Genomic DNA, 142,857 nt, shown 5'->3' with positions numbered 1-142,857 from the left:
CACCAGGAGGTGTACCATGTGGGAGTTAACTGCTTATCATGGAATTTCCTTTTATTGAATTTCTTGATGCTGGATTACTTCGTATTTATTGCACACTAAAGGATGTGTACTTCGACACATATATGTAGCACTTGGGCAACAAACATTCAGTTACATATGAATAAACTGCTACAGCGAAACAAAAGTAAATGCTAGCAAATAAAATCATTTCTAGGCAATAGAAACCTGCCTGTTACCAAAATACGTGTAACCGCTGGAAACAGAAAGTTCAAGTTCTTTTCGAAATAACACTGATTTTTGTAACAGAAATAAAGGGGACATGGCAGCATTCATGACCATAACTTTAAATTTTGGTATATATAGGTCACTTTTCATTTGAAACACTATAATGCGAATAGAAATGTAATCAGGAAAGACTATATAATTTAATAAACTCATAAAAATTTCGATTTTTCCACCATTTATGAATACCCTGTATCCTTAACCGTTCTTCAACAGATACAGATACGTGAGTGACTTCCCAAACGCGTTAGATAATTATAAATTTAGTTTATTTCGGCGTAGAGCCATGTTCTTATGCACAGTTGTCCATAGTGTCCCTAAGAAAAATAAATTCCAGTTTGAAGTTAAGAAGAATCAGTTATATGTCATCATGCAAGCAACTCGCCCCCAGTGGAGAAAATGATCACTACAATTAGCGTTTATGTTTTCAAATTAGTACTAGGATTATTGGTGGCTAGGTCAGTGAACTACCCTGATGAAAAAGTGTGGCTCTACAGCCATTGGTGCACGATATTGTACTTCTGGCTTAATGAAAGCCGCATGTCGCTACCAAAGAGTTTGCCAGGCAAACACTGATTAAACAGATGAACATATCTTGCAGTAATAAATAAACAATAAAACAAGTTCAACAATATGAGCAAATGAGAGCACCCAAGAAGCTAATTAATGAGGTCAACAAAGTTAGCTGAAAATTAAATCTTGTATTTTCAACAGTAACACAAAGAAAGATGAGGGTCTCACATAAAATTATTAAGTCTGCATCAGTTGCCACCTTAACTTGAAGAATTAAAATACTGCCTTAGTGCAGTTAAGTTTGCGTGAATAGTGTATAACACTTGGCAGATTCCCCAGTTAAGTCAGGTAACTCGATACCTACAGCAGACTCCAACTGCCAACAATGTGTTATAGTAAAAGTTTGTCAGTGATGCTTCTTCACTGTCAGTGAAAGTTCATAATGAAATAAACTGACACTGACTGTTGCATTTCTCCAACTGCGAAGGTATTCATCGCTTGAAAGTTGCATGGAATTGTCTAAGTTGTCACGTGCTGCTCAGGCTCTGTCACCTGTAAAAACTGAAAGTTTTGAAGCGGTGCGACTGTGCTGCTGCCCAGATAAACGAAGTTCGATTCTCGTCCGAACACTACCCAGACTCATCAATACTGTTTACGTGAACAGACTGACTGCCTCCCAACCGATTAGCCAAAATAACCAGGAGGCATAGCAGTGCCATCTATTTAACGTCCCAAAAACCAGACCATGTCAGTCATATTCATGATCTCTTACAAAAATGTCGTTAAAATGACCTTCTTTCAATACACAATGATGTTTGTACTACAAAACATACTGAAAATAGCATCGCTGCATGCTGGTCACTTTCTGACCCTACAACATATTCTAGTATAGATATTGTAGTGAGTATCAATGGAAACGAAACATTTGTTTATATATGTACATGTGTGTCACATCAAAACAAATCGCTGATTCATGGTCTTATAAGTGATGCCCTTGGTTTTTGTGTGACATGTAACAAATTAATATATCACACTATGTCAGAGATCGAATCGTAATCTATATTGCTGCAAATGGTTTAGTCTGTACTGTTGTGTTTCACGTTTTTCAAAATAACTGAGCCACTTAATGTTTCCTTCTTATTGACTTTTGTCTCACAATTGTCTTCATGAAAGTATGCATTTCCCTATTCTCTGTAATTTGGTTATAATAACAATGTTATCAGAGTTCATTAATGTTTTATTCAGAAGCAATTGGTCCGTGTTCCTTTACTAATGATGATACAGCATCTGTTTGTCTTTCAGTTATTTCATTATGTTGGTAATCGATTAGTTTGATGGTGTGTAATCTAAATTTCTTATTACAAAGTCTGGTTGCTCTTTCTATCTACTTCAAATCATTAGTTACATAATACTTAACATTTCATAGCCCACCATCACCAAGCTTTTCTGCTCGCCAGTGACGACTGTAGTGGGATAATGAGAGCACTGCCCCACTCTGTTTTGTTGTCAAATTTATTCCAGATGGAATGGCGGCACCACCCACTCTGAATTAATGCCAAATTTATGCAAGATGGAGTTGCTGCACCACCCCACTCTGCATTTATAGAATCGGGGCATCACTCACTCTGCATGGTTGCCAAATTTTAATCCTCCCTTAACTCAATGTTCTGTTCCATGTCACACCCTCCCCTTAACCTATTGTTCAGGTCTCACCCCACTAGGCTTGGTTATCAAATTTGTAATCCTCCATAATCTATCGTTATGTTAAGTGGTTTTTCATGTTATTCCCTCCACCTATGGAAAATCCCAGTCTTCCTAACTCCCAGAAATCCCACACCACTTTTGATATCAAATTAATTGACTAATTAATGAAATTATCATAAATTGGTGGGAAATACCTCATCTGCTTATATGATTTCATGGGTTTTCCTTACACAGTTTGGTCAGAATCCTTACTGCCTCCACTGGTATTCGATCCCAGAGCCCTTCAGTTCCTCACCCTTCTGGAAATATTGACACACATTTTGATTGTTAGAAATGTCTCATGAAAGTAATTGCAGTGTGTGGAATTTCGTTTATTTAAATAATTTGTGTGATACAAGGCAGTGGGTGTAATGTTTGAAGAATTTGCGTTCTTGTTTCCAAACGCACAAGGAATACCATCAACATAAAATACTGACTACACATAATTACACTGTTACAGATAAAACTAAACATATCTGCTGAAAAAATAACTTTCTGACTGCCCACACTTGTTTCTTTGTGTACGCTGTCCACAGACTAACAGGCAATGATGAGGTCGTGACAGCATGTGCACTGAGCAGTGGGCAGTAATTTCAGGAGTGCTGTTGCTTAATCCCAGAACAAAGTGTCAGGTGCTGATGTCCCTTTGTTATCAGAAACACGGCTTCCATACCAGGTCAGTGGAAGCAGCTCCACTCTGAAGTCGCCATGCTGTGCAGATACTGACTGAATAACTTCAGAATACCACCAGCAGAAGACACTGGCAGAAGCAACCTCCCTACCTCTCCTCCCTCCACACCCTCATCCCTTCCTCCTCCCCCCTCCTGTTACTTCCTGTCGGACAAATTATCAGTTGATGTCAACTCTTTGCTATTGACACCTGAGAAATTCCTGTCATAACAGACGCTCTCCCTCTCTACCTTGCTCTCTCTTTCTCAACTGGCTACTTCCTGTCCAGCGATAATCTGTTGCATGGTACTGGAAACCACACTAACCCCTCATTTGTCCTGAACAAAGTAGTGGATGCTCAGTAAATCCCAGCCCTCCCCATTATGCTGGGCTGTGGACACCTTGGAAATAGTCTGTTTCTGCTACCCTCATTCAATCAAATTGATTGACTAATTAATTAAATCAATAGCCTCTGGGTGTGATAGTTTTCTCTTGCTTCCTGTTGTTGGATACTAGGGCTGGAATATTTGACAGGAAACTATGGGATCTGATCTCACATCTGCCCTGTTTCCAAACCGTACTGTTGCCTCTTCTGGATGTTTCCTTGTGTCCTGTTGGTGGATACTGCTACAGGTAGATCGTTTGGTGGGAAATCAGTTGTACTGGAGGTAGCTGAACTGGTAGTGATGTTAACTTACTTCTGCTACATTTAGAGCATTCATCACACCAAATTAAAATTCTGTCAGAGTTCTCGTCTATATTCCTATTGTAACTTAGCGATGTTACTTTCCCCCATACAACAGTTGCATATTGTTCATAGTTGCAGATTGTTTACCCCCTTCAGTACCTCAAAGTGATCACTCAACATCTGACACTGTTATATCCACTTATGAACCTTATTTGGCCTAGTAACAACATTAAATGTGAATAATACTAATGCACTCTGGTGGCTGTTCTTTCTGTCACAGAGAATTGCAAGGTTTAGATACCTGCAGACGACGTGTACATGTACAAAGTTACGTTGATGTCCGACCATGAGTAGTCTATTTATGCCAATTCTGGCTCAAAAAGCATTTCAATTAAAAATTCCAGGATGCAAACCGGGGTTCTAATTTCACAGTATCTACCCACCGAAGATTTATCAATGCCCACAAATCGAAATTTCAGGTTACCCTCCATTCAGAGGCTGTTGCACGCAGCAACCATTATTTTGATTTGTAAATAATTGATTTCACCTATCTGTCATCCTTTGGAATTTTTATTGGCAGATGTAGATTTCAGCTAGAAACTAGGCATTCTCAATGCACTATCATTTTTGATCAATTCATGTAATGCCTGTTGGTCAGGCTTTGTCCACAGTTCATTGAATACTCAATGGTCAATGAACTGTGGACAAAGCCTCACCAACAGGCATCACATGCCTTGAGAATTGCTAGTTTCTAGCTGAAATCTAGATCTATCAATAAAAATCCCAAAGGATGACTGCTAGCTGAAATCTATTATTAAAAAATCGAAATTTTCGTTTAATTATAAAATAAAGAAATACAAAAAATATAAAATTTATTCTAATTCAATAACTGAATGGGATGATCTTCATTTGCTTTTCCCTAAATTAATAAAATGTAATGCTACAATTTTATCTAATTTATCATCATCATTTGTAAAGATTTAAGTACAACACTCTCGAAGAGTAATTTTATACTTATCGTCTAAAAGTAATAAAGCCCCATCACAAAAGTTAGTTGGCAAAATTTCAGCTTTTGAAATGGTGTAATATTTATGTTTTTTAAGCTCTGATAATTTAATGAATACTTTTGTATAAGCATTAGTATAATTGTTAAAATCAGTTAATTGATTTTCGACAGCAACATACACATTTACTTTTATTTGTATTTAAAGTTTTAAGTTTATATCTTCTCTAGTTTTCTAGAAATATTTGAAAGAGACATACGATGATAATTTTTATTTGTTTTTTTAATAAATAATTTTCAGTAAGCATTCTATGTTACAAAACATAAGTTAAATTCTTTTGACTGTATATAATAACGAATGAAATTATACACTATGTACATTATCATTAAAAATGTATATAATTGCATTGTTGTTTTTTGAGTAGTTACAACATTCATTCTTGTATACATATTTATGTGATGGATAAAATAATTTTGAACTAAACTGAATGGACTTATAATTAAATGAGTAATTCTTTTAAAATCACTGAAAAATTTTGAGCTCTTAAGAAGTTATTTTGAAAATCAAGTTTAAATAAGTCTTGAGGAAAAACTTCGTTTCTTCCATTTTTAACACACATATTTTGTAGCTGAATATGATCGAATAAAGAAAGTACTTCGATTAGTTTGGGAAACAATGAAAATCAACTAAAGCATATAAAATTTTGTAGAATTATAATAATTAGTAGTACCTACTTCAACATTTATTCTTCCTTGTAATACAACAAATTCAGTTGTTTGTAATTCATAGAAAGCAAATTGAATTCTTGGGTTTTAAGTCTTTCTTATTCCAGCTCCAGTGAATATTCAGGATCATGTTCAACAAAAGGAACTCGAATTGCCATACTTTTTAAAACAAATTTGCCTTTTCTGGAAGTGTCCCATTATTATTATCAGTAGGCAAACGAAGAATATAAACTTCTTGATCTTTTCCTGAACACCAAGTAAAAGTTAGAGTTAAATCACCTTCCCACATAATTTCCGTATAATCTTCAATAATCCGCTGGATAATTCTAATGGACAAAGTACTTCATTTTATTTGGTTTTAACTTTTCCATTGTTTAGTATATGTCCTTCCATATTTAATTGTTGAAGAATTCTTGAGAAAGAAGTAAATGGAAGTTCTATGCTAGATAAAATATTGTTTCCCCTCTTGATGGGAATAATATCAAACAACTTTAAAACAGAATTACCAGTCAGTTTAATATTAGATTTACAATCATATGCAGACACATCTGTTCCATCTGTGTGAAAAACATTAAAGGTCATGTAAAGATGCAAGCAATTAGGATGAATCCAGCCATTAAGAATATTAATATTAATTTCAGTTTCTTTGTTTGGAAGATTTAAATTATATTTTTATTTTCTCATTAATAGGAATGGAGAAAGCTGATAACTCTCCATTTGGTTCATGATTTATGAAGGGAAGAATTTGTTAATTAATTTCAAAATTACTGTTAGATAAGCAACATTGACGTCATCAGTTATTGTTAAGGTTATGGTTATTTCTAAATTCTGAATTGTACCAAAAATTGGAGTATTTGTAGGATGATTTGGTTAATAAATTATTGGACCACCAAATTCAACATTACGTTTAAATGAGGCAATAATATTCGTTTTTATGAAAATCATGGTTATCTTGAATGAACATTCCATAATAAAAATAAACATTTACATTCATTAATTCAAGTGGAATGATTTTAGCAAAATCTGTCTTAACATTAGCTTCAATAATTTTATTATTGAATCCTAAATCATGACCAACACAATTTTCTTTTTCTATTATTAATTTGACAGCGCTTTCAATAATAACGCTGTTTAAAATTTTATCTTCTTTAATGTGAATATAAGGGTTTTTTCAATTGAACAATTTTTTCTAAATATTTCGGACTATATTGACCAACAGGAATTTCTAGTATTTCTACACACTATTTACTTTATTTTTTGATGATATTTCTGCATCAAAGTAAAGTGCACTATTTTTTTATGTTATAGTTGGTTTAAAAAATGAATAAAAACCAAGTAGTGAAGCACCTTTATAAGTATCTCTTATTCAAACAGTAAGTCTCTTTTTCAGAACACATGAATTTTCACTCATTGAATTAATCAACTCATTCATATTACTGAAAGTTAAGTAAAGAAATGACAGATAGTGAACCAAAAATAAGAATCCCAGAAAAGAAACTAAAATTTAAACATTGTAAATTTTTTCCAAATTCTATTTCATGTGCAATAATAAGATCAAGTGCTTGTGGAAATATAATATTAATGATTGATAATTATATTCTAACGCCAGGATGGTTCAACAGGAAGAAAATTAAACATTTGTATGTTTATATAAAAAGTTTAGATCTTTGAAAATATCAAGAATTTATAAAAAGATATGCAGAAATTGAAGGTGTAATTAATGAAAAAATGTTAGTTTTATTGAAAATAGTATTGATTTATTCTGGTAGACAAATGTGAAGACCATTCTGTTGTCAGTTTTTGTGACTTAAAAATCAAGATATAGTTAGAGACTATTTTACTAGATGAAGACATAAAGGAATCGATTCTCTTCATTTACATCAAAGACATTCAAATACCCAAAACAAGTAGTTAGAGATAATTTAATATTTTAAATATTTTTAGACAAGATGATACAAATTTTTAATAACTTTTGTCATGGATTTGTTGGTGGAGATTTTAAGTTTGATGACTTTAAACAAATATGTAGTAAATGTGGGAATAAAGATAAATTTGTTTTTTATGATACATGTGCCAAGAAATATTAATGAAGACAGACATAGAGAAAGGATTAAGAATTTTTTAAGCATTGAACATGAATATGGAACATTAATGTAGAACATAAATATGTGTTAAACATAAAATTTAAAGATAAAATTAAAAAAAATTTTTTATTCATAAGAAATGTTTGCAAATGGTGATCCAGAAGTTATTAAAAAATCCAGACAATATGGAACAGTAAAGGAACAAATAAAAGAAGAGTGTAAGAAATGTAATAAGTAGAACAGAATATAAAAACATTTTAAAAAATCAACATCGATACAACTGAAATAGTTAACCAAGGAATTGAGGGATCAGGATAAAAAATTTTAAAGCAGTTGAAGAAAATAGATAAAATGAAAAATATTTCGTTCCTTATAATCGACATTATAGGTAGAATTTTACAATATACCAACAATTCCATAATACAAATGGGTTGATACTACTGCAAAGTATGACTTCACATTAAGTGAACCAGAAATAAATTATTTGCTACAGAATTATGAAAAAGAAAAAAAATATAATAGTGAGATAATGTTAGAACTTATCAATCATAGTGAAGATAGTGCTTTTTGATTATGACCTGTTGGTACTTTTATATTAATTGGTAAATTATCAGTAGAATTTAACTGTAAAAAATTAAAAACTTGGTGAAAAAATATGAAGAAACATATGGACTAATGAATGTTTTAACTAAAAAATAACGAAAGTAATTGAAATAAAATAAATTTAAGTAAAGGAAATAAATACAATAGTATGATTAAAACATTGTTGAAGAGTATTTTCTTAGAGTTTCAGAAAGAAATGTTGGTAACTCAAATGTTAACTAATAAATCTAGTGATTTTATTATAAATTACCCATAAGGAATTTCTTCTTTAACGAGTTTTTTGAATAATTTAGCAGACACGTTTTGGAAAAGTTAAAAATATAGAGAACCAGATTAGAAGGAAGATTAACTAGAGGTAATTAAGGAATTAATTCATTAGATGAAGCATGTAAAGAACATGATATTTCTTATAGACAAAATGAAGATTATGAAAAGACTTGAAGCTGATAAAAGTCTTGAATTATGTGCAATAACAAAACACAGGATCTAAACTCTTTTGTCAACATATTATGTTCACAGAAAAGTGGAGTAACAAGAGCACAAATAAATAAGTTCACTGAAGCAGAAGAGAAGTTTTTTTGGAGCATGCCAACGTTTCTAACGAATGAGAGTTTTTATGTAAGAATAAATAGTAACAAGGAGTATTTGAGCCAAGATTTGAATGTCTCCAGGCATTACCATGCCTTTAAGGATACATATTCAGCCTCCAAAATTATGGATAAATTTTATTATAAAACACTTAATACTCTTTCCCTGCAAGTTTAATTCCTTTGACCATGCACTGATACTTGCTCTAAATGCGACTTTCTATCACTAGAGCTCTTAGCAAAAGCTGGCAACAGAAAAGAAAAAGCAGCTCTATAAATACAGCACAAAAAAGCTGAGAAAGCAAGAGAAGCAATGGCAAAAGATACTTTATCTTCTCAGCTACCTAATAGAGACCTGACCATGTGTTCGATACATCTTGAACATTGTTATCTTTTTCTTGTCTAATCCACAGTGAGATGTCTAATTCGTGTCATGTTTATGCTCTCGGGAACAATAAGGGCCTACTGTTTTTGTGCCCTGAGGGTATAGGTGGCTGAGGTGGCAATGGAATTGCTTCCTGCCTCCTTAAAGCAATGAGTAAACCTTAGCATTCTTGGAAATGGAAGCTAAACTATCATCTGATCTGATAACCACATTGGCTACAATAAGAATAAAATGATGCTTTTTCTTTGGATTTAACTTATAGTTTTAGGGAAGTATGATGAGATAAATCATAAGCCACCAGGTTGGCTGAGAGCGCTAATGCGTTGAATTCTGGAGTGGGTTGGCGTGGTGGCCCCGGATCGAATCCGCGACTCGGATTAACAACGAGGGCCAGTGTGCTGGACAGCCTAGATGTGGTTTTCCACATCCCTCTAGGTGAATACTGTGCTGGTGCCCACATGCCAACTCAGTTACACGACTCACAGACATTTGAAACACATCCGCGCTTTTCCATGATTTACACTAGACACAGACAGGAGGGGTACTCTGTTTCCATCCCGGTGGGTATGGGGCGGCGGCAAGAAGGGCATCGGGCCACCTCTTCACTGTAACTGTGCCAACCCCACGCACAATGCGGGACAAAGGCGCAAGCGATAGATAGATGGATGAGATAAATCATAAATTTTTACTTTCTGGCCATTCATTTATGTTGTGTGACAGAGATTTTTCCCACATTGAAAAACGTAAGCAACTGGAAGGATGTCAAGTACCTAAGTAGCTTGTAAAATGAAGGGAGAATGCTAAACTTAACAATCCATTTCTGGTTACTATGCTCCTGCCTGAGGAGTTTTTTATTTTTTAAAGCAGCCAGTACACATATTAACACAACTAAAATAAATATCTCCAAATGTACTTGGATTCAAGTGAAAAAAGTGCTCCTGGCATCATAAAGACGAGACTAATATTCAACGAACTTGAAGCATGGAACACATAATATATTTTCTAGAAAGAGGTTACCGCTGATATATTAAATAATTTTATTTTACCATCACCACAATGTAGTAACAAACTGTCAGCTGAAAAGAAAAAAGGATGTGCAACAGATGTTACCATACCTGAATGTAGGTAATAGAACATTTCTTGAAGAGGTGATCAATAAAAATTGCTTTTGTACTCTGTAAAATTAGATATATTATTGAAAAGAGTTTAATCTTGATAGTGCACCTGTAAAATTATTATTATTATTAAAAAACTGATTAATGCTTGAGATTTCTTTCATTGGCAAGTACGTCGTTTTTGCTGGCATTTACCACATTCTGAATTCTTTATAATAATATATTTGTTTCACTGATGAAATGAAGGAGACATAAAACATTTTTAACAATAATTGTATCACTCTTAGCCAGCCATGGTGGTCTCGCGGTTCTAGGCGCTCAGTCCAGAACCGTGCGACTGCTACGGTCGCAAGTTCGAATCCTGCCTCTGGCATGGATATGTGTGATATTCTTTGATTAGTTAGGTTTAAGTAGTTCTAAGTTCTAGGGGGATGATGACCTAAGCAGTTGAGTCCCATAGTGCTCAGAGCCATTTGAACCATTTTTTTGTATCACTCTTACTGTATCCAACAGGTAAAAATTTTTGTTCAGATATTTTCGTTAAAACATTTTTGTCATAACATAAAAAAATTAAATAACTGAATAAATTAAATAACTGAACCCATTATTGATTTCCACTCTGCAAGTATTTGATAAACACATTTTTGAATTTATTTTTGTGACTGTAGGTGTACATAAAGTGCATGATTTAAATGAATATGACTTTATTCTTTAAAAAGCTGATGTTAGTGAAAAAAGGAGAAATTTAACATATGATTTTGATATTTGAATGATGGTTGTTGACAAAATTAACAAAATAACTCCTGGCAACTATAGCATCAAAATCGTTTTCTAATTAAATTTTCTAACTTTAATTGTACAAGACTGTGTTATAATTGTTCCAGTTCATTTAAGTATAATTGTATTTGGTGAAATAATTTAATGATTGCTTATTCTGTATAAATGAAGACTGATAATTGAATTTACTTCCTGAAGTGCAAAAAGGTTACTGACTCACATAAACCTCAGAGATTAACAACTAAAAAGGGAAAACAAGGAATCGAATTCTTTGTGCAGTATGTTAAAGTAAATGAGTAAATTTGCTAAAAAATCTGTAGGTGAAGGTCTAAATATATGTGAACATATTATGAATGAATTACGTAAACCAAATAGAAAAGAAAAAAGTAATTTCTTTTGGAATCAATGATCTATTGGATGCTGATTTAGTCAAAATGGACAGTGAAAATTAAAAGGAATTTCAAGAATAAATAAACGATATAAATATATGTTTTTTCAAGATTTGCTTTGGCTGTCCCTGTTCAAGATAAAACAGGTAAAAATACAGTTGATTCATCCCAAAAAAATATTCAAAACATTTCGCCCAAACCTTTGCAATCAGATAATGGTAACCAATTTTACAATAAAGAATTTTAAGATATAATGAACAAATTTAACATTCATAGTCATTCGGCTTTTAGTGAAATAAAAGTATGAGTTGTTGAACAATTTAATAGAACACTGAAAGAAAAGATGTGGAAGAAATTTTTTCTTCTAGTCAATTATAAATTGGTTGATTAGTTCCTTAATTAACTGAAGAATAAAATGACATAAAACATTCAATGATAGAAATGACACCAAAAGCGTAAATATAGAAACTGAAAAAATCTTACTGAAAACAGTTTACATAACAAACGCCTTATATAGGGAACCTAAATATAAAATTGGTGATAAAGTAAGAGTAAATAAACTTAAGGAATTTTTGAAAAAGGATACAGTGCCAACTAGTCAACAGAAATTGAAGATGTTATTCATTTTAACCTAATCACATATAAATTGTAAGATAACAAACAATTAAAAAGAAATGTTTATGAGGATGAACTACTTAAATCTATTTTCTCAGATGTTTGACTTGTTGAAAAACTTTTAAATAAGAAAGCAAAAAAAGTATATTTGATAATTTTCTCATTAGTGCCATAAATAAAAGTAACGTTATTTTATAAAAGTTAGACCAATTTTTGTCTATAGGTATGTGTAACTGATAGTTACACTTCAGTTCTATATAATTTTAATAAAAATTATTGTATGTAAATGGATAGTGTTACTGATGATTTAAACATGTTTGACATTGAATATAATGTTCATTACGCTTATAGTTTTATTAAAGAAGATAGAGTTTATTTTTCTTTTGAAGTAAGGGTTAATAAGAACGATTTAATTTAAAATCATTTGCAGATTTTAAATTTGGGTTAATGAATGTGATGGTTTTAATGAACTTTGCTTATCACATTTACATGAAAATTTGTATGAATGTTACTTTAAATTTAATTATGAAGAAAGTATATGGTAATCTAGTTTTATACTTCAAGACATCATTGCTGGATTAGGTATATCATCATACAATTTTTCTTGTGAATAATTAGTATCGAAACAATTTAGATGACAATTCATGAAGTTTCTTTCATTTGGTGATATAAATTTTCCGTTTTTGGTACATAATTAATTCACAAACATTGTACACACTTTAGCTTTCGATATCCGATAATATGTATTTGATTTAGCATATTATTAAACTGGGCTCAAATTACATTATATTCACAATTAAAATCATGTAATCTTAAAATAACAAAGTAGGTCTTAAATTTAGTTGACTTAATTAAGGAGCATTATGTGGCAATAAAGTATTTATTCGTTCATGCCTTTTGATTATACTTCCAAGTGCATCGTGACTTACTTCTTTGAAATCTTATATACTTTTGTCTTTGATTTTATTTCAGTTTTCTCTTTCATTATATATTCAACATGTTTTCGAATAAATGTAAAACTTCTTCATGAACCGAATCTTGAAAATAACCTACAACTGGCATTTTTGATTTCATTCCTAAACAGTATAGACTTTGTTCATTGAAAATTTTTTTATGATGTTGAATATTTTTAAGTAGTATGATTTCAATTCTATTGAAATTTTAATGTGATTTACAGTATTTTGCTTTAATATGGCGTTTAATGACATTTCTAGGACGTTTATATCCTGAGGTATCAGCAACTTGATTCCAAAAATCAAAAATTGTATTGTCATCAATAAGTATTAAAACTAGTTTGTTGTTATATATACATTTGCTATTCTTTAGATCTACAAGTGACTTCATTTAGATATATTAAAATTTAATATATTTTTTATTTCTTAATTTCAATAATTTTTTTGCCTTGTAAATGGAAAGCGATAATAAAATGATTTCTCCACTGTATGATCAAGAAAAAGAAATTCATAAAGAAATAAGAATTACAAGAGAGAATATGCCTTCAAAATCGATTTGGAATGATAGTAGAAAAAGAAAGAAAAAGAACTTCTTCATATCAGACATAATAAAACATTTATTTGTGAAAAATGTTGAAAGGACATTGAAATTCTTTTAAATATATTCATAACTGTGATCAATCAAATGATTATAAAATAGCTTTCATTTATGGAAAAATAAATTGGATCTGTTATTATTTTAATATTTGGTTTATTTCTAACATTTTCCACTGTTTTTCCAAATACTGATTTATTACCAGAAGAAATCTTTTTCAAAATTGTTCACATACTTTTTTCTCCTTTTCTTATTAAAATCAATGTATTTCTTCAACCTATCTGATTGTCCAAATGAAAAGATTCTATGAATTTTCTTCAATTTAACTAAGATTAAAACATTGATTAAGATTTCTATAATATAAAAATATTTTTATTATTTAAAGTTGTTAATAACTATTTACTCCTTCTGGTACTAATTGTGAATCTTTACTTTAACTGTGTAATTCTCTTGGATACTCTAAATTAACACTAAAAATATCACCACATTTGTTATCATCTAATATTTCGAAAATTTTTCAGCTTTAAAATTATTGTTTTTAATCAACTGAAATCTTTAAAGGATGAAAGCTGATATATTTTGTATGTCAGTTATATGATTAACACATATTTTAATACTTCGAGAAATTCAACTACGATTTTCTTTCTCAAGAAATAAACTATCATCACAATCGTTTAGTCAAACTAATACAATTTATATAATTTATAACATTTACTCCCATGATAATCCTGGACTGCAAAATACCAAGATGGATCGAGTTTATAATAATTTTTGAAAATAATTGGTGAAATTAAAATGTTAGATTTATTATGTAGTCTTACGTATTCAGCTAAATTTTTAATATCGCATTTTCTCCAAACTGTTTTTTCTGAATAATAATCTTGATCAGAAATATTGTCTTTATTAAGTCTCGAATAAAATCCTTTTAGGTAATTACGTTTTTTGTAACTTTTCTGCATAATCCATATATTTGTAAGGATAAACTAAATTTTTAATTATTAAATCCAATTGTTCACTTTCAAAATATATTGCTGTTTCTATGTATTGTTCTTTTGTAAGACTAGAAGATAATTTATCAATACTTGAGGCCATTAATGTAACTGTAAATGTAAATCTCAATGTTCATCAACCTTCAATGTATTTATTGAAAGAAATATATATTTGCTCTTTACTTGGAATAGCATCAATATCTTTAATGTCTACCGTTAATTCCTTAACAAACAAATGTATATTGTAGTCTGTTAAATGATGAATATATAGTAGAATAAATTTAGGATTTTTGTCATTTAGATTATAATCTTCATTTGCAGCTCCTCAATAATAACCTGTAAAATGGCAATGACCTCTGATTTTTTCTCCTTTGGTAAATTTCTTTCAAAAATAAAACACAGTTTTCAATTTATACAATTGTTTTTATTTTCATTTGTCATTAGCATTGGAATATTTCTTCCATATATTTTAGCAATTTCTGTAGAGTCTTCTTTTAATGTTTCAACAAATATTTTGCTGCATCTTTGCCAGTATATGTAACAGGATTTTATAATCCCCATTAGATTATTTAACATAATAACTGAATCAAATCAGCAAATTGACACGTTTCCTAGCCTTAAAGGGGAATCAAAAATGTAAATTAGCATTCCAAATTAATAAAGAAGGAGGAAAGTATTGTCACCCGCAATGCGAATGGCGCAGCGCAACGATCCATGCCGAGTTCGACTGAAGTGGCTAGTATAAACAAAAAAATAAAATGTGGACCACCATCAATTATTTGAACGAAGCAGGGCCTGTAACTGACTGGTGTTGGTCGCACAAAAACGTCACTGTTAGTGGACGGCAGGACGAATAATTCATTGTGTCACTCACATGAAAACAGCTGCAAGATGCAAATGAAATGATCGGCGCACCGATCTCAAGGATGTGGAGCGATATAAACGGTTTGAAATTAATGACTGAACACGAGAAATGTTTGGGGATATACGTCCAATAACACTGGGTCGTTGGCGCCTCTTTTACATCCATGGTCGTCTGAAAAACATAAATCACAAAATATTAATAACAAAGTGACATGGAGGGTTGAAATTTAGAAATGAAAATCATAGTAAAGTTAACTTCGACTATATTATAAGCACTTAAGGTACATTTTAACACAGATTCATACAGAGAGTCATGACATTGCGTCTGTTCCTAATCAGAGAGGGAACAGAACAGAACAAAAACCAGCAGACTCTAGAAAAAAAGAATTAGATATAAAAATGACTAACGAAATTAAACAGAGGTTGTACATCAGCAGATACATCGATAAGTACACACAGATGCAACTATAAGACAGGTTGGAATATGTAATCTCTGACTCCATAAATGTCGGAAATAATTTTAAAAGCATAATAAATACTACTAATTAAAAAGTAATACTACAAAATGTTTTTGGTATTTGCAAGAAGGGGGCACGCCTTTCCTCCTACACACTGACATATTAGAACAATACAATTACCAACAAATATTAAAATGTAATAAACCCAGTATTGGCCCTGTACCATTTTCATTGCGTATTTGAGGTAGTGACACTCACAAAACCATTATACACTCTAAAGTCAGCTGATGTAGACATGGTAGGTGGAGTTGGAATTGTTATTCTTGACAAAAAATTATACTTTCCGTTGCTGAAATATTCAATTGTGTTTCAGTTACTGAGATGAATCATGGTAACGACTGCATCAATACATGTAATAAAAAGTGTGTCAGGATGGTTACATGTGTACAGGTCCTTGTGAATCGGCCCATAAATATCGCATATTTGATGTCAACTCTGTGTCTTACAAGTTGTGAGAAAGTGATAAAAGATGTTAGAACATGTGAAGAAAGTGGTATCACTGAAGTTGTTTTTCATAAAGGACAACTGATTGAAATCCCTATGACTGGGAAGTTTTGTGCTACAGGCGTGAATTATTTGTGGAAATACTTAATGCAGGGCTTGAACTAAACGTTTTCAACGAATTGTATAAATACTCAAATGTTACTGACAGTGACAAAATGTTGGAGAACATGACACAATGCTTGAATGATCCAGTAAATTGCGAAAGATAATCTTCAGAGTATCTGAGTAAACAGGGCTTGAGATCTGATTTCTATGAACTTAAATATAATGTATCATTACAAAGTTCTGTCCAAAGATGACGAAAACTGTGAAAAGGACTCCACTGTCGTAAAAGACTGCTTAATTGATCGAAATAATCATAGGAAAATCACATATATATGGTTCAATCTAGGCCTGAGATTAACGAATCCACAAACTATGCGGAGGAAAGGCAATTAGAAACTGTACAAGACATATTAGGACATGTCAGAAGAGAGATAAGACTGTGATACTGATATTATCTGCAACTCATGTGAATGGGTTTCACACGATTGTGGCAGAAATGCAGATGCAGTACCCAGTGACAGAAAAACTCTCATGTCAATAAGAAATATTGGCAACAACATCATGTCCAAGATCTGTAGGAGATACCAGCAAGCTTAGCTGAAGAAACAAGAGATGTGATGCAACATTTTAGCTAGCATGCTCTACATACAAATTGTAGAGGGTGGATCATGTTGTACAGACAGTTCTTGAAGTGTGAAAGTAGAATATGTGATTTTAATGTCAGTGCCCGTAGGCTCTATAGCTGAAGCAGCGGAGTAATTACCTTCATTAGCCACAGGCTCAACAAAATTAACTGAGAGACAAAATTTCTAGCAGCTATGCTTCTGTCAGCAGCAGAGCCTTCACCATCACAAGCAGCAGTGTTGTCGCTACCAGCAGATGAATCATCACTGGAAACAACAACTGCAGCCACTGAATCTGCACTACCTGCACCATAGTCAACAGCACCAGAGCTATCATCATCACTGGCAGGAGCATCATCAACGGCGGCAGCAGCAACAGCACAGCTTCCAGATGGATCCAGAAGAAATGGAAGAAGTTGCAGGACCCCACACAACAGAAACCAGGATTTTGTCCTCCCAAATACAGAAATAAATTAAACGATTTTATTGGCGATGGAGACAACACAAATTTTTATTATGTCATAGCATGACTATAGAGTATAAGTTTTATGTTTGTGAGCACTATAAAAACTGATACATTTCTGTAGGGTTAGACATAAGGGAGGGAGAAACACAATGTATGCAAATAGTGAGATGAACTACTCCATGACCAGTCATAAGTAGTTCAGAAATATTGCTCAAAGCAGCAACTATGCAAATAAAGCTGTGATGAGCAAAGTGTTTTATAGTAGGTCTGTACCAGGCACACAGCTAGCAACTTGACAGTTTGTAAAATAACTAGATCTGATCAATGTCTTCAGTCTCATGATAAGTGTACATAGCCCAACAATATGTTGTCAGGGAGGGCAAACTGTAAAGTAATAAATCTCAAATCATTGTGGATAATAATTTGAAATATAAGGAAACAATATTTGCTGTGAAAAATGCTATCAGAATTTAGTTGGCTGATTCCAAAAAATTTTGATAGACCACAGACATTATTAAAAGGAAAAGGCTGAAGGAAAATACACTCATTAAATAACATAAAGGAAAGTGAGGAGTACTTTGGATCAGTGTTGGGCTACTACATAAATATTTTCTGCCCTATTGTACCTACAAATGTAAATATGAGAAATACTAAGGGATGGAACAAATTGGACATTATTACACAACGAATGATCTAAAATGGAATAGGAAAATTACCTGATAAATAAAACTATGGCCAACACTGAGACTTATGAGAACATGAAGAAACTATACAAAAGAATAATAAAAAAACTAAATCCAATTTTTACCAAAATGAAATTTTAACTCCCAAAAACATTTCTGAAACTATTTCATACTATGTAATGGGTATGACAAAGTTTCTGATAGGAAAGATAGCTGTAATATAATTTTAGAGAAAGACAAGAAGGAATGCAGAGATCTAAACTATGCAACTATGTATTTTTCTGCTGCTAGATAATAAATAAAAGAATGAGAAGTAGCCAGAATAATACATAGTCTAAAGCACAAAAAACAGAAGGTATTACTTGAGTACATTGGTTAGTGGCTTCTGTCTGATTTGATAAACTCAAATAAATAGGATATTTTCCAAATGCCTAAATCAGAGTTCAGTTAAGCATATTTATAAGGACAGTTTTAAGAAAAAGCCTTGCAGAATAGTGGCCAATTACTATTGCAACTGTCTAAAATAAAATAGTCGAATCTATCTTGATTATCTTGAACATCACAGCTTACATTAATGTTAATGATTAATGAAAACCACCTCAGCTGTTTTATTACACATTGTGTTGCAATCAGTTTTATTCACAGAGCATCTGCAGGTTGCAAAGTCATGGCACAAATGGTATTGTTATTGTAAGTAATGTTAAAGGCCAAATCGAATAATAACGATCATAAACATCATGCTGACCGTCCCTCAGAAATATGGTGAGTAGGTATGGCTTGTTGTGCACAGTAAACTGTTCAGACAGCAATATCTTGAAACATACAATATATTATTTTGTAGAGAAGAATAACACATTCAATGATGCACAGCATCATGTTAGACGAGGACTAAAAAGTCTACAGAGTTTTCCTCGAACTATTAAAGCCATTTGACTGTGTGTATCACAACAGACCGATACACAAACTAAGCTTTTATTGTATCAGCAGCAAGGCAGTTGACAACATAAAATCATTTGTGGAAAACAGAGAGCAGTATGTCGAAGTAATGTTGCAGTGACTGCACACTGTAATTTTTAGATAGTAAACTTTGGTGTATGATGGGGATGAGTTCTGGGATTCTATCTTTTAATTTTATTCGTGATAGGTAATGGCATTAGCAGTAGGTGGACATGTAGTAATGTTTGTAGATGAAACTTGATTGATAGTAAAATGTGACTATGTAGAAGAACAGGAATCAAATACCTCTGCAAATTTGTGGGAAAACAGCTTATTTGTAAATGGTATATAAAACATCATAAAACTGTGGGCAAATAAAACTACAAAGGCTAATAATATCAGCTTGAACTAGGTAATTCAGTTCTCAAAGAAGTAAAGAGTCACAAATTATTGGCTATCATTGTTGATGAACAGTCAATGTGGGAGGACCATATCAGTTCTAGGACTCCTATCTTCTCATTCGGTAAATAGTGCTCAAAGTGAGCACTACCATATTCTGAATGAGAAAGATGTCTAGGACAGTAGACACAAACATGCTGTGTTGTGTAAATGGAAAGAGGTACACAGCAATACCATGACAGGCCGCCAGCACACAGGCACAACCACTAATCCTGGCACCTCCCCTGTTCCTAGTAACCACCTCTATAACGAGTTCGCTAATAGGAATTACCTTCTGCTTTCATCCCACGTCCATCGGCACATCATATGCAGTCACTGAGAGTGTTTCCAGTCGCCAGAGAGAGTGCTGTCAACAACTGAATGCTTCGCTTCCGCCGAGTAGTGGCACACAGGGAGATCCTTTCGCCAACAGACACAAAAGACGATATTTCGAGGGTTCTCTCTCACTTCAAGCATCAGCAGCACTTCCTACAAATCACGCAGTATGCACAGTTCCTACGCTGCACCAGTTCCAGCAATTATGCTATGGAATAGAGTCCTATGAGTACCATTAAAAAAAAACTACCTAGCTGAAGAGTAATGAGAGCAGGAACTATGAGTGTTTGAATAGCACTTTAGTCTCAGAGACAATGACCTTAGACTGCCAAGAGACAGTAAAATAACTTAGACTTCATTATAGGGAATCAAGTGTCATGCACCATAATGCTACCAAAGTTAAGTGCAAGTTTGTAGCCTGACTATTAATAACTATTATTGTTTATTTCTTATTATGTTGCCATGTTTCATTTCTAGTGCTGCCCTGTCATGCAACAGTTAAGTACATTTTAAGTATCATACATATTGTAACCTTTTTAGTGAATTATAGACGTTTCCTGCGACTGTGAATACTTGAGATGAATTAATAGAATCATTCTGTTATGACATCCAAACATGCCGTTAACAATATACAGCGTCATTCTAAATGATGGACCCACTTTCAAAAATTCACATGTATTCAAGTACAAATCGAAATGAACAAGCTTACACCAATGAAAAGACTAAGGTTCAAAGTTTTAGAAAATTGTTAAGGCTTTCTTAGCCACTTGTTGACAAACTGCCTATCGACTTCTGTCTCTGGTTCTTCGGCCGACATTCGTCTGATAATTTTACTGACGTTTCGCCAGCACAAGTGGCTGGCATTGTCAGAGCTTCACTCTCCATTGCTGGTGGTGAACTGGAGCTGAGCTCGCGGCCACAGACTATACGTACCTGGCGCGTCAACATCCGAAGGCTTCTCTCCGGTCATTTCCGGTGCGGTTCTCCTCTTGCTACCTGCGACGGTCCTTCGCTGCAGCACAGGAAGCCAGGATCCGTTTACCTGAAGGCTTTCCTCTTTCCTGTTGAAGCTATAGGCGTATTTTTGTATTTCTACATCTTCTCTGAACGAGCAGGTGTGATAGTGTTTCTCTACAGGCAGAATTCCTGTCGTCGAATTTTATTATGTGGTCGGTCTCAGTGCATGCTCTGCCATCGACGATTTCTCCACCTGCCCTAATCTGCAATGTTGCATATGCTCTTTGATTCTGGTGTTGATTGGATGGAATGACTGAACGATCTGCAGAACGAAAACTGCTGCCATGCATTCAATAACAGCAGATATGCTTGCGCATGTATGGGACAAGTTTGACTACTGCATTGATGTCTGCCATGCAGACAACAGTGGCCACATTAAACATTTATCACGTTTCTAATTATTAAATAATTCTTAAAAACCAATTAATTACAAATTATTAAATTTATGAAATTGATATCAAACATTATGAAAAAATCTTTGAAACTTCCTATTTTCATTGGTAGCTTGTTCATTTTGGATTTGCATTTGAATAAATACGAAGTTTTGAAAATGGGTCCATCATTTAGAATAATCTGTACTATAACATAGTATTCTTCCCCTTACCACGTTGCATTGTAGTCTGGGGAAGTGCAGCAAATATGTGATGTGTCAACACAGCATAGAATTCAACTTTTACACAATGACACAAGCTCAGCACAAAAGGCTGTGGGGTGGTAGGATGTGACTAAGTGACACATCAGGCAATCACCATCGACAGTTGCACTGAACATTTATTTGGCACATTTAAAGAATACAAATAAAAAATAAAACCAGCAACACATTTCTAAAATTACCATTTAGGTGAGAGCAAGTTACTTCAAAATTTAAACATTAAACATTTGTAGTATCGTTCCCAGAAACGATCACAGTCCTCTGGTTTGGAGCTGAGTAGAAGGCTTAAACCAGAGGCTCAGACAATTCTGCGGAGATCTGGGGTGCAAATTTCTCGAGCTCCACTATCGGGTGAAAAAATGTAGGGTCCCCCTGAATAGTTCAGGCGTGCACTACACGCCGAAGCGGCTACAAGGGTAGTGGAGTATGTGTGGGGTGCACATGCGGGTTTTTTAGGTTAGAGAATTCCCTCCCTAGGCCCGACAAGACGCCTCCTGAGATGTGGCAAGATAGGAGTAGGCAAAATGCAACAGGGGATAACAATGTTAATGCGCTAATAGTAAACTGAGGAGCATCTATAGGAAGGTCCCAGAACTGCTCTCATTAATAAGCAATCATAATGCCCATATAGTACTAGTGACAGAAAGTTGGCTGAAACCAGACGTAAACAGTAGTGAAATCCTAAACTCAGAGTGGAATGTATACCGCAGAGACAGGCTGGACAGTGAAAGGGGAGGCGTGTTTATAGTGATAAGAAGTGCAATAGTATCGAAGGAAATTGACGGAGACCCGAAATGTGAAATAATTTGGGTGAAGGTCACGGTTAATACAGGCTCAGACATGGTAATTGAATGTCTCTATAAGCCCCCTGGCTCAGCAGCTGTTGTGGCTGAGCACCTGAAGAATAATTTGGAAAATATTTTGAGTAGATTTCCACACCAAGTTATAGTTCTGGGTGGTGATTTTAATTTGCCGGATATAGACTGGGAGACTCAAACGTTCATAATGGGTGGCAGGGACAAAGAATCTAGTGAAATTTTTTTAAGTGCTTTATCTGAAAACTACCTTGAGCAGTTAAACAGAGAACCGACTCGTGGCGATAACGTATTAGACCTTCTGGTGACAAACAGACCCGAACTATTTGAAACAGTTAACGCAGAACAGGGAATCAGCGATCATAAAGCTGTTACTGCATCGATGAATTCAGCCATAAATATAAATATTAAGGAAGGTAGGAAGATTTTTCTGTTAAGCAAAAGTGACAAAAAAGCAGATTACACAGTACCTGATGGCTCAACACAAAAGTTTTGTCTCAAATACAGATAGTGTTGAGCATCAGTGGACAAAGTTCAAAACCATCGTACAATATGTGTTAGATGAGTATTTGCCAAGCAAGATCGTAAGAGATGGAAAAGAGCCACCGTGGTACAACAACCAGTTAGAAAACTGCTGCGGAAGCAAAGGGAACTTCACAGCAAACATAAACATAGCCAAAGCCTTGCAGACAAACAAGAATTATGCAAAGCGAAATTTAGTGTGAGGAGGGCTATGCGACAGGCGTTCAATGAATTCTAAAGCAAAGTTCTATGTACTGACTTGGCAGAAAATCCTAAGAAATTTTGGTCTTATGTCAAAGCGGTAGGTGGATCAAAACAAAACGTGCAGACACTCTGTGACCAAAATGGTACTGAAACAGAAGATGACAGACTTAAGGCCGAAATACTAAATGTCTTTTTCCAAAGCTGTTTCACAGAGGAAGACTGCACTGGAGTTCCTTCTCTAGATTGTCGCACAGATGACAAAATGGTAGATATCTAAATAGATGACAGAGGGACAGAGAAACAATTAAAATCGCTCAAAACAGGAAAGGCCACTGGACCTGATGGGATACCAGTTCGATTTTAGACAGAGGACGTGAATGAACTTTCCCCCCTTCTTGCAGCGGTGTACTGTAGGTCTCTAGAAGAGCGTAGCCTTCCAAAGGATTGGAAAAGGGCACAGGTCATCTCCGTTTTCAAGAAGGGACGTCGAGCAGATGTGCAGAACTATAGACCTATATCTCTAAAGTCGATCAGCTGTAGATTTTTGGAACACGTATTATGTTCGAGTATAATGACTTTTCTGGAGACTATAAATTGTAGAAATCAGCATGGGTTTCGAAAAAGACGGTCGTGTGAAACCCAGCACGCGCTATTCGTCCACGAAACTCAGAGGGCCATAGACACGGGTTCACAGGTAGATGCCCTGTTTCTTGACTTCCGAAAGGCTCTCAATACCGTTCCCCACAGTCGTTTAACGAACAAAGTAAGAGCATATGGACTATCAGACCAATTGTGTGATTGGATTGATGAGTTCCTAGATAACAGAACGCAGCATGTCATTCTCAATGGAGAGAAGTCTTCCAAAGTAAGAGTGATTTCAGGTGTGCCGCAGGGGAGTGTCATAGGACCGTTGCTATTCACAATATACATAAATGACCTTGTGGATGACATTGGAAGTTCACTGAGGCTTTTTGCAGATGATGCTGCGGTGTATAAAGCGGTTGTAACAATGGATAATTGTACTGAAATGCAGGAGGATCTGCAGTGAATTGACACATGGTGCAGGGAATGGCAATTGAATCTCAATGTAGACAAGTGTAATGTGCTGCGAATACATAGAAAGATAGATCCCTTATCATTTAGCTACAAAATAGCAGGTCAGCAACTGGAAGCAGTTAATTCCATAAATTATCTGGGAGTACGCATTAGGAGTGATTTAAAATGGAATGATCATATAAAGATGATCGTCGGTAAAGCAGATACCAGACTGAGATTTATTGGAAGAGTCCTAAGGAAATGCAATCCGAAAACAAAGGAAGTAGGTTACAGTAAGCTTGTTCGCCCACTGCTCGAATAATGGTCAGCAGTGTGGGATCCGTACCAGATAGGGTTGATAGAAGAGATAGGGAAGATCCAACAGAGAGCAGAGCGCTTCATTATAGGGTCATTTAGTAATCGCAAAAACGTTACGGAGATGATAGATAAGCTCCAGTGGAAGACTCTGCAGAAGAGACACTCAGTAGCTCGGTACGGGCTTTTGTTAAAGTTGCGAGAACATACCTTCACCGAAGAGTCAAGCAGTATATTGCTCCCTCCTACATATATCTCGCGAAGAGACCATGAGGATAAAATCAGAGAGATTAGAGCCCACACAGAAGCATACCGACAATCCTTCTTTCCACGAACAATACGATACTGGAATAGAAGGGAGAAACGAAAGAGGTACTCAAGGTACCTTCCGCCACACACCGTCAGGTGGCTTGCGGAGTATGGATGTAGATGTAGATGTAGAACCACGGCACTTATGGCATATTACACATTTAGTAAAATGAGTTAAAAATTATTTACTCAAAAACTATGATCAACCCAAAGAACAATTTACTAAAATTTAATGAGGAAATGTAATCTTTTGTTACTGCAGTGATTTATACTACCAAAATAATTCAGAGTACAGGCAACAACAAATCAGCTACCATGGCACACAACCACGTTACTTAAGTGATAGACACCCTACAATGTGGAATATAAAGTATGAATTTTCATATGACCAAGCAACCTCATGGGATTCTACAAACTACACCCAGAAGCGGACTTATGTCCAGTCAGGTTTTTTCAATACCGGCTCGGCATGGACCCACAAACTAGAGCAGCAACAGTCACGAATAGGCACGAAAAATCCCAGAACTAGTGGGTATCTACAACAGACTGACATCTGCCTTAAGTAACTAGAAACACAATAATTCATTACAGCACATCACCTGTAGAATTAATCAACCTATTTATCAACAAATCCACATACTGTCATTGAATTCTTGTACTTTCATTAATAGAACCAGTTTCAAACTATTTAAACACACAATAACAATTGGCCTATCAGTAACTTGTAAGAATTTATGAAACTACTCATTTAGAATTAGACATGTGTCTCTTAGACACACTATCACTTCAGATAGAAACGTAACTGTAATGTTATTGGAATTCTCAGCAAAATATGGCTAGGGAAAATTTTATCGATGTATATCTATAGAAATTGGCCAGCTCAACTCCGTCATGTGATATAAATGCAATAACCAGGAGGCACATCGACATGGACCAGCCAAACTATTTTCAATGGCGGTTAACACTGAAAGTAGCTATCTACAAACAGATTGTATCAGCACTCCAGGCCCTAGTAAATATTAATCATCACATTGCATACAGCTCTCAATAGAACCTTGTGTACTAAGCAAGTTGAAATTAGTGCATTCGAGGACTGGCTCAGTAGGAGTAGCAACAGCTGGCCAAGAAAATGAATTTAAAAGCACTAAACCCAGTAGTTGTTTCCGGCCACAATTTACATCACAAGCAAGGCCCTTACCCTCTTGCTTGTTTGGCAAAGCCAGCTGCCACAGATACCAGTGCCAGGAGACATGGAGAAAACGAAATACACCAAGGGCTTGCCTGTAATGTGACTGCCTCCACGCCAGAATATTTACTATGGCACCATCACCTGGGTAAACAGCCCCTTTCAGACGTGCTCTTCCCACTGACTTGCACAGCTCCTGTACTGTCCGCCAAACTCCCCAAACGACATTTCTCCTAGGCGTCCCTAAGCAAAATCCTCATTACTTGCTAGAGCTTACCCCTCGCTCCCCGATCGGCCTGGTAGGTGGCGCCACCGTGCGCTCTGTGCACACCACTGGAAAGATGACCCATACTGCCGGCGGATATATTGCTGATCGAGCCACACTGCTCAATATGCACATACATAGGTTAGTGAAACTTGAGAAGAAGCACTGCAAATTTAATCCCAATCAGTCCTACATATATAAATTCAGAGAACCTGACTGTTCCTTGCCGCAATATATTTGTAACAATTATGCACTTCAAAGCAAATAACACTGCACAGTTAAACAGAGGCATACTCGTTTAGAGTGGGAAAAAATAGGTATGGTTATTATCTACATACGGACCAGGTCAAATAAACGTAGAAGCTGTAACTGTTGGGCGCATTTTAAACAATAAATTACCACTCAGTGAGCAAAATACATCTGTTTTCAGAAATAAATTAAGTGATCATATAGTCTCCTCATCTTTATATAGTCAAAAGATGTTAAAGAGTAGTGAAGAACACTTCACAACAAGAAATAATTAACACATCAGTGTTTGCGTAATCAAGGGAGCATTAGTACACAATGTTTGTACCTTCACAGCATTTGAGATCGAACTTGTTGCTTTTTGCCCTTTTTTACTCGTTCCTGGTGGCTTCGACAAGCATGGTGCTATAAAGTGGGGCTGCCATAGTTTACAACAGTGGATATCAGTAAATACATGGTGTACATTAAAAGAATTAAATACTGAAAGAGTAAAAGTGTGAAAATCTGAGGATGAAAATACAAATACATAAGAGCATTGAATTCTGATAATCATGTTTATATCTTATTCAGCGTATGTTAAAGAAATTAGGTTGGTGTTGGATATTCATTTCAGAGTGATTACATTTTGATTAAATTATATATATCTATGATACATTGTAAGTATATATTTGGTAACATGGCTGTTACATATCCTGTCACATTTTGTTCAGTTCTATTGCAACTGCATGATATTAATTCTGTGAACTTGGTACATTTACTGGGATTGGAAAGTATTAGATTTCTTGCCAGAAGGAAATGGGTCAGTGGGGCCTGACAGCTCCTGGGGTCAGTAGAAACAGCCAATTTTCGTGGTAGTTGTTCTATTTCCCGAAATGTGTATAATACACAGTTTCTGGCACTAATCCGTTTGTCACAAGGATGGTGCCACCGGTCGCCACAGCTTTCTCCTGAGGGTGCTCGAAGATGAAATTTGCATTTCTGTCTGCACATCGAACAGCAGTTTCCCACTGGTACTTCCCTGGCATGAGAAAGTTCTTTGCTTCCCTCCAAAATAAAGGTCTCTCCATTCCAAAGTAAGGCCCCCACAATCAGACATAATATGAACAGTGCTGACCAGTGGAACGAGACTGTTCGAAATCAGTACCAACCTCATGAATCATAATGATAATTTTTGCTAAGTTTGAGTGGGAACTTTCTGCAGCTTCCCCTTGTTTTTACGTAGAAACGGGAACATTTTCGCTCATCAGATAAGCAGCAGCATTCAGTCTCCCCTGCAAGAGGACACTGGGAATTGTGAGAGTTCAGGAGGGTCATGCAATGGAGAGAATACCGGTTCTGCGGGGCCACATTTCACTGTACTCGAAGAACGTAAATTTCACCCAGACATTAGTGTAATCTGCATTTAATCCATTTGCTTATGCATCTTGAATGCTCGATTAACTGCTCTGATAAACCAAAACATTATGACCACTTGCTTAATAGCTTGTTTGTCCATTCTTGGAAAGAAATCCGTCACTGATTCTGCATATTACAGATCTGACAGTATGTTGGTACCTTGATGATGATGGCGTTTGTGGAAACGCCCATCGACCTATGGTAGCAAAAAAGTGATACACTTGAAGAGCTGATACGTTTCCATTTATCAACGATCAAATCCCAGTGGTCCCATGCCCACTGCAGTTGTAACTGTTGATGTTATGGGAACAACATGTGGACATTGTAACGTTCCCTGGCAACACACACACTACTAATAAAATGAAATGACATTTAATTGAACTATGTACGCCGCTATGAAGCAATTCGTATGTACTGTAATTGTTTAACAAAAAATGTTATTTAATTTTGTGTAAAGGAGATTGGTTATTATTGTAATATTTTCTGTAATAATATTCTCGATGTATTTATGATTGTAATATTTCTATACTCATAACGTAATTACGAAATATGTTAATATCTGCAATGAAAAAATGTAAAATATAGCCACAGAGGAAAATAATGTTGTAAGATTACAAAGAGATATTCAAAATCAGTAGTAGTATAAAAAGCACTACATAATGTGCATTCTTTGTCGTCTTCCTCGAGAGCTGAGATAGAGAGGAACCTGTGCCATAGCATTATATGAATGACTAGACTTTGTTTGTCTGTATCTATCTTTAGCTGCCATTAGAGGAGAAATTGTAAAGGTGTGTAACTTTAATTATTGTTATGGTCTAAATACATTATAATTTATCAAAATTGTGTATTACTAATGTAAATTAGCTTTCCCATGTCATCTATAATATTTCTTTACAGAATTTTCAACACTTTTAGCGATTATCGTTGGTGTTGCTGGGCTGTGCCACGACCGAACGATTTGCAGCGGCGTCACATTTAAAAAATTGTTCCGCTATAAAATTAACCAACCCGTAAATCGGGAGCAGGTAAAATTAGCAGTGAATTACGAAATATTTTTCTTTTACAGCGATCCTGAGGATGACTGAATTTATTACTGGTTTTACATTTGTGCATTCATAGGTGGATAAATAACGTTGATGTTGTTAATCTGCTGGTTCTTTCCATTTCTAAAGCAAATAACTTAAACGTATAGTGAAGTGTGTTTTGTCAGTTATAATTAAACGTTCAGGTCGGCTTGGCAATGTTTAACCATTTTATGCTAACAGAGACAGTCTTGTGTTCCATAGCTAACGCCAGGAAAGAATTCAGTAAATATTTAAAAACCCACTGCATCTAGAAAATGTGTGCCAAGGCCGAAATACGTAAGTTTAATTTAAATAAGTTTCAAATAAATGTTATTAATCAGTTAGTTTGAATTTATCAGCATGAGAGGGTGCTAAGGTTCACGTAATGTTAAATGTGCTTAGTTCTGTCTAAATCAATTTTTATTACCACATGTAAATAAGCGGTTCTACTGAAAAAGTAAATAACATAAATATTTAAAGCCATTTCTTCCCCATTTTTCATCCATTCATCTTTTTACATGATAAATATTTCTTTTTTTCTCATTAAAACATGTAATGTGGTCTGCTGCGAGCTCCATGTTAAACAATATATGACGAATGGTGTGCTGTGAAAAACTTCTGCATGCACCAGCATTGTGCTCTTTCAACAGAGATGCCACAGATCACTAATTATCCTTCTTTACAGAGCAGACACGTTTCCAAACTCCACCTTCTGTGAAGAGTCATTGTCGTCCAACCACTTAACGTGTAGTGGTAGTTTCACTGTCCTTCTAACTCTTTCCATAGATGCTCACAGCAGCAGCACATGAACCTGCAATCAACTTGGCCATTTTCAAGTGACTCGTTCACAAGCTCTAGATAATAACAATCTGCGTCTTGCGAAAACCACTTTTCTCAATGAATTTCCCCATTTGCAGCCCATATCTTCGCTATGGTGATCCCCTGGCCATATCTGTTCCGCTTATATACTTTTGTTATTGCCTCACATGCTCGCAGCGGCACCAGGTGGCATTCAACGTCGCGTTGGGCAGTGGCCATAATGTTTTGGCTTTTCAGTGTATGTTAAATATTATTCTCATTTATCTTGCTTTTGGGAGCTATTCAGATATGGAAGTTACATTCATTTTGCTTCCTCCAGCCTTCCAATTGAACACCAGTTCCACAGAGTTTAGAATCATTTTATTTTAGTTACTACAATTTTCAAAGTAGTGGGTGCACAAGCTATTAGGTCTTATTTCGACTTCTTCCAGGTCTGCTACTTGTATCACCATTCATGTTAATTGTGCAACATGTCCTTATAGGAACATTCTGTATACTTTGCATTCTTCAGCAGTCAGTAAATTTGCTAATAACACATCAATAAATGTTTTCTTTGCAATACAAATCACATAATTTTCAGTAAAATTGAAAATGTGTTTTTACTGAATGTACACACACACACACACACACACACACACACACACACACACACACACACACATACACACATACATACATACATACACACACACAAACACATACACACACACACACATATATATTGTTGTGGTCTTCAGTCCTGAGACTGGTTTGATGCAGCTCTCCATGCTACTCTATCCTGTGCAAGCTTCTTCATCTCCCAGTACCTACTGCAACCTACATCCTTCTGAATCTGCTTGGTGTATTCATCTCTTGGTCTCCCTCTACGATTTTTACCCTCCACACTGCCCTCCAATACTAAATTGGTGATCCCTTGATGCCTCAAAACATGTCCTACCAACCGATCCCTTCTTTTAGTCAAGTTGTGAACAAACTTCTCTTCTCCCCAATCCTATTCAATACTTCCTCATTAGTTATGCGATCTACCCATCTAATCTTCAGCATTCTTCTCTAGCACCACATTTCGAAAGCTTCTATTCTCTTCTTGTCCAAACTATTTATCGTCCATGTTTCACTTCCATACGTGGCTACACTCCATGCAAATACTTTCAGAAAAGACTTCCTGACTCTGAAATCTATACCCGATGTTAACAAATTTCTCTTCTTCATAAACGCCTTCCTTGCCATTGCCATTACCGGAAATTTTCTACAGATGAACTACTGAATAAATGAAAATGTCTAAAGGTGAAACAGTTGATCAATGTTGCTTTCCGAAATAGAAAGACTAAATGTGATTCTTGCATATAAAGATTACTGGGATGAAAATTGCGCTCCATGAAAGAGAATTACTAGCCAGCTATGAAAGAATGTTGCTAGTAGTATGAACTCAAACATTTGAACAATGAAAAGGTCGAAACACCTTTCATTCTGGACTTGACATTTTGATAATAACTTCCATAATATAATACTACAAAGAACGTTTATTATTGGAGCTGTTGATCTTGTAGTTTTGAGCAATTAAGAGAAGCAAGTAGTCATAACACATGATGTCAACAATCTACCTTCTAATGAATCTGCATAACAGGAAAAACGTTTTATGAAAAAGAGCTGTCAGATAAGAAGATATAAATAAATTATGTCATATGTAACTGGTAAGTATAAGGTGATCACAGAGGGGTGGAGGTGCATACTACTGAACTGAAGTTTTTGGTTACTTCATTGGATGACTGAAGTTCACTATGCAAGAATCCACTAACAACATTAACTCGCTTTTTGTAGTTAATGGCACCAAAATAGCTTATCATATAGGTTCAATTGATGTCTCACATTAGCACTTAACCACAATTTAACGATTGGCAAGTTTTTTGGATCATATTTTGAGAAAGTTCAGTGATGTGGAATGTCAGCATGTTTGCAAGTACTCACACTTTATTTGTGTCGGAGAAAATATGGCTCCAAGTTGGAAAAAATTATGAAATTAGATTTTAAGTTTAACTTTAACCACACAAAAATTCAGTACTTGTAATCAAGCCATACTTAAATTATCAGTTCATAAATTCATTTATATAGAAGAAACAATTGTCAAGCAGGAATGATTTCAATTTGTTCCCAGAATGATTACCTTTATCTGTCAGGACATTAATTCACAAGGAAAAAGGGCATATGTTATCTTAGCAGCATCTTTTGCTACTTTCTGTTCAAAAGTAAGGTTAAGTTATGAATAGTACAGGGCATTTTTCCTTCTTAGTGTTATATCTACGAACAAAACTCTTGTTTTGTAATTTCGACTGGTTCTTCACAGCAAATTACATAGTAGAATTTATCTATTGAAAATATTTTACTAACATTTACTAACTTTTGGCATGTTGGAATAGCTGTGGGTGAACAATTCTGTTATTGAGTACAATAAAATATCACTCAAAAGTTGCAGACATTTGATTCACTTGATGTCTGGTTTTGGGACAATTTCCATTTTCAAGTCATTGTAACGTACTCAGAAATGGTATTTCCAAAAATGTGAAAACAATGTCAAAAATGTACAACAAACAGTTCCAGCACACACATATACTGGTCTCACATTTCTGAAGAAGTGAAAACCATGTAAAAATCTGCAACAATGAGTTACAGTGTATACAGATTCTAATCTGTGTGCATTGTAACTATTTGTTGCATATTTTTGACATGGTTTTCACATCTTTGGAAATATCATTTCTGACATGATTTGAAAATGGTTCTCAGTCTGAAAATAGTTAATGAGTGAACAAAGAAGTATAATAGGCAACTTTGAACTGGTTCTTTGATGTACAGATTTTATTAGTATGCTTATTATATTTAAATTCTGATGATTGGCATCGGATATTACCTTCACAGTATATTTCTGTGTTGTGAATAGTTTGTGTTTTCGTGTCAGCAAATCCATATGATCATAAGGAATGAAAGTATGCAAGAGAAAAAACATTTTTTTCAAAATGATCCTTCCTGTCTCATCTGAAATACACTCCTGGAAATGGAAAAAAGAACACATTGACACCGGTGTGTCAGACCCACCATACTTGCTCCGGACACTGCGAGAGGGCTGAACAAGCAATGATCACACGCACGGCACAGCGGACACACCAGGAACCGCGGTGTTGGCCGTCGAATGGCGCTAGCTGCGCAGCATTTGTGCACCGCCGCCGTCAGTGTCAGCCAGTTTGCCGTGGCATACGGAGCTCCATCGCAGTCTTTAACACTGGTAGTGGACGTGAACCGTATGTGCAGTTGACGGACTTTGAGCGAGGGCGTATAGTGGGCATGCAGGAGGCCGGGTGGACGTACCGCCGAATTGCTCAACACGTGGGGCGTGAGGTCTCCACAGTACATCGATGTTGTCGCCAGTGGTCGGCGGAAGGTGCACGTGCCCGTCGACCTGGGACCGGACCGCAGCGACGCACGGATGCACGCCAAGACCGTAGGATCCTACGCAGTGCCGTAGGGGACCGCACCGCCACTTCCCAGCAAATTAGGGACACTGTTGCTCCTGGGGTATCGGCGAGGACCATTCGCAACCGTCTCCATGAAGCTGGGCTACGGTCCCGCACACCGTTAGGCCGTCTTGCGCTCACGCCCCAACATCGTGCAGCCCGCCTCCAGTTGTGTCGCGACAGGCGTGAATGGAGGGACGAATGGAGACGTGTCGTCTTCAGCGATGAGAGTCGCTTCTGTCTTGGTGCCAATGATGGTCGTATGCGTGTTTGGCGCCGTGCAAGTGAGCGCCACAATCAGGACTGCATATGACCGAGGCACACAGGGCCAACACCCGGCATCATGGTGTGGGGAGCGATCTCCTACACTGGCCGTACACCTCTGGTGATCGTCGAGGGGACACTGAATAGTGCACGGTACATCCAAACCGTCATCGAACCCATCGTTCTACCATTCCTAGACCGGCAAGGGAACTTGCTGTTCCAACAGGACAATGCACGTCCGCCAATGCCACCCAACGTGCTCTAGAAGGTGTAAGTCAACTACCCTGGCCAGCAAGATCTCCGGATCTGTCACCCATTGAGCATGTTTGGGACTGGATGAAGCGTCGTCTCACGCGGTCTGCACGTCCAGCACGAACACTGGTCCAACTGAGGCGCCAGGTGGAAATGGCATGGCAAGCCGTTCCACAGGACTACATCCAGCATCTCTACGATCGTCTCCATGGGAGAATAGCAGCCCGCATTGCTGCGAAAGGTGGATATACACTGTACTAGTGCCGACATTGTGCATGCTCTGTTGCCTGTGCCTATGTGCCTGTGGTTCTGTCAGTGTGATCATGTGATGTATCTGACCCCAGGAATGTGTCAATAAAGTTTCCCCTTCCTGGGACAATGAATTCACGGTGTTATTATTTCAATTTCCAGGAGTGTATACCATGCATCACTAACTCAATGCGGTTTTCCAGAGAGAAATGCTATTGTTAAATTCCTCTACAAGAAAGCGTATGACCTGTTTCACTATTCACACTATTTTCCAAAATTTTTCAGAAGATGATATGTTCTAGAATAGTATCCCATCTGATCAGCCACAGTTTGAATTTCAGAAGAGTTGCTTTACTGAGAATGCCATTTACGCGTTCACCCACTAAATTTTGCAAGCATTAAATAACAAAGTGTCACCTATTGGTATTTTCTGCGATTTCTCAAAGGCATTTGACTGTGTTAATCACAATATTCTCCTAGATGAACTGAATTTTTTTGAAAGTTATTATATAGCAAAACAGTGGATAATGTCATATATCACGAAAAGAATGTACGAAGTTGTACTTAGTAACCAAACCAATGTAATCAGTGGGATGAAATCACATAGGAAGGTTCCCCAAGGTTCAGTCTTACATCCATCATTGTTCCTCATATATGTAAATGATTTTGTGCCTAAAGTAGAACAAACAGAATTAGTTCTTTTTGCATAAGTCGCACTATTTTAATCAACACAATTCTATATAAACAGAATACATAGAAACAATGTTCTTGAAAAGTGTCATTGACTGGTTTTCTGTGAATGGTTTCGCTCTCAATTGCGAAACAACACAACATATTCAGTTCTGCATTTCTAGTGGTACTACAATAATGATAAGTGTAACAGATAGAGAGAAAATAATAAATAGGGTGAAAACTTCTTAACTTTTAGGGGTGAGTATTTAAACTGGAAAATTCACATTTTGGACTCCTAAAACTGCTTCACTGCATATTTATTCCCTTGTGAAATTTCTTGTAGATAGTCCACTAGGTTCAAACAGAACAATGCTGTTCAAAATTTCAATATCAAAAAGATAAATGGATTTCACTACTCCACATTAAAGTTGTCTTTAGCAAAAAAAGAGGTGCACAATGCTACAATGGAAATTTTTGATAACTTATCCAATGACAAAAAATGTCTGACATATTCGAAAGTGAAATTTGAAAACACACTGAAAAAGTTTTTCCTTGAACATATCGACAACATCATTATACAAATGGGGATTAGCGATAATTATTACATTATAGCAACTGTGGTTATGAAAGTTAATAAAGTAGAGGGGAAGGTAGGAGAGTATTTCTGCTAGAATGAGCAATAGGCAGTTGTTAGTATCTCACTTGGACAGTGAGTTAACATCACTTAGTTCCTTTAAGATGGATGTAGAGGAATTATGGGCAAAGTTTAAGCAGACTGTAAATCGTAGGCTGAAGAGATATGTGCCTAGTAAGAGGGTTAAGGATGGAAAAGACCCACCATGGTTTAATAAAGAAGTTCAGAAATTGCTGAGGAAGCAGAGGCTGTTGCACTCTCAATTCAAAGGAGAATGTGCAAATGATGACAATTATAGATAGTAGAGGTTCGTGCATCTGTGAAAAGCTCTATACACGAAGCATGCAGCTACTACCACCATCACACCTTAGTAAAAGATCTGTCAGAGAACCCGAGAAAATTATGGTCCAATGTAAAATCACTAAGTGGGTCTAAGGCTTTCATCCAGTCACTTGTTGAATATCTGGTGTGACAGCTGAAGATAGCAAAATCAAAGCCAAACTTCGAACTTTCATATTCAAGAAACCATTCACAAAGGAGAATCATAGAAACATACCATCATTTGGCTATCAGTCAGACTCCTGCTTGCACAGCATAGTACTAGGGATCCCTGACATGGAGAAACAACTGAAAGATTAGAAAACAAATAAGTCACCAGGTCTGGATGAAATTCCAATTCGGTTTTTCAAAGATTTCGCTATGGTGATGGACCCTCACTTAGCTTGCATTTATAGCGAATCTCTTGACTGGAAAAAGCTCAGGTGACTCCTATGTATAACAAGGCAAAAGAACAGACCTACAAAATTATAGACCAATATCTATAATATCATTTTGCTGCAGAATTCTTGAACATATTCTCTGTTAGAATATAATACATTTTCTTGGGACCAAGAAGTTTATGTTCATGAATCAGCATGGTTTTAGAAAGCATTGCTCCTGTGAAACTCAGCTTTCCCTTTCCTCACATGATATAATGTGTACTCTGGATGAAGGGCATTTTAGATTTCCAGAAAGCGTCTGACACAGTACACAACTGCAGCCTGTTAGATAAGATATGAACTCAACGAATAGGATCACAAATAAGTGAGTGGCGCAAAGACATCTTAAGTTATGGAACCCAGTATGTTGTCCTCGATGATGAGTGTTCATCAGAGACAAGGGTTTCGTTTAGAGTGCCCCAAAGAAGCGTGATAAGCGAGCTATTATTTTCTGTACACATAAATGATGTCGCAGATAGAGAGGACAGCAATCTGTGGTTGTTTGCTGATGACGCTGTGGTGTATAATAAGGCGTCAAAGTTGAGTGACTGTAGAAGGATACAAGATGACTTAGACAAAATTTCTAGTTGGTGTGATGAATGGGAGCTAGCTCTAAATATCGAAAAATGTAAGTTACTGCACATGAGTAGGAAAAACAATCCCATCACGTTCAGATACAGCATTAGTAGTGTCCTGTCTGACACAGTCAAACCACTTAAATATCTGGATGTCATGTTGCAAAACATTATTAAATGGAACGACTGCATGAGGACTGTGGTAGGAAAGGCGAATGGTCCACTTTAGTTCAATGGGAGAATTCTAGGAAAGTATGGTTCATATGTAAAGAAGACTGCATATAGGACACTAGCACAACCCATTCTTGAGTACTGCTTGAGTGTTTGGGCAGCCCCAGATCTATGATAATTCCAATTCGAACTGCGGTAAAAATTTGATAGTGGTGCCCCCCTTCCCCTACAGCATTTGAGACAGAACGCCAAAAAAATTTAAAAATCTATTTTTCAAAAATATGTTCATTTTGTAGTGCACATCTTCCTGAACAGTTTGAGATATGAAACATACATGTTCGAAGAGATGGTAGACATGTTATTTGGTCTTATGTGTGCTAAAGTGCAGTGCCACACCTTTTCACGCAGTATTCTTGTATCCCATGCCACTGTACTTCGCTCTGTGGAATTTAAATGTGTGTATTTTGTAATGCAAGCCATTGAGCCTCTCTTCAGGATAGTGGAAATTAAAATCTCCTGTGATGCCTCTCTTGTTTCCAGTCAGCTGGTTTGACTAGGTACCACCTTTAAAAAAACTCACAATTAAGACTGGGTAGGATTATTTGTGACTGGGAGAATAAGAACTCTTCAGAAAATTTGTGCTCTCTATAGCCTATTACCTAATAACTTTCTCTTTTGTGTGACATAAAATTAAATATAGGAAATATTAAACCAGAAAAGAGACAGTATACATTTCTTCAATCCTTAGGTCCTAGCATTTTTTCTCTCTAATCTTACTACAGCTTTACACAGCGCTCTTTTCTTTCTACCAAAGACTCTGTTACCTCACCAAAGTTCGTCAAACGTTTTCCTACAAGAAAAATCAAAACGTCGTCGTCTAATGCTGAAAAAGCTGTTAATATGAATAGCACCCAAGATTGATGTGGTTTCTCTATTTGATTACGTCATTTTGTCACTATCTGTTACATAAAACGAAATAGGTCTTTCTAATATTGCAGCAATTGCAATGCACGCCAAATAAGCGGGAATGTTTTGACATGAATGATCATTTTTATCTACCTCATTTACATAAATAGCATTACATAATATACCAATATCAAATGACTATTAGGTCTATTACAAGCAATAACTTTCATTTTAGAAATTAGTTTCACATTTCATTGATATTTCACAGTTTCTGATGTATGAGATTGAAAAGTAGTAGTAGGACGAAATTTTTATATTAATTTAGAATCGTCATATTCTTTCATATAATTTGTGTGATGTCCCCATTTCTTCTCCTTTCTTGTTCTAATAAAAATCTTGTCATCATTAACTCTGTAGCTATTCCTGACATTGTTAAAACTTATTCTCCAGTTAACTTCGCTAACCCTGCCAGAATCACCAGTTTAGTTATCCCATCTTTATTCTTCAGTTAGGCACTATTACGTGTTTGTACAATGCGTTTCTCGCGCTATTCCGAGAATAGACTTAAGTGGCTGCTAACTGTGAACTCTACAACTGGCTCTTAGCAGTGCAGCGATATGGCAAAAGTTTACTGTCATAATTTCATTTCCTTGGATGTACCGAGCAGAGAATGTATAGTCTTTCTTACCTGTTATTCCTATTAGTAGTTTGTTTACACTCTGGCAGTCTGAATATATGGGGTTCGCCAATAATTATAACAACACTTACCAGTCGCACAACCAGTCAACCATATAAACAAACAGCGATCACCAATCAATCATTCATGTTTATTAGGCCCAGTTCATATAGCTCCAGCCACTTTTGCCTGGGGAGAAGTTTTTTATTTCCAAATGCAACAGGATTCCCCTGGCAGAGACGCCACATACACTATACACACATTCAGAAATCAGCTTATTATTTTCCAGAAATCAACTTAGAATGTGTTAAACAATGTTGAAAAACTGACAGAGATGTATTTCAAAATCATATGAACAATCTCCAGACAAACATGCACTGGATGCGTTTTGTGAAAATAGGTATTTTCCTTCAAGAATATGAATTTTGAACCCCCTGAAATTGCCGGGGTTGCCCCATTCCCCTAGATCCGGGCCTGTGTCTGGGATCTGACCAGGTCAGGATAAAGAAAGACATCGAAGCAATTCAGAGGTGTGCTGTTAAATTTGTTGCTGGTAGTTTCGAACAACACACAGTTGAAACGTCCTGGCTGATTAAAACTCTGTGCCAGACCGAGACTCGATCTCGGGACCTTTGCCTTTCGCAGGCAAGTGCTCTACCAACTGAGCTACCCAAGCACGACTCACGCTCCGTCCTCACAACTATACTTCTGCCAGTACCTCGTCTCCTACCTTCTGAACTTTACAGAAGCTCTCCTGTGAACCTTGCAGGACTAGCACTCCTGAAAGAAAGGATACTGCTGAGACTTGGCTTAGCCACAGTCTAAAGGGTGTTTCCAGGATGAGAATTCCACTCTGGAATGGAGTGTGCGCTGATACGAAACTTCCTGGCAGATTAAAATTGTGTCGGACCGAGTCTCGAACTCGGGACCTTTGCCTTTCGTGGGCAAGTGCTCTACCAACTGAGCAACCCAAGCACGACTCACGTCCTCTCGGCTCAGTTGGTAGAGCAATTGCCCACGAAATGCAAAGTCCCGAGTTCGAGGCTCGGTCCGTCACACAGTTTTAATCTGCCAGGAAGTTTTGTATCTGTGCACACTCCACTGCAGAGTGGATTTCTCATTCTGGAAACATCCCTTAGACTGTGACTAAGCCTAGTCTCTGCAGTATCCTCTCTTTCAGGAGTGCTAGTCCTGCAAGGTTCGCAGGAGAGCTTCTGTAAAGTTTGGAAGGTAGGAGACGAGGTATTGGCAGAAGTAAAGCTGTGAGGACGGGGCGTGGGTCGTGCTTGGGTAGCTCCATTGGTAGAGCACTTGCCCGCGAAAGGCAAAGGTCCCGAGTTCGAGTATCGGTCCGGCACAGACTTTTAATCCTGTAGGAAGTTTTATATCAGCGCACACTCAGCTGCAGAGTGGGATTCTCATTCTGGAAACACAGATGTTACGAAAATGCTTTGGCAACTCAAATGGGAATTCCTAGAGGGAAGGCGACACTGTTTTGGAGGAATACTATTGAGAAAATTTAGAGAACTGGCATCTGAAGCTGACCTTAGAACGATTCCGTTTGGTCCAACATATGTTGCATTGTTAAGGACCACAAAGATAAGATGAAAGAAATTAGGGCTCATACAGAGGCATATGGATGGTCGTTTTTCCCTTGTTCCTTTTGCGAATGGAATAGGAAAGGATATGACTGGTAATGATATGGGATATCCTCCGACCCACGCCATAAGGCGGACTGTGGAGGGTCGATGTAGATTGTTTACAACAATATCATTGCAATGGGTTGCGTGTTTTAGGAAAGTGAAAGTAATAGTTCTAATGTCAGTCCTACTCTTCAAGTGTTTGTTAAATTCTGTGGTATTTTTAATTTCAACACTCGATTAATGCTCACTCGTTTATGAGAATTAATCAGAGTTTGGTATAAGTACTTTGGATTCTCCTGGAGCTACTTTTACTAAGTCTGAAAAGACAATAGTATGTTCTTATTCTTTTAATTGTTGAAATAATTCATCAAAGGCTCTAGGAAACTTTGCGTAAAGCTTTCTTTTCAGCTTAGAATCAGAGCGCCTTGCTTATTGTGGAAATCAATACTTATATTTTGAAAGACTTCCACCATTTATTCAGTTTTCGAAATTGTAATGAGAGCGGGTGTGTTGCAGTAGGACGTATGCCAGCTATTTATCAATCATCTAGGTCTTCAAGCAATCACGGAAGATATTATCAGCAGGTATTGTAATAATAGCTTAACTTCATTGCGTTTCGACGAGGAATTTATTAACACATAACATTTATGTTTCCTTTTGATACAGTTTATTTCCAGCTACAGAGGTAAAACATGTAGTACAACGTTAATTATTCAGGAACATTTCATCTAACGCATTCTGAAAACTGCTGTAACGTAATACAAATAGAATATGATGAAACGTTAACATTTGAGGGTTACGCAATTTAGCGCCGATAGCACGCTGAGAGCATAGGTGTTGACACCAACTAAACTTCTTCCTTGGACTCTTTGTACCAACGAAATTCAAGCGTGGCGGGAATAGTAATGTCTTTGTACGTCAGGTTTCAGCGCGGTGCGTTTAGCTGAGGGTGTTGGAAGGGTTGGAGCAGAAAAAGTCGCTTTGTGGGTGAGATGATTTTTTTTTGTTTTTTTTTGTTTGTTAAAATTGTAGGGAATATTGAATATAATTTTACATATGCATTTGTAGAAATCGTTGCAGATTTGTGTACTTATCGTCTGTGTATGACTGATATTTGATCGTTCTGTGCGCAACATGCTTGTAATTGTCGCCATTTCGGCCGGGAGGCTCGACAAAAATGTACTTTCGCCTGATAGTGTATATGTATTCGTGCTGTCATTAATAAAAGGATGCATGTATTGGTGCGTGTTTTGTTGTTAAGTTTGTAGCTAAGGCTACAAATTTGCATTGATGTTACATTGTAGGTAAAAGAAGACCCTGATGCTTTGAGATAGTCGTCTGTGCCGTTTTCAGTAGGCCTAATGTTGATACGTTGTAACAGAATACCATTACCTATCTAACGGCAACAGATGGGGGAAGCTGTCGGTTTTTTTCCCGTCAGTTTGAAAACGTGAATTAGACAAATATTTTTGCATTGTATGAATGCTGTCACTGGGGAAGGCGGTGCTATGCCTTTACCTGTCACTACTTTCTAGTACAGAATAATTTCTGTAGATAAGAAATTAAAATGTATCCTTTTGTGGGAATTGTACTGTATAACCAGGTCATTTAATAGTGTTCTTGGTTTTTACATGCAGTCGCATTGAGGAGAAATGAAAAGCACGGTTTAAGGTAAGTGATCTTGCAAGACTTTTTTCGTGCGTATTATAAAACTTCTCCCCGAAACTGCTGCATTGAATTTTTTCCTGAAATGTCCCAGATTTACAGTGGAACAATGAAACGGGATTAGCATTGTTTTTAGCCTACGTAATTTGATCCAGTGACGTTAAGAGGGTTCAAAACGTTAAGTTTGTTAGGTTAGATTGTTTTCGCTCCATAGTACGTGTGTGTGTGGAACATGTTAGAAAGAATAACAAATGATCATAAAAACATGAGTACAATACTTGCTATCCTTATTATTTGTCGGGAAATTGTCGGAATAGGTGAGTACATTATAGTAAACTGGAAGTGTAATTTTTACAGAAGTAATACACTGTCAGAATGAAGCAATGGTATGCGCTTCTAATTAATAAATATTACACATAAAAACTAATCGTGACTGTTGGGACAAAGTGCTGGCATGTATATGAATCAACTTTCAAAGACTATACTGTTACCAAGTAACAAATGGGGTTTTAGTGTAAAAAGTAAATATTTAATGATCATTCGCAAAATGTGTGAAATTCGTTGGGAGGACGAAACCATTGAGTTTGATAAAAAGTTGACATAAAGTAGTCTACAAACAGACAAATTAATCAAGAAGCCCAATTGTTTCATTGTGTTTTGATCTAATTGTGCTGATATAGAAACAAGTGTTTTAGCTTATTTTGCGTATTTTCATTTTGTTGTTTTGACAGTACTTGGATATTGTAGGAAAAGTTAAATGTTTTTTCAGAAGTGAGTTGTAAGTTGGTGTCAAGTAGGTAAACAAATTGGAAAAACCTTCAATGACCTTCGAAGTCTTAATTGTCAGTTCATTTACTGAATTATGTTTGTTATTAACAGCTTCAGCTGAACTGTGATTTACAAGACATCAATATAATTTCATTGATGCTGTGCTGACTTAAAGAAAATTAATAATTTATATCGTAGTAGTGTGCTACAAATAGGCTCAATGTTTGCAAGTGCAAGAAAATTTTATTCAAAAAGTAACATGGTAATCAAATGAATATAAAGCTAGTAATAGCCAATATATGTCAAATGCAAAGCAAAACTAAAGGAGCAACAGTTTTATACTAATTTAAATTACTGAATTAAACCTACATGGCAGTAGTGTGTGTAGTGTTCAGCAGTACAGTGATAGTTCATTGTAAATGCAGTATAGATATTCTATTATATCCTTATCTTATGATATTGTGTATTGTGGCATAGTCTACGTACCTGAAGGGTCTTCTTCTTGATAGGTTCTAGAGAACAGTGAGTGAATGAATGAATGTGCCTGTATCAGTACTGATCAGTAATAAACTGTAGGATTTGGTGAGAACTGCTACACGCTTTAAGCAGTTTCAGAAATGTTTTCCCATTCTGCCAACATAATTAATGATCTTATTAGAGTCTTCATTCATTGCCTAGCCCTGTGATATGCTACGGATTACATTAGTGTCACTGCAATAAATATTTTGGTGTGTGTGTGTGTGTGTGTGTGTGTGTGTGTGTGTGTGTGTGTGTGTGTGTGTGTGTGTGGGTAGGGGGGGGGTGAGATAAAACATTTAACTTCAGCCCCCCCCCCCCTCCCCATCTGTGCAATAAGTCTTTTGTTTGTGTTCATGTGTAGGCTAAGGTTGGGGTGTAATGTGATAGTTTGTGTTAACAAGGCTGGAGAATTTGGATGCAAATTATAGATTGTAGCACAGATCTCATTGAATGATTATTCACACAATTTTTTTCGTAAAATTCCAGTTCAAATTAGAAAACCTAAAGGTATCGAATTCTGGAAGTGCCACATTATTTTAATGCACACCCAGTGTGAACCAAAATTCTGCATTTTTTGGTAGAAAATGAATGTAGCAGAAAGGAAATTTGACAACACAGTAATAATATGTGAGAGTATCAGGTATTGTGTACCTGTGCTGCATATAGTTTTGCATTAAAATACTGGAGTTTGATTCCAGGTTTAATTTTAGATTTGTAATTCTGATATGACTGATAATGCTGTAGAATACACTGTTCTGTAAACTATTAAATCCCTACAACTAAACTCTTCAAATGTTGAGCATAAGTTATAGAAATTTTAATGGAGAGTTGTTAATCAGTTTAAATTAATGGGTCACGAGAAGCGTCAGATACCACCCCTCGGCTTTGACCCGTGACGTAAGTCTGATGTGGTGTGTGATGTTCCGACGGCGTGATGTTGAGTTAGCGAGTGTTGTGTGTTTGTAGACGTCAGTGATGCTCTCTGGTGACGTGTTTGTAGGTTGCGGGTATGGTTTTGTTGTTGGTTTAGTGTGCTCTTGTAAAATGTTTGTAGGTGGCGTATGTTTGCTGTTAGGTGGTGCTGTCTGGTGGGGTTTGCGTGTTGTATTGGGTTCATTTGAGTTGTTGGCGTTGTCGGCTGTTGTTCTGGTGATCAGTGAAGTTTAGTGGCATTTTTTGCAGTGAGTTGATGGTTTAATTTTTGGTTATTTCACCGTTAATGTAGTGTTGTATGTGGTGTGTTCGAATTTTTTAGATTACTTTTCTTATGTCGTTGTTAGGGATGGATGATCGATAGTTATCAGTTTTTGGCTGAGGGGTATGATGGGTGACACTGCTATGTCACTCATCAAATTCTTGCAGCTGTTTGGAGTATTTGCCGAGCTGGTGTAGTGCACTGCATGTGGCGATATGGTATCGGTGTCTGGGTCTTCTAAATGTGTGTTTAGGGTTGTTGAAAATTGTATGAAGAGGGAGTTAGTGGGGTTTATTCAGGATTATGTAGAACAGGGGAGTACTGTAGTTCCTGATGGTTTGCTTCTTATAGTGGGTCGGGTCGGGAGGGTTACAATCATTTAGAAGTCAATCACAATGTAGAGTTTAAAAATTGTGAAGTGGGGGAAGAGGGGCTCTTCTGACCTTCAGGCTCATTTAGATGATTACTTTTGGCGGAAGAGTGTCCTTGAGGGGTACTGTATTCTTAGGGTTTTCTTAAGGGCTGTTAGTAAGAGGTACAAGCCCAGGGTTGTGAGGTTGGGGGGGGGGGTTGGTGATGGGAAGGTAGGTGGGTGGTTGTGGATTTTGGTTTTTGTTGTGGAGGATTCGTTTTGGGGTGGTTTTTTAGTTGTAGGCTGTGTATGGTTTTTTGTTTTTGGTTAATATTTGTTTTTTTTTGGGGGGGTGGGGTTGTGTGTGTGTGTGTGTGTGTGTGTGTGTGTGTGTGTGTGTGTGTGTGTGTGTGTGTGTCTCCAATCTAGTAGGCAGGACTGGAGCTTTTTGTCATTTTTTTGATCATTTTTATCTGGTTAGGTGACTTTTAATCGTGTGTGTGGTGAGGTTGTGTTGTTAGTATTGGTGAGTTGGTTTTGTGTGTTGTTGACCTGTACGGTCAAGGGAAGTGTTAGATTACATATTTAGTGTTTTCTTGTTGTTTTTGAGGTAGTGATGATTGTGGAAGTGGTTGTAGGTTTTGGGTTGTATGAATTGGTATCGGTAGTTTCTGTTGAGCTATGTAGGTCAAGGGAAATGTTCGATTCCATTGGATATTGTTTATAGTTCATTTTGCGAATGTTGTGGTTGGTTTATTTTACTGGTTTTGTCGTTTGGTTTAGTGGGGTGTGTTCATTTTTAGGTTATCCCCACCCAAAAACCCCCAATTTCCTCCGCTTGTCCCGTTCGTTTCATTATATTATAGGAGGAATATGTGGTTGATGGCTTTTTGATCTATTTTCGTGTGTTTTGTCATGTTTACATAATGGTGTCAGTCGCGATACGGGTTGTGAACGGTTGTTGCGCCATATTGGTGACGTCTTTGGTCAAAGCAGACGAGTGGAATCTGACGTTTTCGTTAACCCTAATTAATGACCTGTCATTGGGCATAAATCTCTGTTAAGAGGGAGTGGCTGATTGACTAAAGGCTGAAAGACAGCCATTATGTGATGGTGAACTGGTTTGCTAATAATTCTGGTGGTGTAATTTAGTGTCAAAAATCTACTGTAATTGCTATGTAGTGGTTAAAAAAGAAGATACCGCACCAAACATACCAGTAAAAAGAAACACACACGCAAGTAACTCATCTGGAGAATTCTAATGCAAAATGCTACCCGCTTTACTGTCCATCACAGGCACACAATATTAAATATACTTTTTGCTACAGGTTAGCAGTGTTGCAAAATTTTCTTCTGTCAGATTTCTACTGGAAATACCCATGAATGAAATTTTTCTATATATTTTTGTTTCTATGAAATTTTGTCAGATAAACATAAATTTCTTTTAATTAACATTAACTCATCAACAAATGGAACTGAGTATATATGGATATGGCTGGAGTACATTAATCATAGTTGGATGACTTAGATTAAGATTGCATATGAACCTAATACATTGCATATCATGAAGAGTTCTTAAGATAATATCCAAGGAAAATGCAAAATGACAAAAAAAATTGGTCATGGCTGTTTGTCCGTCTTTTTGGGAATGAGATTTTGTTCTGTTCGTGTTAAAAGGTTGTTCCTTGTCGCTTCAAAAACCTGGTGACATATTAAGTTGGTTAAATTTTTATAGATTAGTATCGGACTTCCTGGCTATGTAACACAACAAAATGGGAAATACAGGACATATCTTGGCTGGACTTCAATGTACTGTAGCATTGAAAGTGCATTTGTGCAGTAAGCAAGTCAGTTATAAAATCCTCCAAATAAGACAATATACCATCGGAAACCGTGAAATAGTTTGCAATGGGCTTTTGTTATACAGTATGGGCACAGGACACCTAATATAGTTAGCCAATTACAGTGAACACAGTGGATGTGATGTATTTGGCTAATTGTAACATTACTATTTCGTCATGTGCACACTCTGAAATTATTCTACATACGTTATAGATGTAAAACCTATGCTTCATATACATAATTTGGGTTGTCATACACATTAGCTGGCTTTTTCGTCAGATGTGGTTAGGTGGGGCTGTGAAAGGACATTACAATTGATGTGAATGAAGTATTGATATTGTTACTGTTTGTGAGAAATACGTGGATGTTTTATTCGAACTATGTTGGAGATTCCATATCACTATTTCAGAGGATTTGGTGTCCTAGAACACTAAAGGGGTTTAGGAGACCTTGCTACTAAACCATAATAAATTTTACTGCTCCATATTTTGTTCAAAGGATGTCATAATTCATAGTTGATGCACTGACTAAAGATCCCCCATGGTATGTCATGTACAAAATAAGTTCAGTGTCCTGGTTTTTTCTGCCCAGTACCAACAATGTTCTGCTTAAAAGTTGGCAGGAACCATGAATTGCTGCCAACAGCAGTTGTAAGTTTTAGGAGGGTTTAGTAACCTACAGTTCAATAGCTGTGAGTGAAACAGTGATCTTCATGTTCCTTGTTACAGATATATCATGATTTCCACGCATGTGGTTAGTCCGGGAAACCAGAGCACAGTTTGAATTGGCACAAAAGACCTGGTTGTGACAGTGATCTGTTAAGTACCCAGAGGTTTTGGTTAGGTTGGAATGAAATGGTTTGAGTGAGCTGCAGCCCATGAATTCCAAAGGAAAAAAATTGATTGTGGTGTTAGTTGTGTGTAGCTAGTGGGGTGCCAATGGACACTAAGAGGTGTTTTGCAAAGTAATCAAGCAATAGCTCTGCTTAATAATGGACACTTTTGTGAAACAGGAAATTTATACTTTGTTATAACGAGTAATTGCATCCATCAGTAGAAGTTATGCTCTTTGTTTCCTATCTATCCATCAGATATCTTGACATTCCAGAAAATGGCAGATAAATAACGACAAGGTAGATTGAACATTCTTTGACCAGTATAAATACTGGGTAGAGTACTGTGATTTATTACGAACTTGGGACTCATTTGAAGGAGACATTCATCTGTCTAGTAGTAGTTCAGCCTTCAACATAATGCTGCAGATGCCTTGTGGGTGAACTAGTTTTTTATAGACTAACAGAGGCAGACTTATGGTCATGGTTGGTGGATCATAATGTACTTCAGTGATCGTCGGAATGCTCTAGGTGCTGTGTGCCCTAGATGCCAGCCTGAAGGTTGTTACTGTTCTGGCATTGATGGAAGGTGGGGAAGGGTCCTCACATGGTAAGTGTACAGTGTACATTCGAGCACAGTTTCTGGAACAGTGCTTAGATGATTTGTGAATGACACTCTGAAAAAGCTTTTGCAGCACGCGTATTTCTAGGTGTTCTCCGAAGATGGTGAGACTTCAGATTTTGGCATGTCGACATGGATGGTGACTGACTGGGCATCCTTCTGCCCTGAATTGTGTATTGAGTGGCTGATAATTCGTAAGGAGTTATTGAAATAGATGGGGTGAAATTCAGAAAAAGGAAACATAATGGAGACCATGAAATCTCAGGAAATCAGGTGTTCGGTTGAATTCAGTGAGGGTCGAAAAAAATGCATCATTGAACCCTTACAGTTTTAGGCCAGGGAAGTGTTAAGACAATAAAGGAAAGATCGTTTCTGGGATAACAAACATTAGCAACTGCTTCAATTCATACAATTCTAGGTACTGAAAGTCTTCAGGATCCTAGGGTGAACTGGTCTGAAAGATCATTCCAGTCAAACAGAATGTGTATAATATGTGGTAAGACATCAGAGGTGCCATACCACGATATGCCATGAAGACCAAACATTTATCAGATTGCCTATCTGATTAATGTTCCATCGAGCACATCGCCAGAAAGAAATGTTACATCATTTGTTTGATGAAGAAGATAAACTTTAGCCATCCAGTGGAACTGTGATGCAATAGTAATTCTGCAGAATGCTGCGAGCCTGACTAGGACTAGAATTATGTGCCTAACTTCCCTCAGCGTTAGACAAATGATACAGTTTTGCTTTGCTTGGTACTTTACATTTTGTATTACTTCGGAATATCCATTTGTCGCATTTAATGTGTAACATTTTTTTCTGTGTTTGCGCGTTGAAAATGTTATGTCATTGATAGTTTACATAATATGTAATGTGCTGTGGTTCTGTATTCTGATTGGCTTAGGAGATCGTGTCCTGTGCTCAGGTTGTGTAACAGAAGCGCTTTGCACAGCACAATCTGGATTTCAGTTTTTGAAACTGTTGTTCATTATTTGGTGTATTTCATGTTTATACTTCCTTAATTCAGCTACATTGGTACAATACATTAAAGTTCTATCAAAGAAAAGTCTTTCCCTACCCTGGCGGCTAAAATGGCTTTTGTGAGTGTCTGGGCACCACGGGGCCCCAGCCCTTGCAGCACAATTTCACATTCTGTGCTTAAAGGCTGTCTTTCCACTATTCTTTTTTGATCTCTACCTCTCCAGTGAATGGTGTCATTTGTGCTTGGATTTGTTTTGTTTTTGGACACTAGTTTTCTTGGCCTCTGCACCTTATTATTAATAGTATGGTCCCCTTGTTAGGTTTAATGTGATATTCCATCATTAAATTTTACAGAACTGCAGATTGTGTAGTGAAGGTTGCCCAGTACAGCATATATTCCAGCTTTATGTTCTTCTGCCATTGCACTCTTCTTTCTTGCAATGCTGCTATGCCCAAAAGCCAACACAGTAGCTGTTTTGTTGTGGGTGGAGGGGGTCAACAGGTATCTGCATGGTGGTAGCTCCTGACCACACACTATTGGTGTGTGAGCAGAAAACTTCTCATGTGAGCCCAGGTGCATGTGCCCATCATGGCTGCAGCAGAGGGACTCTGGGCAACAGTTTACTGTGTACACAGCCACAAAAACACGTAATGTCGGCAGAAACCCTGCCTATGTTTTGAAAAATCGGAGAAAGTGCAGTGTCAAGTTACCACAGGTCACAAAACCAGCCTATTCACTTCACCAACAAAATACGAGAAAGCACCACAATATCAAAACCATGATAAGTTGTAGATGGCATAGCAGAATAGCTATCAAAATAAATGTGTAATAGCATCATGTAAGTTAGAAAATAAAAAGAACCCACTGAAGATAGCACAAAAAGTGCTGCAACATGTCTGGGTGAAACAAAACAGGAAAAGCTGTCTTGCATAAGGTGGAATTCCTCATCCTATAGTGTCACTAATGTTCACAGTAAATTACTAGAAAAGAACCAACAGTTGTTTTGGTACCTTTGAGTCTTAGGTTTTTTGGCTTTGTCCTAGGGCAGTTTTTGCCACAAGTTTTCTACTGCTGACAATTTGGTGTGCCTGGAGTATGCTATTTGGTCAGCTTTTGTGTGGTGTCACCATTTTATTGCTGTCTTCTTTGACTCGCATAGGGCTTACAACACCATATTGTCATGTCCTCACTACCTTCTGTGAATGGGATGTCTGGGGCCAGCTTCAGATTCTTATTTGATGATACTTTGTGTATTCAAGTTGACATTTCCCCACAGTACCCAGCATATGAAAGAGAATGAGCTTCCACAGGGCTCTGTATTTAGAAGCCATGGCTTCTGGGTTTACACTGCCAAGATGTCATGCATGTATGTCACTGTCATACTGCCCATCCCAACCACAGGGTGTATACGAACCGGGACAACCATAAGATCAGGAAAAACCTGGGAATTTTTCATTATTTTTGTTTTCAGTTAAATTTCTATAATTTTGACTGGCAAGAACTGATTCTCTGACAAAGGATATTATTGTATACCACTATTTCAGCATAATAGTGCAACAATAAAATATGAGCGAGAGAAAACACGAAAATAAAACTTGAATTGCAAAGGAAATGCGCCATATACAGCAACAAAACAGTGCTCATACAAGTGTCTGCCAACAGCAAAATGTGTCAAAGGCTTCAGGAAGACTATGCAATGTTCCGTAACAACACATTGCCTCCGATGAACGTGATGTCACAACTGTTTACATTAAATTTGTTTCAGCAGTTACGAGCGGGATCATGAGCATGCGCAGTTGAGTAGTACCTACTCACAATACTGACTACAGAAATGTGGCTGTTGGCTGTGTAATAAGCAGTCGCAGCTAGATGCTACCGGGGGAAAATTTGGAGCGCCCAAGCTGCTAGATTCTTGCATGCGCAGCAGGCCCAACTCGAAGAGGGGATGGGGGGCAAATTCATACTATTGAGGGAGAAACATTGTTTCACAAAGCAACTAGCATCCAGTGCATGTTGGTCTACCGATTATTCATATGACTTTGAAACGCATCCCCGTCAGTTTTTGAACATTTTTGAACACATTCTAAGTTGATTTCTGAATCAATCGTAAGTTGACTTGTGAATGTGTGTATAGTGTACATGATGTCTCTGTCAGGGGAATCCTTGTCGCATGTAGAAACAGTTCCCTACAGACAAAAGGGGCTACACGAGCTGAGCGGAGTAAGGCCGAACGGATGAATGACAACTGCTGTCTGATTGTGTGGTTGATTGGGTTTGCGAATGATGAGCATTGTTATAATTACTAGCTAAATCCATAGATTCAGACTACAGGAGTGGAAATAAACGAATAACGGGTAAGAAGGATTACATATTACCTTCTCGGTGTATCTAAGAGAATGAAATTTTGACAGATTTTTGGGCAGGTCGCTAAACTAGTAAGGGCCAGTTGTACAGTTTTCGGCTAGCAGCCGCTTTAAATTCTATTCTGGAAGAAGTGCGGAATACGTGTTGTACGAACATGTAGCAACACCTAACAGGAGAATAATCGTGGGACAACTAAACCGGTGATTCTGGCAGAGTTAGTGGAGTTAACCTGCGAATAAGCTTTGACATTGGCAGGAATAGTTACAGAACTAGTGCTAACAAGACTGTTTCTTAGAACGAGGAAGGAGAAGAAATGGGGAATCATAAATTATGGAACAATATGAAGATTCGAAGTTTGTATAAAAATTTTGTACTACTACTTTCCGATCACATACTCGAGAAACTGGAGCGTATGATTGAAGTGTGAAACTAATTCCTAACCTAAGGCTTTTTGCTTGTAGTAGGCACTTGATATTGGTACTTAGTGAATTATATTGTGTCGTTACAAAAAAGACTGTTTGTACCAAAACACTCTCGTTTATTTGGTGTGTATTACAATTATTGCAGTATTGGAAAGGCCTATTTCGTTTTATCTAGCAGAGAGTGACAAAATAGACGTAATCAAATCGGGAAACCACACCAGTCTTGGGTCTTATTTGCATTAACAGCTTTTTCAGAATTAGACGACGACATTTCGACTTTCCATGTAGCAAAATATTTCATGAACTTTGAGGTAATAGATTCTTTTGCAGAAAGGAAAGCATGCCATGTAAAGCTGTATCAAGATCAACGAGAGAGAAATTTTAGGAGCTAAGAATTGAAGAAATGTGTATTGTCTTGTTTGTCTCGTGTCTTTACTGGGTTTATGTATCCTGTAATTAATTTTATGTCACACAGGGCAGCAAATTGTTAGCTGATAGGGAATAGAGTGCAAATTTTTTGAAGAGGGACAAGATTTCAAACTGGCCAATTGTAAGCAGGAAAGGCACAACAGGGCATTTTAATTTTCACTGTCCTGAATATGGTTTGATGGCATCCATTACAAAATGTACAATTCCACAGAGTGAAGCACACTGACGTATGATACAATGATACTGTGTGAGGAGGCGAGGCAATGCCCTTCGGCACACTTATGACCAAATAACATGTCGTACATTTCCTCGAACACACGTGTTTTATGTTTCACACTTTTCAGAAGGATGTGCGCTACAAGATGAACATATTTTTGAAAATTCGATTTTTCAAAAATTTTTGACGTCCTATCTAACACTTGAGGGAGTGGTGGGGTATTGCACCGGTTCGTAAATATTGTAGATCCGGAGCTGATGTGCAGACCAGTAGTAGTGGGTAGTCTCCATGTGACCCGTGTTTACATTTAGTGATTTTGCTGTTTACTCTTAGTTTACTGCTCTCACGTCAAATGAAAACAAAACAGATTGCTGATTTCCACCTTTCTGATAGTCAAGCATTAATTGCCTTGCAGAACAATGAAGTTATTTTTGTCGGTTTGCTAAAGAAATTTTCTTTTTAATTCCACACACTGTTTGCTGCATTTAAAGTGCACATTTTTGACTTCTAGCACATATGGCATTATGCTATCCCAAAAACCACATTGAAAAGCTTAATATCAGGTCGTGGCCTACTTAACTGAGAATATGGACATACAAATGTGCACTTTTAAATGTGAACATTTTAGTATGGGTCTCGAAATTCTGATGCACTTGAAGTATCCTCTGATGTTTTGTTTCTTCTATGCATAATGTACGATCTTTTAATGTTTTACACGTACGAACATATGGGCTCCCTGCGGCATTGTTGCTGTGCAAGCGCAGTGACGCCTGTCATCTGGTGCTCTCTGGCAACTGCAGAAACGAACCCACTTCTAACAGGTCACGGGAAAATATTCCGAATGGTGGTTCGAAAAGCATTACCATCAAAGTACCGTTCTGGCAGTTACAATGGAGCTATGTGCGATAATGTACGATGGATTTCTTAAATAAGTGTGTTTGACTCTCATTTAAAAATCAACTCTTTGATGACGAGCCATTTAGATGAATTTTGAGCCCAGAATATCAGAATTTAAGTCGTCATTAGAAATTTTACGGTCAGATCTGTGTGATATCTTAAATTGTAAGACACACATAAAATACCAACATTGTACGTGAAAGCTTAGCTTCTCTTGCAGCATATTAATATGTGAAAACTTTGCATTTCTTGTAGCAACACTATGTATATTAATTTAAACCATTAACTTTTTCTGTTTGTGCGTTCGCACTACTTAACAGTAATGTTGCATGTCCTAAGCTCTGAATACCCGCTGTCATCGGCTGGCGAGATCACGTGACATGATGAGCTATGACTGGCTTACAGAAGTGAATCGCAAGCTCGATTTCAATGCTTCTGAAAGTAACATGCGGTGTTCGGTGGAATTCACTAATGATGTGTGTCCCTATGGATCGGAAGAGATTCTCTGATTTCCCGCGGCTATCTGAGTTGGTGAAGACTGCCAGTCTTTCTAGCAAGATGAAGGCAGAGCTGACCGTCTGCAGCATTGTCGACAGGACCAATTGCGGACCTTTAGTAGAGAGCTGAGTGGAGGGTCTGAATGAGAGGTTCATACGATTCTGTGAGCGTGTAGGCTGCAGATTCCTCGACTTGTGCCATAGGGTGGTGGGTTTCGGGTTCCGCTAAATAGGTCAGGTGTCCACTACGCACAGGAGGTGGCTACATGAGTAGCAGGGGCTGTGTGGCGTGGACTGGGGAGTTTCTTAGGCTAGACAGTCTCGGGGAAAAGATTGAAAAGGGCTCCAGTGTCAAAGGGTACAGGGCAAAGAAAAGACTAGAATTGACCAAGCAACATTCGGTATTGGCAGTTGTAAATTGTACTAGCTGTGTTGGAAAGGTGCCAGAGCTTAAAGTGCTGATAAAAAGCACTGAAGTTGTAATGGTTATAGGAACAGAAAGCTGGCTAAAGCCAGAGATAAATTCTGCCTAAATTTTTACAGATGTGCAAACAGTGTTCAGAAAGGATAGATTAAATGAAGTCGGTGGTGGTGTGTTTGTGTCTGTTGGTAGTAGTAGATCCTGTAACAGCCATACCAAAATAATAATTGGCTCCTTCTACCGCCGCTCCCTTCCCCTGCCCCCCACCCCCGACTCCCACTCACACACTTATAATTGGTGGAGATTTCAACCTACCCTCGATTTGTTGGCGAAAATACATGTTCAAAGCTGGTGGTAAATAGAAAAAATCTTCCGAAATTGTACTAAATGCTTTCTCTGAAAATTACTCTGGACAATTAATGAGATCATGAATTGTAAATGGTTGTGAAAACACATTTGACCTCTTAGCCACAAATGGTCCTGATCTGATATGGAGCATCATGATGGATGCAGGGATTAGTGAACACAAGGTCATTGTAGTGAGGCTCAAAACCATATCAACCAAAACCACTACAAATAAATGCAAATTATGTCTGTTTAAACAGCAGATAAAAATTCGCTTGATGCCTTCCTAAGGAGTGTCTCCATTCCTTTCAAGCTAATTATGTAAGTGTAGATGAGATACGGCTCAAATTCAAAGATACAGTATCGACAGCAATGGATAGATTTATACCGCATAAGTTAGACAGGAGTGATCCACCATGGTATACAAAGCATGTCAGAACACTGTTGCAGAGGCAACGAAAAAAACATGCCAAATTCAGAAGAACGCAAAATCCCCAAGACTGGCTAAGTTTTACGGAAGCTCGAAATTTAGTGCGGAAGGCAATGCGAAATGCTTTTAATAGTTTCCACAATGAAACATTGTCTCAAAATATGGTAGAAAATGCAGAGAGATTCTGGTGGTAAAAAAGTCACTGTCGTTAACTGCGCGATAGCGGTGGAAATGTTACCGATGCTGGTGCCACTAAAGCGGAGTTACTGAATACAGTTTCCCGTGATTCCTTCATGAAAGAAGACAAAGTAAATATTCCAAAATTTGAAACCAGAACAGCTGTTAGCATGAGTGACAGAAAAGTAGATACCTTAGGTGTTGCAAAACAAATCACTTAAGGCAAGTCTTCCGGTCCAGGTGGTATACCAGTCATGTTCCTTCAGAGTATGCAGATACAACAACGCCTTTCTTAGCAGTCATATACAATTGCTTACTTGACAAAAGGTCTGTTCCTAAGCACAGGTCGCACGAATATTCAAGATCAGAAATAGGAGTAACCCATTGAATTATGGACCCACATCACTGACCTCAACTGCAGTAGGATTTTGGAGCATATACTGTACTCGAACATTATGAATCGCCTTGAAGAAAATGACTTACTAATACATGACCAACGCAGATTCAGAAAATATCATTCTTGTGCAACACAGCTAGCTCTCTATTCGCACCATTCCTCACAAGCAACTATTAATCAAATTGCATGCATATGGAGTATCGTCTCAGTTGTGTGACTGGATTTGTGATTATCTCCGAGAGGTCACAGTTCGTAGTGATAGATGGTAAATCATTGAGTAAAACAGAATTGATATCTGGCGTTCCTCATAGTAGTGTCGTAGGCCCTCTGCTATTTCCGATTTACATAAATGATTTAGGTGATAATCTGAGTAGCCACCTTAGATTGTTTGCAGACGACGCTGTAATTTGCCATCTAGTAAAATTATCAGACGATAAATTCCAATTACAAATTGATCTAGAGAGAATTTCTGTATGGTGCGAAAAGTGGCAATTGGCACTAAACAAAGAAAAGTGCAAGGTCATCCACATGGGTACTAAAAGAAATCCGATAAATTTTGGGTATTCTAAAAATTGTACAAATCTAAGGGCTGTCAATTTGACCAAATACCTAAGAATTTCAATGATGAACAACTTAAATTGGAAAGCCCACATAGATAATATTGTGGGAAGGCAAAACACAGACTGCGCTTTGTTGGGAGAACACTTAGAAGATGCGACATACCCACTAAAGAGACAGCCTACATTACACTTGTCTGCCTCTGCTGGAATACTGCTGTGTGGTGCGGGACCCTTACCTTGTAGGATGGACGGCAGACATCAAAAAAGTGCAAAGAAGGGTAGCTCATTTGTGTTATCGCTCAGTAGGGGTGATAGTGTCACTGATACGATACACGAGTTGTGGTGGCAGTCACTGAAACAGAGGCGGTCTTTGTTGCGGCGAGATCTATTTACAAAATTTCAATCACCAACTTTCTCTTTAGAATGTGAAAATATTTTGTTGACACTCACCTATGTAGGGAGAAATGATCATCAAATAATAGAAATCAGAGCTTGAATGGAAAGATTTAGGCATTCCTTTTTTGAGTGGAATGGTAGAGTAGTAGTAGGAAAATGGTTTGATGAACCCTGTGCCTGGCACTTAAGTGTAAATTGCAGAGTAACCATGTAGATGCAGAGGGTATGCTTCTGGTTTTATGTCTTCGTCTCCTCCAGCTACTTTCCGGGTAGGGCAACTCTGCCATCGTCACTCTTCTACCTGTCTCACACTTCTGCTTGCTTTGTTTGTTGGCTTCCTTGAGTCTAGTATAAAATAAGTATATTTGGATTTATCTTCTGTGTACTTTGCCTCTGAAGATTAGCCCCAACTTGAAAGCAAAGACTTTAGAGTATAATGTCGATAACATCGTAGTTCGGTCCCTTTAACTCCATCAATCCATTTCACTTTTTCTTTTCTTCTTGGTTCATTATGCTACAGTACCAGGAAGTAAGATACTAATATGTAAAACCTCTACCTATTAAGTCTGCCACCTCAACTGACATTCAAAGAAGTAATACCCAAAGAAAATAGATTCTGTCAGTATGCTCTTTTTTATCCACACTCAGGTCTAGAGTTTCTCATAGACATTGCTGAGTGGCTGCCCCAGTTTAATCCCATTGTGGGAGTGAGAGTGGATTTTCAGGAAGTGGCATAATGTATTTAACCGACTTATGTATTAAATTATTTTCTACGGATTTATAAGAAATTGGTCTTTACACCATTGTATATACTTGTGTGTGATTTTTAAAACATGTTGCAGGTAGTCCTAAATTATGTCTGAGGAGTGGGATGATGGTCCGAGTTCTACAAGTGTTGAGGTGAGTGTGATTTGTGCTTCTACTATATTAGTGAAGCAATATTAATAATACCATCTTTCAAATTACTGTTAATAAACAGTACTTAAGTTTGATATAGCATAATTTTGTGCAATAGCTTCAGTTTATTTAATGGTTATTTCTGTGACATTAATTTAGAACGTTACTTGGCATTTCTGTGTGTGTTTAAATTGCTGGTAGCAGTCTAGTTACATAACACAATAGTGCAGAGGAAATAAATATTGTAAAATACAGCTAATATTACATGCATAAATCATTCAACAGTTAGAATGTGGGTTTGCCAGTTTCTGATTAAAATTTAGCTGTGAGAGAATGATTTACCATGTCAGTGTAACTCTCCACTGTTAATTTTCTCATTACAGGTTGGGAATGAATTGCTGTTTTGATGAACTAGATTCTCAGACTTCATCACTATTGGTAGGGACTTGAAAACACTGTTATCAATGTGAATATAGATGAAAATTGTCTCCAAATACAAAATTTCGTAGGATGCTACTTCATAGCAAATTATATCTGTATATTGAGATTGATTGAAATAGCTTTCTTCTGCACACAGATATCAAATCCCCAAGTACCGATATTGCACATCATCTGAAGCACAATTTGGAAGGATAATGTGCCTAAGTACATGTTCAACGTGTTTCCAAACCAAAAGAGCATAAACAGTGTCATATCGGTATTGCTAGAGTCCCTGGTGCCATGGAAATTGTGGAGGGGTTGAATGGTCAGCATAAGATGCACACTGCGTAATGCAATGTACTCATGCATGTGACTTAGTGTCTTATAACAAATATGAATGTTTTAAACTAATGTTCAAAATGTGAGTTACAGGTGCCAGGTGAGAGGTACGCAGGGCTCGTTTCCCTGCACAGTTCCTCTCCTCTCTGGCAGTCAGAATTCTACTTTTTGCTCTTGGCTGTGTACCACTACAGTGTCTGCACTCTGCACTATAGCAATCAAAAAATCTGTTGCATACTGAGACTGCTGTTAGTCTTCCACAGTGTGCATATAATCATTTTCTGTTCTACTTCTGCATTAAGTGCCTTGTCGATTCTATCCATAGTGCTTTAAAGTATGAGTCACATGGCTACGAATTCCCTCAAAAGATGGAAATTTATTCCTTAGATTTTATAATTATTGAATTGGTTGTGAAAAGTAAAATTTCACCAGTTGGGAAAATGCTGCCGCTACTCAACAGAACTGTAATTTGTTGAAAGCTTCAATAAAGCCAAAAAGAAAAAGGCTATTTCAGAAAAAACTTGGGTTTTGCAAAAGCACACACTTTAGTCCCCCAGTCAGTAGTTTCTTTACCAGTTAATTTCAAAACCATAGGGCTTTGTCTTAGCTTGTGTAGCATGACAACTTTTTTAATGCCTAATGGTGTACAAAATAATTACACAAGAATTTTGCCGAAAATAGATGTTTCCTTATCTGGTCCATAACTGTTCGGTACTGCTTTAGCAAGTTGTCCAGTATTTGTTTTTGATAGTGTTAAGCCTCGTGAATTGAAGATGGAGCTATCTCATTAGTGTGTGCCACAACATGACTGAAAAGTAACCTTCGTTTCCATAACAATATTGATTTGCAGATAAATAGGTAGTATTTTTACCCTTCGATTTGGCTTTGTAGTTAACAATGCTGAAATATTGGAATTGTAGACTTTTTATGAATATTTTTAATTGAAATCTACAGCATATGCTAACAAAAATGTGATTTTAAGATGCTTTGGGTCTTGTGTTAAATCAAGGTGGTAACTTCCCATCAGTAGCTTAGAAATTTAGTTAAAATTACTGTTTTTGTATTTTTCAGACACCTTTTGACAGGGGGACTGACTTCGGCCGTGGACGAGGCTTTGTAGCATATGAAGACAATGATTTTGACAGTCCAGGATTAGACGAAAATGGTGATACAGGTTTTGGAGGTCGAGGTCATGGTAATGGAAGAGGAAGAGGACGAGGGAGAGGCAGAGGTTCTGGAAGAGGTGGTAGGGGAGGTGGTGGTAGAAGATTTGATAATGATGATAATGAGGATAGGGACTCAGATTCTTATTCCAGCAGAGGTGGTGGAAGATCAAGAGGTAGAAGTGGAAGGGAAGACAACAGAGGGAGAGAAGATAATAAGAGTAAGTTATTGTTCACTCAGTGTTTCATTAGTATATTAACTGAATTTTTTTAAAAATGCAGAATTTTGTGTAACCTTACTTTTCTTGTAGCTGAACCTGAAAGACCAAGAGAAAATTATATACCTCCTCCACCTACTGAAGACGAGGACGAAATTTTTGGACAGGGCATCAGTTCTGGAATAAATTTTGATAAATACGACAATATTAAAGTGGAGGTATGTGTTACTTTGTACAATAATTCATGGAAATATCAAACTTACAGCTGTTAAGGTTGCTGGTCGACAAAGTTGTGGTTACCGAGCATGATTTAATTCACATGTATGGAAAATTTCTGAAATTATCTCGTTAATGTAGATGTGTTCCAAGTAAAAACACACACACACACACACACACACATTGTAAATCAAAGGGAATGAAATGTTCCTTACTGCTGTAGTTGAGTCTGCACAAGCTTATCCCTGACAGTTGCAGTAGGCTGGGCATAGCAGGAGTTTGCAAAAGTCTGGGAAAATGCCTCAGTAGTGTCACTGCACTATAGATAGCTATTCTTGTGTGCAGCCATTTGTTTTTTGCAGTTGGGAGGTTGCTGGCTGTCAAGGATCTACAGTAGATACTGTTTATGGGGACATAGATTTCAACAACATATTGGCTATAAAAGTGAAATCTAATGGTCCTGTCTAAATCCTATGTGAACACCAAATTTAAAAAATCAGTTACTATGTCTTAACTTTATTGCGACTTACATAAAATAACTTTTTTATTACATTTTCAGATAAATAAATAGGCTGTAACATCCAGTGTTAATTTGTTTGTTGCATATTTCGTGATTAGTAATGACGGCGTAATGCTTACTTTCAAACTCTTGTTTTCTGCAGATCGTTGGTTTCAAATAACGCATTAAAATGAATGCATCATCAAGTGTTAAATGTGTACACACAACTTAAATGCAAAAAAGCAAACAAAGGTAACTGGTTACATTAAGTTGGACAGTATATGTAGTATGCATTACTGTATTGCATTTTAAAGTCAGAGCAACTGTTTTAAACAACTCTTTCCTGTGATTGTAGAAACTAGAATATTGAATACTAATGTGCTAATTTTTCAAACTACAGAAGTGGAACAGTAATGTTTTTGTTATTGACATTTTGTGTGTGTGTGTGTGTGTGTGTGTGTGTGTGTGTGTGTGTGTGTGTCTTTAACTGTGTTGGGTACAGTACATAACATTTGCATAACATATTGAAGAGAAACATGGGAGAAATTGTAGGCCTTAGTGTGATTTATGTGCGGAATACTGTCCCTTTCATGTTGCTACTGTTACGTAATTTTTGTAATACAGTAACTGGAATTACTGTGCCACTTACACAGGGTGTATGCGACCCGGGAGATCCGGGAAAAACCCGGAGGTTTTTCATCTGGGAGAAAACCGGGAAAATCCTGGGAATTGTTTAGAATTCTGGGAATATTTGTTTGAGCTTTCAGTTAAATTTTTGTGATTTGACTGGTAAGAAACAATACTCTAACAAAGGAGATTACTGTATCCTGCTACTGCAGAATAATACTGCAGCAACAAAACATGAGAGAAAAAGAAAATAAAATCTAGGTTGCAAAGGAAATGCACCGTATACAACAACAAAACAGTGCTCATACAAGCGTCTGCCAACAGCAAAGTGTGTCAAAGGCTTTAGGAAGACTATGCAATGCTTTATAACAACAAACTGCCTCCGATGAGTGTGATGTGACAACTGTTTGAATTAGATTCGTTTGAGCTGTTGTGGGCGGGCTCTCGAGCATGCACAGTGGAGTCTGGTATGAGTAGAACCTTCTCCCGCTTCTGGTTACAGAAGTGTGGCTGGGTGCCACTGCTTAATATTGCAACCTCGGTTTAGAAATATAGTAAATCTGGGGCTGATGCACAGAGCAGTCAGAGTTGAGGTGGGGAGCGTCCACGTGACCTGTGTGTACGTTCTGTGATTGTTGTTTCCTCTTCATTTTATTGCTCTCACGTTAAATGATAACAAAACGGATTGTTGTGGCCAGGCGCTATCAAATGAATTAAAATATAATCAAAATATCCACGGGTGTACTGCCGGTCTATAGTGTCCAACGGGCACAATATTTCGGCGATCAAACATGTCGCCATCATCAGGTGAACTGACGGACTGAGCTCCTGTGAACGTGCCGGCACGGAGATCCGTACGCTATGGCTGCTCAGGGGGAACTGGGTTCGGTCGCGGCGGCGGCCGATTTAAATACCCTCCGCCCGCGGCGCGCTCCCTCCGCTGTCCGCGCCACGGTCTCGCGGTGGAACAGATTGCGACGGCGTCTGAGATGACGTCGGTGTGATGGCTCTGTCCGCCGTGGTCGTCACAACTATGCGTTTGCTCGATTTACTCTTGATTAACCCAATCGCTGGTTCCCAAGCCTTGCTAAGATTATAGCCACAGTCACGGTTTATGAGGTCGTCATTGGTGTGAATTTCAATGGCCTCTCTAACAACGCTGTCCCAGTATCTCGACGTCTGTACCAGAATCCTCGTGCGGTCATACTCCATAGCGTGGTTCGCACCAATGACGACCTCATAAACCGTGACTGTGGCTATAATCTTAGCAAGGCTTGGGAACCAGCGATTTGGTTAATCAAGAGTAAATAGAGCAAACGCATAGTTGTGACGACCACGGCGGACAGAGCCATCACACCGACGTCATCTCAGACGGCGTCGCAATCTGTTCCACCGCAAGACCGTGGCGCGGGGCGCGGACGGCGGAGGGAGCGCGCCGCGGGCGGAGGGTATTTAAACCGGCCGCCGGCACGTTCACAAGAGCTCAGTCCATCAGTTCACCTGATGATGGCGACATGTTTGATCGCCGAAATATTGTGCCCGTTGGACACTATTAGACCGACAGTACACCCGTGGATATTTTGATTATCAAATACGCCGGGAGAAACTCAAGAATCACAAATGAATTAAAATATGTTCGCCTAATTACGGGAGGCTAAAATATGTTGTTAGTTTCAGATTTTGTTTCCACCTTTCTGACAGAACAATGAAGTTACTTTTGCCGGTTTGGTAAAGAGATTTGGCTTAAAGTTAATCTTTTTTGCTGAGGCACTCAATTTATTTGAAACGAAGTGTTTAATTTCACACTATTGGCTAGTTTCAACTGTACACTGCATTTCAAGTGCTCTTATGGCATTATGCAATAATAAAGAACCAAACACGAGATAATAGGAATCGCGGGACTGCTACGGTCGCAGGTTCGAATCCTGCCTCGGGCATGAGTGTGTGTGATATCCTTCGGTTAGTTAGGTTTAAGTAGTACTAAGTTCTAGGGGACTTATGACCTACGATGTTGAGTCCCATAGTGCTCAGAGCCATTTGAACCATGAGATAATACAGTACTGGTACTCCAAGAAAATTTACATACGAATGTGCATTTTAAACCAAATTATGCGTTTTAGTATGGTTCATGAAATTTCGACGTTCTTGAAGTATCATCTGATGTCTTGTTTCTTTTATGCCATACGTAAGATCTTTTAATGTTTTACACGTACGAACGTATGGGCTTCCTGTGTCGTCATAGCTGCGCAAGTGCGGTGACGCCTGTTATTTGGCGTTCTCTTGCAACTGCTGAAACAAATAACAGGTCGCGGGAAAATATTGCGAATGGTGGTTTAAAAAGCGTTACATTCAAAGCAGATTTCCTTTTACGCAAGATGAACTATGTGCAAGAATGTACGATGAATTTGTTAAATCCCAAAGCATTTGACTCTCATTTAAAAATCAACTCTGAGGATGACCATTTAGAAGAATTTCGAGCCCAAAAGATCAGACATTTATATCATTTTACTGGCACATTTGTGTGATGTATTGTAAATTGTAACATGTGCAAGAAAAGATCAACATGATATGTGGGAGCTTAGCTTCTTTTCCAGCTTATTAATCTTGGAGACCAATATTATATGTGAATGCTGTGTATATTAATTTAAACCATTAACTTTCTGTATTTGTGTTCGCGCTACTTAAGAGTGATCTTGCTATTGGCTCACTACATCATGTGTCCTATGCTGCCATCAGCTGGCTATTAGTGCCTTTCAAATAAATGCACTTTGCAATCTCGATTTCAATGTTTCAGAAAGTAACTGGCGGTGTTTCGTGGAATTCAAATTTATGCCTTCGTAATACAAAAATGTGCAGCGTACATGTTGCTGCACATCAAAGGTCTGTCTTTGAAAATGTTTTGCCCCTCTGAGTTTTGTTTTCTAAAGTGCCGGGAAATTCTACTCTGGTATATAAAACCATTAACATTCAAAGAATTGATGAGGAAGCGTATACTGTCACTCAACACGGAAAAGCCGTATTGTCACCCGGGAGAGAGGTTATTTTTAACTGTGAAATCCAGGAATTTTTTTCCTTGTCTATGTATGCACCCTGCTTACAGTATGTTTTGAAAATGCTCAATCATTATCCAAGACTTCATTTGACATTATTGAACAGTTTACATTGTTGCTAGCTCTTTCTACATTAATCGAATGTTTTTACATTTTAATGGCATTTTTATTTCTGTATGTACTGCATAAACATAAGTTTCTCTTCAGTTCCTCTCCATAAATATTGTATTGCAAATACCGTAGGTGTACTATATTAGTCACTTTTTGATGTGGTAACTCGGCGGCAGTCTAAAAGTTAGATATGATTCTATAATGAAAAAAGCAACCCGACTTCCACATATCTACATTCCTTTGTTACTAATAGGTAGTGCAACTGTGCTGTAACAGAGCTGATGCCAAGATATTCATATTCAGCTGACTTATTTTGAATAAATTTTTGATCCCATCAGTCATCACTGTCTGATCATGTAGACAGGAAAGTAAATTTAACATAGGTACTCAACAATGGAAACTCCAGTTAGAAATATCAAAAATTTTTGGAAAAAGATTCTTTCTTACTGTAAAGAAGACAAGTCACAAAAGTTGCAGACAGGCACATTTAAGATACTTACATAAAGCTTTCAGCCATAGCCTTCATGAGTAAAAAGAGAACATGTCATTCACACTTGCAAGCAAGCACAGCATGTGCACGCATACCTGCCAACTCCAGCAATTTGGGTCAGAATGCAACTATCACATGGGATGCAAGCAGCAATCCGGAAGGGATGGGGAAGGGGAAGAGATAGTAGTGTACAGCTGGGGAGAGATGAATGCTGTCTGATGGAGTGTGCAGGGACTAGACTGCCAACAGGAGCAGTGCCTGAAGGTTGTGGGGCAAGGAGGTGGGCCAAAAAAGGGGAGGAGCTGAGAAAGACGAATGAATGTTTTGCAGAGGGCTGCAAATGATCAGGATGGAAGATGAGAAATAAGAGATGATGGGACGGGGTAGAAACTGTTGGGTGGAGGGTGTGGGGACATTACATTACCATAGGTTGAGGCTGAGGTAATTACGGGAGCAGAGAATGTGTTGCAAGGATAACTCCCATCTGCGCAGTTCAGTAAAGCTGGTGGTCGAGGGAAGGACCCAAATGGATCAGGTAGTGAAGCAGTAAATGAAATAAAGTGTTAAGTTCAGCTGCATGTTGTGCCCCAGGGTTGTCTACTTCGCTCTTAGCCAGAGTTTAATGGCGGTCGTTCAACTTGGTGGACAGATGATTTGTATTCGTACCAATATAAGTACTCAATAGTAATGTGCAAACTTAATACTATTTCTGTACCACCACCCAATGTTAAATGTTAATATAAAAGTATGCCTTTCATTTCCAAAGCGGTCTGGAGTAAATAATGTTTACTGATACTTATGATCACTCATTGTTTCTTAACATCACACACGTGTAACATACCTAAATGAAGCCAAATGCTGTATCGAACGAAACGTGAAGAATCACTTTAGAGTTTACTCTGTATTGGAACCACTATAACCATGTCACAACTGCTTATGTCACAACTGTTCGCTGTACATTTCACACAGTAATTAAAAATGAGTAACACAGTACCTGTTGCAATTTGAGCCTGTGCCAGTCTTTCTCTTAGCTCGTTATTACCTTCCTTCTGATAGTGTATGTAGAGGGTGGAAATGTTGTTACTACCTGACTGACACTGTGGCAGTGTTAAGAACAGTAACAGTTTTACTTATTATATAACTTAGAGAAGATTGCAAAAAATGTTGTATCGAAAAGACATAATATGAGAAGTTTTTGTGGTACTAGTGCACTACTAGTGTCTTCAACAAATGAATAATTGCACTAAATACCCATGATTCTTCAAAGGCAATGGACTTTGTACCAGTGTATAACTCATGTCCATTTATTTCCAAGCAACACAGTTCCTTCTAGTCCTCCATTTTGCATTTGTTGGTCACTTAAATTGACTGGTAAAATGTATTCACACCATTGTATGGTAGATACACTCGTAATTCTCATATCAAAATCTGTAAGCTCTGAAAAGTTGTCATGTTATCACCTAAAATTTGTGCATAGACCTTGTCCTTAAGCCATTAAAAAGAAAGAGCACATTAAACTGCTCACCCTTGCTAAATAAAGTAAAATTGACAATGAGAATACAAAGTTGACAGCAGTAGGATTTTAGTTAACAATTCAGGTCAACAAAATACAGGAGTACTGTGTACAGTTACCCAAATTCTATCACTGGGGCCAGGTACTTTTAGTATAGTGGTAAAGCAAGCTAGTGATGCTACCTAATGGACACAAGTACTACCCAGGTACTAAGTTAGGCTATATCAAAGACAATGTCTCTTGTGCATTTATTGGTATTTTCATCTGGTACATCTCACACTGCATATGCAGATTAGTTGAAGTCGCAAAAAATGATGCAGGTATCCAGTCTAGTGCTTTGTTTTTAATGTTACAGCATGACCACACATCTTAATCCTACAGTATGACATGGACAGTAAGGAATGCTCGTTGGTGGCGTGTGTACTACCATTTGCTCTTATTTGCCAATTCCCTACATACAAAGCATCAGACCCAAAGAAATAAAATGCTAAGTCTCGTAACTTACAAACCCGTGACTTCAATAATTGAGAAAATAGCGAAAAATTGTTAAATTTTGTGCTCTTTCTCAGTCCTCCTACACCAGTATACTTCTAAGCTCTAATTTTGGTTTAGCCTGCTCAGTGTCGAGTTAGGATGATACATGAGTTTCTACACTTTGTGTAGACGGTTGAGGAACAATGGGAGCTGTATAATGGATGACGGATCAGAACTTCACTATTTACGTACTGTTGGGAGTAGCTTCGTTTGTTATTGACTATTTTTCTGTTGCTGTTAACATTCAGCTAGTGGATATTGCTATGTATAATCGGTGTGACGTCCGAATATGAAAACCTCAGTTCCATATAACATCTCAGCAACCATTGATTAGGCTTGTCTGGTTTCATTGAAGCAGGTGTACCAAATTGCTTTGCTAACCAAAGTTTGTAGCAACGAACAAAGTAGGCTGTGCTATTCTTAATGATATTTAAACTTTCTGTGATGTAGCATATTTCTTCAGCTAACTCAGAGAGTGTTTAGTAAGTTTTAAGACTTTTGTGAAGCTGTCAAATCCATTGTTGCAAGAGTGACAGAGAATATCTCTATAACCTCAATGAATGTGAGACTGTCATGGAATAACTCTTGTTTCAGAAACTGGAGACTTCAAATTTGCAGAAGTAGAGTCAAAAACTAATTAAATACCTGGGTTTGAAAGCTTTCACCTTGCTCAGTAATATTTAAGCATACATTTGTAGCAGATGGATGACAAGACAAAAACACACATTTCAGTGGAAAAAGCTACCTGCATCTATAATGGGTGGAATAACCAGTACATGTGGTCTGGTGTTACAGTGGACATAATTATCTGCAACCTGCTGAATCTCACTTTTGTTACCTGGTCTACACTCATCATGATACACTCCCACTCAAACTGTTGGCATATACACAATCTTTGGATTGAAAAAGAATTCGTGGGAGAGGTTGCTTGGCCAGTCAGGAAGTAGCCAATGCATTGGGTAAAAAGAGGCACTATAGTTGGGGTGTGTCATCCAATTAAGTTGGTATGCCTCAGTAGCAATTTCAAATGAAAGATCAGTTAGCATCACACCAGAACTCAGAGCATTCATAGCAGCCACCAACCCAAAGCAAACATTTTTCCAGTGTAACTTCATGAATGAGCAATGGCAGTGGAATATCAGATTAAATACACTGCCACATGGGATTGCATACGACAAAAGGCAGGATAAATTCTGATATAGCTTAGCATCTCAACCCACAAGATTATATGCTACTAATACGTGATCATTAGGTTATACATTGCAAATATCAGATAAATTAACGACAAATTTTATCTATCACTTTTGTTGAGCTATCACCAGCTGCGGGTCTAAATTCAGCTAATATCATTGTGAGCTGCTTTTCGTAACTTTTTAGTAAAGTGTAATTTCATGCACATCACTTTTCCTAACATACTTAATTTAGCTGCTTTGGTGTGCCACATCTGTACCTCATGTGTAAACTCATCAGAAGCCTTATTATGACTATTTAGCAATTGATCTATGATAAGAGATGTAAGTACAGGAGGACTATTTGTTCACCACCTCTGTCAGTGATGGGGACAGATCCAGGCTGCTATTACTATGAGGAGTCTCACATTAAAACTTGCCTTATGTTAGTTTTGATGGTAGTATTCCTGCACCAAGCTGCAGGACATTTGAGGCACCTTGCTACTCCCTGCTCTTGAAGATGTCACATCTGCACACCTGGTGGACTCCTGCCTTCCCCAAGCATGAATTCATGTAACTATTGAAGCATACAAAGGATTTAGATGCAAATTATATTAAGAAATTACACCAGGCACATATTTACAATATGTTTCACAAGTTACCCTTTTCATCAGCTTAAAGAGATTATGTATTGAATATTTTGAAAGTAGTGTGGTTAGTGAAATTTCACTGCCACATCTCTCTCTCTCTCTCTCTCTCTCTCTCTCTCTCTCTCTCTCTCTCTCTCTCTCTCTCTCTCTGTGTGTGTGTGTGTGTGTGTGTGTGTGTGTGTGTGTGTGTGTGTGTGTGTGTGTGTGTGTGTGTGTGTGTCCTCTGTTAATTAAAGCAACTTTTTTTAGGTGACAGGAGAGAATAAACCAGGGCCTATTGTGGATTTTGCGAGGAGTGGCTTGAGAGAGTTTGTCTTACAAAATGTAAAAAAATGTGGTTATACAAAACCAACACCGGTGCAGAAATATGCTATACCCATAATAGCTGGTGGAAGAGATCTCATGGCATGTGCACAAACTGGTTCTGGAAAAACGGTAAGAATGGGTTTATTTAAACATGTTTTCTAATATTTGTGTGTAATGAAATGTAACCCAGGTTGTTCTAGCTAATGTTTGCCTGTAGACATTTGGGTGCCCATGGTCATGGATGGGTAGAGGTGAGCGAACAGGTAATGTGTGAATATACTGGCAGCTAGACTGTAGCCTATGGCTAACTGCCACCCCCCTGTGGGTTTGGGGGTAATAGGCCCATGGTATTCCTGCCTGTTGTAAGAGGCAACTAAAAGAAGTTTCAAACGTTTCAGCCCTTATGTGGTGGTCCCCTCTTGGGTTTGACCACCATATTTCAAAATTATTCCAAAGAGCGAACCAATTGGGGAAGGGCGCCTTACTTGGTGCATTGTGGTTCGGTGGCACCCGTGGGGAGGGCCCTTGGTCGAAGTAGGTGGCATCATGGTGGTTGACATGTAATGAAGTGTGGCACATCTTCTCTTGCTGGTGGCCAACCACCAGAAGTCTCTAAGAATTTGAGGGCTCACTTTAAAGCAAACATGTATGACCTCAAATCATTCCCCTCCCTGGTCACACCATGGGAGGAATGAAAGGCTGTGAATGACACAGAGAAGTATTCGCCCCGGTACCTAGTTTGTTAGAGAGCTAATGGGCAATCCTTTGTGTCCATGAAGCCTCAGTTCTTTGTAGAGCATTTAGAGGACAAGTTTGGGGAGGTGGAGGGTTTGTCAAAAGTGGGGTCTGGGTAAGTCTTGATAAAAACAGCATCCTCTGTCCCGTCACGGGCGTTACTCGCTTGTAAGAAGCAGGGGGATGATTCTGTTACTATCACACCCCATAAAAGCTTAAATATGGTCCAGGACATTATCTTCCACAGGGACTTCTTTTACAGTCAGATGACGAGCTACACGCCAACTTAGAGTGACAAGGTGTCCATTTCGTTTGGCGCGTCCACCGGGGTCAGAGAGATAATCCGGTTGCAACTGGTTCCTTCATCTTGGTCTTCGAGGGTGACACATTACTCAAAGGTGAAGGTGGTGATCTACTGCTGTGATGTCAAGCCGTACATCCCCACCACCACCATCCGCAGGTCCGTGGGTTAGAATAGGCCCGAGGTATTCCTCCCTGTCGTAAGAGATGACTAAAAGGAGTCTCTCCTCCTCAGGGGGTAGTTATCGCCCTTTTCTCCTCTGTGCCCTCCCCCTTTTCTCCTCTGTGCCCCCCTTTTTCTCCTCTGTGATCCCCGCCTCGCGTTTGAGACAGTCTGTCCTTTCTCTCCCTCTCTCCCTTTTGTTTCCTCTTCTTCTTTCCTCCCTGTGCGTGCCTGAAGGCCAACCCACGCATTCGCACGCGTAGCCAGTGACCGGGTAATGCGTAATTCCTTGCCATGGGTAGACAAGTAAGGCATGCATGTACCCCCTGGTACAGACCAGGCCCGTGGAGGGGTGATTGCCTGAGCTGACACCTTGCGACCATGCCGATTGGTCCCTCCAGCTGTTTCTCGGGAGGTGTGACCTGAGGTGTAAACATTCACATAAGGGGGGAGTGCCCTCTGTGAGGGTCCCCAGAAGGAAGGAGTGCGCCATCAGGCACACTGGCAACCATGGGGGATTCCTCTGCAATGGGTTTCTCTTCTTCTCTCTTGACTTCTGCCCAAAAGTGGAAACTTGTCCAGCCACCAGTGACAGAAGTAATACCGTCTGTCCCAAAGCTCCTCGTAGTTTCTCGATCTGAGGACGGAAAAGATTTTTCATCTGTCAACCCTTTCATTATTCAAGTCTTGTACCACGATGCATAACGGTACCTTGTTAGAAACTGAGAGCGCTTTTCAGGCACGAAAGCTCCTTCGGGCCACCTCCTGTACACGTTTCCTGTCTGGATGGAGGCTCACTGCACTTTGAATTCGTCGCGTGGTGTGGTATATACTAGATCACTCAACAGATTGACTGACAAGGAGATTGTCTTTCTTTGCTGAGCAGGGCATGACGGCTGTCCATAGGGTCATTAAAAATGTCGACAATGACCTTGTACCGACCCAGACACTTTCCTTGACCTTTGATAGTGTTCAGCTGTCGTCGCGCATATAAGCGGGCTATGAGATTATTTCTGTTCGCCCCTATGTCCCGACACCTACGCGATGGTACCAGTGTCAGCGTTTTAATCACACCCGCCAGTCTTGCTCTAATGCGGCCAAATGCGTCGCTTGTGGTAGGGCCGCCCATGAAGGTGACTGTCCACCTCCGTCTCCTCGTGTGAACTGTCAGGGTGACTATGCAGCGTCCTCCTGCGACTGCCCCATCTACAAAGATGAAAACTGTATACAGGAAATTTGGATCAAAAAGAAAGTGTCCACCTCGGCTGCTCGCAAGCTATTTGCTAGTAGGAAGCTCATGCTGCTCCCAGCAGGGAAATACGGTACTGTCCTTGCCTATACTCGGCCTACCAGGGAGGTGTCGACGCAGACATGCGATCTGACCTTTAGTGTTACTGTCGTCTGTTAGGCCAGTGCTAAGATCGTCCGGTCAGCGTCTCCTCTTCCTCCCGTCACCCATATGACAGAGCACCTTCATCAGATTCCAGGCCGTCATCCATTTCACCTTGCACTCCGGTTTGAGTGGTACGCACTTTGATATGTATTCGAGCGAGCACTTCCCTTGTGTTATCCATCTCCTGCATCATAACCACTCTCCATGCTCAACTAGTTGGAACATCTCCAAAGCAGACTGGGGGCTCTTCTCTTCCAGTGCAACCTTGCAGGATCAAACCTTCGCAAGTTGCAATAGTCTGGTCACACACCTCACGGAAGTCATTCTCACTGCTGCTGAGTATTCCATACCTCATACTACTTCTTCTCCACGTCGCGTACTGGTCCGCTGGCGGACTGAAGCATGTAGACGCTTTACGTGCTCGTCGACGTGCTTTACGCACCTTTAAACAACCTCTGATGGCGAATTGTATCAATTTATAAACGATTACATGCGCAGTGTCGTCGTGTTATTAAAGAAAGCAAGAATGCCAGCTGGGCTGCTTCCACAAGCACCTTTAACAGTTTTACTCCTTCTATTGTCTGGGAAGCCTGCACCGGCTATCTGGCACTAAGGTCCACTCACCAGTTTCTGGTTTGACGATCGCGAATGACATCCTTGTAGCCCCTGAGGATGTCTTCAATGCCTTCGGCTGATTTTTCGCAGAGGTTTCGAGCTCCGCTTATTACCATCCTGCCTTCCTCCCCCCGAATAAAGGCAGAGGAGGCAAGGCCACCTAACTTCCGCTCTCGAATCGTGAAAGTTATAATGCCCCATTCACCTTTCGGGAACTCGAAAATGCACTTGCCCGGTCATGGTATCTGCCCCAGGGCCTGATTCTATTCATATTCAGATGCTAACGAACCTTTCTCCTGCGGGTAAAGGCTTTCTTCTTCGTACTTATAATCACATCTGAGGGTCATGTTCCCACATGCTGGTGCGAATCTATTGTCCCAATTCCGAATCTGGGGAAGGATAAGCACTTGCCTTCTAGTTATCGACCCATTTACCTTACCAGCTGTGTCTCTAAGGTGATGGAACTCATTTGGTTTGGTTTCTCGAATCTCGACATCTACTTACCAATGTACAATGTGGATTTCGTAGGTGCCGCTCTGCTGTTGGCCATTTGGTTACCTTGTTGACCTTCATTATGAATAACTTCTTGCGGAAGCACCAGACTGTGGCTGTGTTCTTTGATTTGGAGAAAGCTTAAGACACCTGTTGGAGGGCAGCCATTCTCCGCACCATGCGTACATAGGGCCTTCACGGTTGCCTCCCTCTTTTTATTCGTGCCTTTTTAATGGATCGACAGTTCAGGGTACGTGAGAGTTCTGTCCTGTCAGACGCCTATCGCCAGGGGAATGGGGTGCCTCAGGGCTCATTTATGAGCGTCGCTCTCTTCGCCATAGTGATCAATCCAATAATGGATTGCCTCCCAGCTGATTTATCAGGCTCCCTTTTTGTGGACGATTTTACCATCTATTGCAGTGCGTAGCATACAGGTTTCCTGGAGTGCTGTCTTCAGCGTTGTCTTGACCGTCTTTACTCCTGGAGCGTCGCCAATGGCTTCAGTTTTTCTGCTGAGAAGACGCTCTGTATTAACTTCTGGTTCTACAAAGAGTTTCTCCCACTGACCTTACATCTCGGTCCCATTGCTCTCCCATTCGTGGAGACAACAAAATTTTTAGGTCTTCCATTTGACAGGAAACTTTGCTGGTCTCCACATGTCATATTTGGCTGCCCGTTGTACCCGTTCTCTAAATGTCCTCCATGTTCTCAGCGGTACGTTGTGGGGAGCAGATCTAACCGTCCTACTTTGCCCATATTGGTCGATCGTCCGCTCAAAGCTGGATTGTGAGAGCTTTGTATACTCCTCTGCGTGGCTGTCCATCTTACTCCGCCTCAACTCTATACAACATCGGGGGTTTTGTCTTGTGATCGGAGTGTTCTATACTAGTCCCGTAGAGATTCTTCATGTTGAAGCCGGTGAATTGCCACTAACCTACCGACGCAATATACTGCTTTGTCGGTACGCTTGTAGGCTGTTGTCAATGCCCAACCACCCGTCTTATTGTTCCTTTTTTGACGACTGTCTCAACCGTCAGTACGGGTTGTATGTATCTGCTCTGCTATGCCCTGGAGTTCGCTTTCATCACCTCCTTGAGCACCTTGATTTTTCACTCCCTGCAACCTTTAGATTGGGAGGGAGCCAAACGTCACCTTGGCTCCAGGTTCGCGTTCACCTTGACCTCAGCTCGCTCCCAAAGGAGGTTACCCCAGCTACGGTTTACCGCTCCCAGTTTGTCAAACTTCATTCAAAGATCATTAATACAATCTTCATTTATACAGATGGCTCTAAGACCAATGACTGTGTCTGGTATTCTTTCATTGTCGGGGCACACAGTTTCAAGTACTGGCTCCATGGCCATTGTTCAGTTATCACAGCTGAGCTATTTGCCCTCTGCCAAGGCTGTGGTCCTCCAGCCTCGGACAGCTTCCCTCCCTGTTGCTCCCACACCACCTACCTCGGGAGCAGCACTCCCCCCCCTCCCCAACCATCGGGGACACTAGTCCCCAATTCTAAGCCGGAGAAGTGTAAGTCTTCTTTGGCTTCTCTCGCTAGGTAGGAATCCCTTGGGTCACTCGCTTCCCAGGCTCCTACCAGTGGCAAACCAGACACCCACCAGTGGCTGAAGAAGCCCCATGTAGCTGGTCGTAAGGCTTTGCGGTCCTTTTCAGTCCTGGAGACTGAATCAAAGAAGCCCTCCCAGCAAGGGCAACCAAAGGAACAGTGCGAGAAATGGAACTTGAATAACCCTGAGACCAAGGAAATTGCGGTGGCACCCACTCCCCTGCTACCTGCAAGCTCTGCGTCTGAGGATGCGGTGGAGATTCTGGTGTCCGCTGAGGACCTAGGTCTGGCCGATCCTTCAGACATATGGATGTCGCTCCCGCCAGTACTCAATCGGTGGCAGCAGGTGACCCAGTGGTGTATCTGCCTCCTCGGTCCCTTCATGCTTTTCTCAGCCCTGGACAATGTTGTTCTCCAGTGGAACTGCAGCGGTTTTTTTCCACCATCTTACTGGGCTCCGACAACTTCTCAGCCTTCACCCTTTCCTCTGCATTGCTCTTCAGGACGCTTGGTTTCTGGCGATGCGAACCCCAGCCCTCCATGGCTATAGGAGTTATTATAAGAACTGAACAGCTTATGAGACGGTATCTGGTGGCGTCTCCATCTACGTCCTTCACTCTCCTCACAGTGAGTCTGTCCATCTACAGACACCTTTAGAGGCTGTCGCTGTTCGGGTGTGGACGCCTCAGGCTGTTACTGTCTGCAGTCTCTATGTTCCACTGGATGGTGATGTCCTACAGCATGTCCTCGCTACATTGATAGCCCAATTGCTGCTACCTTTTCTCTTACTGGGAGACTTCAATGCCCATAACCCTCTGTGGGGTGGATCAGTGGCAACAGGCCGAGGCAGCATCATTGAGCAAGTATTGGCATGGCTCGTCCTTTTTCTTTTAAATACTGGTGCCTTCACACATTTCAGTGTGGTGCACGGCATATACTCAGCCATTGACCTTTCGACCTGCAGCCCTAGCCTATTACCTTCCGTCCAATGGAGTGTGCATGACAACTTGTGCGGTAGTGACCAATTTCCGATCACTGCCACATCATCACTATTCTGGGCACCCCTGCAGATGGGCTATGAATAAGGCTGACAGTGACTTGTTCACTTCCATTGCCACTATTGTGCCTCTTTCCAATGATTCCATTGATTCGGTGGTTCAGTTGGTCACCACCGGCATCGTTACTGCTGCAGAAGCTGCCATTCCCTGCTCTTCTGGGTCCCCTCGGCGGAGGACTGTGCCTTGGTCGCCTGAGATTGCTGAGGTGGGCACTCCAGCGTAACAAGTGGCATCCACATTGCCACACCTCATAGCCTTTATACGCCTCTGTGTGTGAGCCTGCGGCCTCATTTGCCAACGCAAGCAGGAGTGCTGGGGAAAGATATGTCTCCACCATTGGCCTCTGTACCTCTCCATTGCAGGTTTGGGTCAAGATTAGGCGACTCCATCAGACCCCCGTCAGCGTACCTGCGCTTTCACGGAGTGGTGCAGTCTGTACTGACTCCGACACAATTGCAAACTGCTCTGCGGAGCATTTTGCTCAGAGTTCTGCTTCTGCGAATTACCCACTGGCCTTCTGCTCCCTGAAAGAGTGGTTGGAATGTTGGAGCCTTTTATTTCACACACCACCCTGAATCGTACAATGCTCCATTCAGAGAGTGGGAATTCCAAAGTGCCCAAGCTGTTTGCCCCGATATGTCTCCCAGGCCAGATCACATCCACTATCAGAAGCTCAAACATCTCTCGGGGAACTGCCAGCGACTCCTAGACCTTTTCAACCGTATCTGGGTTGAGGGTGAGTTCCTGTCACAGTGGCAGGAAAGCATCATAATCCCCGTGTTGAAGCTTGCCAAGAACCCACTGGAGGTGGACAGCTATTCCATCAGCCTCACCAACACTCTTTGCAAGTGGCTCGAATGCATGGTGAGCCCGAGGTTGAGTCGGCTACTTGAGTCTTGGGGCCGTATGGCTCAGTCTCAGGATGGGTTCCATAAGGGCCGCTCTGCCACCGATAATCTGGTGTGCCTGGAGACTGCCATCCATACAGCCTTTGCCCGCCGTCAGCATCCGATCGCCATCTTTTTTTGACATGCGGAAGGCATATGATAAGACATGGGGACATCACATCCTCTCTACGCTTCATGGTTTGTGTCTTCGGGATCCGCTCCAGATTTTCGTACAAAATTTTCTGTCGCTTCATTCCTTCCGCATGCAAGTTGCAGCCTCCCATAGTTCCAGAGTGCGGGAGAATGGGGTAACACAAGGATCTGTCTTAAGTATCTGCTTCTTTTTAATTGCAATTAATGGTCTCGCTACAGCGGTGTGAATGTCTTTGTTTCCTTGTATGCTGATGACTTCTATCTACACTTTAGCTCCACGGGCATTGCAGCTGCTGAACATCAGCTGCAGGGTGCTATACGCAAGGCTACAGTCTTGGCCTGTAGCTCACGGCTTCCAGTTTTCGGCTGCCATGACCTGTGTTACGCATTTCTGCCGGTGACGCAATGTTCACCCTGGGCGACGCTCTGTTCACCCTTAGCCACGGCTTTATCTTGACGGCGAACCTCTTGCTGTGATGGAAACTCATCGGTTTTTGAGATTGGTTTTTGATACCCGGTTGACTTGGCTCCCTCACATTGGCAGCTTAAACTGACATGCTAGTGGCATCTTAATGCTCTTTGTAGGCTTGAGTCACACCAGCTTGTGTGCCAATCGGTCTACCCTTCTACCAGCTGTACCAAGTGTTAATTCTGTCCCATCTAGATTATGGGAGCCTGACTTAAGGTTCGGCATCGCCTTCAACATTGTAGTTGCCTGACCCCATCCTTCACAGCGGGATCTGACTCCCACTGGAGCTTTCCAGACAAGCTCAGTCAACAGCATACTTGTGGAGGCAGGTGTCATTGTGGTTCTGGTGCCAACGATTACTGGCTGATTATGCTACACACATTTGTAGCTTGTCCAGGCATCTCCATTATCGTCTCCTGTTCCCTCAGTTGGTCATCCATCTTCCGGAACGACAGGCCCATTAAGGGTGTACAATCGCGGTTCACATCAGAGCTCTTCTCTCTAGGCTTGAGGTTTTCCCTCTTCCACCTCTCTTCTGGGGCCCCTCTGTGTATACCCCTGTGGTGTGTGGACCGCCCATGCCTTTGGCTCGATTTGGCACAGGCTTCAAAGGACTCAGTCCCTCCTGAGGCCCTCCGCGGCCACTTTCTTTCAATCTTTGCCGGATTTGAAGGCTCTGACGGTGTCTATACTGACGGTTCGATGGTTGCTAATCGTGTTGGTTATGCTCTTACTCTAGGGGATCATTGTGAACAACACTCATTGCTGGCTGGCTGCAGTGTTCTCACTGCCGAGCTGGTCACCGTCTCTCGCGCCCTAGAGTGCTCCTGCTCACGCAAGTCCTTCATTATCTGTAGTGACTCCCTGAGCAGTTTACAAGCTATTGACCAGTGTTTCCCTCACTCTCATCTGCTGATGTCTATCCAGGAGTCCCTCCATACTCTTGCCCGTTGTGGCCGCTGTGTGGTCTTTGTGTGGACCCTGGGTCATGTCGGCATCCCAGGAAATGAATGTGTTGACATGCTGGCCAAACTGGCTGTCGGTGCACCAGCCTTGGAGATTAGCCTTTCGGAGAGTGACCTGGGTCAGTTTTGCGGCAGAAGGTACTTTGTGCCTGGGGTGAAGAATGATGAACCCTTCCTTCACCCAACAGACTTCGGGCCTTCAAAGAGGGTACTGGTGCGTGGCACTCCTCCTCGTGGGTCTCTTGCAATGACTCTGTTGTCCTCTGGTGGCTGTGCATTGGTTGCACCTGGATAACACACAGCTATTATTTATTGCGCCATGAGGACCCACGTTTGTCGCTGCGGGTCAGCTTTGATGTTGGTCCACATCTTGTTGGACTGCCCGCTTTTAACTCTGCTCAGGCAGACATTTGTGCTGCCTGATACGCTTCCTGCATTTTTATCAGATGATGATGCGATGGCAGATTTAGTTTTTAGTTCTATTGGTGCAGGGGGTTTTTTGTCGCTTGATCTAAGTGTTTGTCCGTTTTTTGTGTTGTTTGGCCTTGGGACTATGATTTTAGACTGGGGGTTTTTAGTGTTGCTTGGTGGTTGGCTTTTCCATTTTGTTTCTATGTTCGACCAACCACTGTCGTACTCTGTGTCATTTTAATTCCTTTTTTCTGGTCTTTGTGTCTTTGTTGACGTGTGTCGTCTCTTGTCATCCCCATTGTTTGTTCTTATTCTTTGTGGGTGTTTCTAGTTCGTGGAAAAAGGTACCGATGGCCTTAGTAGTCTGGTCCCTTTAATCCCACAAACCAACCCACCAACTGTTAGCACTGCCCTGCCATGAGCCTGCTCTTAAGAGTGTCAAAGTGGCAGAACGTGTGCAATAGGAGAACCCAGTCATAGCACTAATTGTGCCTGCCCATGGGCAAACAAAGGATGCCTGTACTCATGTGGGGCTGCATTGGGGCAGTGTACCTTAACCACTATATTTTTAGTAAATTAAAGATTATCTCCTGAATGCTGCCTAAAAATTATTTCATAGAATAAACATTGTGTGCAGTCACATGCAATGTAATAAAGTGAAGTATACATCTGTTGTAGAACTTGGATGCTGGTTCGTAACTTCATATGCATTAGAACACTGTAAATCTAATAACTTCCACTTACTTCTGTTTTGTTACTTGACAGTATTAACAGTGGAAGTATTCATTTACAAGATCATTGCTGCTGCTGCTGCTGCTGCTGCTGCTGCTGCTACTACTACTACTACTACTACTACTACTACTACTACCTAAGTGAGCAGGGTGGTTCTTGCCCCCCTTACAAATGTTTCCTCTTGAAACAATAATTTTCAGGCAACAAGACTTGTCAGTGCTATTGGGATGTCAGGTACTGCTGATAGTTCTTTTGCTAATGAAACTACGGGTTTAAAATGTTGTAGAACAGTTAGTCCAGTCCTCACAGGCAAAAAACTTCTATGGAGATATTCCACACAAGTTGATGTATAAAACTGCTGTAATTATTGAAATTTTTGTTTGATTCATGGTTTCACAACTGAAAACATCTGCACTTGGTTATAAGCAGTTGTGTAAGCAAAATGTGGTGACAAATGTTGATAAATTTTGATGTGACTGTTTTTAAAATCAGTTTCAATAAACATTGGTTAGTGTCTTGAACATTGTCTAAAATTAATAATCAGTTAGTAAATTTCACCTGTCTTGTAGTTGCAATTTGAATTTCAGAAATTGTATAATATTCTAACTAGCAATGGCACTCTCACCGTTCTCGCAATTGTAATCTGTTTCTGATTCAGTTAGACACTTAAACTGTGAACCTCCTCCTAAAATAGCCAGTTGTTTGGCTATCTGTTGATTGGTGATCTTCTTAGATGTAGTGGTAGTATCACTTTTCCTCGGTGTGTCTTATGCAATATATAAAATCTCAAGATTCAGACCAATGCTTATTAATTAGAGTAAATTAAATCCAGTTTATTTGGCATTTTTAAGGGACACTCTGTTGTGACTATATTATACCATGTAAGAATTTGTCATATTCATTTCAGTTTTGAAGACCAACATTCACCAGAACTAGCAATCTATTGTTGCTTAATTCCCATTTTGCCAGTTTTAATGACTTTTATACTATTTAAGGATACAAATTGTGAATGGTGTTGCAGATCAAAGGACCAGAATTGGCCCTGAATAAAATAGTGCACAGAAATCTCTGAAGCCTGGAGAGATTCTAGGCAGAAAACTTGTGAATCTGAAAAAGAAGTTTCTTACCTTACCTATACATATTGCAAGGTCTCTCACATCTATCAAAGGAGAAGTGGAAAGAAAGCAAATTTATTAAACCAGGTGGTTTGAAAAATATCCATCTCTGAATCAAAAATGAGTTAGGATGATGATTGCGTTACTATTCACAAAAGTTGTTACTGTAATAGTGAAAAGTGTCTATATAGTTTTTGTGCTCAGCGTACTGGAAAAGTTCAGGAACTTGGCCTATTTTAGCCCCAAAGTATCAGGGTCATTCTAACACTGATTGGATGGAAATTGTTGTTCACTTACAGATATGGAACAGCCAATTCATCTGTATTACGTAAATGATTCCAGGGTGGTAACCAAAGGAAATGCATACAGTGTACTTCAGTAAAATAACTTCTGTTTATATTAAAAATAGAATTATTTTTCATTCCAGTTTGTGTTTCATTAATTTTTGTGGTTTGTAAAAGTTGCATAGATGAGACTGTTACAGACTGAGGTTGCACAGGATTTCAATGGCCGAAAAAATGTAAGATTTGGCTTTCAGTGGCATGTTGTTTACTCCATAGATTTCACATATTAGATCCATGTAGGTTGATAGATGTTCACATACTTTTGCTGAGTGGCAGTGTTCTGTTCACACTGCTACACCAGAAGTTCCAAGTAGATGTATTGTGGAAGTACAAAGTATGTGGAGTGGAGACATGGTATTGAAGGTGATAACTCATATCTAATAATTGCTGAAAAGGAAACCAAAGTAACAAAGGCATTTAGTAAACTATTTCATATTGTAAGGTGGTGGTGGTAGTAGTAGTAGTAGTAGTAGTAGTAGTAGTAGTGAGAATTTCATGCTGTGAAAGTTGAAAGAAGTAATACACTGCAAATTTTGATACCCTGCATTTCCACATTTGTATTTAATGTTGTGGTTTTTGGAAACATGACAATGAATTTATTATTTTTCTGAAGTGTAATTGTAATAGAGGTAATGAAGAAAGTTTCTAATTGGTATGTTTTCTATTTTCAGGCTGCCTTCCTTCTGCCTATTATTAATACCATCCTAAATGATCCAAGGGAGCTAGTCATGACAGGGCAGGGTTGTGAGCCCCATGCTGTTATACTATCACCAACAAGGGAACTTGCATTACAAATTTTTAATGAAGCACGGAAGTTTGCACTCGGTTCTATTGTAAAGTCTGTTGTTGTGTATGGAGGTACTTCAACCATGCATCAAGCCCAACAAGTAGCGGTAAGTTTACTACAAAAACATTACTATTTTTGCTGTTGAATGAACACAAGTGTATACTGTGACAAGTTTAGGCCATGCAGTAGTGCAATATGAACATATTATTAAGTAGTCCAGTATGAATGCATTTTAACTAATATAAACAGCTCTCTGGAGTTCAGAACATCACTACTCCCAGTCATGGTGAGGAAGAATTTGAGTAAGATATTCTCCTAAAGTAACTTGGACCGGAATTTCTGATGTGCTCTCCAGTAAGGTCAACGTAAATTTTCTTCAGTCCTTGTCAAATACAACTAGTGTTCAGTCTGACCTGGAGGTTACCAGGCAGTTACTTCACCCTCTGTTTACTTCCAACACACCACATAGTAAACATTAAATGTGTTGGTTATGCCCACAGAAATGTTTTTAGCAACTTGATGAAACCCACTTAAACCTGTGAGGTTCATCTGTTGAACTGACAGTTCATCTGTTGAACTGACAGTATTTTTATATGGAGATATGTAATTGTGAAATGACATACTGAAAACAATATGGAAAGGATAGATTGCTACTCATCGCATTGAGGTGTTGAGTCATAGCGGGTCAATGAAATGAATACTAGCAATATAAACTGTCGGACAGTGTCCTTCCTCAGAAGTAGAACTCTTTAACACATTGGTTGAAAATGCTGCTACAGCAGTATGGTTCTTTTTTAACACTACCAGTTTCGGGCTCTTATACACCCATCTTCAGGTGTAGTAAATTGGTGCTGTGACCAGAGTGCTGCAGTGAACATGAACAAGACACTATGTGATACTAATGAGTGCAGGTGTGTGTGTGTGTGTGTGTGTGTGTGTGTGTGTGTGTGTGTGTGTGTGTGTGTGTGTGTGTGTGTGTGTGTGTAGGGGGGGGGGGCGGAGGTGTCAGTGCCTTCTCTTCGTGTTCAGAAGCAATCTAACCTTTCCATACTTAGAGGCTTCGTTTAAATGCATTTAACTTGGTGTCTTTCATTCATAACAGTGAGATAGTATTGTCTCAATCCTTCAGACAACCAGTTAGCCTCACTGTGCCCTGCAGACTGCATGAAAGGATGGTTGCTCTAGGTGTTGGTGGGTTCTTGAGTCTCAAGGTGGTTTCTGGGAGGAGCAGTCTACAGCCAACTTTGCTGTTTCTTTATTTAAAAAAAAAAAAAAAAAAAAAAAAAAATCTGACAGCCTTTTTGTAAATAACACCTCATTTGAACCTTTCTTGAGTTGCATAAGGCACTGCTTGCCACCATCACATTTTTTAAACCTACATGACAGACTTTCAAGGCTTCTTACCGACTTTTTATTCTATTGATTGTCGTGGGCTTCAATTGGCCTTCACTCTACACAGGTCCAAAAGATTCATGTTCTACAGGACTCTGTCGTGAGTTTCATGATCCACATTGACATCAATGGGCTATTGGCCTGTGTTGGGCTGCTGGTCATCCCTGCACTGCATATCGATGAGTTGTATTTCGTACATATACACCATGCTGTGCAAGCCACCTAATGGTGTGTGATGGAAGGTGCTTCAGATACCATAACTGATTCACCCCACTCCATCTAGTTTCATTCGTAAATGGTGTGTGGGAAGAATGGTTGTCAACAAGCTTCTGTATTGGCTCAAATTTCTCGAATTTTCATTGTGGCCATTGCGTGAGATATATGTTGCACAAAGTAATCTGTTGTCCAACTCTTCCTGAAAGTGCATTTTGAAATTTCGATAGTAAACCTCTGCTATGCACAATGCTTCTCTTAGTGCTCTCCAGAAATTTGAGTAATAAACGCCTCCATCATGCACATCACTTCTTTTTTAATATCATAGTAATGCTCTTGCAACAACTAAGTGATCCTGTAATAGAACAATCAGCTCTTTTGTTGCATTCTCTCTATTGTTCCTACCTGGTAAGGGTTCCATACTGATGAACACCATTCAAGAACACTCGTACAAGTTCCTTACACGCCATTTTCTTGGTGAAAGTGTTAAATTTGTAGAGAGAATCTGTGTGGAATATTCTTTTCCTACTTTTTGTTATATCCAGAATGAAATTTTCACTTTGCAGTGGAGTGTGTGCTGATAGGAAACTTGGTGGCAGATTAAAGCTGTGTGCCAGATCGGGACTTGAACTTGGGGTCTTTGCCTTTCACGGCCAAGTGCTCTGCACCATTCATCAATTCTCTGCAGGTCATTCTGTAAGTAGATACTGTCTTCTGGCACTGAGCATCTTACACTTTCCACTAGATGATTTATATATGTTGTAAACATTAATGGTCCTGTCACACTCCCTTAGGTTACTCTGGAAATAACTTCTACACCTGTAGATTAACCTCGATGTTCAGTGCCTGTAAGCTCCACACACTTGATTTTTTTCCATTAAGAGTGATGTGTTGAGTTTTATCTATGAGGAAATCATTCCCAGTCGCAAATCTGGTCCAGTACTAGATAAGTTTGTATTTGGTATTTGTTTCACTAAATGGTATTATGGGTTAGTTTTAAACGATTTCCTGCAATCACATTCTGTATCAACCTGAGAGCTGTTGTCCACAGCGCTATGAATCTCGTGGAGGAACAGAATGAGATCAGTTTTGCAAGATCTATTTGCGGAATCCATATTAATTTTAATAGAAGAGATCTTTGTTTTCCATAGAGACTGAATTCTTGACCCTAAAACATGTTCCCTTATTCTAAAACAAACGGACATAGATACAGATCTCTAATTATGTGCATCTGTCCTAAGGCCATTCTTGAAAACAGAAATAACCTGTGTTTTTTCACTTCCTATGTACCACCATTTGTTGCTCCAGCAATCTACAGCAAACTGCTACTACGAGGTAAGTTCTGTCACTTAATATTTGTAGACTCCTGCTGTTCTCATCTGGTACTGATGCCATTCCACTAATAAGAGGTTGTAGTTGCTTTTCTATTCTGTGATCAGTTACATCTATGTCTTCCATTTCAATGTTTGTACGATGATTGAAAGGAGGAATGTGTTAAGATCTTCCACAGAAAATCCATTTCTGAAGACCAATTTCAGTATTTTGACCTTCTCTCTGTTAAGGTCCATGTAGGTGCCAATGAGTGAATAGAATATTCTGAACTGCATATTGATTTTAAAAGACCTTAACCTCTTACAGTTTTTATTCACATTGGTTGACAAAATTTCATTTTAAGAGTCATTAAATGCTTCTTTCATTGACATCATTTTTTACTGAGTTGAACTTTCATTTATCATCTAGGTTTTGACTTCACTTGAATCTGAGTTTATGCTCTCTTTGTTTATGTAGCAATTTTCTAATAGTGCTATTGAACCATGGTGAGTCTTTCCCATCCATTATTTTTTCATTTGTGCTCCACATCTTCATCTCTTGGGTGTTTGATGCTGACTAATCACTCTGCATTTTGTGTCCTGTCACACTTGCTAAGCAAAAATATCTTCCTACTTTTCCTCACATTTCTTGTCGAACTGATAGTCATAGTTATCACAGCCTTATGATCACTGTTACCTTTCCATATGTTAATTGTTTCGTTAAGTTCAGATGTGTTAGTTACTAGATGGTCTAAACTGTTAACTTTGAGTTGGTTCTCTATCTGCTCAAAATAATTTCCTGACAAGACTTTCAGAATGATTTCATACTAATACCTGACTGGCCCTGGTGGCAGTTTTGAAAGCAGGACTGTCTCAATCTATACTTGGCAAGTTGTCGCCCCCATTACAATAGCATGACCAGGAAACATATTTATGAAATTCTGCAAATTCTCTGTGAACTGCAGTACCACAGCAGTTCCTGACACAGTTTGTAAAAGCATGAGAAAGGTCAAAAATGACAATCCTTGAAGTTCTTTACCCAAATGAATTCCGCTTTTGGGACCGATGATAACCTCAGTAGATATTATTTATTGCAATAAATATACTGTCTCCATTGGTGGCTGATCTATACTTTTCATAAATATTCCAATTTGAACTTAAGATTTCATTACTGTTCAATTCAGTTTTCAACAAACTTTATTCCTAATAGCTACATGTTACACCAGATGTAGAAGGTTGTTGTTGTTGTTGTTGTTGTTGTTGTTGTTGTTGTTGTCTTCAGTCCTGAGACTGGTTTGATGCAGCTCTCCATGCTACTCTATCCTGTGCAAGCTTCTTTATCTCCCAGTACCTACTGCAACCTACATCCTTCTGAATCTGCTTAGTGTATTGATCTCTTGATCTCCCTCTACGATTTTTACCCTCCACGCTGCCCTCCAATACTAAATTGGTGATCCCTTGATGCCTCAAAACATGTCCTAGCAACCGATCCCTTCTTCTAGTCAAGTTGTGCCACAAACTTCTCTTCTCCCCAGTTCTATTCAATACCTCCTCATTAGTAGATGTAGAAGTATGAAACTTGAATTTGGTTGCAATAATCACACATCTGTTGTTTTAACCTGATAAACAACATGTAATTCAAAATAATCTCCATTGCTATTTATACATTTCTCCCACCTCACTTTCAGGCTAAGGATACCACCCCAGAAAAGTTGTTCTTTTGAAGCTAACCGGTCAGTGAGCCATTTTCATACATTTTCATATGAATTCAAGTGTTGTTCAGCGAGAGCATGTCCCAGTGATGCCAATAGATTATAATTGGAGAATAAGCCGCATGCTCTAGTGTTTCCCAACTGAATGCATTGATCATTTCCCAGACACGTTTTGCTTTGTGTGATGGGGTGTTATCAAGGAGCAATATGACTTTTTCCTTTTCTCTTATTCTGGTCATGTTTCACATAATGCTAGATTTAAATCGATCACTTGCTGTTGGTAGTGGTCAGTATTAACAGAACAGGTTTTAGCGGCTCATATTAGATGGCACTCTTCTGACCCCACCAAACGCAGAGGATTGTCTTCTTTCCAAAGCGATTTGGTCTTGCAGTGGATGTCCATGGTTTGCCTGGATTCACCCATGATTTACGATGCTAAGGATTGTCAAAATATATCAGTTTTTCATCACGTCATTATTCGATGGAGAAAGACTTCTTTTGTTCCTGGCGAGAAGCATTTCACAAGTGGTCTTTTGATTTGCTTGCTTCTATCAATCAGTTTATGTGGAACACATTTTTCCACTTCCTGCACCTTTCCCATAGCTTTCAACTAAAGAGACATGGCTTTCTGCATCGCATTCCATTGTTCTGAGTTCCTGTTGGGTTTGAGTACCATCCTCGCCCAATAAGGCCTGGAATTCGTTGTCTTCGAACTTTTTTTGTAGTTTCCTGCTCTAGTTGTCTTTTGTGTCAAAATCAGCACCTTTGAATTTTTTAGCCACTCGAAACACTGCTTTTTCTTTTTTTTTCTTCTTCCCCAAGAGCATGTTCACCGAAAGCTTCGACAAGCATTTGATGCAATTCTGGAGCAGTTTTCTTCAAATAATAACAGAAAACCAATGCTGTCTGCAAGTCGTAGTTCATAGGCACAAAACTCTATATGTTTACGGGTTTGAAACAGACACCAATGTATGGAACTTCAGTTATTGTGTGTTTGCATTTGTAGTCAGCTGTTACAGGAAGCATATGGCACTGCAGAGACAGTCTCATGGACCCTACTCAGATGGCTAGCACAGTCTATAGGGAAATTGTGGTTTCATACTTCTGCACCTGGTAACCTTCAATTAGCAATACTAATTCTGGTACCTTTTCTTGGATGCCTCTTGAGTTTATTGATATCAAATTAATCTTCTCCATACCTGATCTGTGAGGATGAGCAGTCTCTGAGAACATGTGGCTGATTTAACTTAGATTTTTGGAAAACAGTTTCTCTGGTGTCAGTTGGTGGGAAGAGGTTTTCAAACCTAAAATACCCCACATACTGTGCTGCCCTGATACACATTGCTTGTGTGTAGTGCATGCCTGACCTGAAGGGAACCCTAAAATTCTCCACGCAATAGCAGACAGAAGTAGAGGAATTCGCGTGAGATCCCATCACAGTCCTTTGAGCCTCTGGTTCAGACCTCCCACTCTGTTCCAAACCAGAGGCTGTGAATGGCCCTGGGTACACAGTGCTATGAATACAGCTTAGTCTGCACCTCCACATGTGATGTTAGTTGCTTCACCACCAAATCGACCATCTGCTGAAAGGAGCGAAGGATAGCCCTATAATCAAAGTGGTAGATGTCATTTGTGCTTACATTTGACACTGTTAGCCATAGTGGCGATTCTTCTGGAAAACCTAAAATTCTGCAGGAATTACATTTTACCTGGAAAGCTCAGGGAACACTGCTTTTTTAACCTGGCATTGAAATGGAATATTGCTGAGTTTCTTTAATGACAGATTTTAAAATACTTAATGTTTCAAAGTGTGTTGATTATATGGATACTATAGCATATAAATTATCGATGTTTAAAAAGTGCAGCAGTTAAACTACTGCAATGGCTGGTATGTAGCTCACCGGATGATGGTCATTATGTGGTATGATCCTGCCCCCCTCAATCCCCTGCTCACCATTAATTTCCATTAATATATTGGGTGCTTCTTGGCACAGCTGGAACTCGTAGGGAATTTGTCTCCTAACATTGGTGCATTCAATGACTAGCATACCTGCCCTCTGCATTTATCTGAACTGGACAGGCAATATGGCCACTGGGCCAACACAGGCATCCCACACTGGTTCAGAAGTACTGTCAACACTGGTAGCACATTGTATGTGTTGAAGGGGTAAATAACCAGCCATGCAGCCCGTTTCCTCTTTTGCCTTCTGCCCAGTGGCACATGAACCCACCACTGTTCACCACTTCAGTGAGGATAGACTGGTCAGATGTTGGGTTTCAAAAGATGCAAGATCTAACAAGTCACCAGGGATTCCACCAGCAGCAAAGGTGTTGCAGATTTCTTCACTGTTGCTCTGTCACAACAGCATTGAGCTTTTGCCTTAAGCCAGTCGATCATAGCCAATATAATCCTATTCAATCAAATAAACTTTTTCTCATTTAAACCTAACTTTATTAAAAGAGCAGAAAAAAGAACAATTGAGATAAAAACTTAAATTGGAAATGGTAACAAATATATTATCAGCATTTGATCCATCAACTAACATCTTCAACTTGTCATAGCTTCCAGCTTCCAGACAGAAGCCTGAGTCTCATTGTGTCTAGTCACAAGCAGCACAGCCCCTTGCACTATTGTAATGTGTAAAAATCATAAAAGACCTCTGACAAACAAAGCAGTTAAGATTAAGTTACTCTGTCAGACCCTGCAAAAGAGAGAAACTACCCAACTGATGCTACTGGGCTAAAATTCAAAAACAACAGTCTTGATTGCGTTTCCAGATTTCTGTTCATTAGTGACCAGTTTCGGCCCTTTCCTCAGACCATCTTCAGGCTTCTCCCTGCTATATTGCAGCAATGGAAATGCCTGAAGATGTCACGAGGAAAGGTGCGAAACTGGTTTCTAATGAGTAAAAATTTGTAAACACTATAAAGAATGTTCTTAATTTTTAGCATTTTATATAGATCGCTGTTTTGCTCCAATTGCAGAATCCATTCAAAAATTTTGATGCTACTAAGGTTGGAATGTACACAAAATACACGGAGAATTAACACTAAAATTTGACCGGCAGTTTTCTCACCATAGCCTGATACAGCAAGATCCACAAGCTCCCAAAAACAGATACAAAATTCTATACTGAGAATGGATTTATCAAATTATCTTTCACTAGAAACTCTGCTTACCTAAGTGCTACTGCAGTAAATAAACATTTATTTTCTTATTTAGTCTGCCCAGTGTGCTGATCTAAACTATATGCTGTGTAATAACATGAGATTTAAACATAAACATATGGCACTTACGGCAGCGGAAAATTGCATAAGGTATCTACTTAATGCACTTCACATCTACAGAAAAAAACTTTAAATTTCTAAACACGAGTCTGCACAGTAAATACACAAATATAGTGCATAAAAAAAAAAACACAAACTGAATTACTGTGCATCAGATAACTGCTACTGCAGCTGCAGGCACTTCCTTTGCGCCATCCTCTGCTGCTGGACTGACCTGGCACAGCTGCCACTTGGTCCCCTTGGCTGAATGCATTGTACCACAGTTCATCCTGAACCAGAACTCTACTTGTGTTCTCAACACATGGAAGTTGTTGCACAGTCATGTTTTTAGGCCTCTGTTTTGATAAAAAGCTGCCATGACTGCCTTTAAACTAAAGACTGTGTGCATGTGGAAGCTCAGCATTATCTGCTTTCTTGCCCAAATCTTTTGGTGTATAGATTGTGCTACCATTCCCTGTATTTACTGGACCCTGATCTAATCACGACTGGACTGCTGTTGTGCCTGACTAATGGTGCATGGAATCTTTGACTTGGAAATTTTTGGACCTGGTTCATAATTGTCTAGTTTTTGTGGCCAGTGGTACTGTCCAGACTAACCATGTAGACAGTCTGTGTCAAAGTGGGTATCTTCAGACAGTACCAACACTTGGCTACACATGCAAACATTGTTTGACAGTTCCCTGATAATCCAGTGCATCACATTCTTTCTGTGTAAGTGGAGTGTTGACCACCTGATAACCACCTGCAGATGGGATTACATTTGGAATGCGTGTCACATCTCCTCCCCGGAATTTGCTAACATTACTCCTTGGCTGGTGTCCAAGCCTTGAGTTTGGAACAATGTCTTTTAAGGTCCTGAAATCTTATATGCCCACCTTCTAGATTTTCAGTGTCCGTAGTGCTCAGTTCTTAGGGTTTCAGGGTTCTACCATCATTTACACAGATGGCTCTAACACGGTGGATAAAATGGGAATAGCTGACGAGGAACACCATTCATTGCCAGGAACAGTGTGTTTTTACAGTGGAGTCCTCCATTTTATTAAACCTACCTTTCTGTACTATGTTTTAATATATAATGATTCAGTGAGTGGTCTTCAGAACATTTAAGGGTGTTACTCATCACCCTGAGGTCTCTGCTGTTAGTGATCATCTCACTGTAATTGGTCATACTGACCACTAGTTCCCAAGTCATGTGGGTACTTCCATGTAATTGTGCAGTTAGTCTCCCCATTCACTTTGCAAATTCCAAGTGTGGATTTATAGGTGCAAATAACACCAGCTTACGTTCCAGGAGTAGTAGTTACCTTTAGTCGCCTCAGCATTGGTCATACCAGTTAACCAGTACTTCTATTTATGTAGGGAGCCATCCCTGTATTGTTGTGGAGCCTTACATACAACAGCTGACGTCCTGGTGGAATGCCCCCTAGTTATAGGAATTTGTGCTAAGCATGTCATTCTGATTTGCCTCAGATATTGACAGACAATTCATGTACTGTCAAACTGGTTCAGTTTTCTCTAGAAAAGTTTTTCTTTTCAGATACAAGATTTGAAGTTACAAACGGTTAGTGAGGTTGAATTATGGCATTCCCTAATGCATGCTGGGTTTGGGCGGACCTCTCCCACTAAAAGTTTGACCAGTCTTTTAGTCTGTACTTAAACTGTTTAAAACAGTTTTAGATGCTATTTATTTCCTTTCCTGCAAAATCATATTTTCTCTTTTACGGGTAGCACTCCGTTGAATAGTGAATGTTCTTTAATGCTGTGACGACATGGGAGCATTAGTGGGATAGCTCTGTATGGGATGACTCATATTGCATGCAGAGCCCCTGGGCACCCTCCTGCTACTTTACCTATTTCTCTCCTTATGTTTCTATCATTGACAGTCCTGCTGATGTCCATTACCTTTTAGCCTTCTCACTCTTACAGTTATGAATGCGCCAACTAAGACATTCTTAGCTCTTGTGACATAGCTATCTGTGTGTAGGAGACAAGTACGTAAATAAACCGCACTATGCCTAGGGATGTTTATCAGACGAGTGCTATAGGACTTCACAGTGCTGTAACACTTCCTGCTCTTCATTAAGCTAGTGGGGATTGGGTGTGGGGTCGGGCTTTCCTTGCCATTGGATGAGCCCTAGGAAATGTCTGTTTGCTCTGATCTATGTTTTGGCCCTATACATTCACCTCTGTAAATTCTCTCTCATATCTGGTATCAATATTGCCTTAAATACCTCAGTCCCATCACCACTGTGTACATCGGAACACGTACTTCGCTTCTTTCACCAACTCTAGAAAAAAGAAATCTTGTACTCAGGAACTATGATTAGTTAGCAGCTGGCCTCTACCACGAGATATATTGAAAGGCCAATCCCAAAATTATTTTACACAAAGTTCAATGGTATTGTGTACACAGTACGTCAATTTCTGTGAAAGTTTGAAGATTCAACATTCTGGATCCACATTGCTTCTGTTTCCCTGTTACCAATCTGAAAATTACTTCTGTGCTTGCTGAGAGTATTTTTGTTCATACAGAATGTCATTGTTAAGTTCATAGAATAAGGGGGGAGGCAGATGAGAGAGAGAGAGAGAGAGAGAGAGAGAGAGAGAGAGAGAGAGAGAGAGAGAGAGAGAGGTGGAAAGTTAATCTTACATGCCACGCCATATTTGTTAACAGCACCATTCATTTTCAGGTGGTAATAGTTCAGGCTTAGATGCTGTTAAATAACTGTTCTGCCTGCATGTCCCACCTCATAGCACGCTGTGGTGTGCCCCCCCCCCCCCCCCTCCAAAAAAAAAATCCCCATGTGTGCTAGTACTTTAATTGATTACGGAAGCATTGTCAGTGGAAGAATGTGGCAGGAATACTAAGAAACTAAAGTTGGTGAAATAAGTTGTCATAGGAAACATCCCTTCAGTAATGTACGTAGAAAAGAGTACTATAAATATTGAGAAAAAGCACTGTCCCTATAATAGGCACCACCTCCATTGGGAGGATTCAACAGTACAGTGCTTTCAATTTACTTTCTATTATGCTCAGACTTCTATTCACTTGCGTTTTTTCAATAGTGATTTGTCAATTTTAAATAAGAATGTGAAAAAGTCTGAAGGTTTTGTGCGCAGTTGGGACTCTAGCACAAGTTGTGGGGTAGATTATTCATTCTTGGGTGGTGTAGTTCATCTAAAGTACATGTAATCATATTCATCAAAAACACTGATAATCATGGTGTTGCTTCCCTATGTCTTTTGTCATGAAAGCTACTGATTTCTTCAGAATGTTGGTTGGGTCTGCCATTTTACAAAGATACTACAGAAGCAGAGAGCTTCATCACAGAAGTACAAGCCTTTTTGTCAAATGAAAGCTGAAAGAAGTCAGATGTGTGCAAGGAGGCCAATATGTGTGTTCAGTGAATACAGATGTAAAATTTTGTCAACATCTCTCACCAAAAAATCCTGAGTAGTTCGATCTTCATTAAATCAGTAAGTGCCTCTATATTACCTAGTCTATTATTCAGTGACATTACTGTAACTGAAGTAGAATATGGAAAGCCAGAATGGTAAAGTTAATCTTTTTTCACTGTGGGAGACGAACAAGATTTCTCCCTTCAGTCATTACAGACTGGTGGGATTGAAAAGTGATCACAGAATAGGAAATGAACTGAAATTGCTAATCAAGGGAAAGGAAGCAGGACTACATGTGGTACCTGTGAGATTATACCATGACTGCTAGTAGGGGAGAGTCATTGAAGCAGTGATGAACAGGAAGCAATGGGAATAATGTGCTATTCCAGTTTCCAAGAATGGTTATCGGACAGATGGAAATAATTCTATAGCTTCTGCTTGTCCATATGATGTAAAAATTATTGAACCTGTTTTGTGCTTGTGCAATAACCTTTTTGCAGAAGGAAGATCTCGTGCCTAAAAATGTTGATTTTGCAATCAGATCTTTCAAAGCTAGGGTTGATGCTGTATCCCTTTCCTGGAAGACATTCATTGGCTGCATGCTATGGGCAGTGAATTAAGAAAACAAAGTATTGTAAAATATACAGGAATGAGCCAACAAAAGCGGAGTGACAGCAGAAAAAGGAGATAACTCGCTAAGATTCATTGAAACAAATCTTTAGGAAATGTGATTACTCCACAGAACATGCTTACAAAACATTTAACTGATAATTCAGGATAGCTTGTCAGTTTGTGACCGTTAAGTTAGACTAACGAAAAAGAATATTTAACATCTTATGCCTGTGGAAGTCGAAGCATAACAAGCCCTTATCATAAGAACGGATGAGAAGATTCAACAGATTACATTTCTCCTGCTGTTAATAGTATATTGTGTGTGTGATTTTTTGTGTGGTATGTTTGTTTTTTGTGGAATGAAATTGCTTAGCTTTTTGTTGCAGAGGGGCTGCCATATTCTTGTAGCAACCCCAGGTAGGCTTATGGATTTTTTGAACAGAGGTCGTGTGAACTTCCAGTCTGTCCGCTTTGTTGTACTTGATGAAGCAGATCGTATGCTAGATATGGGTTTCCTACCAGATGTTGAGAAGATGCTGGAACACCCTACAATGGTTCCTACGGTAAGCACCTTCAATAATTAGTAATACGTTGCAGGATTGTTTTTTGTTAATTTGTGAGTAGAACATTGAATGTGCCGCAGTTGTCCTTTAAAATATAATAGTTAGAATTAGATTCTTATAGGTGACAACTTCACTTAATGGGATAAGTGTGGTGAAAGTTCGAAATTGAAGGTACATTTTTAGGTCATTGCTTAAATGTCACTGAAATGTCAGACAATAATGAGGGGCTCTTAAAGATAGTTAAATTTGCATGTATAACACAATAACTTGATGGAAAATGGCACAAGGGAATTGGTCCTGAATTTGATTTTATGTAAATGTTCTGGTTTTGTTCTGTGGAGAATAAAACTTAGGTAATGTTTGTATTTCTGACAGGGTTAGACAAGTACTAAATCCTGAGATACACATTTAATCATGTTATCATTCCACAAATTTTAATCATAGTAGTATAAAAACACTTAATTCTTTTGTAATCAGTTTGGAAGAATGCTGCTTTGTTAATTTTCTTCCAGGCATATCGTTAATATCCTCTTACTGGAATCTGTCACCAGTGTGTTGAAATTATGAAAGAGAGGAATGACTAGTTTGGTTTAGTGTGAAGTTACTTATGTTGCAGTATAGGGTGTTAAACTTTTTGGAAGTCATGCTGCCACCTCAAAACCAAATTTTCTTCCCATCATTAATATCAGGCAGACCTGGTGACATTGTAGTACTAGAATTTAGAAGAGTTGCCTTAGCTTACTATTTTGAATGATACATTAATGTCAGCTTCATTCACTAACCTATGTACATAGGCTGAGCAGTTCATGGTACCCAGTTCCAATGCTGGAATAATACTTGGTATCACATAGGTATGAGAAAAAGACTGCCTGGGTGTTGTGAGTGATTGTTACTTTAAAGGTTTTACAAAATAATGCAATTTGCATTTCCCTTAATAAAGTTAGTGGCTCCTGTAGTATGCAGATTTGCAGAATCAAAGAAAATGTGAGCCTTTATTGAAAATAACACGTGTTGTGTTGGGATAATAGTTGCAACGTTTTAGTTACGCAACATGGAAAGTCTGTCAAAGATTTAGCAATTGTGTGACACTGTTATTGTTACTAAATGCTCTTGAAAGAGTTTAAGTTAGGTGAGTGACAGATTTTTACCCATTTTAAAGTATTAATTTTCAAATGCTGAAATGGGAGTCATATTCACTTGCCATTTGGAAATGTTGCTGTCAGTAGTGGTTAAGTTCTCAAGAATATGTAGAATACACAGTGCACTTGTTCAGAAACTTTAGTACTTACTGAGAATTACACATTAGTAAGAAAAGGTTAATGTTTCCTTTGGGGATTGATTTTTGTATCTTTGTCACAGATCTTTATTAGTTTGTAAATATTGAGTGATTGAATGAATGAAATAAGATTTTTAAATTCAGTGTAACATGTGCTTAGCTACATAAAAAATACTTACATTGCTCAACAAGTTGCTGTAAACATTTTACTTGCTTTCAGGGAGAACGTCAAACAGTTATGGTGTCCGCTACATTCCCTGAAGAAATTCAGAGACTAGCAACAAAATTCCTGTCCAATTACTTATTTCTGGCTGTCGGGATTGTTGGTGGTGCTTGTAGCGATGTGGAACAGATTTTTTACAAAGTATCTAAATTTGACAAGAGAGCAAAACTTACAGAAATACTGAGGGAAGAAGGTTCGTGAGTTACATTCTGTGTGTGTGTAAAAGAAAAAGAAAAACGCAGTTATTGCAAGGGTATATTGTGTTCCAGGTGGCAAGAAGGTACTTGTTTTTGTGGAAACAAAAAGGATTGCAGATTTTTTGGCAGCATTTTTATGTGAGGCAGAATTTCCAACAACAAGTATTCATGGTGATCGCCTTCAAAGTCAAAGAGAAGAAGCGCTTTATGATTTTAAGACTGGACGAATGGGAATTCTTGTAGCCACTGCTGTTGCAGCCAGAGGTTTAGGTGAGTTATGATGAAACTGCAAATACTGTTACTGGCTCAGTAAACGCTCCTGTTCATAGAACATGATTGGAAGAAAAAGAAAAAAAAGCAATGCACTGCTTTATCAGTTAAAGATAAGGTTGGAGTGGTTACTTCTTCCTACCACAGTACTTTGTGAAATCTATGTGCATACAATTTTGGTGGTGGTTGCAAGATGTATTGATGACTGAAGTTAACATGGGACTTTTTTTGAATAAATATGCTTACACAGCAATGAAAACTGTGCGAAGAATTGTTCAGTTGAAAGGTTTTGTCTGAAACAAATTGTACATGCACTTCATTCTTTAGTACATGCACGTGATTCTTCAGCACTGCAAAACATATTTTGTAATTGTCTGTTGCTCATAATTTTTCACATGCCAGGGACTTTAAATATGATTTTTTCCCCATGTTACTGAAAGTATTCTAGGTTCTTAAGCAGTGAAATTGCTGTCTAGACCTGTAGCTCTATGTATATATTATGTAAGAACCATTGCAATAACTTTTACTTGTTATATTCCATAACTTTTAAAAACTTGCAAACACACACTAAATAAATATTTACCGGATACCGCAGCATTGTTGTTAGGTTCACATTAGAGATGGTACAGAAATTATACACCCATTCCCATTGCTGGATTTCCTAACACTAAAATATTCAAAAGATAATGAGGTCTAATGAAACGTCAAAGAACTTCCCAGACTTTCTCCAATAATGGGAAAAGATAGGAAGTTAAGCTGATTAATTTATACAGTTTTGACGAAGCCTAACTTTATACTTTGGTGGCCTGAGGACCTGTTCATGGCTGTTTGTCGTGTGATCTTAAAACTTGTCAGTTCTACTAGAGAAATATGGGCTACATGTTGAAATATTCCCACTGTGTGACTAGATTGGTATTCATTTATTTAAAACAGCCTTATAGCCATTCTGAAGTGCAATTTTGAATCTCTAATAATGCAATCTGCTAAATGTCTTCGCAGAAATAACCCTTTTTGATGATGTCATTTTGTCAGGTTCGAAATTTTGAGATATTTCAAACCGCACATGAGAACTGTTATGAAGTCGAAATCAAATCTACAGTTAAATTTTGAAAATTTCTTTCAAAAACTAACATGGCTATAGTCGCTGAAGGAAAAATCATTGAGTAATTTCATTTCACTTCTGACTGTGTTCAAATCTTGCAGTCTGAACCCCCCCACCCTCCACTTTCTCACCTTCCTTTCCAAAGCTCATGAGCCTCCAGAAACAATTGGGAAGAAAATGGTGAGAAATTCGTACTTTGTTCCTCCAGCTCAGTGCTTGAAATTGAACAGGAAAAGAGATCACTCCCAGGATAGCAAAAGCCTTGTTAGCTACATGTAAAAGAGAACTAAAATACATGTGCACGCATTCACCTATGCCCCATCTTGTGCTGACTAGTCAGTGCAATCGTTTCATTCTGACAGTTGGATTGGGGGAGGGGGGGTTAAAGGTTTGGAGGGAGGTAGCAAATTTGATGGCTAGGAATGTGGAGAGGTTAGGTTGGCTGGTGCATGGACTAACCATGTGACAGGTGGGTGACAGAGCCAGTAAGGTGGTGTGTGATGACGATGAGGGTGTGGATTGGAAGGGGATGACAGGACATCATAGATGGGGCTAGGCAACCTGCAATGAAGACAGCCTGAAACCAATGCTGGGCACACTTCAACAACTACCACTGTATTATGCTAAATATAAAAGCACCTTCCAGTCAAGGACTAAGGGCATATCGCCACCCGATCTGTGCTTTGTGATGGAACGTATGGTTCATGCCTGGCTGGTATGGTGGATAGTCTCTTAATCTACTAAACACTGCACAATGTGGATTTTGAGCACACAGTTCTGTAGTTGACCATCTCGTCACTTTATCAACCCATGTAACATCTCTCGTCTGACTAAAAGTGATATCTCCTCATCTTCAACCGGATCTGGTGCGATGACGCCTTTCCATCACAATGGCAGGGGAGCACAATAATTCCGGTGCTAAACTCCAGTAAAAATTCACTTTATGTGGATAGCTATCGGCCCATCAGCCTCACCAACATTCTCTGTAATCTGCTGGAACATAGGGTGTCTCGGTGGTTGGGTTGGGTCCTGGAGTCGTGTGGCCTACTGGCTCCATGTCAGGGTGGCCTCTGCCAGGGTCACTCTACCACTGATAATGTTACTGTCTTTTTTTTTTAAACTTATGTAAAGTATACAACATGACGTGGTGACATAATATCGTTGCCACATTGTATGAGTTGGGTCTCTGTGGCCTGCTGCCGATTTTTATCCAAAACTTCCTGTTGCTCCGTTCTTTCCATGTCAATGTTGGTGCCTCCCAGTTGCCCCCGTATTCAGGAGATAGGCGTTCCGCAGGGCTCTGTATTGAGTCTATCTTTATTTGTAGAGGCCATTAACGGCCTAGCAGCAGCAGCTGAAGGGCCATCAGTCTCCCCTTCTCTGCATGTAGATGACATCTGCATTTTGTATTGCTCCTCCAGTACTGGTGTTGCTGAGTGGCACCCACAGGGAGCAATTCACAAGGTGCAGTCATAGGCTCTAGCCCATGGCTTCCAGTTTTCAGCCACGAAATTGTGTGTCGAGCACTTCTGTCGGCATCGTACCATTCATCCGTAACCTGAACTTTATCATCATGATGATCCACTCACTGTAGTGCAGACGTATTGATTCTTGGGAAGTGTTTCCGACACCCGATAGAGTTGGCTACCTTACCTTTGTCAGCTTAAGCAGGAGTGATGGCAGCACCTCAATGCCATCTGCTGCCTGAGAAACACCAACCGGGGTGCAGATCGCTCTACACTGCTGCAGCTCTACAGAGCCATTGTTCAATCCCGCATTGACTGTGGGAGCCTAGCTTATGGTTTAGCGGTGCCCTCAGTGTTGTGTTTACTCGACCCAGTGCACCACTGTGGTGTTAACTTAGTGACAGGAGCTTTTAGGACAAAACTGGTGATCAGTGTCCTGGTGGAGGCCAGAGTCCCTCTGTTGAAGGTTAGGCATGTACAACTGCTCGCCAGTTCTGATGAAGACTTTCATAATTCTACTGCGCATCCGAATCACAGACGACTTTTCCCACCCACAGCAGTTCCTCTCTCGCATTGGCGGACCTGGTCAGGGCTTCAAATTCCAGTTGGTGTCCGACCCCTTATTTCCGATCTGGGGTCCTTGCCCTTACCCCACCTATACTTGGGGGTCATTCACGTACACCTCCATGGTGTACACCTATGCAGTGGTTTCTCCTGTACCTTTCACATAGCCCTGAGGACTAAGGTTAACCCCGCGGCTCTCAGCTGCCACTTCCTCTCGATTCTGGACATGGACTGAGCCCATGAAGTAGTTTACACCAACAGCTCGATGGCTGATACTCGTGCCAGCTTCGCGTATGTCCTTGAAATACATATTGAACAGCATTCCTTGCTCGATGGCTGCAGTGTTTACACTGCCAAGCTGGTGGCTATATTTCGTGCTCTTGAGTGCATCTGTTAATGCCCTGGTGAGTTGTTTCTTCTGTGTTCTGACTCCTTGAGCAGCCTACAAGCTACCAACCAATGCTACCCTGTCGTTCTTTGGTAGCGGCTATCCAGGAGTCCATATATGCCCTGGAATGGTCCAGTCGTTCAGTGGTGTTTGTCTGGACCAGGTCACGTCAGATTCCCAGGCAACGAATTTGCTGACAGGCTGGCGAAACAGGCTTCACGGAAACTGCATTTGGAGATCGGCTTCTCTGCAACTGACCTGCATTCAGTACTACACCACAAAGTTTTGCGGCCTTGGGAGGCGAAATGGCATAACCTCAGCACACACAACAAACTGTGTGACATTAAGGAGACTATGAATGTGTGGCAGTCCCTCATGCGGACCTCTTGCAGGGACTCAGTGTTTCTCTGCCGGCTGCGCATTGGCCACGCTTCGGTGACACACGGGTACCTCCTGCACTGTGGTAACTCGCCTCAGTGTCCGTGCGGTGCCTGCCTGACAGTAGTCCATATCTTGTTGTGCTGTCTTTCTTTGGTTGCCCTGTGACGGGCTCTTCATTTGCTGGACTCATTGCCATTAATTTTAGCTGACAATGCCTCATCAGCTAATTTAGTTTTATGTTTTATACGTGACGTTGGGTTTCATTGTTATATATAAATTTTACTGCATGTTCTTTGTCCCTTTGTGTTCTTCACTGTAATACTTTTATGGTGGATGTTTTAATGTGTCGCAGAGTGGCTGGCTTTTCCTTTTTATCCTCGTGGTCGGCGAGCCACGGTCATCTGCTCTTTTATTTTTACCCCTTCTACCTGTTTCTTGCTTCTCTCTGTGGTTTTCTTTTCCTGATTTGTCCATAGTATTGTTGGTTGTCCTTCTGGTTCGTCCTTTCTCCAGTTATTGTTCTGTACATATCCTTTCTTTCCTCTTTTCCTTGTTTATTTTACTGGGAACAAGGGACTGATAACATCACAGTTTGGTTCTCCCCCTCTTTTTTAAACCAATCAACTTTATTTCTGCTGTGTTCTGTATGTCGCGCTTATTTTACTCCCACCTTAGTGGAATTATTCTAATCAGAACAAGGGACTGATGACCTAGCAGTTTGGTCCCTCCGCCCTCTTTTAAACCAACACATGACTGGTTTTGCAGGTAGCCCTGTCTTTGGTGGGGCAGGTGATGTTTGTGACTGGACGGGAATATGTGGTGGTCGGATGCATTGGACAGATCTTCCATTTAGGTCTGTCACAGGCATGTGAGCCATGAGGCAAGGTGTTGGAAGCAGGGTTTTTGTAGGGAGGGCATTGTGTAGGTTCAGTGGGCAGTGGACTACCACTGTGGGAGGAGTGTGAAGGTTAGTGGAAAGGACATTCCTCATTTTAGGGCACAGCGAAATGTAGTGGAAACCCTGGTGTTGTATGTGATTCAGTTGCTCCAGTCCTGTGGGGTTCTGAGTCACAAGGGGGAATGCTGCTCTATGGCCAGACGATGGAACTTTGAGATGGTGGGTGACTGAGGAGATAAGGTGTGGGAGGTATGTTTTTGTACAAGGTCGGGAGACTAATATGGTCTGGAAAGGCCTCAGTGAGACTGTCAGTATATTTAAAGAGGGACCACTCGTCACTACTGACACGATGGTCACGGGTGGCTAGGTTATAGGGAAGGGGCTTCTCAGTATGCAACGGGTGGCAGCTGTTGAAGTGGAAATATTGCTGGTGGTTGGTGGGTTTGATATGGACAGAGGTACTGATGTAGCCATCTTTGATGTAGAGGCCTACATCCAGGAAGGTAGCTTGTTGGGTTGAGTGAGACAACGTGAATTGAAAGGGGAGGTGTTAAGATTCTGGAGAAATGTGGATAGGGTGTCCTCAACCTCAATCCATATCATGCAGATGTAATCAGTGAATTTGAATTAAATGAAGGGTTTGGGATTCTGAGTGTTCAGGAAGGATTCCTGTAGATGGTCCATGAATAGGTTGACATAGGATGGTGCCATGTGGGTTCCCATAGCTGTACCCCTGATTTGTTTGTAGGTAATGCCTTCAAAGAAGTAACTGCGTGAGGATGTTGTTGGTCATGGTGAATAGGAAGCAAGCTGTTGGTTTGGAATCAGTTGGGCATTGTGAAAGGCAGTTTTCAGTAGTGGTAAGGCCATGTGCATTAGGTATGTTGGAGTAAAGGGAGGTGGCATCAGTAAATGATGAACAGGGCACAATGTGGTAAAGGAACAAGAACTGTAGAGAATTTGTAAAGGAAATGGATGGTATATTGTATATAGGAGGGTAGGTTTTTGCTGCTAGGCTGAAGGTGTTGGTCTTCGAAAGCAGAGATTCTCCCAGTGGGGCACAGTAACTGAAGACAATGAGGCGTCCTGGGTGGTTAGGTTTACTTCAGGAAGTGCATAGAAGTTAGGAGTGTGTGGAGTGGTTGGGGTGTGGAGGGAGATGGACTGTGGGGATGCGAGACTGGAGATCCTGTTGGATTTCCGGAATGGGGTAACTGTGGCAGGGTTTTGTATGTGGATGAATCTGACAGCTGGCGAAGCCCTTCTACCAGGTAGTTCTTGTGGTTCAAAACAGTGGTGGAGCCTTTGTCAGCAGGTAGGATTATAAGGCCGAGATCTGTTTTTAGGCGGTCGGTTGTGGTTCTTCATTCAGATGTAAGGTTAGTTTGCGTGTTAAGGGATTTGAGGAATGATGGTGAGTCAAGGTTAGACGTTAAGAAATTCTGGAAAGTTAATCAGGTGATTTGGGGGCAGTTGGGGTTGATAGTGGTTGGATGGAGGAGTAAACAGAGCCGGGCAGGGCTCAAAATCTCTTTGGTTGTCAGGGTCGCTGATGGAAAAAGTGTTCCCGCTGCAAGGACTGGAAAAGTGAGAAGGTCTTCACCAAGTCCTGCATGATTGAATTTGGAAGTGAGGTGAAAGATGAGGGCTTGGGAAAGGGCTGAAATTTCTGTGGGGCTACAGCTTTTGGAGGAAATGTTCGTGACAGTGTTTTGGCTCTGTTTAGGTTCTGGATTCTGTGGTAGTGGGAGAGTATTGGAGGGTGTGGTATACATAGTAGGTCTGCGACACAGGGTTTGTCTGCTAAGAGGTGATTTGGGGAGGTTTGGAGATTGTTGTGGAAGTGGTGGATAGTGATAGTTCAAGGTGAGAGCAGGGCGTGAACTGGGTGGTCAGTTTCTTGAGGTGGCATTGTGCCTATCTATGACTCAGCTTCCCTGCTACATGGTGAGTAGCAACTATCCTTTCCTTCGCTGATTAATATTGAAATTAAAAATCTGACTAACAAAAGATTTTGTTAAATTCGATATGTATCTTGATATGTAACTTAATATATATATTTTCCTCCTGTTCTGATGTTCTGTGAACTCTGTATTACATTGTTCATTGATAACTCGAATATTTGAAGGTTTTGTAACTGGTGTGTTTTGTAACTGTAACTTGTTAGTGTGTTTGTTGCACTTAAGTACTCAATGACACTGTAAATGCAAGGCCAAAAATTGCACCCAAGGAAGAAAATATCAGTACTCTTAGAAAAAGTTGACGTTTTCAAATCTTACAATGTTTAAGAAGTCATTAAAAAAGTAGATTGATGAAAATACAGGAGGGGGGGGGGGGGGGTTGCAGTTGGCTGTACCTTTCTCCTTAAAGGTATCAAAAATGTAACAAACCATTACTGTTTCAGATATAAAGAATGTGGCTCATGTTATAAACTATGATCTACCCAAAAGCATTGACGAATATGTTCATCGTATTGGCCGAACAGGAAGAGTAGGAAATAGAGGAAGAGCGACAAGTTTCTATGATCCAGATGTGGATGCACCAATAGCTAGGGACTTAGTAAAAATACTGCAACAGGTATGTCATTAACATATTGACAGTTCAGAGTAAAGAGTATCATCACAGGGATGACTTAAGATTCTAATCCAATGAACTTCCAGGCGAACCAGAACGTTCCATCTTTCCTGGAAAGTGATGCCAAAGGTGGTGTATCAGCATATAGAGGTGGACAGTTTGGTGGCTCTGACATCAGAAATGTAAGTAGTTTCAAATGCTGTGATAGTTTATATTATTTGCTTGCTTTGTAATATGATCTTCAGTGGTGACTGGTGTGGAGTAAATGTGAAAGATATGGGGCAAAAGTAATTGTGTACTTCAGTGTGTAATGAGAATAAATTGTGTATGAACAGATTTAGGTCACTTGTTATTCTTCATGCATACGAGGGGCGTTCGAAAAGTCCGTGTAAAAATAAAAACTACTTACGTGTTTGGGGTAATCCTTTTTTTATTTTTCGACATAGTCTCCTTTTAGACGTGCATGCTTTGTCCAACACTGTTCTAATTTGATCTTTTCCAAACAATAGGAATTGCCTTAGTCTGCAAAATAGCTATTAGTTGAAACTTCCTGGCAGATTAAAACAGTGTGCCGGACCGGGACTCTAACTTGGAACCTTTGCCTTTTGCGGGCAAGTGCTCTACCAACTGAGCTACCCAAGCACGACTCACGCCCCGTCCTCACAGTTTTATTTCTGCCAGTACCTCGCTATTATTTCCTGCAATCACCTCCTTGTTTGAATAAAATCTTTGTCCTGCCAGCCATTTCTTCAAAATGTGGAACAAATAGTAGAATGCTTAGCCCATGTTAACATGCATCTGTTTATTTCATGTTTTAATCGTCTTGATGCTGTGTTCCAGTTTGAGCCAGAAAACCTTGCAGGGCCTCCTGAACCAGAAGAACCCTGGTGAAATAGACTTTCGTTGGAAAATGAAACATTCCAGTGTCTTTGATCCCAATCAGAGAGCAAGAACTAACTGTGGTGTGTAAGCTGTGACTAGAGTGTTACATGTTATGGACTACTAGAATGCACCTCACAGTACTTATTATTTTGTATCTGTTTATTCCTATGATTGTTGAATGTTGTGATCATTTAAATGTGATTGTGTTGTTGCTGTTCTAGTACAAAACTTTTACTGTTAAGGACTTAATTTGCAGCTGTGATTCATTACCTTTAATTTTCTACAGTATTGTGCTCAGACTGTTAATTCATATCTTTTAGTAGTCAGTTAACAGTAAAACTGTTTGTGAGGAGAAAATTTGTTTGATTCAAGAATTTTGTGAGTCCTGTTCAATATTTTTGCAGTATTGTTTATTGCTAACAAAAGGGATGCTTATTGAAAACCATATTACCACGGTTATTTAAATGTTCAGGATTTCAGTGCTAGCCATTCTGTTACAGCCTCCTGCTTATCTGTTTGATGTGCCCTTTCTAAAGCAATAAACGTTTTGTTTGAAATGGTCTCATGTGGCTCTAGAATCTCCTTAATCCGTACCCAATTTTTCCTTATATTCAGCAGCTGTTAATCAGTGGTATGATTGTGGCACATTACAATTTCTGTTGTAAAGTTTCTGAGGTGATGTCTATTTAAGATAGGAAATATTTCACATACTACTTCTCAGAGGCTTCTTTTGAGGAGGATTCATAGGAATTGTGACAAATGCTGGACAGGAAAACAAAAATAAAAAAAATTCATGCAATACTAAGGGCTATTGCTCTGTTACTACACATTACGTAGGATAGGCTCCCCAATTGTGGTACAGGTTGGCCATTGCAGAAATTCTTCAGGAACAGAAGTTTATGCTTTTGATGTAAGTAAACAGTGAATTTAATTTGACTGGGAGGATTTATAAATAAATTCAAATAATGGATATGCCCTTGTAAATAGTTAGTAAAACTGTAGTTACTCTCCCATGATCTTCCCTTAATGTGCATTTAATAATAGGACCTGACTCAGTAAATTCATGTGAAACAGTTCTTTACCTTAAGGCATTTCCTAAAGTACTTAGGAAGAGATAGTTGCAAATTGTCTTCACTCTTTGGTTCAGTCTTTGTCACTGATACTCATTGGTTCTGTAATCTCTGTCTAGGCTCTAATTGAATTTTTCTGTTTGTTAAACTGTTTTATACTCTGAAGATATTTTGTGGTAATGGTTTTTTGTGTTAAGAACTGAGCCACTCTTGTACTTGGCAATATGTAGTTCATTAAATGCCGACTACTAGTCAAACTGAACACAATTCAGCTTCACAGATTGCGTTTTCATTTTGGATTATTATTATTTTTATTATTATTTTCCTCCAGTGTTAATGTGTGTAATATAAAAAGCAAAATACAGTATAACCCTGCCTTCGCGTTCCCGGAATTAATGTTTTTCCGCTGTTTACGACATTTATCAGTCCCTTCAAATTTCCTATGCCCACAGTATTAATTTGCACCTGATTTTGTATCAACATATTTATAATTTTCCTGCGATTTATGCATTACGAAAAAATGCTTTTGGGTAAAATATGATGCTGGCACAATGTTGGACGTCCAGTAGTGTTCTCAAATATTAAGTGGTTAAGTTTCTTGACACCAGGGCACTCTATTCAGCAGATTTGAATGGGTAAACAAATAAAAGTTATAACAATTCATGCCGTATCTCCTGCTGCTGCCCAGCTCTACGTTGTGTGGTGGCTGATGGGAGTATATAACTAAGTACGTTCGAATGAAGATATCGTGACAAATCACAACCATTTCCAAACTGTCTCTACTGCGCAGATGTAGTTTCGTGACTGTTGTGATCGTGACACCTTTGTCGAACCATATTTAGCATGTTCCAGTGTATGGCCACATGAAGCGCTAGTTGACACAGTCATTAACTTTGTGGTTACTCAAATATTTTTAATGTAAACACAGTGCCGGTTTTGTATTGTATTCATGTTGTGCAAACTGTGTTACGAGACTTTATTCTAGTTGTCAAGTGCAGTATTTAAGTATATATTTTTTGTGATTGTACACAAACAGAGTGAAAGTGTGTGCGTGCGTGTATGCGTGCACACATTTTTCTATATAACCGATCAGACACAGTACCTGATAACCTCAAAAAGATGCAGAGTAACACATTCAAACACCATACAAAATACTTACTTCCATATTTGCCCTTAATGAGAAAAAATTACCGAAACATGTTGTGCTAAGCATGAAAAATAAATTACTAGGGCAGTATTTCATTATTTAAATAATAAACGATAGCTGCAGCCTTTCCAGAAACACCTATTATGATGATTAAAATTGTCAAACGTTTCCCCTTCCCAGATAGTTAGAAATTCCAGTTACATCAGCAGTTTTTATCAGTTAATAGACCTTTATTAGATAATAATAAAGTCACTAACAAGTCTTTTGATGCCTGTTATGTACATACATCATACATAAAGTGCAAGGGGGTATCCTATAAGTAACTTTTACAGTTTAAAACATTATTTCCCACATTTTACACTATTTTTTTAAGTCCCTTGAAAAGTGTAAAAGCGAGTTTCACTGTATCATTAGGTAACTTTTAATACCAGTTTCATTTTCATTTGTATTTTCAAATTAAATAGATGACATCTAATCACCCCCTTGATAGGAAAGAATGGGAAACAAAATTGAACAGGTGAGTGTGCTATTTTTAATGTAACATATGTAAAAGAGATCAGATTAGTGGAACAAAATATGCTATGCAGCTTACTCATTATAGCAAGAGTTGAAAATATTAACTGCAAATAATTTCTGTTACTGACAGTATTTAAAGCTGCCAGCAGTGTTGTGGAAACACATGGTTTAAAAAAGCTCTGGACTCAAATGGGTAATGAATATGGAATTAAATTAGTCTAGTTACTGGTAGTGTGATAAAAGAATGTGAACTTCAGACAACTCAATCTAGGGAGTGAATTGCTTCTGTGAATGGTGTGATGCGCTTATATTCAGCTCAGTGTGGGCTCAACTGGTTGTCAAGCAAATATATCTAAGTAATACTACATAGCACATATATTTATCCAAACTAACATTTTAAATGTGGCAGTAACATACAAGCTACACTTACCTCGGCAGTCAGAAATGATTACCTGGGCACCTCGTGTAATTGTATGTACAGATATAAAATTTACACTGCACTGAACTACAAATTTATTTTTCTTTCATTAGTTTAATGTTGTTTAATGATTTTATTGTAACTGTCAGGAGCGCATCTCATAAACTTACAGTAAAGGTCGGTGTTCCAGTACTCTTGCTGTGAAATCTTAATGTGACAAGATTGTGTAATGCTACATACTCAGATTACTCATCTGCATCGAATTATTTTCTGGGCTAATAAAATTAGTGGTATAGCTATAGGAGGGAAAGTATATAGATTCCACAAATCCAAATTTTTGAAGGATTTGCCTTTTTAGTTCAAAAATTTGCCATCTACACAAAAAATTTCTTTTCTAATAATTATAAACAAAACCAAAGGGTAACGTTCTAAGCTATGGCTGTGCATTTAGAATGTGTGTGTGTGTGTGTGTGTGTGTGTGTGTGTGTGTGTGTGTGTGTGTGTGTGTGTCGTCAGTCACCCCCGGCCCCTCCATTCCCATGCTGACATGTATCCAACTGTACAAAATTGCTATGCCCTTCAATAAGGAGGCACGACTGGTTCATAGAACGTTTGCTGCTATGGGCTGGTCACCTTGCTTCTGCATCGCTTCTCAGTGACTTCTCTGGCCATGCCTAAGAATTTGATTTTTTCTTAACGTTAATGACTTATATTTTTCCTGGTGGCAAGATACCTACCCTACTGGGATAAGTGTCATTACTCTTAACAGTAGCACCAGTTTGATGAATTTTTATTCATTGGCACTAGTTGCATTTGCAATCTGTGTTTACATTCGTGAAACAAGACATTGTATAGTTACACTTAGCAATTTTTCATTAATCTCAGTGTATTTCTGAACAGTACTGAGTCATCAATTCTGAGTCATCTTTATCTTTTGTGCTTTTTTTCATCGATTGCTCTTCTTTCAACATTTCTAGTAAGAAGTCTTGCGGATACAGAGGTTTCTGGCCATTGGTTGACAATAGTTGTTACTAAATTTTTCCATGACGCTCATTGTCATCACAGTATTTACAGACTTCAGAAGCATTCTCAGAAACATTTGCATCGCATGCAACATGTTAGTATAACGAACAAAATTAATGTTAAGCTGAGATGTGTAGTAATGGAATAATGTCAGATGCCTAGTGTGTTCCATATCTTGTTCCCATATGTCATTTTCTGTGGGCCATATAACCTTTCACCAGCTATTTTTAAATCAAGCTCTTACCACGTGGTTTAAGTGGTCTAAGTTTGATATACAAATATTTCTATTCTATGCAGCAATCTAATTCTAAACTTATTTGCAGTATCATGTCTTTCTTTGTGGGGTTACTGTGAACCACTCTGAAAAATCTTTTGTAAACTTCATACTGTCATTAATAAGCCCTTGAGTGTTTTCCACAGAAAATAAAGTTCTTTCTTCTGAATGACATACAGCCACTCAGCACTGTTTGTGCCCAAATACTCTAATTCACACACACTATTCTTTTAACACAATTATTAGAGAGTTTAGTGTATTGGCTAAAGCAGTTTTGCTTCAGACTCTTCCTAGTTAAATGTTGGGAGTACAGCAAATGTTTTTCTGCACAATGTATGCATTCAGTTAATTTGCTACACTTTAGTTCTTCAGACAACTTCATTTACTGCCTCCTAGATTCATTGACTAATAAATAATTTCAGGCTGGGTAAATATGTATTTTCCTCTTGGCTGAGAAATCTGTTCTGGCTATGGCAACATTCTATACAAATTAAAAACATTATCTATCAAAGGAACGTTGGTTACATACCCTAGTATACTTCCATAAACAAAAACATAGAAGTAAATTATTCTCACTAATTTGGATAATTCAATTTGAATAATTCAGTTAGAGGATCAGGAAACTAAAATCTCGAAGCTCAGTGTCTATTACACTTCAGTAATTCCCAATCTATAAAGAATTTCATACATGAGGTTTCAGTATTGCCTTCTGGGCATTTTAAAATTGCATTTACCATTTGTTTGTAGTACGCCTTAATCTGACCAAATACTGCTAATAGATGAAGTATGTACTCACTGATTGTCGCAATTGAGGTGCTACCCACATGAATCCCATGTCAGTTTCTTTCATGTATGTTTCATGAAACACTCTAGTTTTTCTGATTCTGATTTAAAGTAGATACTCACTTGACTCTAGTGTAGACAGTTCTATTTACTCTTCTTACTGTGGCCTGTACCACTGCTACTTACCATTCGTTAACCTTAGTAATCCTTGTGAATTTCTCTGTTACGTGTGCTCTTTGTAATATATAGCTACAGTGTCATCCGATGTTCCAAAAAGTATTTTACTCACCTATCCTAAGAAATTTGACACTATTCTAGTTCTTAAGTTTTTGTGCATCATTGGCTATGGCAGCACTTGTTGAATACCATTTTTTTTCCATGTTGTGTGTTACTTGTTCGTCTAATAGAGGACACAATTAACCCTAAATTTAGGTGCTGTATGCACTGCTGGAGTAGTAGTGGTGGTGGCGGCGGTGGCAGCAACAATCTTCCTGCATGTGCCATACCTGAAATAAAAATTACTGTTAGTCAGTTTGCATGTACCTTAGTTTCTTTAAATCTTCATTATTACCTTCAGAGTGTCGTATGGCCATCGCCAGTGTAAATCTAGCTTTCTAGGTCTACCACACGTTACCGATTCATCACAGAGCAACACATTATTCCTTACTTTTAACTCCTTTGGGTTCTGTTTTTTGTCATTTTTCCACACCTGTTTTCTAACTCTTACTCTTCTGCTTTCATGTGTGCCTCCAGCATCCTTCCTGTAATCTATTTACATCAAATTCATAATATAAACAACTTACCTGCATTCACTGCTGTTGTAATATTGAGCTATATATGCTTTCCTTCCATGCAGTGATTGTAATCGTACGTATTCTGTGGTGCTGTGTGGTATAGTATTAAACACAAAAATTGCATGTGGTACTCATTTGTCTCAAGAACTTCAATCCCTGGTACAAAATGTCAAAATTTGCAGTCTTACGCATAAAATCTGACCGCTGGCCGGCTGCCACAGTCGTTCACTTATGGTGGCCAATAAAACAGACTGCCCCTGACATTGCTAAGTCCGGCCATCTGCACACATTGCGAGACGCGGAAGTGTCAGGAGGAAGTACTGTCTACTTCAGAGATGGAGTTGTGTTGGGTGAGCCTGTGGTCTAGTAGTAATCGTTGGGCATTAAACTTCTAGTTGTGTGTTCGCGTCACCTGTAATATATATATATTTTTAAACCTAATTCTGGCCCTCATCTAAAGTTATGAGTGATTGAACATCGAAGATAATTTGCTTCACATTCTACCCACCAGCAATAACAAGTACTTCAAGAAACAGTTCCGCAGGACAGCTTGTGGGTGTGTCGCGATCAGAACAGCTTAGGCTCGAGCGTTTCCTCGCATTGCAGTGGCTACCGACCAGACGCCACCTGCTGCCTGAAATCCGGCGCTGCCCAGGTGAATGCGGTGCGATGTTGTGAGTTTAGATATTAACTGTCACTTTTGAATCTGAAGTACTAGTTATCATCTTGCAGTTAAGCATTGGATTTTGCATACTTGAAAGCCGTGCACCACGATTAAACGCTGTAAAATTGACTCGCAAGTGGAAAAAGGTGTAACATCTGCAACACAATATTTACTTTTGGTATAACAAGGGGTGATCACAGAAGAGGCAGCTGGAAACATTTGAGCTGTGTGTGGAACGAGTGCTTTTGGCAAATATACGCAAGAAAAAGATATTATTGTTTCAACAAAGGTCATTTGGCATGAATGATTTTCCACATTAAGGTGGTCTCGACTACTGATATGTGATGGATTACCATTTAACCATCATGTGACATTTGCATTCAAAAGGCAAAGTTCAGAAGTGTGGTGTAAGAGTACTGCATGCTCTAATTCGAAACAACAAAACTCAATGGAGTGACTATTATGTAACGTTATCAGGTCGCTCATTGAGCATTCCTATACAGTACTGTTAGTGGTGAAGAGTTATGGTGCCTTTATCATTTTCTTCCTAAGAAGAAATGAAAGGTTGAACCCCACCAAAAGATGTAAACCCGAACAAAGAGTAGTATGAACATATTATTTTACATCCAATAGCACCAAAAGTGTGTTTGCACTTCGAATTCTGCCACACGGGTGTGTGCATCACAGCTGGAATTTGTTGCCAACAACTGAGACACCTTTCAGTCGCAGTGTAAGAAAATCAACCGACAAAACATCATATGCGATAAGGCACTCTGAGAAACAAAACTATCCACGAGATTGATAGGAAAGTCATCTCTCAGGCGCTTGTCTCTCTCATCATATACTCGTAAGATTTTACATTTGCCGCTCTTGATCGATCAACTGTCAAGTCAATTCATTTCTAGATGAAAATAATCTTCAAACTACACTGATTTAATGACATTGTTACAACCAGTAGTTTCTATGAGCGTAGAATTTGTAAACGACTTTAGCATTGTCAGATTGTTTTAGATATCGTGAAAGAAAATTCTGATGCTGATTAATTTCTCTTTTATGATTACTGTGCGTTCAGTAAACTAATGGACAGAAATATCACAATGGCAGTCCATCTTAATAAAACATTATAATAGAGGGAAACATTCCATGTGGGAAAAATATATCTAAAAACAAAGATGATGCGACTTAACGAAAGCGCTGGTAGGTTGATAAAAACTCAAAAATACACACAAAATTCAAGCTTTCGCAACCAACGGTTGCTTCATCAGGAAAGAGGGAAAGGCGCACACACACACACACACACACACACACACACACACACACACACACACACAGCGTCTCAAGCAGATTTCTGCTTCTGTGTGTGTGTGTGTGTGTGTGTGTGTGTGTGTGTGTGTACCTGTCCTTTTTCCCCCTAAGGTAAGTCTTTCCACTCTTGGTGTGTCTATCAACCTACCAGCACTTTAGTTTGGTAAGTCACATCATCTTTGTTTTTAGATACAATTATAAAGCATTAAGTATCCTTAAGATGATTGAGCCTATTTTAATATGAATTACTGCGATATTACCGACTTTTGACTGAAAATGTTTGTATCTACTTCAGGTTCTGTATTATGAAAATATGACAGTTCATAGATTAAATTATGTATTCACAACAACAAGAAATATGTTGGAAGAAAACAAATGTGGCATTCTGAATTTTGTTGTAGCATAAGGTTTTCGCTCTGACACTAAGGGTTACTAACAGTAGCAAGACGAATTTTGCGTGAACGTTGTCTTAAGATTCCATTATTAAGTTTGTATCTCTCTGCTACAAAGGACTTAAAAATTTGGCTTTCAGCGAGTCTCGAAAGTCGAACAGAGGCAGCGTGCACCTGACAAGCAAGCACATTACCTAGGAGCTAGCTTATAGGTGTGGTGTCTTTGACTTACTTGTTGACCTAGTGGCTGCTATGGCAGATAAATAACATAAGGGGCGAGAGTAGTTATATTTCCCTTGTGAAACAACTTTCGTTGACTCAAAAGCATTGACTGATACCCTTATGTTACATCTCAAGAGATAATCAATCACATTATTCCGTTGAAATGACACGATATCAAGTGAATTTAGCAGGATAGTTCTGTGCCATTAAGGAAGTAACTTGTCGGTCAGAGTTGCCAAACATTCTGTGCTGTTGACATGTTTCAGTTATACTGCCAGGAAGGATACCAGCTGATGTGTTCTGTTACTGACCTCGGAGGTGACTATAGCTTTGTCTCAGTTACTTGTGGCAAGGGCAGCAGTATTCATTCTCATTATATGTCAATGAGTCTTATTTGCATTTCTAACATGGGAATTCGTGTCTGATGATGTGCTGCAGAGAGGTTGGATGCTGTGTCCCGATAGTGCCCTCCGTCGGGGGCACAAGACCTTCCTCCAGTGTGTGTGTGTGTGTTCTTCATAGTGTAAGATAGATGTAGTGTGTAAGCTTAGGGACTGATGACCTAAGCAGCTTGGTTCCATAAGATTTTACCACAAATTAACAAAATTTTAAATCCAAAATACTGTGTCTCTGTTCTTACAATAGCGCAATAGGTGTGCACTGCTTACATCTACGTACATAACCCACAATCAACCATACGGTGCATGGCGGAGGGTACCTCGTACCACAACTAGCATCTTCTCTCCCTGTTCCACTTCCAAACAGAATGAGGGAAAAATGACGGCATATATGCCTCTGTAAGAGCCCTAATCTATCTTACCTTTGTGGTCCTTCCACGAAATGTAAGTTGGCCGCAGTAAAATTTTACTGCAGTCTGCCTCAAATTCTGGTTCTCTAAATTTCCTCAGTAGAGATTTACGAAAAGAACGCCTCCTTTCCTCTAGAGACTCCCAGAGTTCCTGAAGCATTTCGTGTGATGATCAAATCTGGCAGCCCGCCTCTGAATTGCTTGTTTGTCCTCTCTCAATCCGACCTGATAGGGATCCCAAACGCTCGAGCAGTACCTAAGATTAGGTCGTATTAGTGTTTTATATGTGGTCTCCTTTACAGATGAACCACATCTTCCCAAAATTCTACCAATGAACCGAAGACAACTATCCGCCTTCCCCCACAACTGCCGTTGCATGCTTGTCCCACTTCGTATCGCTCTGCAATGTTACACCCAAATATTTAATCGACGTGACTGTGTCAAGCGCTACATTATTTATGGAGTATTCAAGCATTACAGGATTCTTTTTCCTATTCATCTGAATTAATTTACATTTATCTATATTTAGAGTTAGCTGCCATTCTTTACACCAATCACAAATCCTGTCCAAGTCATCTTGTATCCTCCTTCAGTCACTCGACAACGACACATTCCCGTACACCACAGCATCAGCAGCAAACAGCCACACATTGCTATCCGCCCTATCCAAAAGATCATTTATGTAGATAGAAAATAACAGCGGAACTACCACACTTCCCCTGGGCACTCCAGATGATACCCTCACCTCCGATGAACACTCACCATCGAGGACAATGTACTGGGTTCTGTTACTTAAGAAGTCTTCGAGCCACTCGCATATTTGGGAACCAATCCCATATGCTCGTACCTTAGGAGTCTGCAGTGGGGCACCGAGTTAAATGATTTCTTGAAGTCTAGGAATATGGCATCCGTCTGATACCGTTCATCCATGGTTCGCAAGATGCTATGTGAAAAAAGGGTGAGTTGCGTTTCGCTTGAGCGATGCTTTCTAAAGCCGTGCTAATACATGGACAGCAACTTCTCTGTCTCACGGAAATTCATTATATTCGAAATGAGAATATGTTCGAGAATCCTGCAACAAACCGATGTTAAGGATATTGGTCTGTAATTTTGAGGATCTGTCCTTCCACCCTTCTTATATACCGGTGTCACGTGTGCTTTTTTCTAGTCGCTTGGGACTTTACGTTCGGCAAGAGATTCACGATAAATGCAAGCTAACTAAGGAGCCAATGCAGTAGAGTACTCTCTGTAAAACCGAATTGGAGTCCCATCAGGACCTGGCAATTTATTTATTTTCAACCCGTTCAGCTGCTTCACAACCCCAGGGATGTCTGTCACTATGTCCTCCATATGGGAATCTGTACGAGACTCAAACGGCGGTATGTTTGTACGATCTGCCTGTCTTCCGTTGCCGGGCCAGACTGATCAGTGAGTGACTCGATGGAAGCCTTCGACCCGCTTATCGATCTTACGTAACACCGGAATTTCCTTGGGTTTCCAGCATGGTATGACGGTGGTGGTGGTTCAATGCTTCACGCATCGCTCTTTTTTACAGCAGCACGAATCTCTACTAACTTTTGCCTGTCCTCATTCTCCCGATCTTTCTTGTACTGTGAGTGCAACTGACTGCCTTTGCTTCCTGAGCATTCTCTGAATTGCACTGTTAAACCATGGTGGGTCTTTTCCTTCGGTAACCCACTTTTTCGGCACATTCTTGTCCAATGTGTGATTTACAATGTGTTTAAAATTTGCCCATAATTCTTCCACGTCCATCGTACAGAAAGTAAATGAAGTCGATTCATTTACTAAGTGGGATGCTAACAACTGCTTATTGCTCTTTCTAGTAAGAATACTCTCCTAGCCTTCTTAACTGACTTTTTAACTTTCGTAACCATAGTCGTAATGACATCATCATAATCACTAATCCTTGCCTCAACACTGAACCGTCAATGAGTCTGGTCTGTTCGTGGCTACCAGATCTAAAATATTTCTATTACACGTTGGCCGTCGATTTAGCTGGTCAAGACAGTTTTCGGATAATGTGTTCAAAAGTAATTCACATGACGGCTTGTCTGTACCACCTGTAATGAGTCCATAGACATCTCAGTCTATACTAGGTAGGTTGAAGTCGCTTCAGACTAATATAGCATGATCCGGATACTTCTGCAGTACAGAATGTAGACTCCCGTGAATGATTCTAGAACTGCCACGGTGGAACCTGGTGGCCGCTAATAACACTACAATTAACTTTATTTCCCCTAGCCTTGTTAAACGTATCCAGATAACTTCACAATCACACTCTACTTCGACCCCAGTAGGCACAATATTTTTGTCAACTGCAATTAACACACCATCTCCTACGGTGTCTAATCTGTCTTTCCAATATGTGTTCCAACCCTCACCAAATATTTCAGAACTTCCTATTTCAGGGTTCAACCAGGTCTCAGTCCCGAGAATAATTTGTGTGCCACGCGCTTCCTGGAGGGCAGTAAATTCAGGAACTTTATTCCGAACACACTGAAAATTTACTGCTAATATCTTGATAGCTCAAGTGTCTTTACACTAAGCGCGTCCTGATTTGCCTGCCTGCATGTCGACTGGTAAGTGTTCATCAGGACACCTTGCACTACTGCCTAACCTAAAGAAACCCCCATGTGCACGCCACAAGTACTCTGCTACGCGAGTAGCCACTTCCTTTGTGTAGTGCACTCCTGACCTATATAGGGGCATCATACAATTCCCCACCCAATAGCGCAAGTCAAGAAATCTGCAGCCAAGACCGTCACAGTCGACGAAGCCTCTGATTGAGACCCTCCACTTGGCCCCAAACCAAAGGACCCTGATCTGATCTCAACTGCAGATTTTTCAGCGCTCATTTAACATCGCAAGGATGGAATAAACCTCTATAAACAACCCCTCAATCTCAAGGTGTGCTGCACGCTGATGAGATGCATGGCTGTTAAGGTGGAACAGTCGTTAGTGGGAAATCTCTGGGGTACCTGCCGCACCTCAGTTGTATAAGGCTTACTTAGGTGCAGGCTCTGTCTAGGTGGACTTCAAGTTCCCTAGCTGCTCATGGGGCCAAGATGGATCCTTCGAAATAGTCTTCTTCTCCTCCTAGCGGAAAGGCTGGGCCGCCGGTAGGTTCTAACACCCAGTCTCTTAAGAGGGCTCGTGCAGTCAGTCCCACTGACTCCAGCACTTCTTTCACAAGTAAAGTCTTTGGTAACAGAGTGCATTCTGGCAAACAGAACGTGTTTCTCATTGTGAAATGGAAGGAGGGTAATTTCGAAAAGGTTTCGACCTTCTATATATAAAAGGGTTTGGAGGGAATCTGTGGGTCCTTAAAATCAGTGAAGTGCTTGCGTAATGGGGCCTTGCTAGTGGGAACTTCCCCAGCAAGCAACCAACCTCCAGTCTGCTAAATGCCTTGGGAATATGCAATAGACACTGAACTGCACAGCACCTTGAACTATAGCAAAGGTGTTGTGACATTGTGGGGCGGCGAAGAAGTTGTCGAATGAGTTGTTTGAATGTTCATTTCACGTAACAGACTATTGCCGATGCAACATATGTGGGACGGCGAAGAAGTCGTTGTTTAATGTTGAATGAAAGTTGAACATTGCCACCTTAAATCACGCGAGCCTGGCAACTAATTTGGTGGCCAGTCAGAAAGCGAAGGGAAACTTACTGACCTTAGTTCCCAGTCTGCACGGCCACATTCCTGTACAGCCCAGCTAAACGAAAAATATCCATAGTTCTTCACGGGATTAGGGCTGCTTCAATAAAATTTAAAGTTCCAAACAAGATTTTATTATCTTAAAGGCTCACACAAATTACTCGAAACTTCTGAAAATGCTAAAGACATTAAATATTGTTAATTCAGCCAACCGTTTAATAGTTCAGAGGCGACTTCTACAGCAAGTTCCTCCCGAATAGTTCATTACTCTAACTAACGGTGCTCTATTAATAGTTGGCAATAATGTTAAAAAAAAAAAGATTAATGCTCGCCTTAAAAGTGGAGTTAGTCACCACTTGCCACGCGGAATTATACTTCACACGGACGGCACAATAACAGTTTGTTACCGAAGTCTAAACGATCCAGGACGGTGTACAGTCCTCGCGATTTTCAATGTCCGTTTACATTGCTAAGTACGCGCATGTCACAGCCCGCTATGACGTCACCCGAGGCGAGGCGCGATCGGACGTTAAGCTCGCGTGGACTAGGCGTTGGTCTAATGCGGAGTGAGCTTACTACTGCCTCTGCCGCTCTTTTTATATAGCTCCGGCGCGTACCGCCAAGAGAACATCTGTTCTTTCCGTTCCTATGCAGATGCCTGAGCCTTCAAATGATCGCTATCTCAGGCACATAATCTTAAATATCACATTTAATAATAGCTTTACAAACTTCTCAATTTTTGTATACATACATCTGAGCAGTACAGAAGCACGTAGAAAATCTCAGCCCGCTAAAATTAAAACTTTACTCTCTAGAATTTTTACAATGGAACTAACGGTAGATTGTTACCTCTGAACCATAGCTTTATCAAGACTTGTATCAGCTGTTAATTATGCTACAAGACTAAAACTTGGTGTAGCTTTGTTAATTGTCCTATCTGATCATTGGTCTTAAAGAATTTGTTTTATCATTAAAATTTAAAGTACTTAATCTATAATGCTTATGTACATTTTACTCACAAAAGTAGTTTTTACTAAATTACAAAAAAAAACTAGAAGAGGTAACTGATTGTGGTATTTCCATTATTATTATTAGGGTGAACTGAAGCATCCTACCAATTTTCAATATTGTAGCTCTATTATTTCGCGCCTCTGATTTTTCCGAAAAACGCGGATTCTGGAGTCAATTTTAGTTTTATGGTTTTGGAAACCAGCACCACTCATTAATGACTTCTTACTGCACCTTCTCACCAAATTTTGGCTTCCTAGCGTCATTATTTAGCGCCTCCTATTTTTCTTTCAAAACGTGAATTTTACGTAAACTACTAATTTTATAACATTAAGATTTGTTACCTGAAACATTATTACATAGAACTATACTTTAACAAAGTTTTACACACAAATCTTAATTTTTACTTTTATGTTAAATGTGGTGCAATACTATATGCAGGCGCGTTACGATGACGTGACGCTACTAGCAGTGAACTAGGGTAAGTCCCGTGCACTCGCTCGCCTCTGTATCTTATACATGATACAGCGCTTGCTTTGCTTCATCACCCCCTTTTTAATTTTCGTGAAAATCTATTTTTGAACAAAATTAAATTTCTAAAAGAACAAACAAGCGATGGATTACTTTAGTATACCTCTTTCAACTTAAGTTGCTTCTTCTTAGGAAATTCCTTATTACTACATACACAAAATAACCATACTCATATACACATAGAAAACCTAGTACAGGAGACATTCACAAATTATTTACATACATTTACATGGAAATATAAATTTTTCAATGGTTACAAAATAGTTATTTTTTTTTTCTTTAAAATCAGTCTCTTCCTGAAAAAGAAAATACACACGACATTTATCACTGCAACACACTCACATTTTTCTTTTACTATAATACTTGGCACTGTGGTGGGTGTCCTATTGTAACACTCATTTAATTTCACTGATTGACAAAATTGTGGGAGGAAATTGTATTCACTGTGGTTTGCGTCTCTACTTCCAATCTCCCTACCGCTTGTTGTCAGTCATTCATGCAGCCTGCATGTCCCTGAGAAACAGACAATACAGTCTAAGTTTCTGTTTTCAACTTATATCTAAGGTAGGACAAAGTACATTTTATAGTTTATATTCTGGCACTATTTTACTAATTGTGAAGTTGTCAGAAAGACATTTAGCACTAAGTCGTATCTGATACAATAGCTCCTACTTTCTTCTTTCATAAATAATCTTTTAGGTTCCTAAATAGTGAAAATTCTTTTAGCAAATTAATATATTAAGATCTTGCTTCAACTTAGAAAATTGAGTAACCTTTTAGTTTTTAATGGACTCTGGCTTAATTATCGTATGGATTAGTTCATCAAAGAAGTCATTTGCTGACCAGCACTTTGCTTTATTGTATGAATTACTAAAGAAATTAGTTATTTTCAGTATACCGATTCCAAATTTCTGCATTTTCCAATATATGTGTGTTTCTGTTGTCTGTTTAACTATTTATTTGCCTCAAGCAAGATTTAGCGTTTTTCACCATTTCACGAGACGTGAGGGAATTATTCTTTAATCCTACATCATTTACTTCAATTTACTTGCTTCACTTCTTCACCTTATTCATTTTCTCCCTTTTCTTCCAGATTCAAAATACTTCATTTCTCCACTTCTTTCTCCCTTTTCCTTTTGTCAGCCTATTGACGTCCTGTTTCTATATATTTGGTGCGATCCTCACACCACTTCCACACATCTCCATTTATTTAATTCTAAAACGCCATTGCTTGCCTCTATGAGCATTACCTTCTTACGCTGTTTTCCTTCAGACAACCTTATTTCTAGCAACATACTACCTTCTGCACAATCTCATGGATTATTCATATTCATACCGTACTTCGTATACTGCAAAGTGTCTCTCTTAGTTGTAGTTTCTAACCCTTTACAATTACATGAAATATTTTAATTTATTTATTTTAGCCATGTTTGCCTCTTATTGGTACTCAGACTTTTGTTTTGCCATTCACTAGGTAGATCCTTACTAAGAATACTTAAAACCTAATAGCATATATACAACATGAAGACATATGTGATTCTTACCTGTTATGATAGACCAGAAGAAGGGAGTGAAACTTGAAAAGGAAATAAAGTTTCACCCAGCTGGGACTGCACGGTACGCCAAACCGTGTATCCGCCAAAGAGTGGCAGACTCCCTACAGTAATTAATTACTGTTAATTTTAAATTCCTTTAGATCCACAATATTTCTTAGACCTAGTTCTCTCTTACTCTTTGGATATTCCAAACGATAGGCATTTGCATGAGGTTTACTTACTATTCTAAATGGTCCATGATATACATGCATAAACTTTTTAGTTTCTGCAGAAATTTTCTTTGATTTTTCTTTTGTTTTGACCAGCACTAGCTCACCTCTGTATCTTTGTTCGTCAGCAATTTGCTTTGTTGATTGTACCTTTTCCTCTATTTCCTTTAGGATGTGTCTCTCTTCAACCTTAGCACTTTCCTCATTCTCACTGAAAACCAAATTTTCCTGCAAGTATCCTTTATTCTTTATTACTCTAATAGGCAGTTCCCAAGTTTCATTACTACCGCCTATATGACTTCCTATAAAAGACTCTCTTATCACTTTAGAGTCAGGTAAAGTTAAAATTAAGTTGTTCTGATCAAAATTGATCTTTCCCTGGTACTTCGATAAGAAATCAGTACCAATCAACATATCAACACTTAAGCCTAGCACAATCAAACAAGGATGATCTATTACTACGTCATTTATACCAATGGGTATCAAAGCTTCGTGTTGAACTGGTCTAGAGACTTTTCCAGTAGCACCTATAATCTTTAAGCCACTTACTTTCATAACTGTTAACTTCTCTTTATTGGGTATGGTGTCAAAAAATGTTTGTGATAAAGCACTTGCTTCACTGCCACTGTCAAGCAGACAACGCACAGTGACTCCTGATATGTTTACTTTGATAACAGGGTGAGTTATTTTACATTGAACAGGTTGCTCACACACCTCGTCTAATAAATCTCGTTCTATGTTCTTCCAGCTAAAGTAATTCTGATCAGTTGCAATTACATTTACATCCTGGGGCTCATCATGCTCTATAATCTTAGCTGCTTTCTCTAATCTGTCCACTAACTTTAAATCGAAGCATCTGACGACCTTTTCTACTTTTGTTTGCTGCACATCAGCCAAACTATCCTCTACCTCTGAGCAACTGCGTCCCTGCGCAATATTGCTGTTCATAAGAATGTCGTCACCTTCAACCATTTGTGGCACGTTTACACAGCTACTAGATTCTTTCACCTCGTTACTATTTCTACCCCCTTCATTCATCATTTCCTCCTCTCTAAAGTTTTGCAGTACTGATTCTACTTCTGCTACTTCTACTTCAGCTTTTAGATTGCCATTTTCATCGAAGATGTAAGCTTTTACTTCATCATTATTCCCATCAGACTCAAACCCATTATCTACCTTGAGTTCCTGTTCTTCCTTGACCCATTTTTCTAGTGTATCCAAAATACTATCCACTATTTTGTGAGAGTGGCTTAACACATCACTGGTATTATCTGTATTTATTTCGTCATCCATGTTGTCTGTCTGTGTATGTTGGCTGATTGTCTGTGTTTCCGTTACTGGCTGTGTTACTGTTACCGCCTGGTGAGCGCCAGTTTCCTCATAGACGGGATTTAGTTTCCCACACGCGGCCTGTTATGTTCATCTGTGACACCACTAGATATAGTAGCATCATGACTCCCTTCTTGTCTTAATGGCATAGTATTTACTTCTCCACTTTCGTCATAGTAGTTGTTACGAAAGCGTGGTGAGTATCTACCCCCTCTTCCTCTGCCACGGCTTTGGTTTCGATAGTTTGTTTTGGTGTGCCTAACTTCCATATTTCTAACGTTCACGTTTCCATTATTTTGTACGTGATTGTTAGAAGATTTGTTATTCTGCTGCACCTGCTCCTCAGCAGCAGCTACTCTTTCCACTCTTTCCAGATATTCAATAAATTTGTCTATATTATCTCTAGGGGCGGAAATGATCCTCTTCTGCCAGTACCACGGCAGCTTACCTTCTAAACCCATAATGATCATATCTGGCTTCATCTTTTCTGTCAAATGTGACAGTCTTGAAACCCACTTCCTAGCGAAATCCTTTACTGATTCACGCCCTGGGAAAAACTTCTTACCACTCCAGAATTCCCTTAACACATCATTTTGTTTGTTATGTGACCAGTATTCGTTGAGAAATGCAGACTTAAATTCAGATAAAGTTTTACATTTGATCATTACATCCGCTGACCATCGCAAAGCATCACCTGACAAATGACTTCTTATAAATGAAATTTTTTCTCTTTCTGACCACGTGTTGGGGAGAACATCCTCAAAGTCATTCCAAAATTCAAGAGGGTGAATGTACTTATCAGGATCAAAGCGCAAAAACTGTCGACACCCTATAAAAGCGGCGTCAACTGAAGTCACATGCTGTACAGTAGAATGACTAGAATTAACAGAGGTTACTCTATTTTCTAGGTTAGCAATGTTAGTATTTAATTCCTCCACTTGTGACTCTACTGCTTCTATCCTGGCAGAACATCTTTGTTCCACTGCACCACGAATTTCGGTACAGGTTTCTTTTACTTTCTCAATGTTTTTCTGACAAGTATCTACTTTAATTTGTACCTCTTTAACTTTGTCAGAGCAAAGTTTGGACTCGTTGCTCAATCTTTCGGACAACCTCACTTCCAAAAGTTCATCTGCCTCTTGATAATTTTTTTGAATTTGATCTATTTCACATTTGAAAGTACTATGCATTTTAGTTAACTGTTGCCCTACTTTTACTTGAATGTCATGATGAATAGCATCTATCTTATAATTCAAACTATTCCATTTTGATTGCAGTTCTTCTTTTAGTTCTTTATTACTATCCTCAATTTTATTCTCCAACTCTTTATTACTATTTTCAATTTTATTTTCCAACCCTTTATTACTAACCTCAATTTTATTCTCCAACTCTTTATTACTATTTTCAATTTTAGCCTCAATTTTATTTTGGTTTGATTCGAGTTTGGCAAACAGTATTTGCATCCAATCCGGAGCTTCTACCTTGATACTTTGTATCTCTTGACTTGACTGAGCTGGAGATATATTGAGCTCAGTTTCACTACCTGACAAAGTTAGCAACTCTACTGGCTCCCTTTTGACTTCTATTTCACTTATTGATTGCATCCCTGCACTCTCATTTAAATTAAAGTCATAATTTACTGGTGACAAATTACGTTCTAGTTCAATATTTGAGGGATTAATGGAACCATCCTCATTAAACTCAATTCCTGATCGTGAGGATTCTTGGTCAGAGACCGGTTCCCTTCTGAAATGTACATTACTTTCCATATCTTTTAGTTTGTTAGCAGCAGTTAATAAATATTTTAAAAGTCTTTGACTTAACTTAAATGCTTGATTTCGACGAATGATGTCGTCGCGGTGTACCAGCAATCGTGATGCGACGCGTCGCGACGTATTGAAGGCAGCAGCAGCAGCTGTAGCGTCGAGTACCGCCACAGGAATCGCCTACTGCAATAGCTCCAGGGGGGGGGGGGGGGGGGGCAGCAGCAAGGCACCGTTGACCGCTCGGCGCAGCCGGCAGCTGTCTCGCAGATCAGCGCAGCTCCGCGATGACGCACCGTCTTCCTTAAGTCTCAGCGCCGTCGGCAGCCGCGATCCAGCATCGTCGCCTTACTCACCATCGTCACTAACCAACGTACAGCGGTAGACACTTATTGTTATACACTACACCCGCCTTTACTGGTAACACTGTTCCCACACTAGTTCAATTCAGTGTCCTGTTATTGCCTACCGAGTTCGTTAATCTATACCAATCGCTTTCACACATCGAGCACTTTTATTTGCTTTTAATTCAGTTTTCCAGGCCGATGCACCATATGTGGGGCGGCGAAGAAGTTGTCGAATGAGTTGTTTGAATGTTCATTTCACGTAACAGACTATTGCCGATGCAACATATGTGGGACGGCGAAGAAGTCGTTGTTTAATGTTGAATGAAAGTTGAACATTGCCACCTTAAATCACGCGAGCCTGGCAACTAATTTGGTGGCCAGTCAGAAAGCGAAGGGAAACTTACTGACCTTAGTTCCCAGTCTGCACGGCCACATTCCTGTACAGCCCAGCTAAACGAAAAATATCCATAGTTCTTCACGGGATTAGGGCTGCTTCAATAAAATTTAAAGTTCCAAACAAGATTTTATTATCTTAAAGGCTCACACAAATTACTCGAAACTTCTGAAAATGCTAAAGACATTAAATATTGTTAATTCAGCCAACCGTTTAATAGTTCAGAGGCGACTTCTACAGCAAGTTCCTCCCGAATAGTTCATTACTCTAACTAACGGTGCTCTATTAATAGTTGGCAATAATGTTAAAAAAAAAAAGATTAATGCTCGCCTTAAAAGTGGAGTTAGTCACCACTTGCCACGCGGAATTATACTTCACACGGACGGCACAATAACAGTTTGTTACCGAAGTCTAAACGATCCAGGACGGTGTACAGTCCTCGCGATTTTCAATGTCCGTTTACATTGCTAAGTACGCGCATGTCACAGCCCGCTATGACGTCACCCGAGGCGAGGCGCGATCGGACGTTAAGCTCGCGTGGACTAGGCGTTGGTCTAATGCGGAGTGAGCTTACTACTGCCTCTGCCGCTCTTTTTATATAGCTCCGGCGCGTACCGCCAAGAGAACATCTGTTCTTTCCGTTCCTATGCAGATGCCTGAGCCTTCAAATGATCGCTATCTCAGGCACATAATCTTAAATATCACATTTAATAATAGCTTTACAAACTTCTCAATTTTTGTATACATACATCTGAGCAGTACAGAAGCACGTAGAAAATCTCAGCCCGCTAAAATTAAAACTTTACTCTCTAGAATTTTTACAATGGAACTAACGGTAGATTGTTACCTCTGAACCATAGCTTTATCAAGACTTGTATCAGCTGTTAATTATGCTACAAGACTAAAACTTGGTGTAGCTTTGTTAATTGTCCTATCTGATCATTGGTCTTAAAGAATTTGTTTTATCATTAAAATTTAAAGTACTTAATCTATAATGCTTATGTACATTTTACTCACAAAAGTAGTTTTTACTAAATTACAAAAAAAACTAGAAGAGGTAACTGATTGTGGTATTTCCATTATTATTATTAGGGTGAACTGAAGCATCCTACCAATTTTCAATATTGTAGCTCTATTATTTCGCGCCTCTGATTTTTCCGAAAAACGCGGATTCTGGAGTCAATTTTAGTTTTATGGTTTTGGAAACCAGCACCACTCATTAATGACTTCTTACTGCACCTTCTCACCAAATTTTGGCTTCCTAGCGTCATTATTTAGCGCCTCCTATTTTTCTTTCAAAACGTGAATTTTACGTAAACTACTAATTTTATAACATTAAGATTTGTTACCTGAAACATTATTACATAGAACTATACTTTAACAAAGTTTTACACACAAATCTTAATTTTTACTTTTATGTTAAATGTGGTGCAATACTATATGCAGGCGCGTTACGATGACGTGACGCTACTAGCAGTGAACTAGGGTAAGTCCCGTGCACTCGCTCGCCTCTGTATCTTATACATGATACAGCGCTTGCTTTGCTTCAACATGCCGGGATCTAGTCGACATTTCCAGGGAAGAACTGCAATGAGAGTGGGCTCCGGAAGGTATCAGTGATGTACAGCATATCATGAAGAGGGTTGATGGCAATCATGTCAAATCTGAATCCTTTATTCTGACCTTCAGTAGCATGAAACTTCCTACACATGTAAAGCTGGCTTCCTTCACCTTAGTGTGTGGCCTTGTTTCCCGACCCCAACACGCTGTTTTAAAGGCCAGTGTTTTGGGCATACTACCTTAGGGTGTAAAGACGAAGCGACTTGTGGTGACTGCGGTAAGGCTGCTCATGAAGGAGTTTGTTGCTCGTCTCCAGCCAAATTTATCAATTGCTTTGGGAACCACCCTGTATGGAGTAGGGATTGCTGAATATTTTTAGAGGAATGCAAAGTGCAGGAAATAAAAATACTCAAGAGTATCCTCTATGGTGAGGCCAAAAATTTCTAAAAGTCGATGCAGCCTCCCACATTTACAGAGTATTTTGCATCCATGGTTCAGAAGCCTACTCCAAAAGCTGATGCCTCTATGCAGACAGAGGTGGTGAGTGTTGGCACTAAAACCTGCAGATGTCAGTGAACTTGCAATGCAGCCATTGTTTCAGTCTGTAGCCTCTACTCGAACAGCAGACAAAGGTACAGTGGCGAACTTGGGCCATCCCTTGGTGCCTCCAACAGTTGACGCTGTTCCGTAGCCCAGTACAGACATTACCACTCACAAGTCAGCTCCCCCTAAGCCCACCACACCGAAGAAAGCTTCTATACAGCAGCAACAGTAGGTAAAATCACGTGGTAAACCATCTGAACATGCAGATGTCGTTTTACATGATGCTTCATCTGACTCTTCCCCAGAGCTTATGGGGTACGTCGTATGTGTGGGGCAATCATTTCATCCCACGCCTGCCCCCCCCCCCCCACCTGCTGCCATCTCCCCACCCCGTCGGAGAGACAGGATGAAGGTGCTACCCCTGTCATAGGTGGCTCCCATACTTTAGTGGAACTTGCAGGGGTTCAGGATGCATGTGGAGGAACTTAATCTACTTTCTCAGGGTAGACCACTGTGTTTGTGTCTCCAGGAGACATATTTCCATTCATCATACTCCTGAGCTTCGAGGCTATACACTCCACAAAAAGGACGACCTGCGTGGAGAGAGTTAGAGGAGGTGTAGGTATTTTCGTCAGGGCGGACTACCACTCCTCGCCCCTCTTGCTTACTAAGACTTTACAGGCTGTCGCTGTGTCTGTGCACGTGTGTCATCCATTGACTGTATGTTCGCTTTACTTGCCCCCACATGATGCACTTGATGAAGCAGCCCTCACTGACCTTCAACACAGCTCCCTCAACCGTTCATATTTGTGGTGATTTCAATGCCCACAATGTGCTTTGGGGCTCTGCAATTACCTGTCCCAGGGGTAGAGCAACTGAGAGGCTTCTCCTGTCATCCTGTGCCTGCTTGCTCAATGGAGGACAGAGTACTCATTTCTGCACGGTGACTGGGTCATTCTCTGCCACTGATCTCTCACTTTGCTCTCCTTGATCACTTCCCAATCTGGATTCACCTGCCAGATGGCGTGGGCCCCGAAAGGAGACCACCAAGATGGGTACTCAGTGGGGCCGACTGGACACTTAATAGCCAGTTGGCCCAATTCGGCCACTGTGCGAATGTTGAGGCATGGGTGGATCATATTACCAAAACAGCCCACCACGCTGCGACAACGTCATTCCACAGGCCACCAGAAGAGGCAACCTGTCCCTTGATCGAGTGCCGAATGCCGCTCTACAATCAGGACCAGGTGTGCGGCTCTGCATCGGTTCCAGTGTCGGCTGACTGCTGAGAATCTTGCAGCCTTTCGGGTGGCGATGACAAAATGTCGCCGCGTTATTTGAGCGAGCAAGAAGAGGTCGTGCCAACAGTTCCTGAACACCTTTAATCGTTCCACCAAAAGTTCCATTGTGTGGGAGACCATCAGGAGAATTTCTGGGAGAGGAGGGGTGCCCCATGGCTTCTGTAATGAATAACGGTACTCTCCACACAGATCCGCAAGACATTTCCCAGATTATGGCAGCGTATTTCACCATGGTTACTGCAGCAACCAATCAGGATCCGGGTTTCCAGCGCCGTAGGTCAGTTGCTAAGAGAAGTAGTCTGGACTTCCAGTCTACCTCTCATGAAGTTTACAACTGCCCATTTTCTATGGGGGTGCTGGATTCTGCATTACCTCACAAGGCGCAAGAAAGAAATCCTCCTCGCGCTTTTTAATGCCATTTGGGTGTCAGGCCACTTTCCTGATTCGTGGTGTGAGGCAGTTTTAATTCCTTTTTTAAAACCTGGGAAAGACCGCATGAGTCCGAGTAGCTACCATAGTGTTGCTCTGACTAGATGCATGGGAAAGACCTTGGAGCGCATGGTCAACCGCCGCCTTGTCTTGATGTTAGAATTCCGGCAACTCCATAGTCACTTTCAATGTGGGTTCAGGAGGTTTCGTTCCACCTTCGATAACCTTGCCCTCCCGGAGGCGGCTATACAACAAGCTTTCCTACACTGTCATCACCTTCTAGGTGTATTTTTTTTTGGCATTGAGAAGGCCTACGATAACACTTCAAGGCGTCTCATCCTGGAGCAGCTTCACAGATTGGGTTTTCGTGGTTGTCTCCCTCTTTTTATTCAGTCTTTCCTCTCGCCATGATATTTTAGATACCGAATTGGTGACGTCCCGTCTGACGGCCTTGAGTAGGAAAACGGTGTCCCTCAGGGTAGTGCTTGAAGTGTGACTGTCTTTGGCAGGGGCTCAGCATTCATTTGCTGAGTACGGGCTTGGCGACCCCGGGGTTCCTGAGCTGGGGACTGGTAAGCGCCGCCAGTCCCCTGTCACCGTAAGCTCTGGGCACACTGCAACGACCACTGTGCGGCGCGGCGGTGGAATGTTGTGTGTCTCAGGGAGTGGGGATCTTTTCTTGGCCGCCCGTATCGCGAGGATGGAATAAACCTCTATAAACAACCCCTCAATCTCAAGGTGTGCTGCGCGCTGATGAGATGCACGGCTCTTGAGGTGGAACAGTCGTTAGCAGGCAACCTCTGGGGAACCTGCCGCACCTCAGTTGTATAAGGCTTACCTAGGCACGCGGGACTCTCTCTAGGTGGACTTCTAGTTCCCTAGCTGCTTGTGGGACTGAGATGGATCCTTCAAAACCCTCTTTTCTTCCTCCCAGCGGAAAGGGTGGGCCGCTGGAAGGTTCTAACACCCAGTCTCTTAAGAGGGCTCGTGCAGTCAGTCCCCCTGACTCCGGCACTTCTTTGACAAATCCAGTCTTAGGTAACAGAATGCATTCTGGTAATCCGAATGTGTTTCTCATTGTGAAACGGAAGGAGGGAGTTTCGAGGAGGTTTCGCCCTTCTATTTACAAAAGGGATTGGAGGGCATCTGTGGCTCCTTAAAATCGGTGAAGCGCTTACGTAATGGGACCTTGCTAGTGGAAACTTCCACTTTCCAGCAAGCAACTATCCTGCAAGCTGCTAAATGCCTTGGGAATTATGCCATAGACACTGAACTGCACAGCACCTTGAACTACAGCAAAGGTGTTGTGACATGCCGGGATCTAGTTGTCATTCCCAAGGACGAACTGCAACGTGAGTGGGCTCCAGAAGGTATCGTTGATGTCCAACACATCATGAAGAGGGTTGATGGCAATATTGTCAAATCCGACTCCTTTATTCTGATCTTCAGTAGCACAAAACTTCTTGAATATGTTAAAGCTGGCTTCCTTCACCTTAGTGTGAGGCCTTATTTCTCGACCCCAATGTGCTGTTTCAAATGCCAGCGTTTTGGGCATTCACCTTCGGATGTAAAGGTGAAGCAACTTGTGGAAACTGTGGTAAAGCTGTTCATGAAGGAGTTGGTTGCTCGTCTCCGGCCAAATGTATCAATTGCTCAGGGGACCACCCTGTTTGGCGTAGGGACTGCCGAATATTTTTAGAGGAACGCAAAGTCCAGGAAATAAAAACAACCAAGCGTATCCCCTATGGTGAGGCAAAGAAGCTCTAAAAGTCGATGCAACCTCCCGCATTTCCTACATCTTTTGCATCTCTGGTTCAGAAGCCTACTCCAAAAGTCGATGCCTCAATGCAGACCAAGGTGGTGAGTGTTGGCACTAACACCTGCAGCTGTCAGTGCACTTGAAATGCATCCAGTGTTTCAGAGCCAGTAGCCCCTACTTGAACGTCAGATAAAGGAACAGTGGCGAACTTGGGCCAGCCCCTGGTGCCTCCAACAGCTGAGGCTGTTCCCAAGCCCAGTGCTCCAATTACCACTCCTACATCAGCTCCCCCAATGCCCACCAAACCACAGAAAGTTCCTGTACAGCAGGAACAGCGGGTCAAATCCCGTGGTAAACCATCTGACCATGCGGATCTTGTTTTACGTGAGGCTTCATCTGACTCTTCTCCTGAGTTGATGGAATTCGACGTATGTGTGGGGCAATCATCTCATCCCACGCCTGCACCTCCACCTGCTGCGGTCTCCCCGCCCCGTCGGAGAGACAGGATGAAGGTGCTACCCCCAACATAGATGGCTCCAGTACTTCAGTGGAACTTGCAAGGGTTCAGGATGCATGTGGAGGAACTACGTCTACTCTCTCAGGGTAGGTAGACCACTGTGTCTATGTCTCCAGGAGACATATTTCCATCCATCATACTCCCCTGAGATACAAGGCTATACACTCCACAAAAAGGATGACCTGCGTGGAGAGAGAGCTAGAGGAAGCGTAGGTATTTTCGTCAGGACGTACTACCACTCCTCGCCTATGTCACTTACGACGACTTTACAGGCCGTCGCTGTGTCTGTGCACGTGCGTCATCCATTGACTGTATGTTCGCTTTACTTGCCCCCACATGATGCACTTGATGAAGCGGCCCTCACCAACCTTTTTACACAGCTCCCCCAGCCATTCATTATTTGTGGTGATTTTAATGCCCACAGTGTGCTTTGGGGCTCTGCAATTACCTGCCCCAGGCGTAGAACAATTGAGAGGCTTCTCCTGTCATCCTGTGCCTGCTTGCTCAATGGAGGACAGAGTACTCATTTCTGCACGGTGACTGGGTCATTCTCTGCCACTGATCTCTCACTTTGCTCTCCTGCTCTTGCTGCCAGTGCTCACTGGGAAGTGGTCGCTGACTTGCACGACAGTGATCATTTCCCAATCTGGATTCACCTGCCAGATGGCGTGGCCCCTGAAAGGAGACCACCACGATGGGTGCTCAGTGGAGGTGACTGGATACTTTATAGCCAGTTGGCCCAATTCGAACACTGCGATTGTTGAGGTGTGGGTGGATCATATTACCAAAACGGTCCACCACTCCGCTGCAGCATCCGTTCCACAGGCCACCGGAAGAGGCCACCTGTGCCTTGGTGGAGTGCCGAATGCCACTCTGCAATCAGGACCAGGCGTGCGGCTTTGCGTCGGTTCAAGCGTCGGCCGACTGTTGAGAATCTTGCAGCCTTTTGGGTGGCGAGGGCAAGATGTCGCCATATTATTCGTGAGAGCAAGAGGAGGTCGTGGCAAAATTTCCTGAACACCATTAACCGTTCCACCAAAAGTTCCATTGTGTGGGAGACCATCAGGAGACTTTCTGGAAGAGGAGGTAGGTGTCCCATAGCTGCTGTAATGAAAAACGGCACTCTCCACACAGATCCGCGAGACATTGCCCAGACTATGGCAGCGTATTTTGACACAGTTACTGCAACAACCAGTCACGATCCAGGTTTCCAGTGCCATAGAGCCGTTGCTGAGAGATGTAGTCTGGATTTCCAGTCTACCTCTCATGAAATTTACAACTGCCCATTTTCTATGTGGGAGCTGGATTCTGCATTGTCTGGAGCTCGTGACACATCCCCTGGTCACGATAGAATCCATTACAGTATGCTATGGCACCTCACAATGCGCAACAAAGAAATCCTCCTCGCACTTTTTAATGCCATTTGGGCGTCGGCACACTTTCCTGACGCGTGGCGTGAGGCAGTTTTAATCCCTTTTTTAAAACCTGGGAAAGACCGCACGAGCCCAAGTAGCTACCGTAGTGTTGCACTCGCTAGTTGCATAGGGAAGACCTTGGAGCGCACGGTCAACCGCCGCCTTGTCTGGATGTTAGAATCCCGGCAACTCCTTAGTCGCTTTCAGTGTGAGTTCAGGAGGTTTCGTTCCACCTTCGATAACCTTGCCCTCCTGGAGGCGGCTATTCAACAAGCTTTCCTACGCCGTCATCACCTTCTAGGTGTATTTTTCGACGTCGAGAAGGCCTACGATACTACTTGGAGGCGTCTCATCCTGGAGCAGCTCCACGAATGGGGTTTTCGTGGTTGTTTTCCTCTTTTTATTCAGTCTTTCCTCCCGCCACGATATTTTTGATACCGAATTGGTGACGTCCTGTCTGATCGCTTTGAGCAGAAGAACGATGTCCCTCAGGGTAGCGTTTTAAGTGTGACTCTCTTTGCCATCGCTATTAATAGCATTACGTCCATAGTGAAAAGTCCAGTGTTCTTTGTTTGTGGATGATTTCTCTTTGTTTTGCTCTTCTTCAAGCCTTGCAACGACAACTCGTCAGTTGCAACTTACGATTAGGCGTTTGGATGACTGGGCGCGGAAGAGTGGTTTTAACTTATCCACTGAGAAGTCTGTATGTGTTCTTTTTAACCGTTCTCGTTCGATTTTAACCTTTCCTGAGTTGCGGATGAGGGACAGTATTCTTACTTTTAAAGACACGGTGAGGTTTCTGGGGCTCATTTTTGACTCGAAGCTCACGTGGTTACCTCATCTTAAAGACCTGAAACGGCGGTCACTTAAGGCTTTAAGTATTTTAAAATATCTTAGCCACAGTACATGGGGAGCTAACAGGACTTGTCTGCTCCCGGTTTACAGGGCGTTTGTGCGACCTCGGCTCGATTATGGGTGCACGGTGTATGGGTCTGCGAGGCCTTCTTACTTAAAGATGTTGGACGTTGTGCACCATAAAGGGCTTTGGTTGGCCACTGGGGCATTCCGAACTAGCCCCAAACCGAGCCTCTGTGCAGAGGCTGGTGAACCGCCACTTCATATGCGGCGATGGCTACTTACAGTGCGCCAGGCGTATAAAACTTTGTCCACACCATACACCCCTGCATACCATACCATTGCTCAGCCTCCTCTGGCACAGTTATTTCATAACTGGCAACGTGCGACGCAGTCCTATGGGATTCGCGCACAGGATTGCCTCGCTGCGATGTCTGTGGCTGGTCTTCGTGTTTTGCGTCGCGGTTGGAGCAGATCTCCACCTTGGCTCCTCCGGAGACCCACACTTATTTTAGATTTGACTAATTTTAAGAAAGATCGCACACCAGATTTTACATTCCAATCTCTGATTTTTAACATTTTAGCTGTGCATCACGGTTTCACTGTCGTTTACACTGATGGCTCCAAACAGGAGAATTTCCTTGGCTGTTCTGTAGTGTTCCCTGATCAAGTTACCCGGATTCGCCTCCCTGCTGAATATACCGTTTTCGCAGCGGAGCTCCACGCGATCCTGAAGGCACTGGAGCAGATGAATCGTGTTCGGGAGATCGATTTCTTCTCTGCTCCGATTCTCTTAGTGCCTTACACTCACTGCAGAACCTGTACCCGACTGAGGAGATGGTCCAGCTGATACATGACCAACTGTATTTGCTCCAACGGCGGGGTACAGAAGTATCCTTCTGCTGGGTGCCTGGTCATGTCGGCATATGGGGCAATGAACGGGCCGATCGGGCTGCCAAAGAGGCCTGCAGAGAGCAGGATGTGGTCCATTGTCCTATTCCCTGGCAGTCAGTCATCGCTGCACTCCACAGGAAGTTCATGGAGTTGTGGGAGGACGAATGGCTGGCGGTGACGGCCAATAAACTTCGGTTGATAAAGTCAACCACTCGGCCGTGGCGTTCCTCCTGCCAGTTGCTCAGGCGGGAGGAGGTGGCCCTCACGCGTCTTTGGATCGGGCACTGTACTCTCACACATAGCTTTTTATTACGGCAGGAGGATCCTCCGTTTTGTGATGCTTGTGGTGTGCACATCTTTGTCCGGCACATTTTAACAGACTGCATTTTATACCGTGATGCACGGGCAGAAGCACAAGTTGATGGGAATCTGCCTTCTGTTTTAGCTAATGATGAGACGTGTGTGTCTAGGGTTTTAAAGTTCTGTGATGTGTCTGGACTCTGGCCTAAACTTTTAGGCTGGAGGTTTTAGTGTATTGCAGAGTGGCTGACTCCTCCCCTTTTTTCCTTGCGGTCAGCCAGCCACTTTCATCTGCTGCATTGTTTTAGCTCCCTCTAACATTTTCTGCCTGTGTTGTCCATGTTTTACTGCTGACGCTCTGCTTCATCCCAAGTTTTGGTGTGGGTGTCCCAAGTTTTGGTGTGGGTGAGCACATGTTTTTCAACGATTGTTATCCATGTTTTCTGTTTCGTTTTACATTCCTGTTCTGGGATTTTTCTTGACACCTGTCTCACTGTTACTGAACGGGCGCTGAAGACCTTGCTGTCGTGCGCCCAAAACCCCTCTGCTGCTGCTACTACTACTACTACTACTACTACTACTAATAGCATTACCTCCATAGTGAAGAGTCCTGTCCAGTGTTCCTTGTTTGTGGATGATTTCTCTTTGTTTTGCTCTTCATCCAACCTTGCAACGACTATGCGTCAGTTACAACTTACTGTTAGACGGTTGGATGACTGGACGTGGAAGAGTGATTTTAAGTTTTCCACCGAGAAGTCTGTATTGTTCTTTTTCATCATTCTCATTCGATTTTAACCTTTCCTGAGTTGAGGATGAGGGACACTATCCTTACTTTTTAAGATGCAGTGAGATTTCTGGGGCTCATTTTTGACTCGAAGCTTATGTGGTTACCTCATCTTAAAGACATGAAATGACAGCCACTTAAGGCTTTAAGTATTTTAAAATGTCTTAGCCACAGTGCGTGGGGAGCCGACAGGATTCCAGTTTTACAGGGCGTTTGTGCGATCTCAGCTCGATTATGGGTGCACGGTGTATGAGTCTGTGAAGCCTTATTTAAAGATGTTGGACATTGTGCACCATGAAGGGCTTTGGTTGGCCACTGGGGCATTCAGAACTAGCCCCATACCAAGCCTCTGTGCAGAGGCTCGTGAACCGCCACTTCATATGCAGCGACGGCTACTTACGGTGCACCAGGCGTATAAAACTTTGTCCACACCATATGCACCTGCATACCATAACATTGCTCAGCTTCCTCTGGCACGGCTATTTCATAACCAGCAACGAGCGACGTGGCCCTATGGGATTTGCGCACAGGACTGCCTCTCTGTGATGGATATGGCTGGTCTTCATGTTTTCCGTCCCGGTTGGAGCAGATTTCCACTTTGGCTCCTCTGGAGACTCAGTGTTATTTTAGATTTGACTAATTTTAAGAAAGATAGTACATCAGATTTTACATTCCAATCTCAGTTTTTTAACATTTTAGATGCGCATCACCGTTTTACCGTCGTTTACACTGATGCTCCAAACAGAAGAATTTCTTTGGCTGTTCTGTAGTGTTCCCTGATCATGTTACTCGGATTCGCCTCCCTGATGAATATACCGTTTTCACAGCGGAATTCCATGCGATACTGAAGGTACTGGAGCGGATGAATCGTGTTAGGGTGCAATCGATTTCTCCTTTGCTCCCATTCTCTTAGTGCCTTACAATCATTTCAGAATCTGTATCCAACTGAGGAGATGGTCCAGCTGATATATGACCAACTGTACTTGCTCCAACAGCGGGGTAAGAAGGTGTTCTTCTGCTGGGTGCCTGGTCATGTAGGAATATGGGGCAATGAACAGGCCGATCCGGCTGCCAAGGAAGCCTGCAGAGAGCAGGATGTGGTCCAGTGTCCTATTCCCTTGCAGTCTGTCATTTCTACACTCCACAAGAAGTGCTTGGAGTTGTGAGAGGAAGAATGGATGGCGGTGACGGCCAATAAACTGCGGTTGGTGAAGTTAACAACTCGGCCGTGGCGTTCCTCCTGCCTGTTTCTCAGGTGGGAAGAAATGACTCTCACGTGTCTTCGGATTGGGCACTGTCCTCTCACACATAACTTTCTATTATGGTGGGAGGATCCCCCGTTTTGTGAAGCTTGTGGTATGCACATCTCTGTCCGCCACATTTTAACAGACTGCATTTTATACTGTGATGCAAGGGCGGAAGCACAAGTTGATGGTGATCTGCCCTGTGTTTTAGCTAATGATGAGACGTTTGTGTCTAAGGTTTTAAAATTTTGTTATGTGTCTGGACTCTGGCCTAAACTTTTAGGCTAGAGGTTTTAATGTATTGCACAGTGGCTGGCTCCTCCCTTTTTCCTTGTGGTCAGCCAGCCACTTCCGTGTGCTATATTGTTTTAGCTCCCTCTACCACTTTCTTCTTGTGTTGTCCATGTTTTACTGATGACAGCATGCTTCGTTCCACACTTTGGTGTGGGTAGGCCCATGTTTTTCCGAGCTTGTTACCTGTGTTTTATGTTCTGTTTTATCTTACTGTTCTGAGTTTTTTCTTGACACCTGTCTCAATATGTTACTGAGCGGACACTGAATACCTTGCCGTTGTGTGCCCATACAACCCTCTCCATCCATCCATCCTGTATATAATTCTCAATATCGTGATTCATTCTGTGCCACTGCTTGTAGGATCATATTCTCCCAAGTGTCCTAAACATTCTTTGGTGTTATCCCAATTAATTATCTTGCATAATCTCCTCTTCACTGTTTCCCTTTTTAACTTCAGGAATTACTTGTGCTTGTCACACATGAACGCAATTATTTTCCATACCTAATGTAGCTAAAGACCTCTCCACCGTCTCTTCTCTTTAGAACTTTTTGTATAGTTTATGCTGTTTCCTTCATCTTATTCTGTCCAGAGCATCCTCAATGGTATTCAACCTTCTGGGTTTCTTAATTACCTCACAATTGTACCCTTCAAGCCTCAGTCTCCATTTCAGGAGCATAGGATTCAGATCCTTATTCCTAAAGTTCCAAGTTAAGTTTGTGATCCATTACGTCAGTGAACATTTGTCCTTACAGCCAGTCAGAATTGTTTCAGTGCATTAACTATAGCTAATAATCATTTTTTTGGCACTTCTGTAGTTCAATTTTGCCTTACTAAGACCTTGATGCATATGCAGTGAGAAAGTTTTCAACAATTTTCTTACCATGTGACAAAACTGCACCCAAAGCTGAGTTGAAGCGCCTCAGTCAGTATGAATTGCTTCTTGAAGTCTGGATACCAAAGTAATAGTGGATTAACCAATTTCTCTTTCAGTTCCTTGAACACATTTTGTCATTTTCCCCATTTATATATTACTCCTTCCTTTCATAGCTCGTGGGGCATGTTTGCAATTAATTTAAAGTTTGCAATTAATTTAAAGTTTGCAATTACCTTATATAGCAACAGATTAACCGTAGGAACTATTTCAACTATCTCCATGTTCTTGGCCGAGGAAAGAACTTTTTCTCCACCTTTACCATGTCGGCCGCAATTCCCTTGTCTGTAATACAAGAACTAAGATCACCGCTTTCCTTAAGAACTCACACTTACCAGTTGCAGCTTTAAATTATGCTCCCGCAATCTGTCAGAGATTTCACAGAGCTGCTTATGCTCATGCTGTGTAGCGCCATAGGAGATAGTATCCTCAAGATACACAAAATATTTCATCCCCTGCAGACCTGTATTCTGTGTTCATGGACAGCTGAAAACACCCTGGGTTCCTTGGAGTTCCATTGGCATGCTAGTGTATTCATAATGTTGATAATTCAAAGTGAATGCAATCTTTTCTCTGTCCTTCTCGTCCGTCAGTATTTGATAGTACCCGCTTGAAAGATAAAGCGTTGAAATACTCTGCCTGCTGAGTGATTCGAGAATTTCTTTGTAAATTCTAGAAACACTAAGCCTTCTACCGTCTCGAACACATGATATTCTATATATGACTGTGGGATGGTAGAATCCTATCTACTGCGCATCACATGTTTGTGTGTGCAGGTTTAAAATTAGTTGCAGGAAGAAAGCAGACGCGGTGGTCGGACGGCACCGACAGTTACTTGTCGGGCAATCCAAAGATGGTTTTAGTGAGGAAGAACCATGGAGTTTGTATGCAGAGCACTGTGCTTATTGTCATTGACTATTCGTTATTAAAACAGAAACAGTTGAGAAACTACTCTTGTGGACTCTTGATACAAGCTTGTTAGAGGCAAGACTCATTTTATGATTCATGTTAAGAAAGATCACGGTATCCAAGCCAACTTTCTTTTAACTGTAACTCAATTTGTCTCTAATGTCTGACTGTACAAGAGGCTTGCACAGAATTACATATTCATGTGGAAAGTGAAATTCTTATTCTGTATGGAGGTCAAATACATCGTTAATTGACGGAAAGTGAAGTTTGTATGTCTACTTATTTCATAAGTAGAAAGTGTGTCAAAATTCCTGTACTGAATGTTATTCGACGGAGAAGTAGTCAAGAGGGTTTCCAGCAGCCGCCCATTCAGTAAAGAGGAATGGCTGCAAATTACAAGTAAATCACCTCGTAAAGAAGTGGAGGGTAGCTGGTACAACCCAGATCCACACTCACATTTTAAGTTGTTAGAACATGGCGACCTGTGTGGAAGGACCGAGAAAATAGGAATTTTAAGTGAAAAAAACGAGAGAAGGAGCTGTTATGTGTTGTCATAGCAACCAAACATAATAAGGCAGGGAAATGCGTTCAAGTAGCCAGTGGAGCGGAATTTAAATGGAAAAACATTGAAGAAATGAAAAATTCAAAACAATAAAAATAGTAAAGAAGATTTCGACGCATTTGTGTAAGTAGTAGTACGCATAGAACGCATCAGCTAAGAAGATCAAGTGCGGGGAGTTTACAGCTATCACATACATCGTGGGGATGCAGACGTGGAAGCCAACATACATCCAATGCCGCCAGCACCAGCTGCTGTTCACCAGTGCTGAACTGCCTCCTCATCCACTCACCTACGCAACGAGAATTCTGTGCTGGATGAGCGTGAAACAAAACCAGATTACTTTAGTACGAAGTGGTACAAGATATTGTTGAGTGAACTGTTATTGTGTAATGATATTTAAAGTTAGTTTTAAATGCTTACAAGAGCTAAGGCATATGAAAGTATGGAAAATATTCAACAGGTAGGGGACACTCAGGGCCCAGCTATGGCCATGAAGATTAGCACAGAAGTTCCTGACTGGGCTGAGTTTATAAATGTAATCAAAGCTCAGGGTCTTAAGTTAAACTGATTAAATTCTCAATTAAATGATCAGAGTGCGACTCTAAGTAAAGAACTAGACTTGGTAAATTCTCAGTAAAATACTCAAACGACAAATTTACTTTAGTTAAACGCTGAAGTTGACTCTCAAAGCAAGGAATTCAGTAATCTATGTGAAGGCTTTGAAGACAAAATTCGATGCCATAAGTAATAAAGTAAAGAATTTAAAAGTAGATTTAAAGACTGAATTGACAAATTCTTTGACGACTCACATAAATCGTATGTTTATTAATCTGTCAGAAACAGAATGACGCTTCAAGATTCATTGAAAATGTTAAAACTTGACATTGAGAACAAATGTAATAATCTAGAATCAGAATGTATCGAAAAGTTATTATCTTTTGAAAACATGTACAATATTAAATGTAATGATGTAAGATAGGGAATGAGTACTTTGAGAGAGAGTTAGATAAGCATAATGAATTAATGCCAATCATTCTATTGCAAATTAAAAGTGTCAATATATGGGTAGATAATGTAGAAAGGAATTTCAAAGAGAAAGTAGCTAACTCTGATATTATAAATGTAATTAGTTTGGAGGAACAATTTGGAGAAATTATAGATCGAAAGCTTACCGAGAGAATAGCATCTGGGAACGTATTTCTTCTTCTGAACTTGATGACACCAGGAAGGGTATGGATGACCTGTGGAGAGAAATTAAGCTTATCCAAGACAAAGTAGAAAAAAGGGTAACTTCACCTAAGGATGTGTTAACTATTGAAGCAGTGACTGATCTACAATGGAGAGCTAATTTAGGGTTATCTAGAGAGTTCCCTTAATTTAAGCTGGACGGAGATGTACATCCAACCCATTTCTTAAAAAGATTTAACCAAGCTCTGACAAAAAATTGGAAAGATTCTAAGAAGATCGAATTTGCTGTGGGGGTACTTTCTAGGGGAAGCCTCAGAATGGGGAACAGTGAATATTGAGAATTTTTCTCTTGAGAAGACTTTCAAAATAAATTTAATGAGAAGTACTGGTTTGCCAGTGCTCTAGAAAAGTTAATATCAGGTCTGTGGGACCCAAAATATTACAGTAATACTCGGGGTACTATGAGGAAATATTTCGATTGGCATTTAACACGAGTAAAATATTTAGATAAGCCAATGGAAGAAGGATTTATACGTATTTTAATTAGAAGATTGCTAATCAGTGCGAGATAAGACATCTTATATAGTGGTTGGAGAACGATAGAAGAGATGTCTTTTGTTGACGCACTTGATGCAGTAAATAAGGACTGCAACGAAACTTTACACCAAGGTGAAAGTTCAAACTATAAAAGAAGTAGCGGAAGTAATTTTAAAAAGCATGAGGCAAACTTAGCAAAAGTACACCAGTACAATAAGAAAAGTTGTAATGACCATCATCAAAAGAAGCATCCACATTCAAATTTAGATCCTGTAGCTTCTCAAGAATTTGTACCGAGTAACCATAAAACGCAGAATGGGAATGTAGTATCTCGTTTCGGTAACCAACTCATAGTTAGTAATGAGGAACACGTCGTTCGACCTGTATCCAGGGACGGGGCCCAGGTCGTGGAGATACATTAGGAGGCCTTAATCTTTATGTTAACACTTTGCCGTCCGCACGTCTCGTACAAATTTATTCGCTTGGCGCCGGCAGCGTTAATTCGGATTACTTGGCTTCTCGCCAGCCGCTTGTCACCTTTCCATTGATGACAAGCTTCAAACACGTTGACTTTTGCATGCTTTAATTTTTCCGGAAATCCTCTATTTTGACGTATCGTTCAACAAACTCGCATTTTCTTTCCAAGTAACTTCTCTGCAAGTTCTAACTATTATAATAATTACCCATGTAGAGCTGAATAACAATTATCCATGTAGAGGTGATGCCACCTTCCATAAGAAGGTGTCAGTAGTTCCATCACTGTTTTTGCTAAGGGTTGTCCAGCACCGGAATATATCTTGAATGATGAAATGTATACCGTACTAGAATCTCACAGCATCCTGATGAGTATGTAATATTTCGTAATTTTTGACGGATTGTAAACTTCAAAATTTAGCTGTCCTCGCCAAGGTGTCATTCGTTCATCAATCGAGATGTTTTGACTTAGATTAAACGTTTCTTTAAACTTTTTGGAAAAATAATCAATTACAAATTGCACTTTGAAAAGCCGATCGGCATTATACGGTTTATTGTTGTTGTCGGAATAATGTAAAAATGATCATATTTGCCTGAATAGGTTGCGGGACATTGTTTTTCGAAATATCAGTGTGTCTATCAATGGATTCGTTGACCAGTAATAATCGATCATTGCTTTATTTTTTTTAAACAATTCCCATGAGGATAGCAAGCCCGAACCATTTTCTAAATCCAGTTTCCTTGTATTGAAATTTTGACTATAATACTTGTTGGTTTCGTTGCTAATATGTCCAAATAGATCGTTCCCAATGTATAAATCTTCGATATCCACGACGCTCTGTGTATCTTTGGGAAATACATGTGGGCACGGAGATCATTCAAATTTATTGTTGGTCCTCAGTAAATCATAGTCTGTCTTCTTCGTATGATTCATCCGACACAGTTGGCAACGGTAGCGTTCGCCGAATTCCTGTTGGACGTATTTCACTATCTTCCAACGAGTCTGCTTCACTTTTATTTCATTGATGTCCAATGTCTTCTTCGCAATCGGCCAAGTCGTCCGGTACGTCAGACAAGACGTCCGCGCATTCATTGTAAATAATCGTATCGTCTCTTTCGTCTGCCATAATGAAAGTGCACAAGAACCTACAAAAAGAAAAACCTTGTTGACGAAACAAAACACCAACAAAATGAAAAAGAAACTAAAGTGCTGTCTCTGGCCACTGCGCGATACTATGCTTGCGACACCACTGTGGCGTCGCCGGACGGCAAAGTGTTAACTTTACACAAAATACCCACAAAGGAATAGTTGCTGCTTGAAGAATCAAGCTAGCTACTAATAACCCACAACCTATAATAGCAGGAACAGTGACAAATTCGGAGTTTTTTTAACTCTCTACAAAATAAACAGCACTTACAGTTATTCCCAGTGATTGGAGTATACATAATTGGGATAACAGGAACAAAAAGTAAACCTGTAAAATACGAAACTCAAGTAAACTGCAGTGTTGGAAATAAGTTATTTCGACAGATACTATTAATAGTAGGGAATATTAATAGAGATGTACTCTTCAGGTTAGATTGGTTGTTAGAGTTTAAAGTCATCTTAAACTTTGACGAACATCTTCTTTGTTTTGATAGAGGAGACAGTAGATGCTGGACACCATTTGTGACAAATGGTCACATTGAGGGAGGGACAAACAAATGAGTGTCGGTGTCTGCAGTTAACAGCTACAGCTACATTATCACCAACAATCGATAATGTGGATCAAGGAACACATCAAACTGATACACAAGACAAAGTTAATGAATCCCTAATATTAACCGATCAACAAAGGTGAGATTAATATAAAATTTTAAGGGAGTCGGAAGTGGTGTTTTCCGAATGTCCAGGAAACATCAGCAACTATATCTGTAAGTTCAAAATCAAAGGTGCTCTCAATTTTTTTGCAAACTGTATCCAATACCAATGAGTTTGAAGGAATCAGTTCAGGATGAGGTTAACAAAATGATTGATAATAATATTATAGAACGAATTTCCAGTGTAATGAATAATCCTCCTGTCGTGGTGAAGAAAGCGACAGGTAGGGTACGATTGGTCTTAGACGCTTGTAAATTGAATCAACATTGAGACAGAGGGAGATCGACCAATTAATATCGACGAAGTGTTATCCATATTTGAAAAGAGAAGATTCTTTAGAACAATGGTCTTGATTGTGGGATATTGGCAGATAAAACTAAGTCCAGAATCCAAAAAGTATACAGTATCTTCGTTTGATCGAAAATCTTGTCATTTCAGTGTATTGCCATTCAAACTTAATATCTCTCTGTCCGTATTTATACGTGCGTTAGATGAAGCACTGGGAAGAGACTTACCGAAGGATTTGATACTATATGTAGACGATATCCTAATAATAATCAGCTA

At 39.8% G+C, this 142,857-nt stretch overlaps 1 protein-coding gene across 2 annotated transcripts; it reads left to right on the top strand.

Moving 5' to 3' along the window:
* The first annotated feature begins 41,149 nt into the window (after positions 1-41,149).
* LOC126365986 (ATP-dependent RNA helicase vasa) lies at positions 41,150-104,260 on the top strand. Of its 2 annotated transcripts, XM_050008800.1 has the most exons (13): positions 41,172-41,263; positions 41,914-41,947; positions 57,451-57,508; positions 59,336-59,648; positions 59,739-59,863; positions 68,754-68,939; positions 80,878-81,099; positions 93,306-93,482; positions 94,979-95,174; positions 95,251-95,448; positions 102,652-102,824; positions 102,908-103,003; positions 103,662-104,260. In XM_050008800.1, the coding sequence occupies exons 3-13, from the start codon at positions 57,464-57,466 to the stop codon at positions 103,710-103,712; spliced, it is 1,782 nt and encodes a 593-aa protein (XP_049864757.1). In that variant the 5' UTR covers positions 41,172-41,263; positions 41,914-41,947; positions 57,451-57,463; the 3' UTR covers positions 103,713-104,260. The 2 variants fall into 2 exon arrangements, with proteins under 2 accessions (XP_049864756.1, XP_049864757.1); XM_050008799.1 differs by lacking the exon at positions 41,914-41,947 and having other exon boundaries at positions 41,150-41,263.
* The last annotated feature ends 38,597 nt before the right edge of the window (positions 104,261-142,857 follow it).

Source organism: Schistocerca gregaria, chromosome 4, assembly GCF_023897955.1.
Source record: "Schistocerca gregaria isolate iqSchGreg1 chromosome 4, iqSchGreg1.2, whole genome shotgun sequence".
NCBI classification, from domain to species: Eukaryota; Metazoa; Arthropoda; class Insecta; order Orthoptera; family Acrididae; genus Schistocerca; species Schistocerca gregaria.
The sequence above is the reverse complement of the archived record's forward strand: the minus strand, read 5'-3'. Positions and strand labels throughout refer to the sequence as shown.

Excerpts from the sequence above, each read along its gene's own strand:
- LOC126365986 (XM_050008799.1), top strand. The coding sequence starts at position 57,464 with ATGTCTGAGGAGTGGGATGATGGTCCGAGTTCTACAAGTGTTGAG. Across the intron at positions 68,940-80,877 it reads AAACTGGTTCTGGAAAAACG|GCTGCCTTCCTTCTGCCTAT; the intron begins GTAAGAATGGGT and ends TTCTATTTTCAG. Across the intron at positions 81,100-93,305 it reads ATCAAGCCCAACAAGTAGCG|AGGGGCTGCCATATTCTTGT; the intron begins GTAAGTTTACTA and ends TTTTTGTTGCAG.